The following is a 144,179-nucleotide window of genomic DNA, read 5'->3' as shown; positions in this document are numbered from 1 at the left end:
CTAGGGTCGATATCAAAAGGTTTTAACTATTGAAAATATTTCTGTGTAACTATGTTTTACTAGCCGTTTGTTTTCAAATCTATCTTACCCAAAAGAAAGGCTTGGCCGTCCCGGTTTCTGAATAAAGACTCCCAGCTCTTGGTTTGGCGCCTGCATTTACAACACTTGAGGGCAGCGGGGGCAGCATGTTCAAGAGCCTCGATGGGCTGCAGCGTCGGAGAGCAAGACTTGTTTCCAGGGAGCTTGATTCTTTGTGAAAGTTGCCTTCGGTTTTTCCCTCCCCACACATGAGTGTGATGCCTCGAACAAGTGTGTGTGTAGAGATGTGGACGTAAACAATCTCCTCACATTTTATAAGCGTAACAGTTACATTGTTTACGCTTCACTTCAGAGGTCAGACTAAGCGGCAGTCGAGATGGCGCATCTTTTTTCAGATGAGAGAACCAGCCTGAAGCAACATGCGCAGTGTCAGCGAGGCCCCAGGACTGGCACTCCGTGTGCCACGGTGGCACGTGTGTCTTTAACTCCAAGAGTGGTGAGAAGAACAGCATCTTCTATGGAAGAACAGCCCTTTTGCACAGATGCGGGCGTGGGCTCATTAAGCTTGTTTATTTACAGAGGTGCTGGAGGTCGAACCCAGGATTGCTCTGTAGTAACAGGAAACCTCAAGATGGCCAAAACAACATGAGTCCTTTTTCTGCTCAGGCAACAGGTTCGGCTTGGGTTTTCCAGGGCCTCTGCATCATTCTTAGTCCAGCCTAAGAAGCAGCCACAACATGGGATTTTGTTGGCCCTCTTGGCAGAGTAAAGGTGATCTGTTGGACAGTCTTGTTCCTGCCATTAGATGTTCCAGCTCAGAGGTGACATGTCACTTCTGCTCATGGCTCACTGGCTAGAATGAGTCACACTGCGCAGGGGCTCGAGAGGCACGCTACTGCCGTTGACTTGGAAAGCACTGAGTTGGAAATAGGTGGGAGGCAGCACTGGTTTTGCGCAGGCTGGCTTCAGTGGGTAGTAGCTGTTGAGGGAAAGAAGGCCTTGTTTGTAGATTCTTGTTCCAGTTGGCCAGTAATTTAAATGCTAAACAGGTACCAAGTTGCCCATCATCTTCACTCACAAATCACTTTTCTGTCCTAAGAAATCTATTTCTTTTAAATGATAAGTGTGATAACCTCAACTCGTGTGCCTTGAAATATCCTTCACAAAACGTAGGTGTGAGAGGAAGGTTTGAGTCCGAGTCCTCCCTTGCCTCTGCATTTTCCTTCTTCCAGAGTGCTGCGGGTGGTCTCAAAGTGGTCCTGGGGTAAGTGGTCCTCGGGTCCTGTTCCTTCCTTGGCCCCGCAGCCCTGTGTTCCCTTTGCCCCTCGTAGCCCTGCTCACACTGTCTCCAGCCGGTCTTCCTGGCTTTGTCCTCCTTTCTGTGCAGACCCTGTGCTGCCCTGAGTTGCTCTCCTTCCCTTTTCCTTACAGCCTCGTTCCCAGCTCCCTTCAGTCTGGTCCCTGCCACTTCCCCTCATCCCTGTGCTCTGTGTGTTGGCGTCCTGCCAGACTCAGGCACCCGCTAGTTTTACCTCCAAAGCTTTTCCTGGCCACTTCACCTGTAATGTTGTCACCTTCCACCGAATCCTTGTGACCTGCATTTTATATGTGTGTGAGTACAGCACAGTGGGGTATGTTGGGAGAGCCACATTCAGATAACTTTGATTACAGTATATGGTGACTGTTGTTCTATTTTATTATTAGTTATTGTTGTTAATCTCCTTCTGTGCCTAATTTATAATTAAACCTTGTCGTAAGTATGTATGTGTAGGGAGAACAGACTGTGGACCTGTGGTTTCGGGCGCCCCCTGGGTCTTTGGACGTGTCTCCTGTGGAGGGGGGCTGCTGCAGTGGAGTAACTGTCCACAGGGCCCTTCGTGTTGTGACTGTCTTTGGCTGTTGGTCATACTGCCTTGGCTTTTGTTATATCCTGACTGGCAAGGTGACACTATTGGAACTTAAAGGGCCCTCTCAGCCATTTGAAAAGCTGTCACCTGTGTGGAACACCCCCTATCCATTCACTTCTTTGTGAGGGGCAAAGGTGACCTCATTGCTAGGTTGTTAGATATTTTTTCCCTAAAATGAACTTGTTTCTAAATTGCAGAAGGAGTATAGAAGTCATAAAGTGAACAGTTCTCAGTCATCTTTCTGGGTAATTTGGTGATTCTACTTGCAAACTTACACATTTATATTTAGAAGGGATCACACTGTACCCACTCCTGTAGCCTGCTTGTTAAAGGTTCTCTCTGCACGCTGGACACCTTTCCTCATTCGTGCATCCTGCTGCTCACGACCCCTGTGTGGCACTGCTTGCCCTGTAGTTCAGCTGTGCTCTAAATGAACGTTTTGGTTACTTTCAGCTTTTCTCTTTAACAGAATTATTTAATGTTAGTCTTTGTCTGCTTATCATTTTCTGAGGATTTAGTGGTTATGAATACTTAAGGTGTGGTGTTCCTGACTGTACGGCCTCCAGGAAGGCTGTGCAGTTGACATTTGTAGGCTGAGAATTCTCTTTATATATATATATAATAGCTGCCGATTGTCAGTTTTCGTAGTGGCTGCCAGTTTAACTAGTGGGGAACATTTAAATGGTGCCTCATTATTTAACATTTCCATTTCTTTGATAAACATATTAAACTTCTTAAAAAAGGATAATCCATTTATTTTTCTCTTGTGAATTGGCTTTTGTTCTCTAAAGCCCAGGTGAGGGTTTTTTTTTTTTTAATATATAGCAAGAATGTTTTTAATGTAGTGATAATTTTTGCATAGCAGGAATGTCGACCCTTTTTCATGTTGCAAGTGATCCTGGCTTGTTCCACGTGGCTTGGTGTGGTTGATGCTGTGTTTTTGTTTAGAGAAACTCCTCTGTAGTCACCTCTGTCAACTTGTTCTGGTTTCTGGGTTTCGTATTGTGCTCAGGCCTTCCCCATCCCTAGGACAGTAAAAACAATGTTTTCCCCTAGTACTTAGCACGTTTGGAATGCTTCTGTAGTACGTGGTATCAGAATCTTTCTCCAACTGCATCATTGCCCCAGTACTTCATTGTATTGTCATCCCTTCCTCACTGACTTTTATCGCACACAGTGATTTCCCACCTCTGTGTGTTTGTCTTAAACTCCCTGCTCCACTTTTTGTCACTGGGACAGAGCTGCTGTCTCACTTGCTTCTCTCCTTCAAATACATTCTGATGAGCTGGATGGCTTTCCATCTTTCATAGAACCCTGTTGAAGTTACGCTCAAAGACATGTTTGCTTCTGATTACATTTGTGCTCCTCCCTCTTGTCCTGTTTTGTTTTTTTTTTTTTTTTTTTTGATTGGTTTGTTCAGCAGATTCATTTATCAAGAAATGTAGAGGAAGCCTTTTCCTAAGATGCCCTGGCAGAGTGAAGGGCTACAGCCCGCCTCGGCCCTCGAGTGTCTGGGGCGGGTACCACACACTTGCTCACTCAGCCAGTAGGTTTAATTGAGCACCTGCCATGCCCCCAGCCTCCCACACATGCAGTCCTGCCCCTGAGGAGCCGTGAGTGTGGCAGGGCAGTGGTAGCTTTTAATCCTTGTATCTCTATTGTCTTATGTAATGGGTTGGAAAAAACTTCAGAAAGCAAGTATTAGGTTTTAAGTTATGTTCATGAAGTATTAAGCATTTCCTGTCTTTTGGTCTTTTCCTGCAGGGTTTAAACAGGCACAGTCCTAGATGGATTCCTCATGTTAAGTGTTCCTGTCTAATTATGGTAAGTGTTCCTTGTCCTCTTGACAAATGAGATTTCTCTGTCATTCCTAGTGGAGACTTGTTCATAGCAGGTTCCGTAGGAATCAGCCAGGCTTGGCAGGTGTTAAAAAAATGTTTCTTTTCTTTTTATTAATTAATTGTGACAGATAATTGGAGGTTAATTAATTTTTACAGATAAAGAGTAGACCATTGGGCCAGTCTTATTTTCAGGGCTTTTGAAGAAATATTAGCAAGCTGAACTGGGTAAAACAATTGCCTTCTAGACAGAAAAAAGTATCCTGGGTCAACCAGGTCCTTGATTTTTTTCTCTTGCTTGTTATCTTCTATGGGTGTAGCTGGGCATTTCTACGCGTTGTTACATGAAGTCCTGTCCATGTGCTACTGCTCAGTGGCCCCTGCCAAGTGGTGGCCCTCCGTGTTCTGAGGCCCAGGCTGCATCTGTGGAGGGTGGCCCGCAGGGCCAGGCCCCCCAGTAGCCCAGTGGAGCACAAGACAGAGTTAGAAAGATTCCTCTCAGGCAGGGAGGGGGGCCCAGGGCCGGGGCAGGAGGAGCTGGTGTGGGACCCTCGCTGGGCAGGTGGTGCACACAGTTAACTTCCCTGTAGCTGTTCCCAGGCCAGAAGCAAACCATGCATGGCGGGATTTGAGGTTTGAGTTGGTGGTTTTGCCCCCCGCCCCTGTGGTAGAGAACATGCTGCTGCTCCCGGTGATGCCGGGATGGGGAGGTGCCGTCGGCCAGGCCTACGCTCACGGAGTCTGCCTTGTGCTGGGTGCTGTGTGAGGGAAGTGCCCGGGTAGTGTAGTGGTGCCTGTCCAGGAGGGGTTTTCCTTCTGGCTGTGTGATACGGAGCAGCTGGCTACAGAAGGGGATGATGTCACATGAAAGAAGACTTCATGGTAGGCCTCTGGACGGGTGTTCATCTTTTTATGAGCAGGTAACAAAATACTTGAGTAATCCAAAAGGAAACCTTGAGAACGAGTCTGTGTGCCCCTCAGGCCCTCCTGCCTGGTGAGTGGTGAACCCTCTGATTGCTGGGTTTTGACCTACAAAAACGATGTTTTATAGGTTTCAACCTAATAAACAATGGGAGCATAATTTGTTCTGCGCTCTTCTTTAAAAAAATCTAACTACATTTTATAATGTTCACTAGTAATATGTGTAAGTCTGCTGGTGTGCGTTTATGTGTTTTGAACATGTATTTGAATGTGTATTTTAAAGTAGGGGCAGAGTTTTTTCCCTACTTGGATTTTTTTTTTTTTTTTTTTTTTTGGCTGAAAGAGATGCCTCAAGGAGGGGACAGAAGTGGACCTGGCCTTCCAAGTGCATCAGTATGCCAGAACCTGGAAGCAGGCATCTGCATTCTTGGCATGATTGGTTTGAGATGGTTGTAGGCCTTGGAAATAGGGAGGAAGAACTGGGACCGAGCCCAGCGAGAGCAGGCGTGGTGTGCGGTATGGCCGTCGTGGCTTCAGGTGCGGTGGGCTTTGCGTCTTTCGGGTGTGCTGTTACTCGAGAGCCCAGGTAGGAAGGATTGTGATGGGGCTAGAGGCCATTTGTGGTACTCTCATTTTCACATTAACCACATTTTGTCATGACATCTATCCGTATTTGCAGATTTAAAAGGAAATGACAAGCAAATTACAAGGTTGAAAGGATTTGCAGCTGAAATAGCACAGGTGTGATGTGATGTGTCCAAGCCTGGGGGGGTTGATGGCTGGGGGGCTCTGCGTAGATGGGCAGCGGGAGGGGCGAGCCCAGCAGAGCTGGTGAAAGAGGAAGCAGGGTGAGCTGCTCCCCAGGGAGAGAGGAACCGAAGATACCTGGGCCATGCTGCTGGTGTGGTTCCCTGATTTGTATCAGCTTCTGGTAACACAGAGACATCCCCAACAGGGGACCCTGTGGCTGTCCTCAGTGATGACATCACATTTGTGGTGGCCCCTGACTGGTCAGTGTTGGTATGATTGATGGCAGTGTTGATGGCTGTTAATTGGAGGAAGAACGTGTTTGCTGGGAATTGCTGACTGTTAGAGCATCCATTTTTCAAATTGTAACACCTGGCTTACCCGACTGATAAAAATGAAATGCCTAAAAAAGGCATATTTTAGAGACAGGAGGTTTGTGGAGTGAGAGCTAAGGACTCCCCTGCACAGAGCATGTTTTCGTATTTTCAGTACATATGCTTCCAGAAAGACGCCTCTGTTAAGACAAAGGGAGCTAAACACTGAGGTGGGTGTTGAGGTTCCTGAGGTGTGCTGGCCCCGGGTCAGAAGTGTTAACTCAGCTGCAGCCTTGGAGCGCTGGGAGGTGGTCCCGGAATAGAGGAAGTGGATGCGGCCGTGCTCCCTGTCAGGCACCTCCTCCCCCCCCCAGTATCTGGACAGTGCTTAGCCCGGAGCTGCTAGTGTGGGTCTCTGCTGGTAGATGAGGTCGTCTTTGCCGTCCGCCACATACCGAAGCCTCTTCTGTGTCTTCCGTGCTCACAAGAGGTTTAGAGAAGGAGTTACACTTTAGGAAGACTGACTCCCTGGATCCTTTACCAAAAGATGTGTGTCCCTGGCATTTTCTGTGCAGAGAATTAGCAGTGATTCAAGGGCTTGGAGTTTGGTCAAGGTCTAAAAATTGGACTGGGTCACAGATGCTTAAATTAAAAGACTGCAGACCACAGTGATGTTGAGCAAAGTGATGGAGGTGGAAGTCAGCCACTGAGCTGGGAAGAGTGGTTGGAATCAACTGATGCAGAACTCCAGAACCTGCTCAGATGAAGTGCTTCATGGAGAGGCTGCTGGTCTCTCACAAGCGAGTGGTGTGCGCACAAGCAGGCCGTTAGCTGTCAGCAGGCAGCAGCCCATGGGGGAGGGAGTCCGGTCTCCAGATACCACGTGGTAACGCTCAGGATGTCCATTAACAACAACAACAACAAGAATTACAGAGCATACAAAGAAATGGGGATGTGTGGCCCATTCACTGGGGAAAAAAAAAGATTTGACAGAACCCGCCCAGAGAAGCACAGATGTTGGAGATGCTAGTCAGAGACATTAAATCAGCCGTCTAAAAAATGCTCAAGGAACCAAAGGAAACCGTGGGCAAAGAAGTAAAGGAAATTGGGAGCACAGTGTCTGGACAGAACAAGGGTATCAAGAGAGAGTCATTATAAAAGGAACTAGACACATCCTGGAGCAGAAAAGCATAGTAACAGAAATGAAGAACTTAGTAGAAGGGTTCAGCTGCAGGTGCGAACAGGTGGAAGAGCGAACCAGCTGGAGGTTAAGACATGAAATTACTCAGCGTGAGGAACAGAAAGAGAAAAGGAGGAGGAAGAACAAACGCAGCCTGAGTGTAAATGGGTTGAACTCTCCTATTACAGCTCGGACTGATGAGGGAAGTGGGCAGCAGCCGGGGCCCAGCCAGCAGGCCTGGGCCTCACGGAGAAGGAGGTGCCGCCTCGTGAGTGAGCACAGGTTCTGGCATCGGGGGTGACTGTCTCCCAGGCTCCGAGCTGGGGGTGTTCAGGTTTGTAGAGGCAGACAAAATGCAGCATTGCTGGTGGTTCTGAAAGCAAGGGGGGTCAGTCCAACCCCCGCTCCCCAGCCTTGCTACCCATTTCTGTCCCGTGTGTGCCTGACACTCCAGCTTCCTTCTCCCCAGAGGCCTCTTCTGCACATCCTGGGGTCAAACCCAGGCACCCGGGCCCGCCAGACACCGCCTCCCTCAAGAGGCTGCCCTGCAGGTGAGCGTGCACAGTGCTGTGAGCGTCCTCCTCTGTCCCTGTGAACAGGTGTCTGTGCTGTAGTTGGGTCTCTGTCTCGCCTTCCCAGCTGGACTGTGAGCTCTTCAGGTGGGATTTAGGTCTGATTCATCTCGGGGAGCCCAGCAGTGCTGGACCGAGTGCCTGGCACACGGGCTCCCCAGGAAGGAAGCCACACGTGCAGAAGTATCTGTGGGAAACTGCAGGTTCACTGAGAGTAAAGTGCAAGGTGACAGGTCTGCAGGGGGACATCGTGGAGGATCCCCAAATCCCACTGAGGAGCTGAGACTCACCCTGGAGAGGATGAGAGCTGTGGACGCATTTCCAGGAGAGCAACACTTGGCTGAGCACACATGGGGCTGCTTAGCATAAAGAAAACCAGACTAGGAGATAACGGGGTGCAACTTGACCCCCACCAGGTCCAGCCCTCTTCCTGCTCCCCTGGCCCTGCTCTCGGCACGGAGAGGCGTCCCCTCTGACTGGTCAGAAGCAGGCTTGCCGGCAGGTGGCTGCGGGATGAAAGACTGAGCAGCGTGGCCAGGCCTCTTGAAGCAGCCACAGGCCTCCTGGACATCCAGCACTTCCCAGGCACCCACAAGGAACTCTTGGACGGATGTCTGAAACACAAATTCAGCACCTAGAAAGGGAAATGCTGGGTTCCTGGGAATCTGGAACTTGCTTTTTCAAAAACCCCCTTCCTCAGCCCCCTCCATCCCTCAGAGCTGCTGTCTGTTATCATGACTCCTCCTTCTGCACGCCGGGGTGTCTGGCTCACTGTGGAGCTCCCGTAAAATCGCAGGCTGCCAAACAGCCCATGCCTGGGTCAGGCCTCAGGAGAGACGGCTTCGTGCCACTGTTATAAAAAGAAGTCACAGTGGGAAGGCATGACAGTCAGGGAGCTCAGCTACATGGGAACGTGGCCCCAAGCTGCTCTGGGGGACCACACCCCCACCACTTCCCTGACTCCCTACAAGGGCTGGTTCATGGGTCTTGGTCCTCATTATCACAGGCCACAGGACAGAAGTTCCTTTCTGTCCTGAAAACGGTCTGCAATTTTAGTACAAGAAGGCAACACAGTTTCTGCATTTCTGCCCTGTGGTGCAGCCCCTGCCCTTTCCCTTCAGAACCACAGCTGTCACTGTTGTGAGTCACCTAGTGACCGTGGTCGTTCTTTTAGTTCCTGCCTCCATTTAGTTGTTCTGATTAACTTCAGGAATTACATCACTACCTGCTTCTCAACTGGACCACATGCGGCCCCTGTTCTGTGCACAGAGGATGCAGACAGCACATCTGTGACGCAGCTTTCTGGAGCATTGAGTCCATTGCAAGAGCTGGAAGAACCAAGGACTTGACAAGAACCCCCTCCCGCAGCAACATGGAAGAAAAGACAAGAGCTGGGGAGGGGAGATGTGCCCCCGGAAAGACAGCCCAGTCTCACGAGTTTCACCCAGGTAGGGGAAGGGGCAGGCCTGCAGCCAGGATGGCCTCTCCTCTTGTCCCCAGGTGGCTCTGGGCCATGGAGGTGCTGGATACCTCCTGACTGAATCCCCTGCAGAGAACACCGCTTGTCTGCTGGACCAGGTCCTCTCGCCCAGGCGTCCACGTGTGCACAGCCGGTACTTCTGGCCCCACCCTGACCTGCAGCCATGTGCACCCAGCCCTGGCCCATCTGCTGCATGGTCTCCAGGCTCCTGGGGCTCAGCATCCTCTTACTCTCCATTCAATGCAGGGAGCATGGCTTGACTGTCCTTGGCCGTCCAGAGGGGGTCCTTGGGCTCACTGTGCTGTGAAGCTTCCTGAAACACATGCTTTCGGATCCAGTTCAGGACTCTCCCAGCCACCCTGCAGGTTCTGGCTGCCAGAGGGCAAGGCTGGTATCACACTCAGGCTGCCCAGGGCCCCATCCTGGGGCAGGTGGTTTCCCTGAGTGTTGCTGCTGGTGCCATTGGTGGAGGGGGGCCCCAGGTTGGGTAGGGGACTGGCAGGCTCTCTGGCTTTCTGCCCTGACTCCTGGTCCTCCTCAGGCCACTGACGTTCTCCCTGGCGGAGCCGGTGGGGATGAGAGGCTTTGCTGATGATCTCACTGCCGAGTCCAAAGTCTGCAGTTCTCACGTGCACCTCATCCTCAGAAGTAGGTGCTCTGGCCCCAGATCCCTGCTGCAGGGCAGAGACCAGCTGTCATGTGCCCGGGTCAACTGTCCTGCAGTAGTGGTCCTATAAAGGATTGACCCAACCGTGTCTCCTCCAGTCAGTCACCATGAATAACTGTGATGTTGGGTGATTTAAACCTTCATGCTGTGGGCTTCATGGAAAAGTGTCTGGAGGCCAGAGGAGCTCTGCTAGTTTTTCTTAATGACTTTGAGGGCCAGAATGTCCCAGGCCAACATCACCAGTGGTCTTGGGGAGCTTGTGACAATCAATAAAAGCCTCCTTGTCAGCAGGGGTGGCCTCAGTGTGACCCCGCACATTGGCGACCTGCTGACTGTGCTGACTAGTTATGGTGACTTGTGATCAGTGATCTTTGTTACTGTTACAAAAAGATTAGACTCATTGAAGGCTCAGATGATGATTAGTATTTTTAGTAATAAGTGTTTCAAAATTAAACCATGTACATTTTCTTAGACTTAATGCTATTGCACACATAATAGACTGCAGTATAGTGTAAACATAACTTTTATGTGCACAAAAAAGTCTGTGTGACTCGGAAAAAAAAAAGTTAATTTAACGTGTTCCGTGTCCAAGAGCAAAGAAGAATCAGAGCTGAGGTTGGCCAGATAGCCTACAATAGCATAAGAGCCTGGAGAGCTGCTGTTATTATGTCATATAATATAAGGGTGGTAAAAATATCTCAAGAAATAAGGTAATCTTATATACCTTGCAGTTGTGCCCTGGTAAACCCCTGCCATCTCAGAAAAACAAACAAACAAACAAACAACACTCTATCAAAAATGTCCAGTGTTAACAATAATCATTATCTTGTTTCTCTAATAAGTACCTGTCAGGGGTCAGGCGCTCACCAGCACTAGGCGTGGTCTTGCCCGGCCCTGTTCAGCAGACTGCTTGCCCCCACCACGTAGAAAGTTTGCAAAGAAAAGAGATCTAGCTCACTGACCCCTGTCCTCATCTTGACTTTTCCTTTATTCCCCTGAGTCTCCTTCTCTGCTTCCATGTCCTCTTCACAACCCACATACCCTGACTGTAGTGATTCAGGTAGATTCATGGTCCAGTATGTCTGGGCTCTTGGACTCAACTGTGCTGTTGGTGCCTCTTTCCACCCACCCCATCTTGGCTTGGTGCCTTTTTATAACTCTTAGCTAAACTGGCTCTAGAAACTCCCTTTCTTCCTGCTTGTTTATATTAGTCAACTCCCAAAGCTGTGGGAGTTGCTAAGATGAAACGCTGATGTGCCTCAACGATCTTGCAGTGCAATGGGGACATAAGCTGTATGGCTGTCTGTTACTGCAACATCAGGGTGTTCTGTATCACAGGAGAGGCTAAGGGCCGTGGGAACACAAAGCCAGCCCACAGTAATTCTCCACAAGAACAAATCTGGCTATGAACAAATGAAATGATGAGTTGTTTTTCTATAACACAGAAAAGCATGTGTGTGAAACTATGTCAATTATATTACATCACTTCTGCTCTTGTCAGGAGAGAAGACTGAAGCAGAAAAAGTATGGCAGAGAAATGGAAAGGGCGATCATGATTAACAGAGTCTAGTTTTTGCTTCAGCCAGTTATTAAGCCTGCACTTGACTGTAACTTCTGCACTTGAGATTGGTATGATATCCTAGTATGTAAAATAATTTTTTACGTTATTTTACACTCGACCAAATAATCAGTATTTAAGAGAGGCAGGACCTCAGATATGTAAACCCACGGAGCACTTGTCATGACCGTAGATTCCAAGGGAAAGCCCAGCACGAGAGGCTCCCCCTGACCGAGCAGAGCGAGCTGTAAGGCTCCTGTCTCTGCTCTGCCTTAAGTCCTGCTTGAAAAGCCGGCTGAACATCTTCCTTGGCCCCTCTCCATTAAACCCGCCCTAGAGCTTGTCCCATGTGTCCCAGAGCTCTGTGGCAATGAGCTGGTCTCCTGTAAGCCCACAGAACTGCCCTGAGCTGTGCACTAAATTCTGTCCCTCACTGGTCCGTCTCATAACCTAGCGAAGATTTTTAGATGAAGGTGCTCTCCTCAGCGTATGTTCGCCCCAGCTTTCACCAAAGATCAGGGAAAACACAAGATTGACAAGAGAAGCATCCAAATGAGGGCGGTCACACCCAAGACAGGCTTTTGCTGGTCTGGCTTTGCTTGCTAGAATGTCAACACTAGTGTTTCTTATTTTGATTGCCGGCAAAGCTGGTCTTCCCTGAGGGTAGAGTGAAGCAGGGGGAGCTTTAAACATCCCTCGTGGGTTAGACTGTGCCACTGCCTTCCGCCTACCCTGGAGAGTCTAGGAATTCTATATAAGAAGATATATAGTGGCTCGTTCAATGAGAATCTCTCCACTTTACTTACACAGAACTTTCAATAGAAAGTCATGCAACCCTTACCTCACCAGACCCTTTTCCTTCAAAGTGTCTTCTACAGCTTGATGCCCATGTTAGAGTCAGCCCCAGAGTCCCTGACCTGAGTGTTAGGGGACCTGGAGCATGAGGGGACTGCAAGAAAAGGAGTCCAGGGTGCTGGGTCCTGGTAGGGGCACAGAGAGACATTGTCAAGGAGCGCTCACTCCCAGGAAGAACAGGCTCGCCCTGCGTGGGGAGCGGCGAGGAGGAGCCTCACATTTGGTGGGTCAGAGCACTGGCTCTGGGAAAGTAAACATTCAGGGGCTTAGGAAGGGCCAGGGCCAGCGCCGGTGGGGGGAGTAGGGAGCCCACTGAAGAGAGGAGGTGATCTCTGGGGCTTGTGGTGAAAGCAAGAGAGCTGCTGATAAGGTCATAGAGCTCAAAATGGTAACAAGGAACCAAAAGACAAACCAGAAAGAAAAAGTGTCCTGTGGCCTAAGGAACTCCGCTTCATTATGGCCGCAGCAAAGGTGTTCTCTAGGTAAGAATCCAAGGCCCCACCCAAACGCCTCTGCACCGCATCCTCAGTAACAAGGCCAGCAGGCATGAGGGTGGTTGAGGCTGTAATTAAAGTCTAGGTAGACGGCCAACATGTCAGGCATTCAAGGAGCTAGTATATGATCTTGAAAGAGCCAAAAACACTCTACGGTCTTTTTTTGAATCTATTGATAAACAATGATATTTCTGGGTAGCGTTGACCTTGGGTTTATCTCTCACATATCCAGTCACCCCTTTATAAACTGCAGTGCACAATATCTCTTAGGCCACCGGAGGTACTTAAAATGTAAGCCACTCACAAAGTCCTCAGAGAATTATGGAGTTGAAATAAGAAGTCACACGTGGCCGTTCACTCTCATTATTCCATCCCTGCACTTCCCACTGCCATGGCGCATCGCACGTGACTGGTCATCTGCCTTTCGCAGCCCCTGTGCCAAGGAGGGCACTTCCAGCACATGTAAACTAGGTATTTATTGGTAATTATAATTGGTATTCTGAATTTTATCACAACTATTGGCCTAACTGGAATATTTTTATTTCAGAGATAAAAGTACATCTGGTTCCAAGAGGTGCCCATCCTTCTTACGTTAATTTTCTTTCATTCTGTAAAACCTTCGACCAAGAATGAAGCCTACATAAAAAGTTAAGATAAGGTCCAGTAGAATGGGGTGATGCCAAAAGATAACTTGTCCTTCCCAGTGTCGTGGGATTTAGGTATCCGCCATTCGGCTAGTTTTGCCACTGTCCTCTCTCACCCAAAAAACGGGTGCTGGGGGCTCTGCATTCAATAATCTGCAGCCTCTTCTGAGGGCCAAGGTCCCCGCCCACTCTTTGTAGGGATGTCATGGGTGTTCACCATTTTGAAGCAGGGAATATCCACATAAGACAATCCTCAAGGGGCTCAGTACAATCTCAAGCAGAAACCTGGATCCCCATATGCCACTTATATCTGGGGCACCCTGTAGGGCCTTCAACATAGACTCCTTGGTTTAGTATTTAAGAGAGAAAATTAAGCTAATTATGTCCTCCATTGAATACATTTGAGCACTCACCCAAAATACATTCTGTCATTTAGATGAGCCTCTCCATCTTCTAAAAAAGGTAGGAAATATAACCATTTTGTTCATTCCACCCTGCCCATCTCCAGGTTTCCTATTTTCCCATAAGGGTGTGCTTCCTCCCAGTGCAAATCCTGCTGACTCATCTCCATAAGAGAGCTCAAGTCCCAATCATAAGTTCATGTAGAATTCCCCTCCGACACAAACACCTCAGATGATCTTGTATACCCAGGAGATGAGCAGCTGCCACTAACGCAGTGAGAAACCTGTGGGCTACCTCCTCAGCTACACCTTCTGCCCAGGCTTCCTCCCCTCAGGTCATTATCTTGAATAATGGTGTCTGTACACATCAGCTGACTTGAAAGGAAAATGAGTTCCCAGAGGACCAGCACAACCCCTTCTGTCCTCCAGAAGTTCTCATTTGGGCTCTGGCTTCTCATTGCTGGCCAGGAGTTCTTTCCAGCCATCCTATGACTTCCCTCATAGTAGTTCTAGAAAATTCCCCAATCTCCATAGGCCTCATTGCCACTGCTATACTTCCCTTCTGATAATAAATTCAATTCTTTCAAAAAGATTGATTCCAACAACAAAAAAATTTAAGTGACATTTTATTCCTCTTTATTTTTATACTTTTTCTGACTATCTTGTATCTGACTCTGTCTGCACTTGGAATACTCACAGAACTCCAGGTCACTGAAAAGGAGGACTTTCCAGTTATTGTTCAAAGAGTTTCAGGGAACAAATGGGCATCACTTCTGCTGTATGGTCCATGGAGATATGAGGGCAGCAATTAACTAAGACCACCAGAAAACACCAAGAGCAGAAAAGCCAAAGTACCCCTGGAGCAGCTCACTTGGTGTCTGCAGGACCTGGCTGGGTTTCCCAGTTCCCCACACTGCTGGTGGGGGAGGCTGTCTTTTCGTGATGATCATGATTCCCCATCAAGGAACCCATACCTGGTCTCTTCATTCCTGAACACAGAGACCCCCAAGTTCAGCCCCCAGTCCACCCACTTCTCCTCTCAGGCAGAATGAGTCTTGACTACATGGCAGTGCTGCCAGGCCACTGCTCATCACTGTGGTGTTAAGGCCATGACTGGCCACATAACTCACTGCCCCTGGGGTTCTCAGTGTCAGGAAGAAGTTATCTACTTCTTGATTTTAGGATGAGGAGCAGGAGTGTTGATGACATGTAAGATGTCCCAGTGAGGCAAGGGAATAGGCAGAATCAAGGCTGAAATGACAGGAGGTTGCCTGTGAGGAGAAGATGACCAGGGCAGCATGACCAGCCCCTCTGTCCAAGAACAAGCTGACATTCTTGTTGACTGAAGCCAAGGCAAATCAACCAGGGCCCCAGGGTTCTGACCCAAAGCAGATAATGCCATCAGGTCTTCAGTTCTCTGCAGCAGGTAGGCACCTGTGAACCTGGGACAGCCAAAGGAAGACAAGGAAAGAGAAGCCAGACAAGACATCAGCTCACTGAACCTGCAGACATTGGCACCCACTGGGCAGAACTCAGACAGACATAAGGGCTGATCAGTCACCAACTCTCACTAAGGGGAGACGGCAAGACACAGTTGTCTGATCTCATTTCTGAGACCCTCCTACATGGTTAAAGGCAGAACTGACCATTGTTAGATTTTTTAAGGGGAGCCCTGGGTTCCTGCTGCACCTGGTTCCTAATGGGCCAAGGTGAAGACGGAATAAAATATTACAATCACTTATTCTTACATTCATTTGCAAATTCTTTCAATATTTTGGGGGCAATGACCATTTTTATCACTAGGGATACATAAATGAATAGGGAAAAAAATCTCTCCTTGAGAAATTATAAAACAGAAAGTAAAAACCGTCACAGTGCAGTGGAATGTCCACTTCCTCTGCCTAGGAGTTAGGGAACCCTGGCAACTTCACAGGTGAGGGGATTCTCAAGTTGCTTCCTTCAACATGAGGCATTTTTCAAGCCTGAATTGGGACTAATCTGGAGGTGAAGAAGGCTTGTGAAAATAAACCAGAATCCAGGTTCCCCTCTTCTCTGGGGTTCTCAGACCACATTCACACCCTGTGCCATTTTTTGAAATCTCCAAGCACCCTCTGTCACAGAGCATCTCCCTTTCTCTGTGATTCCTCCAGCAATACAGAGCTCATACCCTCACTGCTTTGAAGGCCTCTACATAAATGGCCCTCCTTGGAGAGAGCGTCCACACCACCTGATGGAAAGTGTCAGATCCCACCTCTTTGTCCACTTGTCTTCTATTTTTTGTGCCTCTAACAGCATTCAGAGATGGAGTATGAAGCCCAAGTGAGGACTTTGACTAAAAGGATATGTGAGGATGGGATGGTGTAACACCTACTCCCCACAGAGACAGAGAAACAGAAACTTCTTTTCTTCAGAGAAAAGGCTTAAATATAAACTCCATGTAAATTGAAGGTTAACTTGAAGGTTAAATGTGAAAGGCAGAAAACACGAAGCCTTTAGAAGCATACATAAGATAATGCCATTGATGTTTGGGGAAGGAAGACCTTCTTTAGAAAGTTAAACCAACTGGTAATCATAAAGAAAAAGACTGATATGTATGACCATATTACAAATAAGAACTACCGTTCATCAAAAGACATCCTAAGTAGGAGGAAAATATGAACCAAGAAGTGGGAAGTGAAATGTGCTATGAGGTGTAGAGATCTTTCACCAATAAATATTTTTAAAAAATAGAAGATGTCAAAAGTACATAAGCAGGCATTTCATGTAAGATAAAATATGGATGTCCAATGAACATTTAAAATTTGGTCAGTGCCATTTGTGATAAATTAAATGTTAATTAAAACACCAACTCACACTTCACAGTTGGGCAAACATTTATGATTGCAATGAAATGTTTGGCTGAGATGTGGAATAAAAGAAATGATCATTCCATGTGAATGGGAATGTCAACTGCCATTGCCTTGTGCAGCTGCACAAGAGCATACCCTAGGTTTCATTCATTCTTATCCAACACATAAAGTAGATACATGTGAACAATTTCCACAGGAGCAAAGAGCTGCAAACAATTTCAATCACCATTACAGCAGAATGGGTGGATCTGGGTACACAAAGTATGGACTACTGAACAGCAGTAAAAGTAATTCAGTTGCATACGTCAGAATGGATGAATCTTAGAAACCAATATTGAAAACAAAATAAAAATTACATTGCAAAAGGATAATCACTATGTTTCTACTTATGTAAAGGACCGAATGAGAAAAGCCAATGTATTGCTTGAGAATTCATATGCATGTGGAAATCCCTAATAAAAGACAGGGAATGTCATATGGTTGAGATGCACAGAGAAATTAGAATGTTCTGTTTGTGAAGGCGAGTGGTCATCCATGGGAATTCATTTTACTATTATTCTGTAGTTAACTATGCATTTATATTACCTATGTACTTTGTATATTTTCAGTAAAAGTTTTGCCACACATCAAAATAAATTCCATGTGGCTTTTAAATATAAAATTTGATACCATAAACCTTAAAAATAAAATATAAACATTTATGTGATCCTGAGATGGGGATGGTGTTTATAAACTATTATGGGCTGGATTGTGTCCCTCCATAGAGATGTGTTGAAGCCCTAACCTGCAGTCACTCAGAATGTGACTGTATTTGCACATTTGTGGAGTAAAGATGTAAATAAATTGAAATGAGGCCTTTAAGTTGTTCCCAAACCCAAGATAACTGATGTCCCTGTAAGAAGAGAACAATTGGACGCAAAAAGAAACAGCAGGGATGGGTGCACACAGAGGAAAGGCCAAGTGAGAAGGTGGCCATCTACAAGTCAAGGAGCAAGGCCTCAGGAGAAGCAACCCAGACAATGCTGTGGTCCTGGACTTCCAGCCTCTGGATTTAGAATGAGAAAGTACATTTCTGTTGTTGGAGCTCCCAGTATAAGCTATTTTGTTATGACAGCCCCAGCAAATACCTAAGCATCATTCTGAATACCAAACTGCATAGAAAAACCTTAATGGATTTTATGACATAAAATTGTTAAACACTTACATGTCAAAAAATAAAGGGAAACTACAGCCCCAGAAAGCTATTTATAATATATTTGACAAAAATCTGATATTACCAGTAAATAGTTCCTACAAATGCACAATAAAGTAATCCTGCAGAAATTTTGGCGAGATCTATAAGCTGGAATGTTCATATAAAAAACACAAATGCCTGCTAGAAAATAGGGGAAAAAATAACTTCCTGGAACAAATTAAGATTAAAATAATACTATTTTATCTTCTATTAAGAGACAAGAACCTCTTAAAATAATATCACACACAGTTAACAAAGATTGTACTTTTCATCCACTGCAGTCCTATGGATTCTACATTCACTCCTGCTTGGCTCTTTGGCAATACATTCAGTTCAAAAACTGTAAAAAATGGCTCTACACTGGAATTTGACACAACATTGTAAAATAATTATAAATCAATAAAAAATGTTTAAAAAAAACCATAAAAATTATTTCTGTTTGGCATGGAAATTTCAGTTTTCACATCTGGGAATTTATACCAAATAATTAGGTATAATATTTTAACTACAAGAATATTTACAAATGAGAAATAATCTTTAGGACCAAAAATAAGGATTTGGTTAAACAATATAGCACCTTTTTATAATGGAAATATTTTTTCCTTTTTTTTATTGGGATACAGACAGCTTACAATGTTGTGTCAATTTCTGGTGTATAGCACAATTTTTGAGTCATACATGAATATGCATATATTCATTTTCATATTACTTTTCATCATGAGCTACTACAAGATATTGAATAGATTTCCCTGTGCTCTGCAGTACAAACTTGTTTACATATTTTATATATACTAGTCAGTATCTACAAATTTTCAAATTTCCAGTTTATCCCTTCCCACCCCCCTACCCCTGGCAACCACAAGTCTGCATTCTATGTCTGTGAGTCTGTTTCTTTTATATATAAGTTCATTAGTCTTTCTTTTTTAGATTCCACATATGAGTGATACCATATGGTATTTTTCTTTCTCTTTCTGGCTTACTTCACTTAGAATGACATTCTCCAGGGACATCCATGTTGCTGCTAATGGCATTATTTTATCATTTTTAATGGATGGGTAGTATTCCAGTGTATAAATATACCATAAATTCTTTATCCAGTCATCTGTCAGTGGGCATTTAGGTTGTTTCTGTGTATTGGCTATTGTAAATAGTGCTGCTATTAACATTGGGGTGCAAGTGTCTTTTTGAAGTAGGGTTCCCTCTGGATATAGGCTCAGGAGTGGGATTGCTGGGTTATATGGTAAGTCAATTTTTAGTTTTTTGAGGAATCTCCATTCTGTTTTCCACAATGTCTGCACCAAACTCATTCCCACCAGCAGTGTAGGAGGGTTCCCCTTTCTCCACAGCCTCTCCAGTATTTGTCATTTGTGGACTTTTGAATGATGGCCATTTTGACTGGTGTGAGGTGATACCTCATTATAGTTTTGATTTGCATTTCTCTAATAATTAGTGACATTGAGCATTTTTTCATGTGCCTATTGGTCATTCATATGTCTTCATTGGAGAATTGCTTGTTTAGGTCTTCTGCTCATTTTTGGATTGGGTTTTTTTTTTTTTTTCTTATTAAGTCATATGAGCTGTTTATATATTTTGGAGATCAAGCCCTTGTCATTTTCATCTTTTGCAAAAAATTCTTGCTTTTATTTCTATTGCTTGGGTAGACTGCCCTAGGAGAACATTTTTTGAGATGTATGTCAGATATTGTTTTGCCTATATTTTCTTCTAGGAGGTTTATTGTATCTTGTCTTATGTTTAAGTCTTTGATCCATTTTGAGTTGATTTTTGTTTATGGTGTAAGGGAGTGTTCTACCTTCATTGATTTACATGCTGCTGTCCAGTTTTCCCAACACCATTTGCTGAAGACACTGTCTTTATTCCATTGTATATTCTTGCCTCCTTTGTCGAAGATTAGTTGACCAAAATTTTGTGGATTCATTTCTGGGGTCTCTATTCTGTTCCATTGGTCCATATGTCTGTTTTTGTATCAATACCATGCTGTCTTGATGACTGTAGCTCTATAGTATTGTCTGAAGTCTGGGATAGTTATTCCTCCAGCCTCTTTCTTTCTCTTCAGTAATGCTTTGGCGATTCTAGGTCTTTTGTGGTTCCATATAAATTTGATTATGATTTCTTCAAGTTCTATGAAATATATCCTGGGTAATTTGATAGGGATTGCATTAAATCTGTAGATTGCTTTGGGCAGTGTGACCATTTTAACAATATCGATTCTTCCAATCCAAGAGCATGGGATATCTTTCCATTTTTGAAATTCTTCTTTAATTTCCTTCATCAATGCTTTATAATTTTCTGTCTATTATTCCCAAGCAATAGAAATAAAAGCAAGAATAAACAAATTGGACCCAGTTAAACTTACAAGCTTCTTCACAGCAAAGGAAACCATAAGTAAAACAAAAAGACAACCTACGGAATGGGACAAAATTTTTGCAAATGAAACCGACAAAGACTTTATCTCCAGAATATGTAAGCAGCTTACATGACTTAATAAGAAACAAACAAACAACCCAATCCAAAAATGGGCAGAAGACCTAAACAAGCAATTTTCCAAGGAAAACATAAAAATGATCAATAGGCACATGAAAAAAATGCTTAATATCACTAATTATCAGAGAAATGCAAATCAAAGCTACAATGAGGTATTGCCTCACACCAGTCAGAATGGCCATCATTCAAAAGTCCACAAGTGACAAATACTGGAGAGGCTGTGGAGAAAAGGGAACCCTCCTACACTGCTGGTGGGAATGCAGTTTGGTGCAGCCACTGTGGAAAACAGTATGGAGATTCCTCAAAACTCTAGGAATAGACTTACCATACAACCCAGGAATCCTGCTCCTGGGCTTATATCCAGAAGGAATCCTACTTCAAAATGACACCTACACCCCAATGTTCATAGCAGCAGTATTTACAAAAGCCAAGACATGGAAACAGCCTAAATGTCCATCAGCAGAAGACTGGAACAAGAAGTGGTATATTTATACAATGGAATACTATTCAGCCATAAAAGATGACAACATAATGCCCTTTGCAGCAACATGGATGCTCCTGGAGAATGTCATTCTAAGTGAAGTGAGCCAGAAAGAGAAAGAAAAATACCATATGAGATTGCTCATATGTGGAATCTAAAAACAAACAAACAAACAAAACATAAATACAAAACAGAAACAGACTCATGGACATAGAATACAAACTTGTGGTTGCCAAGGGGGCAGGGGTTGGGAAGGGACAGACTGGGGTTTCAAATGTAGAATAGATTATACTGTATAGCACAGGGAAATATATACAAGATCTTATGGTCGCACACAGAGAAAAAAATGGGACAATGAATATATGTATGTTCATGTATAACTGAAAAATTGTGCTCTACACTGGAATTTGACACAACATTGTAAAATGATTATAAATCAATAAAAAATGTTTTTAAAAAAGAACTTATAAATTAACCTTATTTCACACATATATTTAAAATAAAGTTATTTCTATTAGTATAATTTTGTTTCTAAATAATAGAAAAATCAATGGAAATTGTTTTGAGATTTAAGGATACTTATTGATTGGCTAACATAACAGCAGACTTCAAAATTATGGAAAGCTTCAGAGTTGGTTGATGACAAAAAGTATCAGATGACTAAAGCTTACTGAGCACATACTTTATGCTAAACATCTAGGAGAATATTCTAAGCTTTCGGGGTAGAGTCTCCCAGGTGGCACCATATCTCAGCCTTCAGTAATCCATGCCAATGTTCCATTCAGTTAATGCTTCCAGGTGATGGGTAATATGGTCATAGCAGTGACTTCTATGTTAGTGAGTGATTTGTTTTACTTTATTTAGTATAAAATGTATGTCCTAGTTATAGATGATAATCAGTGGCATACCAGGGCAATGAATCACAGATTCTGCTCCACGACTAATAAAGCAAGCTGAAGTACTAGAGATAGAAGGGATATGTATATATGTATATGCATTTCCAGAATATATGATGACAAGAATGTGTCTTCCAGGTTGAAGAGTTTTAATGGAGTAAACTGCCACAAGTTTTGGGCTGATTTCCCTAGAGTATTTTGCCCTATGAGGGACTCAGTGATGGAATTTATTCAAGGAATTTTGGACCTTCAGCAGTGATAGTAGCCAGATCATGACTGGTGACAGGTAGATCCTGTTGCCCACTGAGCCTGTGTAGATCATTCATCTCTGTTACAGTGACCACCAAAGTGGCTGAAGAGGCTGACTGATAACACAAGACAGAGCATCTTGTCAACCAGATTTCTGAGATTCTCTCTGGTAGAAACTTTTTTCATGATGAACAGACCTTTTGCATTTGGCCAGTTCTTAGTGATCCATCCACATATCACCTCTACATATTCCTTTGGTATCCACTCTTCCTGTTAAAATTTTTACATCATTCTACGTATAGACCAGATCATCTCTGAAGTGAGATAACATTACTTAATTTATTTTTACTGTCTGTAACAGTGGTAGCCATTTCCTGTCCTTTGAATCTCAGCTAAAACATCACCTTTCAGGAAAGGACTTCTGTGATTACATTGTCCATAGTAGAATTTCCCCCCTACTTTATTAAATTGCCTCTTTCCTTACTGTCTGACTATTATAAGAATATAAGATCCATGAGGGAAGAAATATTTATATGACTTTTTCTATTTCATTTATTGTTGTGTCCTCACTCATGGCACAGTTTTTGTATTGACATAGGTACCCTAAATGTAAAAAAATTACAATTAATAATTGGATAAATAACTAGTTATTATATTTGAATTGGCGGTATTTTTTATGTTTGATCAAATGTCAAGGCAGAATAAATTGAGTACTAAATAAAAAGAAAGAAAAGCTTGCTGTGGCAAGTGGGAACATACATAATAAATTAATATTCCACTGAAGCAAAATGATTGGAGTGATATTTGTTCTTGTCTAGCAATAGTCGGAAAATGATCATAAAGCTGTTTTTCTTCTCCAGGTTACATCTTTTTTAACCTAATTCTGTGATGTGATTTAGTAGGATCTTTATATACAGATGTAATTTTGAAGTTTAGTAGAAAGTCCCAGTGAATTTAATTAAGCAAGAATCAATCTTGGACACATTCCAATCTAAGACTTAATGATGGATGTGACTAGAAGGGATAAAATGTCCAGTGTTCTTTGCCTCTGTTAGGAAGGTACATGATATCCTTTTAAGAACTGATATAAAATTTTCAGGAGGTTCTTTGTTAGGCTTAAAGCAATGCATTAAAAGGCAACAACAACACAAGAATGTCTCTCAAAATCTCCAGTCAAGTTGTCTGGCTGTACCAACATGAGAGAGTGAGAAGGGCTAAATAATTGAGTGGCATTTTTCTATCTTGGAGTTAATAGGAAAAGAGGTAACTGGAGACAGCTTTCCCTGGAAAATGGCACTTGCTGTCTTCATATGTAAACATAGGATTTGTTTGTGTATCTGATAAATTATTCTAACATGGTGAACTTTTGTTTTTGTGTGCACTGTGGAATTTTTTTAAAACAATCTATAGTGCAAATAAAAACATTCTTATGAATAACCAGAAGAATCCATGAACAGGAGGAAATGAACAAACAGCTGGATGAAATCAAACATATCCTCAAGTAATAGTGCAGCCTTTCAGCCCACCTTTGTCATATCAGATGAAAGAAGAATTCCAGGATATATGAGTGATTTACAAAGTATTCCTTCAGATTATAAGCAAGCTTCCACAAGGTAAGGCTAACAATAAACAGTGGGAACCAGGATTCACAATTGTGTGATTTTCTTTATTATGGAAGACATAAATCATTTTGCAATAAGTCAAATGTAGGTACCAATACTAGTTTTATCACTTAAGAATGTGCGCCCTTGGAAAAATTAATCTGACCCTCATTATATCAGCCTTAAAATGGTGATTACAGTACTTGTTCCTATAAATGCTAGTTGTGATGCATTAAATTGCTAGAGCATGATTGGAATTCACTTTAAGAGTTTTGAGCAGTTGATTGATATAATCAGAACAAGATTTAAAGAGTATAATTTGAGCTGATTGAAGAGAACACATTGTTGGAAGACAGAATAAAATTGGATAGATATGGCAGGAAGATACTGAAGTGAAACAAGAAGGAAACTGAGGATAGAAAATGATCAAATGTGTGATATATTTTGAAAGCAGCAGCCATATGATTTTATGAAGTTACCAATAAATAATATAAGAGCAAAAAGACAGCGTCTGTGCAAATACATTGAAGGTGGTGCCATTTAATGAGATGTATAACACCTTTTTATTGTGAAAAATAAAAAATTTTGTGTTATATTTACTAAATTGATATCCAACTGCAAATCTCAAAAAAATAGAGGTATTTCTCATAGAGATGTTAAAATTAGGGTAGAGATAAGGGCTGGAGACACAAAGGTGTACTGCTTCAGTATATATTGGTCAGGGAAAAAAGCACCATCCAACTATCGACCCTAAGAAAGAAGTCTCAGTGAGTTCTGAGACATTCCAAGGCAATGACCTTCCTATTTGATAGTCTGATCTACTCACACTAAATATGTAATTTAGTTTAAGTGGATCTCAAGTATTACACCTTTGTGACTTTATAAATTGTGTACCTTTTCATGGAATTACTTTCCCAAGTTTTCTTGTCCTTTTATTTTTCCTTTAAAACTGAGCTAAAACATTGCTTCCACTGGCGAGCCTTCTTTGTTTCCAGTTTGATTGATATATTCCTATACTGTGACCCTTAGCTGCGTTTGAATATCCTTATAATGCCACTGATTACATGGGTCTGGAGTTTTCTGATCTCTCATTATTTGTCCTACCACTGAGTGTAGGGAACTACTACTTACTCAACTTGGCAATCATGATGTCTATGACCCATTGGGCACAAACACATCCTCTATATGCATTATTTAATTGAATGGGTAAATAAAAGACAAAACTTACATTGCATTTTAAAATTTTCCCCCTTGTTTTGTAGGTAAGCTGTTCTAATATGTGAACTTACCTCCTGTACAGACTGGATGGAACCAAGGAACAATGTAACTTATTTCATCCTCCTGGGCCTCACACAGAATCCAAAGGAGCAGAAAGTCCTTTTTGTTATGTTCTTGCTCTTCTACATTTTGACCTTGTTGGGCAACCTGCTCATTGTTGTGACAATAACTGTCAGTAAGACCCTGAACTCACCAATGTACTTTTTTCTCGCTAGCTTATCAATTATGGACATGGCTTATTCCTCTTCTATTACCCCCAGATTGATTTCAAGCTTGTTCTTTGGGGAAAATGCTATATCCTTTGAATCTTGCATGGCTTATCTGTTTATAGATCACATTTTTGGTGGATCAGAGGTCTTCCTTCTGTTGGTGATGGCCTATGACCGCTATGTGGCCATCTGTAAGCCCTTGCACTATTTGATTGTCATGAGGCAAAGGGTGTGTGTTGTGCTGCTGCTGGTGTCCTGGGCTGGAGGCTTTCTGCATTCAGTAATTCAGCTTAGCACTATTTATGGGCTCCCATTCTGTGGCCCCAACATCACTGATCACTTTACATGTGACATGTACCCCTTATTGAACCTAGTGTGCATCGACACCTATGTCATTGGCATCTTAGTGGTGGCCAATGGAGGACTGATCTGCACTATTGTGTTTCTGCTCTTACTCACCTCTTATGGAGTCATTTTGCACTCTCTAAAGAACTTGAGTCAGGAAGGGAGGCGGAAAGCCCTCCAGACCTGTGGTTCCCACATCACTGTGGTTGTTTGTTTCTTTATTCCCTGTATTTTTATATATGCAAGACCTGCTAAGACCTTCCCAATTGACAAATCATTAAGTGTGTTTTATACAGTCATCACCCCTATGCTGAACCCATTAATCTACAGTCTAAGAAATTCTGAGATGACTAATGCTATGAAGAAATTCTGGAGGCAAAAGGGGAGATCAAATATGAAAGAAATTCATTATGAATCATGAGAAAACTCATTAACATTAGGGCCAACCTCCCAGAATGTAAAAGTCTTCATAAATCTGATGCAAGTTTTCCTTTTCTGTAAAGAAATTACAATATTTATATTAAAAAATGAACTCTATGTTCATGCTATCAATGACGATTTCTCTGCTAGAATATAAACTTATAATGCCTGCTATATTACTGCAGCTAGAAAGGTGGGATGCATTTACAGTAGGGAATCAATAAATAATATGTAATTAAGTAATTAATGGATTTTTAATAGAATTAAACTGATTTAAATTAATTCCTACTTTTACATACAAACTTTTTCAGTTTTAGTTTTACTTTATGTCAGAGTGCCTTTCATCTTTATTTTTTATTGTACTAGTAAAAATATTTAATGCTATATAGACTATCATCTTTGATCAATTTTATTTGCCTTACATATGAATTTTTCAGTATAATACATTCATTTTTAAAGTAAAACTTGAAAGTATAATTTGCAATGATAAATACTAAAAGTAGAATCCATGCAAAATGAAATACTGTAGAACAGAACTCCTATCCATCCCATAGCATTGTCTCCCAGTTCTCTCAGTTGCAGTCACTACTCTGTTCCTGAGATAATTCAAGTAGTAATCTTTGCAAATACAAGCATATTTTCATATATAAATGTGTTTATGTCTTTGTGTATAAATTTTGTATTTTACTACTGAGGCTCCTGAAGATTGTTATGTACCAGTCTATATAGATCTAACTCATTCTAGTTTCCACATACTATATAACTTCCTTATACAGATACACTCAAATTTAGGTCTTCAGTCCTCTTCAGGTTTTTCCCATCTTTTTCTAAGGTAAATAATTCTGCAATGCAGCGTTTTTGAAATTTTATGAGTCCTAGAGGTGAAATTTTTGAGTCAACTGGTTTATCTATTTATAATGTTGAGCCACAGTTATTGTCAAAATGCATACCATGAGCTTGTAATAAACTCACTTTTCCCCTCATTCTGGAAAATACATGTTTGACCACATTCTCAACAACCAACACTTGATAAACATTTGTGGTATTTAACAATCTTATTAACAAAACTGTGTTTCACTTGTATACTTTAATTATAAATATATAAATATAATTGAATTTGGACATCTACTGATGTGTTTAAAGTGATATGTATTTCTTTTTCATGAACTGCTTATTAATGAATTTGATGTGTTTTATTTGATTGCTGATATTTTCTGTACTGATTTCATGATTTAATTATACACTAAGGAATTTATCCCACTTACCATATATGTGGAGTTATTATTTTTCCAGCTTGTGATTTGTTTTTGATATATTTATACTGTGCAGAATGTTTTTGACCATGTAGAAATATTTTTGCATTTGCAGAATTAAATTTTCAATATTTTCTTTGGATTTTGTCTTGCTCAGAAAGAATTTTCCTATTTCAGTACCTATACTATTTTCCATAGAGCTTGCATCAATTTATATTCCAGACAAAAGTGTACAAGTGTTCCAAAGATTCTACATCTTTGCCAGCATTGCTTTTTTATAAGGATATGACTTTCATTCACTAGGGCTCTGCTCTCATTATCTGATCACTTCCCAAAGGGTCCATTTCAAAATATTACCACTAACATACTTCAGCGGTCAAGGATTTTTAATGTGTATTTATACCTACTAGGGATAGACACCCCTAATTACCCACCTTCTTCAGAAGGTTCTTGCCATTCCTAAATATTTGCATTTTATGATAAACTTTAGGGTTATTTTTTCAAAGTTTGAAAACTTCCTATAAAATATATTTACAGTGTCATTAGTCTACATATTTGTTTTGAGGAAAATGACATGTTATAATATCTTGTCTTCCCATTCTGAATTAAGACATATATTGTGAAGAATTGATTGATGTCTCAAAAATCTGTAATCATTTCCATAGATAGATTTGTAAAATTTGCCTTTTGGTTTTCTTACTTAAACAGAGGACTCTCTGATGTACATTTGATTAACATTTTCAGTGAGTTGGTCTGAAAAAGTTTAGTGTCTTTTGCTGGCATGAATTATAGCATAGTCCCCAGTCATGGATATATGTCTTTATTCAAACATTCATAGAAATTGACACACTGTAACTGATGGTACTTCAATTAAAAATAAAATAAAAAAGAAGAAATAGATAATCTGAACAGACCAATCACTAGAAGTGAAACAGAATTAACAACAAAAAAACTTCTCTGTAAACAAAAGTCCAGGACCAGATGGCTTTACTGCTGCAATCTACCAAGCAAAGGAAGAAGAACTTATACTGAACCTTCTCAAACTCTTCCAAAAGATTGAAAAGGAGGGAACACTCCCAAAGTCAATCTATGAAGCCATCATCACCCTGATATCAAAGCCAGACAAAGACACAACCAAAAAAAGAAAATTACAGGCTACTATTTTTGATAAATATAGATGCAAAAATCCCCACCAAAATATCTGCAAACAGAATCCAACAATGTATAAAGAAGATTGTACACTATGATCAAGTTACATTCATCCAGGAATGTACATTCATCCTGGATGTTACATTCATCCAGGAACACAAAGATGGCTCAAATACACAAATTAATCAGTGTGGTACACCACATCAACAAATGAATGGACAAAAATTACATAATTTCTCAATAGATGCAGAAAAATGCATTTGATAAATTTAATACCCATTTATGATTGAAAAAAACTCTTATTAAATTGGTATCCGAGGAACATGTCTCAACATAATAAAAAGCATTTATGACAAACCCAGAGCCAGCATAATACTCAATGGTGAAAAGCTGAACACCCTCCCACTAAAAGCTGGGACAAGACAGGGAGCTTGCCCTCACCACTTCTATTCAGCATAGTGTGAGATGACCTAGCTATAGCAACCAGATAAGAAAAAAACACTGAATTTTAGGATGGATTTTTCTTTTTCTGCAAAGAAAGCTTCGGGGATTTTGATAACGGTTGCACTGAATCTGTAAATCAGTTTAGGTAGTGTTGACAACATAAAAATCTAGCTCATAAACGTCTTTCCGTTTACGTGTGTCTTCTCTAATATCTTTCAGCAACATTTTGCAGTTTCAGTGTACAAGACTTTCACCTCCTTGCTTACATTTACTCAAGTATTTTATTCTTATTGATCCTGTTGTAGATGGAATTGTTTTCTTAATTTCCTCTTTGTGTTGTTCCTTGGTAGTATAAAAATTCAATGTCCTTTCATGATAAAAAGCCTCATTAAATCGGGTACAGAAGGAAAGCACCTCAACATAATTAGGGTCGTACATGACAGAATCACACCACACATCATACTCAACATTAGAGTTTGAAAGCTTTTACATTAAAATCAGGAGCAAGACATGAGTGCACAGTCTCATCACTCCTTTGCAACATATTACTGGAATAAAAATTCCTAGTAAATTTTTAGTGTTTCTACATTTAGATCTAGTCATCTCTGAAATGAGACAATTTTACTTAATTTTTATTTAATATTACTGTCTGTAACAGTACTTCCACTAGTAGTCACTTCCTGTCCTTTTGATCTCAGCTTAAACATCACTTTTTTAGAAAGGCCTTTTCTGATTACACTTTCCACAGTCTTCCTCTTCTTTCTATAACAGTACTTTATTTGCTGTTTATAAGACCTGCATCATACTGCAAGTATTTTATTAAATTTTCTATTTCTTTATTGTCTGACTGCTTTATAAGAATATAAGACCTGTGTGGATAGGAAATTTTATATGAGTCTATTTCCCCATGTTATTAATTGCTGTGTTCTTACCCATTGTACAATTTGTGTATTAAAATAAGTGCCCTAAAATTTTTATTAAAAGAAATTAATAATTGTATAAATAATTAGTAATTATATCTGATTTGGTGATAAGAACTTCCTGATTGACAAATAATTGTGTTTTATATAGTCATCACCCCTATCCTGAAACCATTAATCTATAGTCTAAAAAATTCTAAGATGATTAATGCTATTAAGAAGCTCTGTAGAAAAAAGGCAGGTAGATAAAGTATTAAACAAGTGCAGTACCCATCATGAAGTTGGTAATTTAGCATTAGGTTCAGTCTCTTTGGAATGTAAAAATCTTTGTAAATCTGATGGAAACTTTTTGTTTCTTCAAATGATTTATGATAATTATACTTGAAGAATAAACTATATGTTCATGCTATTAATACCAATTCCTAACTAGAATGTACTGTATAATGTTTTATCACTGCACCTAGAAAAGTAGGATGTACTTATGGTAAGGTGTCAATAAATAATATGTAATGAATGAATGAAGTTTTTATGGAGTTACACTGATTGTTAATTAATTTCTGTATTTACTCTTACTACTTTCTCATTATTCATTTTACTTTTAGTCAAATTCTTGTTTTTATAAACTTCATTCTATATATTATGTTAGTTAAATATTTAATACTGTGTAAAATATCCTTATTCCATTTTATTTGCCTTCTCTATGAAGTTTTTATGTAATATTTTAATTTTTTAAATAAAAATTGTAAGTATGATGGAGAATAATATATTTTAAGAATATAAATTATGCAAAATGGAATAGTGTTGAATAAACCTCCAATCTATCCCAAACCAGATTCTTCCAGTCCTTTCAGATGCAGTCACTATATGCTGTTTCCACAATTCTCCAAGAAATAATCTTTGCAATTTTATATGTGTCTCTGTTTATGTTTCAGTATATAAATTTTGTATTTTATCACTCAGCCCCCTATAGATCTTTATATACATCTAACTCATTCTAATTTTGTCATACTGATTAAATTCTTCATAAAGCAACACTGAAATTGATGTATCTGGTCCTCTTCATATTTTTCCCAGTCTTTTTTGATGTTAAATATTTCTGCAAAAAGTCTTTCTGAAATTTTTTAATATGAATTTCTAGAAGTGAAGTTAAGTCAATTGCTATATGATTTAAAATATTGATGTGCTTAGTTATTGCCAAAATGCCATCTATTTGGGGATCTATTTACATGTTTAAAATGATTTTATTCTTTTTCTATGAATTGCTTACTAATCAATTTTACATGTTCTATTTGATTTGGTGTGGTGGTGATCTTTTCTGTACTGATTTGGATGGTGTGGGTGTATTTGTAATATTTATTCTTCCAAATCATGAATATGGGTTATCTTTCCATTTAGTTGTGTCTTTAATTTTTTTCATCAATGTCATATACTTTTCAGTGTATAAATTTTTACCTCCTTGGTTAAATTTTTCCTAAATATTTTATTCTTTTTGGTGCTTCTGTAATGGGATTAGTTTCTTAATTTCTTTTTTGGATAGTTTGATGTTAGTATATGTAAATGCAGCTAATTTTTGTATGTTGATATTGTATCCTGCAAAGTTGAATTTTTCTATTAGTTATAAGGGTTTTGTTGCAATTTTTTGCATTTTCTATATGTAAGATCATGTCTACTATATAGTCTTTGAAATAAGACTTTTTGCTCTTTGTATCATGCATTTGAGATTTATGCATATCAATGTGTTTATATATAATCCATTCATTTATTGCTGAGTAGTTTTCCATTTTATGAATGTATCACTGTTCATTTACCTTTTTCTCAAATAAGAGATATTTTAGTTGTTTCCAGCTATTTGAAATTATGAATAAAACTGCTATGAATATTCACATATAGTTTCTGACAGAACAAGCAAACCAAAGAAAATATGAAATAATGTTTTTCAGGACACTAGACATCAGAAACTATTGACAGTGTTCACCAGAAGGTGGGAAACAAGATGAGCTTTAAGATTTTTCCACTTTATTAAACTGGGGAAACATTTGCTCAGGTAGGTTACAGAGAAGGGTGCTTGGTCCTCACATTGGGCCAGGAATATTGCCGATTCTCATCCATTGAAAAACCTCATGGTTCAAAAAGGCCAGGGCACTGAGTTGAATACTTAGGAAGACTTTGCATCAGTAGTGGGTCATAATTAGGCCTAGACTGAGTACTTCTCAAGACCTGCCTCAAAAACCATAATAGCAAGAAAAAAAATCCAAAAGAAAACATCCAAAAGAATCAAACTAAATACTGAATACTATGTTCAGAATTTTGAAACCACAGAGATTAAACATGCTATTAAAAAACCAATGGGTCAATGATGGAATCAAAGTTGAAATAAAAAAAAACTTGAGATAAATGAAAATGAAAACACAACTACACAAAATTTATGGAATGCAGCAAAGTCAGTGCTAAGAGGGAAGTTTATAGTGATACAGGCCTTCCTCAAAGAAAAACAATCTCAGATAAACAATCTAACCCACCAGCTAAAAGAAATAGAAAAGGAAGAGCAAAAAACCCCAAAAGTCAGCAGGAGGAAGGAAATAACAAAGATCAGGGAGGAAATAAATATAATAGAGATTTTTAAAAATAGAAAAAATCAATCAAATCAAAAGCTGGCTTTTTGAAAAAGTAAATAAAATCAACAAACCTCTGGCCAAACTCACAAAGAAGAAAAAGGAGAGAGCACAAATAAGCAAAATAAGAAAGGAAAATGAGATGACTGGATAAAGAAGATGTGGTATATTTATACAATGGAATACTATTCAGCCATAAAAAATGACAACATAATGCCATTTGCAGCAACATGGATTTTCCTGGAGAATGTCATTCTAAGTGAAGTAATCCAGAAAGAGAAAGAAAAATACCATATGAGATCACTCATATGTGGAATCTACAAAACAAAACAAAACAAAACATAAATACAAAACAGAAACAGACTCATAGACATAGAATACAAACTTGTGGTTGCCAAGGGGGAGAGGGGTTGGTAGAGATAGACTGGGAGTTCAAAATGTAGAATAGATAAACAAGATTATACTGTATAGCACAGGGAAATATATACAAGATCTTGTGGTAGCTCACAGTGAAAAAAATGTGACAATGAATATATGTATGTTCATGTATAACTGAAAAATTGTGCTCTACACTGGAATTTGACACAACATTGTAAAATGACTATAACTCAATAAAAAAAGTAAAAAAAAAACTCTTTAAAAGAAAGGAAAATGGAGAAATTACAACAAATAATATAGAAATACAGAGTATCATGTGAGAATATTATGAAAAACTATATGGAAGCAAACTGGATAACTTAGAGGATATGGACAAGTTTCTGGAAACATACAGTCCATCAAGACTGAATCAAGAAGAAACTGACCACTTGAACAAACCAATCACTAGAAATGAAATCAAATTAGCAATAATAAACCTCCCTACAAATAAAAGTCCAGCACTGGACGACTTCACTGGGGAATTCTACCAAACATACAAAGAAGAACTCAAACCAGTCCTTCTCGAACTCTTCCATAAGACTGAAAAGGAGGGAATACTCCCAAACTCATTCTATGAAGCCACCATCACCTTAATGCCAAAACCAGGCAAAGACACCACCAAAAAAGAGAATTACAGACCAATATCACTGATGAACATAGATGCCAAAATCCTCACCAAAATATTATCAAATAGACTTCAACAGCACATAAAAAGATTATACATCATGACCAAGTGGGGTTCATCCCAGGGACACAAGGGTGGTTCAACATACTCAAATCAATCAATGCAATACATCACATCAAGAAGAGAAACAACAAAAACCACATGATGATCTCAACAGATGCAGAAGAAGCATTTGATAAAATTCAACACCCATTTATGATAAAAACTCTCACCAAAGTGGGTATAGAGGGAACATACTTCAACATACTAAAAGCTATGTATGACAAACTACAGCCAGCATAGTACTCAATGGTGAAAAACTCTGTGTCTTTGTTAATGTGAGATGTTAATCTAATTATTTTCTTTATGATACCCTAACCCTTGTTTCATTTTGGTAAAAGGATTACGTGAGTGCATAAAATGCATTAGGAGTTATGTTAATTCCTCCCCTCTGTGGAAGTGTTTATGTAAGATTACTACTATTTCTTGATTAGTTGGACATAGAATTCAATGATTCAAGCTATGTGCGACTGAAATTTTGTTTTGGAAATGGTGAGATTCTAAAGAGTCATTTTATTTATGTGTTAATTATTTCAGCTTTTAATTATTTTTTTCTGTGTGTTTAGAAAGTTGTGGGTTTTTTTTTTTATAGCAGTGGTCCACTTTGTTTCAGTTGGCAAGTATACTGTCATAAATTCCTTTATCATATTTTGTTATCTTTTTAATATCTATAGAATCTGCAGGGTTGACCCTCTCTTTAAAGTGGATTCTGACAATTTGTTCTTTCTCTCATTTTTTCTTAATCCATTTTGCTAGGTTCTTATCAGGTTTATTAAACTTTCAAAGAACCAGTTCCTGGTCTTAAATAGTTTCTCTATTTTCATTAACTTCTATTTCAATGGCTTCAGTTTCTACAGAGTTCTCTGGGTTTATTTTAATTTTCCTTTTCTAGTTTCTTGAGACAAAAGCTTAGTTCATTCCTTACAATATTTCTTGTTTTCTTATACTTGCATTTAAGCTATAAATTTCTCTCTAAGCACTACTTTAACTGCATCCAGTTGATTTATATATAATAAAATGTATTATATTACATATAGATTTTTATGCATATATATTTCATATTATACCTTTCACATATATTTCTATCACTACTTTTGTCTTGAAAATGTACCTTTCAAAATGTTCATGATTAATTTAGGCATACGTTGCTTAATTTGTAATTAATTAGAAACATATTTTTGTTATCAATTTCTAGTTGAATTACATAATTGTAAAATATATATGTAACAAATATATGTATATATAGCTATAAATATTTTTGCTTTATTAAGTCCTTTGAAATGTATTGCAATTATGTCATGGCTTAGTGTATTGTCTACTTTGGTGATTGCCTCATGAGGTATTTGAGATGAATGGAATAGTTCCACAAATGTTTTCTTTCCCCATTTCCACACTAACACGGATTCTACCAACTTGCCTGTCTGAAAATATATGACAAAGTATGTGACAAACTTTATCTGCATGTGAAACAAACTTCAAATGACTTATTCAGAAATTAGCATTCATAATGTTTTGATATCATCTTCAAACAAAGCTTAAATTTGAACAGATTTGTCTACGTTGAAGGTCATATTTTAAACAAGAGTCTCTATATTTTTTTCTTGCCAATTCTGGACTTTTCCCTTTGGGCAACATGACCTCATTTTTTTATACTTTCCCCCGGGGGACATGACTCTATATAAGTCCTGTTCTACATGGTAATTATCCTATTGGCATCTCTGGAGATAAAGAGTCACCATAAAAATTATAATTAATGTCCCATTGAATTTAATTAGACAAGTATCACCCTTTGAGATACACCAACTAAAAGACTCTGTAACATGTACAGTAGTTCAAATGTAGGTAAAGTGTTTACAAATCTTTGCCCTTACCTCACAGGACACTCTTTCATGAACTGAAATGATGGACTCAAAATATAATAAAGTATGTATATGAAACTGTTCTCCATCCTTCAGGAAACTCAAAGCTCAACAGTGCTGTATGAAGCCAAGAGAGTATACTGATTGAGAATCAAAATATTGGAAAGATTATTTCACTATTTCACTTTCATTGGTATAAAAGACAAAAAGAAAAATTTGTATGTAAATAATTCATACACAATTTACAGTTTTCTCTCCAATCAAAATGTTGAATTGTATTTGTTAGTGATATGAACAAATCCTGAACAACAATGAATCTTTCAATTCTCTGTTCACAATCAAGATTCGGAGTTCTTTAGTAATGCACCATTGATATTCACTTTGAAAATCCCAACTTTTTGAAATGGAATGTTTTTCCAAATGATTGAGATGAAATAGATTTCCTGCAAACATGGAAAAAGCTAGTCACATGGAAACAGTTCAACATGCTGCATGAATCTTGCTCTCTGTGTCCTCAGAGATGGCATCAGTGGGAGAAGACCAAGGGAGAAGACAGAAGAGCCCAGAACGTGGGTTGAATGTCTGTCTGCTTATGCAGGTAACCCAGGAAGGGTATTTATACACAAGATTCTGAGCCAGGCTTTACACTTTGCAAGAGTACATTGGTGGTGTGAGAATCCACTCTTTCAGAAGTCCTCTTTTGTTAGGAATCCTTTGTGATTACTAAGATATGTGGAAATTCATTCTATCCTCTAGTATTCTTTTTAGATGTTTTTGCATTACAATGATCTGGAATAAATTGACCTTCTCTAAGATAAACTAGTCTTAGAAACTAATTTCAAGTGTAATTAACTGGGGATGTGTTCATGGGCAGATAATTGTAAATCTGATGATAGTCTCAATTAATATGTTCTCTACATATTGCTTATTAATCTGATAAAAATTAAAAGATGATGTAGCATCTATAGACCTTGATTGAATGGGTTTCAAGAACCCAAGGTAATGCTGCAGTAAGCAAACTGTTACTTCAGTTTCCACTTTTCTGTTCCCAGCTGAGCTTCAGTGTACTATTATATGTTTGTTGGCCATTGAGATGTATTCTTCCCTTAATTTTTAAATTATATTTTAAATTTCTTTTATATTTAATTTATATTTTTATTACATAAGTGCTTAGAGATCTTTGTCTATTTTAGATAGACAGATCTGTGTAAATCCTCTACAATGTAAATCTCCAAACTACTTTTGTCTATTGACATTGTATCTTTTACTAAATCCTTAATAATTCTTTTTTTGAAATTGTTAAATATATCTCTTAGGAATTGCAATGATCTGTTAAGAAGATTTTTCCACTCATAGAGATGAAAAAATTATCTCCTTAATTGGTAAAAAGTAAAATAAACCTAGCTTTGGCATTTTTCATTAAAACTTTAATTCATTTTTATTTTTGTATCAGGTATTAGCTATATGTACAATTTTATTACCTTACAGATGGAAAGTGATATATGGCTACTTGGTTATTAATAATGTGTGCCTTTCCCATGTATGTCTCTTAATTACTTGCCTCTCCATTACTCTGAAAAAATTTGTGAGGGTAGTGGTAAGGTTTTAATCAACATTGTATGATAATATCTGAAAGTACTGGAACATAAACCATATTGATATTTGCTGAAAGAATAAACAAATTATCTTAAGATTTCAGAAGCTTACTGGTAATAATATTTACAGGTAACTTTGTCCTGATCTCTGCAATAAAACATACAGAAGATTCTATGGAACAAAGGAGGAATGTGACTGAGTTTGTCCTCTTGGGGCTCACTCAGAGCCCCCAGGGTCAGAAAATATTATTTCTTGTGTTCTTGCTCATCTACATGGTGACAATGGTGGGCAACCTCCTCATTGTCGTGACTGTGGTGGTCAGCCCAACCCTGGATTCCCCTATGTACTTCTTTCTTGGCTATTTATCATTTATGGATGCTGTTTATTCTACTACATTCACCCCAAATATGATTATAGACTTATTAAGTGAGAAGAAAACCATTTCATTCCAAGCTTGCATGACCCAGCTTTTTATAGGGCATTTATTGGGTGGTGCTGAGGTTTTACTCTTGGTGGTCATGTCTTATGACCGCTATGTGGCCATCTGTAAACCTTTGCATTATTTGACAATCATGAATCAGCGAGTGTGTGTACTGCTGCTGCTGTTGGCCTGGGTCGGTGGGTTTTTACATGCTTTAGCTCATCCTCTCTTTGTTTATAACCTTCCCTCCTGTGGCCCCAATGTCATTGACCACTTCATCTGTGACATGTACCCTTTGTTAAAACTTGCCTGCTCTGACACCTACACTATTGGCCTCACTGTGGTTGCCAATGATGGGGCAATCTGTGTGGTCATCTTTATGCTCTTACTCATCTCCTATGGTGTCATTCTGCACTCCCTGAAGAATCTTAGTCAGGAAGGGAGGCACAAAGCCTTATCCACCTGTGGCTCCCACATTACTGTGGTTGTCTTCTACTTTGTGCCCTGCATTTTTATGTATGTGAGACCTCCTTCTACCTTACCCATTGATAAATCCTTGACAGTGTTTTATACCATTATCACCCCTATGTTGAACCCTCTAATCTATAGTCTGAGAAATGGAGAGATGAAAAATGCCATGAAAAGGCTCTGGGCAAGTGTAAGAAATTGAGGTGTCAGGGATAGATATAGATAAAGATAGTGTATATCACCTATTTTCAATGAAGAATGTGTTCATTCCAGTAGAAGTCATGTGTGATTATTTAACTGTGGTAAATTTCTCCTCAGGTTTTATAACTTGGGCATGATGAAAAATATTTATTATGTGAGTATTTCAAATGATCATAATAAACTTTTAATACTTTCATAATTTCCTATATATATCTATATATCTATATATATAGATATAGATATGTATTTCCTAGATAGATAGATGATAGATAGATAGTTTGAAATATATTTTTTAAGATTTTTACAATTTCCCAGGACAATATTTATAGTTTGGGGTATATAATGTCTCTTTTGAGAATATAGATTTATGTTCTACATGATGAGTTAAGCAAGAGTTAATATTGTAGATTTATTTTAGTTAGTGGAAGATTTTCTCTTTTTACTCTCTTAAATTATGTAAACTTTCTCATGATTATTAGGACTCATTGTTAGTTTTCAGATAACAATAGAGGTATGACATAAAAAGTTTATTCACTCCATTCCACACAAAGACAGCCCATATTAACCTTGAGGGATATATCTTTTTTGTGTCTGTAAGGTACTTTGCATATTTTATTTTTTTATATTGCTTAGCATGCTAACATTGAAGAATAGTGATGTTTCAATTGAGATACTAGTCATAAAGTGGTTAACTTTATAAAAATCAGCTGAATGAACAAGGTGTATATAGAGAGGAATAACCAAATCTCATTTATTTTCCCAGTTGGGTAATCATATTTTCTCCTCAAGTGGAGCAGCTTTGTTTGGATTTATATTTTCATACAGATGATCGATTCGTCTTCCCAGTGGTTTAGAATATCTGGTAATACATCTGCTCCTTTCCATATCCCTGGCTCCTTTTTTTTTTTTTTTTAACTTACTGTGTTTCATAGCCTTCTATAGAGACACAAGCTCTGCCTCTCATCTGTAAACTTATCATAAACCATAATCCACAAACTTCAGCAGGAACTACAGAACTTGATACCAGGTATTTTGAGTGGTATTACTGTTAAAATAAATGCTGACTATATATGCAATTCTTGTCTCTCTTATTAATGAGATACAGATTGCTAGGTAATCAAGAGATCACTATACACTGTTTTATGTGACATATCAATCATAAAATAGTCTCTCTCTCTGAATCAAGGTTGAAATAAAATATTATCTGCCTCTAAATGGTCAGAAGCATGTGGCCAAAGAAATTTACTATTCTGCCTCCATTAGTTCATCTTGATTTATGAGGGGCAAAGTCTTAGGATCAGTGGGTAATTTTCACTAGTAAATCACACTGTATGAGAAACCTCATACCCTGACTTTTATCCCTGTTAAATGGAGATTTCTTATATTACCTCAAAGTCTTCTCAAATACAATGCTATTCACTAAAAATACCAAGCATTGGCGTTTATCAGATTTTAAGTAGTTTTTTCCTCCACTTTTCAATGTTGCTCAAGACCGAGAGTTGTGTCCCTCTTCAAAATCAGAAGTTAAATCTTTTATAATATGGTGGTATTTGGAGGTGGGCCCTTTAGGAAATGATTAGATCATGAAGGTGGAGTCCTCATGACTGGGATTAATGCCCTTTTAAAGAGACCCTAGGACCCACGACTCTTCTGCCATGTGAGGACACAGCAAGATGGACTGTCTATTAACAGGAAGGGACCTTACCAGCTAGCACCTTAATCTTGGACTTATTATCCTCCGAAACTGTGAAAAATAAATGTTTATTATTTACACCACTCAGTCTCTTGTATTTTTTATTTAGTTATTTCTTCAGCTGATGAGATAAATGTCATTATTGTGTCTGTTCATTGGTCTATAATCTCCCTGAAGTCAGGGAAATTTTCTTAATTGTTTTAGTGTTCTCTGTTTCTTGAACAATATAGAATCCACTCTATAGACTTTGTCAATTACTTGAATTCTTGGCCTATTGAAGTGAGTATTTTTTCCTGATAAATTTTGATTAACACATTCTACATTAAAGATATATAATATTGCTACAAATATTTACTCTTTGATGTTTACTATAAATATCTTAAAATTTTATGCCTTTTATGTTATAATTATGAGTGTTTTTATATAAAGATGTTATTTTAATATTCTTCTACTTTTTGATATTTTATATCACACCACTCTTGGAAAATTTCATAACCTTCCAATGATTTTATCAATTTTAACATTTTTTCAAAACAAAACTTTTCAAAACATTTTATTTTTTAACCCATCTATCATTTTTTTTATGACAAGGAAATAGCTAAGCCCAAACAGTAAAAAAAAAATAATTATTAATTTCTGAAACAATCTGAAAAATTTCTATTTAGTACCTCAAGCTTTACACCATCAAGAGGGTTCCATTTGGGGAAATTTTCCTCATCCTCCCCATCTCTTCCAAAATTTTATGATCATTTTGCAAAGTTTGAAATCTTCCCTTAAAGTATGTTTAGAATGTCATGACACTACATGTTTATTTTGAGGAAAAACTACAAATTTTAATATCTTGTGTTCCCATTCAGGGAAAAAAAAAACATATTGTGAATGATTGATGCCTCAGTAAAAATTTGCAATCACTTTCATAGAGTATACATAAATCTTCCCTTGTGGTTTTCTTATTTAAAAAGAGGACCCTCTTATTTACATTTGACTCACATTTTCAAAAATCAAGTCAGAAAAGGTTTACTGTCTTTTCCCAGTGTGAATTACAGAACAATGCTCAAAGTCTTAGACATATATCTATTTCCAAACAATCATAGGGTTTTATCGAAAAATATATAATATGTATCCCATCATAGCTCAGATCTGTATCCAACCTCATGAGAATCTCTATGACCACTTGTACATATACTTTTAATGATATGTAGTTCTGTATCTAATTGCACCATGTGTCTATACATAAACACACGTAGGAGCGTATATGATGACACATGGATCAGTAACTGCCTGTCTGAAAGTATTTGCATATGTACATGTTTATGTATTTGATATGGTCACACACAAGTCTGTGTCTATCCATACACAGCTATTTTGCCATTCACTAGTCTGTATCTGACAACATATAAATTTAGGCAGAACTTGACTAAACAATTCTTCTCTTCCATGTGGCATAGATTGAGGTCACTCTCTGGTATTCAGCTGATTGCTGGACTTTTAAGGAGGATCCAAGATGAACTGACTTATATGAATGGTTCCTTGCATGGATGGCTATAAGACTGGGCTCTTCTGGTTCTCATTCCTTCTCCATGTAGATAAAAGGCAATGCAGACAATATCTGCCTAATGAGGCTGTCAGACTGGTAAAATGGCAGCACAGGGCCCCCAGGAGGAGGCAAAAGCTATCAGGCCAGTTAGTTCTCATCCTATGATGACATCAGCTTGAGGTCCAGAATCTCAAGCTCTAAATTCACACTGCTCCTTCACACTGAATGAAACAATCAACAAAATAAAAAGTAACCTATGGAATGGGAGAAAATATTTGCAAACCATATATCTCATAATGAATTAATATCTAAAATATATAAAGAACTTCTATAACTAAATAACAATGAGACTAACCCAATTTAAAAATGGGCAAAAATCTAAATAGACATTTTTCAAGCAAGTAGATATTTTTCATACAAATGGCCAATATGCACATTGGAAGTTGCTCAACATCACTAATCAACAGAAATGCGTATCAAAACTAAAATGAGATATCACCTTACACCTGTTAGATGGCTATGAGACTTATAGAAGACAAAACCTTTTGGTGAGGATATAGTGAAAAGGGAACTCTACTATAGTTTAGTGTGGATATAAGTTTGTTCAGCCACTATGGAGAACATTTTGGAATTTTCTCAAAATATTTAAAAAAAAAAAACTACCATATGATTCAGCCGTCTCACATCTTTGTATAAATCCAAGAATATAAAAGCAGGAATCTGCAGAGATATCTATGTTCATTGCAGCATTATTCACAATAGCTAAGACATGGAAAGAACCAAAATGCCCATTGATGGATGAATGGTTTAAGAAAACATATGTATATTCATTTTTGTCAAAAATGCTACTTTAATTCAAAAACTGTTTCTTTTTTCTAGATGGAAAAAATGATGGGTTAATCTAATATGGCTATATAGATTAATTTATGGAAGTTTTATAGAAAGGGATCCCTGAAAAAATAACTTTGTCCATGATCAGCCTGAGATTAGATTAAATTTGATTAGGTAAATGGATATTGTTACTAAAAGTAGGCTGGTGCAGTACCAGATTTAGTTTTTTTGCTAAGAGATTAAGTTGACTTAAATGTTGCTTTTGGATAACAGATTTTGGGAACTTCCTTGCCTTTAAGTGATTTGTATTTGCTCTGGAAAACTTTCGTCGCTTTGGTTTAGCAAATACATATTCACAGTGACCGATGATCCTATTTGACCAAGTGTTTTGAAACTTTTGGATGTTGTTGACAGACTTTCTATCACATTCTAGTTAAATCTTCCAGCAGACCTTGGGATGATTCAGAGGGCTCCTGAGGCATCTCAGAGAGAAATATTACTCTAACTAGGATTGTTTGGTATGCTAAATTACACGGGAAGCATTGTCAAATGAATGATAAGCCACCTTAGATTTTATGGTATGGATAAATGTAATTAATAGACATTCTAGAAATTATATATGTTTTCTTAAATTTAGATATGTTCTGGTATAATGTTTTCCATCATAATCTAGTGTTATCTTAAAATATTTTATGTCACGGAACCTTGATTAAGCTTCTTTGTCAAAAACATTGTAAAGAGATAGTCAATATTGTCTTCTTTAGTCTTTCATCATTCATAGAAGTAAAGTTCATGCTTTGTAAAATTACTTCATTTTCAAGAATATTCATAGAATGAACTTTTTGACAAGTACAGGTTTCTGATAACATTTAAATCATACTGATGAACTGGGTAAGATTTTTTTTAAATCTAATGAAATCAGTTTCATAAAATTGTTATCAAAAATGATTAATTACTTAGGATGGGATAAACTGATGAATATGGTTATAATTTTTTTTAATTTTGTCTGAAATATTACTGACTTTCAATCTATGATTTCCAAATGCAGGCAGATCTTTCCTCTTAAGCTAATTATGATTTGTAGCTACTTTATTATACATTTGTAAGTAAAATTGAAATATTTATCCTCTCTCTCTTCCCAATTTCTCCAAAATTTGGAAACTTTAAGGTTCCTAGCAGGTTTATCATGTAAATAAGGAAAGCCACCTCATGACTGGTGATATTTTGGGGGACTCAAAAGGGGAGGAATTCACCTAAGTCCGTAAGGCAAAATCTTTGACAAGCCCTTTGCATGGCTTTCCTAGTCCTGAAAGGCCTTTTAAAAGTTAAGGTTGATCCATTTTGAGTTCATTTTTGTGTATGTATAAGGGACTGTTCTAGCTTCATTGATTTACATGCTGATGTCCAGTTTTTCCAACACCATTTGCTGAAGAGACTGTCTTTATTCCATTGTACATTCTTGCCTCCTTTGTCAAAGATTAGTTGACCAAAAATTTGTGGGTTCATTCATTTCTGGGCTCTCTATTCTGTTCCATTGGTCTATATATCTGTTTTTGTACCAATACCATGCTGTCGTGATGACTGTAGCTCTATAGTATTGTCTGAAGTCTGGGAGAGTTATTCCTCCACCCTCTTTCTTTCTCTTCAGTAATGCTTTGGCAATTCTAGGTCTTTGATGGTTCCATATAAATTTTATTTTGATTTGTTCTAGTTCTGTGAAATATGTCCTGGATAATTTGATAGGGATTGCATTAAATCTGTAGATTGCCTTGGGGAGCATGACCATTTTAATAATATTGATTCTTCCAATCCAGGAGCATGAGATATCTTTCTATTTTTTAAAGTCTTCTTTAATTTCCTTAATCAATGTTTTATAGTTTTCTGTGTATAATTCTTTCACCTCCTTGGTTAGATTTATTTCTAGGTATTTTATTACTTTGGGTGCTATTTTAAAATGGATTGTTCCTTTCCTTTCCTTTCCTGTTAATTCATCATTAGTGTAAAGAAATGCAACTGACTTTTGTACATTAATCTTGTAACCTGCAACATTGCTGAATTCTTTGATTAGTTCTAGTAGTTTTTGTGTGGATCTTTTAGGGTTTCCTATATATAGTATAATGCCACCTGCATATAATGACACTTTTATCTCTTCTTTTCCAATTTGGATCCCTTTTATTTCTCTCTCTTGCCTTATTTCTGTAGTTAGGACTTCCAAGACTATGTTGAATACAAGTGGTGATAGTGGGTAGCCTTGGCTTGTGCCAGATTTTAGTGGGAAGCTTTTGAGTTTTTCACCGTTGAGTACTATGCTGGCTGTAGGTTTGTCATATATAGCTTTTATTATGTTGAGATATGTTCCCTCTATACCTACTTTGGTGAGAGTTTTTATCATAAATGGATGTTGAATTTTATCAAAATGGACCAAAGACTTAACCATAAGACAAGTTACAATAAACCTCCTAGTAGAAAATATAGGCAAAACATTATCTCACATACATCTCAAAAATGTTCTAAGGCAGTCTACCCAAGCAATAGAAATAAAAGCAGAAATAAACAAATGGGACCTAATTAAACTTATAAGCTTCTGCACAGCAAAGGAAACCATAAGCAAAACCAAATGACAACCTACAGAATGGGAGAAAATTTTTGCTAAAGATGAAACTGACAAAGGCTTGATCTCCAGAATATATAAGCAACTCATATGACTTAATAAGAAAAAAACAAACAACCCAGTCCAAAAGTGGGCAGAAGACCTAAACAAGCAATTTTCCAAGGAAAACATACAAATGATCAAGAGGCACATGAAAAAATGCTCAATATCACTAATTATCAGAGAAATGCAAGTCAAAACTATGATGAGGTATCACCTCACACCAGTCAGAATGGCCATCATTCAAAAGTCCACAAATGACAAATGCTGGAGAGAGTGTGGAGAAAAGGGAACCCTCCTACACTGCTGGTGGGAATGCAGTTTGGTGCAGCCATTGTGGAAAACAGGATAGAGATTCCTCGAAAGACTAGGAATAGACTTACCATAGGACCCAGTAATCCAGCTCCTGGGCATATATCCAGAAGGAACCCTACTTCAAAGAGACACCTGCACCCCAATGTTCATAGCAGTACTGTTTACAATAGCCAAGACATGGAAACAGCCTAAATGTCTATCAACAGATGCCTGGATAAAGAAAAAATGATATATTTATACAATGGAATACTATTCAGCCATAAAAGATGACAACATAATGCCATTTGCAGCAACATCGTTGTCCCTGGAGAATGTCACTCTAAGTGAAGTAAGCCAGAAAGAGAAAGAAAAATACCATATGAGATTGCTCATATGTGAAATTTAAAAAAAAAAAAAGAACATAAATACAAAACAGAAACAGACTCATAGACATAGAATACAAATTTGTGGTTGCCAAGGGGGTGGGAGGTGGGAAGGGACAGACTGGGAGTTCAAAATTTGTAGATACTGACAGGCATATGTAGAATAGAGAAATAAGATTATACTGTGTAGCACAGGGAAATATATACAAGATCTTGTGGTAGCTCACAGCGAAAAAGAATATGACAATGAATATATGTGTGCTCATGTATAGCTGAAAAATTGTGCTCTACATTGTTAATTGACACAACATTGTAAAGTGACTATAACTCAATAAAAAAAATCTTTTTTAAAAAAAGTTAAGGCTGAGACTACTTATGAAAAGTTCTAGCATAGTCAATTCAAAAGTACCTTTGTGATCAATTCACTTATGTAAGTAATCAGTCCAAAACTCATTAACATCAGACTTCCAAACACATTAATTTGCAAACAAATTAATTTTAATTGGCTAGTTTGTAAAAATGAGGGAAAATTTAGACAGCAAATATGTTTTAGTGGATGTTGACTTCTGATGCTGTTACTTGTGGTCTGCATTTACTTTCTAAGCCTTGTCTCTCAGAACATTCCTTGTTCTCATGCTACATAGTTGTAAAATTTTTTTTGAATTATTAAGAATGGCATTCTAGGTCATTTCTGAGGCTTACTTCAACAACCTATCTTTGAATGAGCACCAGCTGTCCCACGACCTGCAATCAAGGGTTTATGTAAGCTGGAAAAGGCACATTTTAAAGGACCGTTTCCAACCTAGATAAAAGGATCCTTATAGGTCAATTAACTAGCTCATGTGCAATGAACCTGAATGAAATTGACTCTTGGATTCATACTTCCCATTTGACAAGGACCTCTGCATTGGATTGGCCTGTAGAAGGGCCTGCTGACCCCAAAAGACATCCACACCATACTAAGAGTAAGAATACAACAGTGGTGGTCAGGTGACCGAGGATTCTGGACCAGGCCTATAAGACCTATCATTCTAATCTAATTGAACTCATTACTAAATATTTGTCTCACTAACAACTTGAAAATATATGGTTCTACTTCTATTCATACTGTTGCCCCCAATGTTTAGGATAGAAAAAAAATTTTAATGGAGCTGTCACAGAGTATAACTGCAGAGTATGTCTCAATGCTTGCTTTAAGTTTGTTTCTAAAAGTACATGTACAATACTTAAGTGACAATTGGGTATAATTGATAAAATGTATACCTTATATAAAATGTTTCCTTGTCAACATACCTCTGTTATTGTTTGTTATGTCTAATTAGTTTTCCCCAAAGTGAATAACTAGGCAAATGTGTGTGTGTGTGTGTGTGTGTGTGTGTGTGTGTGTGTATTAACTATGTCTAGAACCAAGGGACATGATTGAATAGGGGGCAGGAGTAAACACAATGGCTTTGAGAGACATTTGTTTTAATCATCAATACATTCTATTGTAAGATTTACAATCAAAAGCATAAATGATTTTTAAAATTGCACATATTAATGTATGGAGAAGTCATCTTGGCTTATACATGGTTTAACTTTAATTTTACTGACCAGAGGGGCTTGTTTTGTGGCCTTTAGGATATGCATTTTGTATCTGCTTAGGCCATTGAGGAGGGAATGCATTTGAAATTCAAAATGGAGTAGCTGTAGTTCAGACATCCACGGTAAAACTAGGTGGCCATTGTGGATGAGATTTCAGACACTTTCTGTATTATTGAGAACTTGAAGTTTATGAGCAGTGTCAAACTCAAGATGCCACTCATCATTCTCAAAGCAATGTCTGCTGGGAAATGACAGCTGCAATTTTCCAAGATCTCCTTTTGTAACCATTAAGTTTTTAGACAATGAGATTGCTTTAGATCATATGTTAGCAGAAACAAGGAGACTTGTGTAATGACCAATAGCTCCTGTCTTGTATAGGACAATACCATATCAGAAGTTAAAACCTACTTAAATAAAGTAGACAACTGGCTACCTGGCTATAAGTTTCTGCCAAATTTCTAGGTCCAGACTGCTTTTCAAGCTTATTTTCCTGTGTTTCTCAGGGAATGAGATCTATTTTGTCTATTAAAGTTTCAAATATCACTCCTCAAACAGCTTCTAATTGGATCTGTTGATAACAAATTGATGGACTGAGGGACTGAGGTCTTAATCATACTGGACTTGGATGCAAGTCTTGGAACTCAAGAATATTTTCAACGCAATGTGCATTCTCCAAATTGAGGCAGGACTACGTTCCATTTTAGCAGGAAGTGGCCAGAGTGGTCATCGATGCATTCCCAGAAAGATTTGGAAAAGTAAAATAGGATTGGGTATTGAAACCCAGTCCCTGTAAGTCTGAGTTCCTCTGCTGAATTTATGTTTAACCTCTATCAAACTGTTATCCACTTTCATGTCCAACACCTGTTCTCCTCAGGATTGAGGAGTATCAACAAAAGGGGAATATGTTACTGAGTGGGACCCTATGGGGCCTCCTGGGACCCTATGGGGCCTCCTGGGACAAATCCTCCCCCCACATCCTCTGAAGAGGTGCATTAACATCTCTCTGAAGGACCTAGATAACAGTATTGATACTCTTTTCCCGAGATGTTTTACAGATGCTAAAATCACCATGATCTACTTGGTGATGATTTGCACATAACCCTCAGGACTACTGCAGCCTAAGGATTTACAGTGTTAACCCCTGTGGCACTGTCCTGTTAGCTCACCATCAACTGATCATGACTTGTGCACCAGGTGATAACATTCTTTGCAACAACCTCACCATAACCTGGACTTTAAAATTGCTTTCCTGAAACCCATCAGGGAAGCTCAGGTGTTTTGAGCACTCACTTCCTGGAAATCTTGCTTGGCACCCTGCAATAAATGCTGTACTTTCCTTCATCGCAGCCTGGTGTCATTAGGTTGGCTTTACTCCTGTGGGCAAGCAGACCCAGGTTGGCTCCTTAGCACTCCCACCTCACATTTGTTTTGTTCTTTGTGCCCTGTAGTTTTATGTGTCTGTGACCAGCAGCTATTTTTCCCATGGATAAACCCATAGCAGAATTCTATGTATTCCCATGTTAAAATCCTATTACCTACACAATAAGAAATTCAGAGGTTAAAAATGCCATAAGAATGTTATTAAACAGGAATGTAATTTCAGATAATGAATGACCCAATATGAAGATTTTATTTCTATCATGATCTTTACATTTTCATATTTTATTACTTCAAAGCCTTCCCACACCTCTCACCTGACACTGACAGCACCTCTGCAAGGTAGATATAGTTAGGATTTCTCCTATTTTACAGATGAAGAAAATTGAACTTCAGAAAAGTTAAACTGTCTGAGACACCGCTAGTCTTCAGGTCTGTATTTTTCTAAATTCAGATTAATGCTCTTTCAAGCACTTCAAATGATATCAGGAAAAACACAGCATTTCATCAGACCCTCTCTGGTTTTGTAGTGACTGAAATTTTCCCCTTCCTAATTGCAGAATTTTATACGTCTGTGTGTATAAGCGGTTGGAATTCAGAAAGCTGTATGGCTTATTGGTATCTAGGATGGAGTGGAATATATTATAGAAAAGAAGATGCCCGTATCCTCTTGGCACACACCTGACATACCTAATATTTAAAATTATGCTGGATTTCTTGTTCTGTTGGGTAAATATTGTCAGTGATTTAAAAAATTGATCACACTGACTTTAAGCAGATATGAAAATATTAAAGTGTTCTCAAGTTACCACATCATAAAATTAAAATTCAGTGTTCCTATTTTACAGAAAAAAATGGAGGATCAGAAAGGTTAAATAACTAGACCACAGAAAATGTAAGTTAGATTTGAGCCCAAATATACTTCCCCACATTGTGTGAACTTTTTGTGTACAGAATTCCTTGGAACTGGTATTTGATTATGGTTTAGTATATAAAATATTTTTTATTATATGCCATTAGATGTGACACTTTATTAGATTAACAAATATTAGTAGCAATTAAATGCAGATGCTTTTCAAAACCAAACAATAAAATATATTCCTAAAACGATTTCACTATTAGGAAGATGACTTTACCCTTAGTCCCTTGAATATGGAATCCCCTTTGACAATTGTTTCAGGAGATTATTTATAAGGGATATAACCCCCCCCCAATAAAACAAAAGCAGGTATTATTAGTCCACAGTTGTCAAAGAAAAAAATTCTCAGCTAAACAACTTATCTAACTTATCAGACTTTGTTGTGAATTAATTTTGACTCTTTCCAAAAATGAAGTCTATTAGCAAAATGCAAATGTATGTAAGTCATAGATATGTTTATAGTTTCCTCTTTTGACAAAAAGGCCCAGCCTCCCACTTTATGGATACCACATATTTTATTGAAGAAATAATGGGCTCAGTGATGTAACAATATTTATCAAGCATATTACGGTTATGAAAATGTGATGGAGAGTAAGAACACTAGCTTCAGGATCAGGAGACATGAGCTTTACTTCACACTATGCCATCATCTTATTCCATAACCTTAAACAGCTTCTCTTATTTCCACAAGTAGTTTACTTAGGTAAATTTGAAGATGTTTCCAAATTCTATAATTCTGCCCAAGCCAAAATGTTTATTGTCATCAGTACTGTTAGATTGTTCCTACGTCAATTAGAACTAAAATTAAAAGATTTATGAGAGCACAGCTCTCACTTCCTAAAACTTTTCTATTTCTGGCAAACAGGAGATGTCCCTTTGTGATAAAAGTGCCTTTAGATTGGACTAGACAATATAAGCTCTGCTTTTGAGTGCTTAGTTATTTTGAGGACATGATTCTCTGCCTAATGAGATGCATGAAGCTGCCATGAGAACACTTTGGCAGGTACCCAGCTTTTGTGAAATTAGTCCCTGAACCTATAAAACAAGAAATCATACCTCAGCTGGTTTCTGATCAACTGTGATAAGATTCACATATAATTTGTCCTGCTCTCTCATGCTTGAGAACCTCTTTTGCTGTTATCTCCAGGGTTTTAAACCACTCTGTCTTTGGATTTGTATTCTGGAAACAGACTTGCCTGGTGTGGCTCCAGAGACTCCTCTTTTGAAAAATTGTTTCATGGACAATATTCACTGATTTAGACCTAACTCTTATCTCTTTGCATTTCATGGGCAACTCTAGGACTTGGGGAGCTAGACTAGACAGGTGTAAGTGTTCTAAAGCCATCTCTCTCTCCATCACTGTATTTATTTAAGTAGAGGCTGAGACGACCACTTTATGGGCCATTGTGAATGGATCTTAATTTTTTATGATGTTGAGAATGATGACTTTACACATACTAATTGTCTTATCTGAGTCTTTCATTCCGCAGTTGAAGACAAGTTCAAGACATTTTCATGATGACATGTCAGGAAATCTCATATTCCTTATTGTTCTTTAGACAGTTTCAAGTCCTCATTTAGACTGTTTTTGGCACTTGCTATCACAGATATTACTATGGCACTTTATTCTAAAGAGTGTAGTCAGACCAGGTTTGACACATGCTGCTCACAGTGATCCCATTCTCTGGAGGAATCCAGAAAATAAATTGTTAATGTGAAACTTATTTTTCTTGTTATTAATGCAAGCATATTTGAACATGGTCAGTGAGTTTGTGCTATTTGGGAATATTTACAAATTGAACTGGATTAAATTAATTTGAAAATAATTTCAAATGTCAATATTTATTTATTTTAGTAGATAATTATAATAGGCTTCACAGTTGGTGGCAAAGTAAACTTGCCATGACAATAATTAAAGGTTGTAAAACAATAATTTAAAGGTAAGTATCCTGGCCCAGTATTTAGTGACCTGGCTACTTATTTTGCCTTAGCAAACGGCATTCTGATTCCTTGTCTTCTATTTACTTGTTATAAATTGTGGATATAAAATTTATTCTTTTGCATTCCACAGGATATTATGAAATTAAATTTAAATGACTGCAAAAAGTGCATTCTACCATCTCTGAATATAACTGAAGACTAGAATTATTTACATGATCATGTTAATCTAATTCCAGAATTGGTACAAGATACAACCAATTTGAAAGAGTTCTGTAAATTTTACCTTCTGTGAAATGCCAATATTACAATAGGGCTTGTAATTTTCACTTAATGTGCATCTGAAAATAAGTATTTAAACACTATAATTTGTATAAATTATAGACTGATTAAAAACAAAATATTATAATAAACATTTTTCAGAGAGTTACCTACATAAATCATTAATTTACAGAATATTATGCAGACTTAATATTAAGCTCATTTGGTATCCAATATCTAAATCCATAAATGGTCAACTCTTTTTTAATATTTAAATAAACTTATTTATTTATTTATTTATTTATTCTTGATTTAACATCCAACATTTTTAAAAAAAATTTTATTAACATTTTTATTGATTTATAATAATTTTACAATGTTGGGGCAAATTCCAGTGTAGAGCACAATTTTTCAATTATTCATGAACATATATATATTCATTGTCACATTTTTTTCCTCTGTGAGCTACCATAAGAACTTGTATATATTTCCCTGTGCTATACAGTATAATCTTGTTTATTTATTCTACATTTTGAAATCCCAGTCTATCCCTTCCCACCCCCTGCCCCCTTGGCAACCACAAGTTTGTATTTTATGCCTTTAGTCTATTTCTATTTTGTATTTATACTTTGTTTGCTTTGTTTTGTTTTGTTAGATTCCACATATAAGCGATCTCATATGGTATTTTTTTTTCTCTTTCTGGCTTACTTCACTTAGAATGACATTCTCCGGGAGCATCCATGTTGCTGCAAATGGTGTTATGTTGTCAGTTTTTATGGCTGAATAGTGTTCCATAGTATAAATATACCACATCTTCTTTATCCAGTCATCTGTTGATGGACATTTAGACTGTTTCCATGTCTAGGCTATTGTAAATAGTGCTGCTATGAACAATGGTCAACTCATTCTGTTTTTCTGTTGTCATAATGTTTTGTCTTCATGTAGACATAATGAGGAGTTCACAATTAAAGAGGAATGCTGTAAGAATTCTCCTCTGAACTTCAGTTAAGTTATGTGAAATAATTGAGTTGTTGGCAAGATCTGCTAATGATGGTGAAATACCCGAGGCCCAATTAGCCACAGCTAACAAACTTCAGATAATTGGCCTAAAAACAGGAAATGTGGTAGCACTTTTAAGGTTCAAGAGAAAGGCCTTATCCAATGGTACTACTTAGGAATCAGCAAACCAGATTTGTAGCTGGCTAGTTGCTATTTTTCATCTTATAACTTTCTTTCTTTCTTGGTGAACTATCAACTTCCTGGGGCCTGAGCCATGGAGCTATGACAGACAAGTTCACAGGTAAGATTATTTTTCCCCAAGAAATCATATAATTACAGATGCTCAGGTTTAAATGGATTTACAAATTATATAATCACTGCTCATCCTCATCAATCTGAGTTTTCAATGAAAATTCAGCCTGAAAAACATTAAGAAAGATAGACTCAACTACAATACTACCAATTCAGAAGTAAAAATTATTTGGGGTCTTTTTTTCTTATTGATATGTGTTTAAATTAGTTAGAAGAATAATACAGTTAGTTAGAATTAAATTAGAATAACTATATAATTCAAATTTGTATCCAAAATTTTCCCAACTCATAGTACATCAGAATTTTCTTATGATACTGCACAATTTTTTAAAAGACCTCTGTTAAAAACACGAGTCAAGGAGATGCACTATATTTTAATTATCCATTTGTCCAATGTTGAGTATTCCATTTAATGTCTACATTTTCCACAGCTCTTAACACATTTAGTTAAACATATTTGTAAATAATGGTTTTCCTCTTTTGAAAAGACTTTCCTTTAGAATTTAATCCTAGAAAGAGTATTGTGGAGCCAAAGGAAAAAGAAAGAGTAATGTTTACTTCTTCATAAAGCTCTTTTATCCACTTATCTTTGAAAGGAAAAGACATATTTTTACTAGAATACATTTTATTATGTTTTCCCTTCTCTTTGGGAAATTTATGTCCCCAAAGTTCCTCATTCTATTAGTAATGCAGTATCTTGTAACCAGGAATGACAGATGATGGATGCTTTGAGAAAATGGGAGAAGGAGGCATGAGAATGCCTGTAGCAGAAACAAAGGAGTGGGAAGCTCATTCACATCATGGAGGGATGAGTTACTGAGTTTTGTTAATGAAATTTCAGGGAAGGGATTACTAAAGACACTTCACATGGACAATTTTTATAACTTTATGTTTACACACATATTAATATATTAGTATACACAGTCAGTATCCAATAAATATGTGTTGAATGAATGAACTTTTAATAGGTACTTATAGTAATAGATTTTACATGTGTTTGTGCTATGTGTATATGTATTCATGTGTGTAATACACTACATATCGCTCTGTCTTATCTGGAAATTGATTTCTTTTTGTTCTCATAATAAATTTTTGCTTTTAGAACTTTGAAAATAAAGATTTCCTTACTTGACAGATCCTCCATGTACTGAACACTTACACGATAGTTTCTTTAATCCAAGTCTACTGTTCTGTAAACTTATTGAATATGTCTCTGTCATTGAATATGGAACAGAATTTTGAAGAATAAAAAAAAATACCAATTAGCAAACACTACAGTTATCTTGATAATAAAGTGACCCAATAACATACTCATTCCTAGTGGCAATTAATATTTTCATATTACCTGATAAAGTGTGCCAGAAAGTATTAACCTGGAAGGCAGCTTTCTTTCAAATGTTTATTTGTGTTTCTCATAAAGTAGAGAGTAATGATAAACAGAGCAGGAGGATGAGAACACCTGAATTCCTGGTAGATTTATGGCCTGAAGTAGAAGGTGTATTCTCACCCATGGAGAATGGCAATTCACCAAGCACTTACTCATCACCTAACAGGTTTCAGGCAGCGCAGACATGCCAGGCAGTATGGTAGGTGCAGTGAGGAAACACACCTGAAATAGCTTATGTGTTCTGGTAGGTACCAGGGAGAGCCTGTTGCCCACTACTTATATACATTTCCCTAAACTGCCTGCTTATGGGAGATACATATTCATGGTGTCTTTCTTTCCACACTTAGAGCTGAGGGTTCAGATGTGAATACTCGTGGAAGAGGAACTATCTCTTGCCTGTGTGCAACACCTCTTAGCTTACAAGATACAACTGACAATAACAGTGTGAAGCCTCACAGACACAGAGGAGGGATCAAAATCATAGGACACAGAACTGATGTACCAGAGACACATGGAGTTGGAACCAGAAAGGGAATCCAGATCTCACATAGACAGCCCAGGGTTTTCTCAATAAATTACCCATCAAATGTTGCCCTATGTATGTTTTACAGGTGACAGGTACTAGGTGTCTGAAGAGATGGAAACATCATGGAGGAAGTAAGAGAGAACTGAAACAAGCACTGAGGCAGGAGTGTCAAGGACGTGCTCCGCAGGAACAGTGACTGCTCTAGTTTTGTATCAAGATACTCAGACCACAATCCTTTTATGATTAATGAGTATCATTCCTTATTCTTGTAGATAATTCAGGCCCCAGGAAGGTGTAACTTGCTGAATGGACCTCCTCACCCCTCCCAACAATGTAACTGAATTTCTTCTCTTGGGACTCACACAGAATCCACACTTGCAAAAAATACTTTTCATTGTCTTTTTGCTCATTTTCCTATTCACCCTGCTGGCCAGTCTGCTCGTGGGCATCACCGTCTCCCTCAGCCCCACACTTTCAGCTCCCGTGTACTTCTTCCTCACTTACTTGTCCTTAATCGACACCATATATACATCTGCCACCACCCCAAAAGTGATCATTGACCTGCTTTACCAGAGGAAAACCATCTCCTGGGGTGGCTGCATGACTCAGCTCTTTGTGGTACACTTCCTGGGAGGATCAGAGATCATCATCCTGGTTGTCATGGCCTATGACCGCTACGTGGCCATCTGCAAGCCTCTGCACTACACAACCATCATGCGCCTTTGGCTCTGCCAGCTCCTGGTGGTGGTGGCCTGGACTGGAGGGATCCTACATGCCACTGTGCAGGTTCTTCTCACTGTTGACTTGCCCTTCTGTGGTCCCAATGTCATTGACCACTTCATGTGTGACTTTTTCTCACTGTTAAAACTGGCCTGCAGTGACACTTACAAGCTTGGCATTGTGGTGGCTGCTAACAGTGGGGGCATGTGCTTACTGATTTTTTTCATGCTACTCATCTCCTACATAGTCATCCTGAGCTCCCTGAAATCCCGTGGCGCTGAAGGATGGCGTAAAGCTCTGTCTACATGTGGCTCTCACTTCACAGTAGTGATGCTCTATTTTGTCCCTTGTATACTCACCTACACATGTCCTGTGGAGACTTACCCTGTGGACCTGTTGATGAGTGTGTTCTTTATAATCCTCACTCCCATGTTAAATCCTATCATTTACACAGTGAGAAACACAGAGGTGAAAAATGCCATGAGGAGTTTGTTGAAGAGGAGAGTAACTTAGGTTGTTCGTGATGCCAAGAATGTGATGATTTATATACATAGGAAGAATTATAACATTGTAAATTTTGCAGATCATTGGCAGAAGAAAAAGACTCATAAACCAGCATTTGTTGATAATTTAATATTGGTTAGGCATTTATTAGGCATTATGGTTACTTAGACTTTACCAAGTCTTCGATGTTCGTGATCATAACTTTAGAATAGGTAATGGAGAGAACAACTATAGACCCTTAGTTGGTGATTGTAGAGTATATTTTTCTTCAGATTCTTACTGCTACTTTACTAAATACTTCATATATGTTACTTGGATAAAATTGGTTTTTCCATAGGACCTTGATATCAGAACTTCTATGTTTGCTTAACCTATTGCAAAGCAAATAAGGCATAAAAATTCTTAGATAGAAAATGGACAGATGTATGATGGAATCATGGCTGATTTTTTTCCCTGCACTATTAATTTACCAAAAGCAAAAAGAAAGATGCCACAACAGGAGGAAATATAATTCACAAACTACTTCTAATTCTTTTATTGGCAGAAAAACAAGCCAGAAATTTTGAAATTACTCTTAATTTGGACTTAATTTCTTAATATCCTTGTGGCTCACAGTTTTTCTTTAATATAAAGGACATGCTTTATTTTTACATACCAAGAATTGAGTAGCCATTTGAAACATGAGTAAACATTATTTTATCAAATTTCAACAAAGAAATCTATGGTTAGATTCCAAAGCTAGTGAACTATGCAATGATACACATTAGTTGGTTGTTTCCAACTCTAAGACATTATGAATAAAACTGCTAAAAATATCTTTGTATGGTTATTGATAAAAGAAGTAAAGAAAGCAGAAATATATGAAATGATTATTTTCAAGACACAAGATGTCAGAAAAATTGACATTGATCACCAAGAGATGGGAAACAAGTTGGGCTCTAGGATTTTCCAGTTTATTACCTTTAAGTTTTCTTGCTGTGGTACAGAGAAGGGTACCTCAGAAGGTCCTGGTATATTGCTTCAGTTGAGGAGATGAAGTTGAGTTTCTGTGGAGACGAAGCATCTGAAATTGTGAAAATGGAATATCACAGAGCATAGACCTATAGACCTGCATCAATGGTGGGAAAGAGAGACAGGCAGATAGACAGAGAGACAGACAGACAAACACTGAGAGAGGGAATGCTGGAGAACTAGAGAGAATCCCTCTCAGCTATTCATAAAAGTACTGATCAGTGCATGCATTTGAGAAAGCTACCTGAGGCCGGGGAATGATCTGCCCAGGTAGATTAGAGAGAAGGGTGCTGGTTCCTCGCACTGAATCAGGGATAGTGCCTATTCTTACCAGCTGGGAAACCTTATAGTTCATGAGGGTGAATGCTTAGGAAGATTTTGCATAAGTAAAGGGATAATAATTAGCCCTAGGCAGAGCACTTCTCAAGACCTGCCTCAAAAACAAATTAGCAAGAATAAAAAAATCCAAAAAGAAAACATCCAAAAGAATCAAATTAAATATTATGTTCAGAATTTTATGTCTTTGTAAATATAAGATATTAATCTGATTATTTTCTTTGTGATAACCTTTTTTTCATTCTAGTATAAGGGTTATGATAGGTTCATGAAATGTGTTAGGAAGTATATTAATTCCTCCCGGCAGTAAAAGTATTTATGTAAGATTGGTACTGTTTGTCAATTAGTTGTTTATATAGTATTCACTGATTAAAGCTATATGGGAATGAAAATTTTTTTTTGGAATGGTAGGATTCCAAAGAATTAACTTATTTAGGTCTTAAATTATTCCAACTTAGTTATTTTTCCTAGTGCATTTACAAAGTTGTATTTTTCATAGCAGTGGTCCATTTTCTTTAATTGGCAAGTATACAGTCCTAAGTCATTTATCATATCATTTTATTATCTTTTAAAAATATGTAGAACCTGTAGTGATGACCCTGTCTTCATTGTTTATCCTAATAATTTGGTTTTTTGTCTTCTTTTTTTCTTAACCAGTTTTGCTAGAATCTTATCAAACTCTCAAAGAACTCATTCCTGGCTTTAGATACTTTCTCTATTTTGAATTCATTTCTATTTCAATGACTTGTCTTCTATTTGCTATTTCCTTTCTACAGTGTTCTCTGCATTTATTTTTTTCTAGCTTCTTAAAACAGAAGCTTAGTTCATTTCCTTTAATTTCTTAGTTCATTTCTTTTCTGTCTTCTAATACTTGCATTTAAGCTATAAATTTCTCTCTAAGCATTCCTTTAACTGCATCCAGTTGATTTATATATAAAAATATGTACTATATTACATATAGTTTCTATATATATGTATATTTCATAGATACCTTTCATATATCTTTTACATTCATTTGTGTCATTAACTTTGTGTTGAAAATATACCTTTTAAAATGTTCACAGTTAATTTAGGTTTATGTTGCTTAATTTGTAATCAATTGGAAATTTTATATTTTGTTGTCAATTTCTAGTTGAATTATATTATTGTAAAATATATACATAACATATGTTTATATACCTATACACATTTGTGCTCTATAATTTATGTCCTTTGAAATGTATTGCAATTATGTCATGACATAGTGTATTGTCTACTGTGGAGAATGCTCCATGAGGTATTTGAGATGAATTGAATAGGCCCACAAATGTTTTCTTTTTCTATTTCCACAGTAACACAGATTCTATCAACTTACCTGTCTGAAAATATGTGACAAATTACGTGACAAACTTTATCTGCATTTGAAACAGACTTCAAATATCTTATTCTGAAATTAGCATTCATAACGTTTTGGAAATTAGTTCAGATATCATCTTCAAAGGCAAAGCTTAAATTTAAACAGACTCACCTACTTTGAAAGCCATGGTTTAAACAAGAAAGTTTTTACATATTTCATTTCTGCCCACACTGGAATTTTCCCTTTGGTGACATGACCTCAAGCTGTTTGCTGTAATTTTCCCCAAGAGGACATGGTTCTATAAGTCCTGTTCTACACAGTGATTATCCTATTGACATATTTGGAAGCAGTCTACCATAAAAATTATAATTAATATCCCATTGAATTTAATTAGACAAGAATCACACTTGGAGATGCACTAACTGAAAGGCTCTATAACATGTACAGTAGTTCAAATGCAGATAAAGTGTTTACAGATCTTTACCCTTACCTCACAGGACAAATGTTCATGAACTGAAATGATAGACTCAGAATATAATAAAGTATGTATATGAAATTATTCTCTATCTTTCAGGAAACTCAAAGCTCAACAAAGCAGGAGATTATAACTGATTGAGAATCAAAATATTGGAGACTATTTAACTACTTCACTTTCATTGGTATAAAAGACAAAGAGCAAAATCTGTATGCAAACAATTCATTCACAGTTTTGTGTTTTCTCTATAATCAAAAGGTTGAATTAATATTTGTTCATTATACAAACAAATCCTGCAAAAATGAATATTTTGGTTCTCTATTCACAACCAAGATTCAGAGTTCTTTAGTAACAGGCCACTCATATGCACTTTGAAAATTCCAACTTTTTGAAAAGGAATATTTTTCTGAATGACTGAAATGAAATAGATTTCCTGCAAACATGGTAAGAGTTGGTCACATGGGAATAGTTCAAGATCCAATGATGCTGCATGTACCTTGTCCTCTGTGTTCTCAGAGATGACATCAGTGTGTTAAGAGCAAAGGAGAAGACAGAAGAGATCAGAACATGGATTAAGTGGTTGTCTTCTTATGCAGGTAAACCAGGAAGGGTACTTATACACAAGATTCTGAACTAAGTTTTACATTTTGCAAGAGTACATTGGTAGTGTGAGAATTCAGTCTTGTAGAAGTTCTCTTTTGTTAGGAATCCTTTGTGATTACTAAAATATGGGAAGATTGATTTTATTCTGTCGTGATCTTTTTGGATATTATTATATTACAATGATCTGAATGATCTTTATCTAACATAAAGAATTCTTAGAAACTAATTCCAAATGTAAATAATTGGGGATATTTTCATGGGTAGATATTTATAAATCTGATGATAGTCTCAATTAATATGTTCTGTAAATATTGTTAGTTTGTTAAAAATTAAAAGATGATGTAGCTACCTGTAGACATTGATTGAGTGGTTTTCACGAACCTAAGGTAATACTGTAGAAAGCAAGCTGATACTTCAATTCTCACTTTTCTGTTCTCAGATAAGCTTCAGTGTACATGTTTCAAGGCCATAGAAATGTATTTTTTCCTTAATTTTAATCATATTTTAAATTTCTTTTATTTTTATTTATATATTTTTATTTTTTATTTCAAATGTCGTTTATATTTTTATTTGTTAATTGGTTACAGATCTTCATCTATTTTGATGTTAACTCTTGTGTAAATCCTCTACAATGTAAATCTTTCTCCAAACTACTTTTGTCTATTGACATTGTGGTATCTTTCCCTAAATACTTTAAATTTTTTGAACTTGTTAAATACATCTATTTTAAATTTCAATTATTATTTAAGAAGACTTTTCCCACCCCTAGAATAAAGAAAGTTACGTTCTTAATAAATTTGAAGTAGAATAAAGGAAATCTTGCTTTGCTATTTTATTAGAACATTAATCCATTTTTATTTTTGTGTAAGGTATTAGATATATGTACAGTTTTATTACTTTCCATATGGAAAACTAGTTATGGCAACTAATTTATTGAATAATGTGCTATTTCCCCACATATGTCTCTTAATTACTTGCATCTCCATTACTCTGAAAGATTTTTGAGGGTAGGTGTGAGGATTTAATCAGCCTTGTATGATGATATCTGAGAATACTGGAACATAAACCATATTGCTTATTTGCTGAAAGAATAAACAAATTATCTTAAGATTTCAGAAAGTCACTAGTATTAATTACATTTACAGATATTTTTGTCCTGTACTCTAAAATAAAGCATCCAGAAAACTCTATGGAACAAAGGAGGAATGTGACTGGGTTTGTCCTCCTGGGGCTCACTCAGAGCCCCCAAGTTCAGAAAATATTATTTCTTGTGTTCTTGCTCATCTACATGGTGACAATGGTGGGCAACCTCCTCATTGTCATGTGTGGTGGTAGTCAGCTCAACCCTGGATTCCCCTATGTACTTCTTTCTTGGCTGCTTATCATTTATGGATGCTGTTTATTCTACTACAGTCACCCCAAACATGATTGTAGATTTACTCTGTGAGAACAAAACCATTTCCTTCCAAGCTTGCATGACCCAGCTTTTTCTAGGGCACTTTTTGGGTGGTGCTGAAATTTGTCTTCTGGTGGTCATGGCTTATGACCATTATGTGGCCATCTGCAAACCTTTGAATTATTCAGTGATCATGAATCAGCGAATGTGTGTACTGCTGCTGCTGTTGGCCTGGGTTGGTGGGTTTTTACATGCTGTAGCTCATCCTCTTTTTGTTTACAACCTTCCCTTCTGTGGCCCCAAGGTCATTAACCACTTCGTCTGTGACATGTACCCCTTGTTAAAACTTTCCTGCTCTGACACCTACACCACTGGCTGCACTGTGTGTGCCAATGATGGGGCAATCTGTGTGGTCATCTTTACGCTCTTACTCATCTCCTATGGGGTCATTCTGCACTCCCTGAAGAATCTTAGTCAGGAAGGGAGGCACAAAGCCTTATCCACCTGTGGCTCCCACATTACTGTGGTTGTCTTCTACTTTGTGCCCTGCATTTTTATGTATGTGAGACCTCCTTCTACCTTACCCATTGATAAATCCTTGACAGTGTTTTATACCATTATCACCCCTATGTTGAACCCTCTAATCTATAGTCTGAGAAATGGAGAGATGAAAAATGCCATGAAAAGTCTCTAGACCGGAAAAAGAAATTGAGGCTGAAGGGATATATATATCCCCTATTTTCAATGAAGAATTGTTATTTCCAGTAAAAGTCATGTGTGATTATTTAACTGTAGTAAATTTCTCCTCAGGTTTTATAATTTGGGCATGAGGAAAAGTATTTATTATGTGAATACTTCCAATGCAAAATATATTTCTAAGATTTTCATAATTTACTAGTTTGAAATGTGTTTTTAAGATTTTCACAATTTCCCGAGGCAAAACGTATGGTTTTGAGGTGTAAAATATCTCCATTAAGAATATAGATTTTTGTTCCATATGATGATTTAAGCTATAGTTAATACTGCAGATTTATTTTAGTTAGTGGAAGGTTTTCTCTTGTTACTCTCAATTAATGTAGACTTTCTCATAATTAATAAAACTCATTACAGGTTTCAGAAAATAATAGAGACATGAAATAAACAGTTTATTCACTCCATTCCACACAAAGGTAGCCCATATTGATATTGAAGTTGGTATCTTATTTTTGTATCTGTAAGACACTTTGCATATATTATTTTGTGTATATTGCTTAACATGTTCACATTAAAGAAGAGCAATGTTTCAGTTGCAATACTGATCATAAGGTGGCTAAGTTTATGAAAAACATCTAAATGGAGAAGGAGTTTATGTAGAAAAATAGCCAAATCTTACTTCTTTTCCCAGTTGGGTAATCATATTATCTCCTCAAGTGGACCAGCATTGTTTGGAAGTATATTTTCATAAAGATCAATCATTAATCTTCCCAGATACTTTAAAATATTTGGTAATACCTCTCTGCTCTTTTGCAATATCCCTGACTCCTTTTTTGCTTTTAATATTTCATAGTCTTCTATAGAAAAACAGGCTCTGTCTTTCATCTGCAAATATTGCATAAACTATAATCTACCAGCTTCAAATATGAACTACAGAACTTGACACTAGATATTCTGGGTAAGATTGTTAAGGAAGATGATGACTATATATGCCATCTTATCTCTATTTTTAATGAAATACTGATTATAGGTAATAAAGAGACCAGAATATATTGTTTTATTTGACAGGCATTTATTCACAAAATAATTTCTATCTCTGAATCAGTGTTAAAATAAAATATTATCTACCTCTAAATGGCAGAAGCATGTGGTCAAAAAAATTTACTGCTCTGCCTCCATTATTTGGTCTGTATTCTTGCGGGTTAAAATCTTTGGAGCAATGGGTGCTTTTCACTAGTAAAATACAATGTATGAGAAACCTCATGTCCTGACTTTTATTCCTGTTAAGTGGAAAACTCTTATATGATCTCACAGTCTTCTCAACTACATTATTATTCACCAAAAATACTAAGTATTTGAGTTTATCAGATTTTATGTAGTTTATTCCTCCACTTTTCATTGTTGCTATAGAGTGAGAGTTGTGTCCTTCTTCAAAATCGAAGTTAAATCCTTTATAATATGGTGGCATTTGAAGGTGGGCCATTTGGAAGATGATTAGGTCATGAAGGTGTAGTCCTCATGATTGGGATTCATTTTCTTTTGAAGAGACCCCACGAGTGCACTTGACCCTCTGCCATAAGAAGACACAGCAAAGCGGTGGCTCTCTATCAACCGGGAGGGGACTGTGCCAGACATGCCACCTGCTCGCTCCTTAATCTTGGACTTCTGAGCCTCTGAACCTGTGAAAAATAAATGTTTATTGCTTAAACCACCTGGTCTAGAGTATTCTTTATGTGCCCAAATGGCCCAAGTCAGATATTAGTTAATTTTCAAATTTGTGTAGTTATTTCACTTGATGAGATAAAAATCTTTGTTAATTAGTCTGTGTTCATTGGTCTATAATTTCCCTGAAGTCAGGCAAATTTTCTCTTTTTTTTAAACTATTTTTTAACATTTTTTATTGATTTATAATCATTTTACAATGTTGTGTCAAATTCCAGTGTAGAGCACAAGTTTTCAGTTATACATGAACATATATATATATTCATTGTCACATTTTTTTCTCTGTGAGCCACCATAAGATCTTGTGTATATTTCCCTGTGCTATACAGTATAATCTTGTTTATCTATTCTACAGTTTTGAAATCCCATCTATCCCTTCCCACCCCCTGCCCCCTTGGCAACCACAAGTTTATATTCTATGTCTGTGAGTCTATTTTTGTTTTGTATTTATGCTTTTTGGTTTTTTTTTTTTTTTTTTTAGATTCCACATATGAGCAATCTCATATGGTATTTTTCTTTCTCTTTCTGGCTTACTTCACTTACAATGACATTCTCCAGGACCACACTTGTTGCTGCAAATGGCATTATGTTGTCAGTTTTTATGGCTGAGTAGTATTCCATTGTATAAATATACCACTTCTTCTTTATCCAGTCTCTGTTGATGGACATTTAGGATCTTTCCATGTCTTTGCTATTGTATATTTTTGGATACAACCTTATGATTGTTTGGTAATAGTTACATGCCCAAGACTTTAGGATTGTGCTGTAATTCACATACGGAAAAGACACTAAGTCCTTTCTGACTTCATCCTTGAAAATGTGAATCAAATGTAAATAAGAGGATCCTCTTTTTAAATAAGAAAATGACAAGGCAAGATTTATGTATACTCTACGGAGATGATTACAAATGTTTACTGAGACATCAATCAATTATTCACAATATATGTATTTTTCTGGGTGAGAACACAAGATATTGAAAACATAATTTTCTTCAAAATAAACATGTAGTGTTGTGATATCCTAAACATATTTTATGGGAAGTTTTCAAACTTTGCACAATGACCCTAAAATTTTGAGGGAGAAAGGAAGAAGGATGGGAAATGCCCCCAAATTAAACCCTCTCAACAGTGTAAAATTTGATGTCTAAATAGAAAATTTTCAAATTGTTAAAGAAATTATTAATTATGTTGGCAGATTATTTTACCTTTTGGAATTAGATATTTCCTCATCATAAACAAACAATAAATTATAGATGGGTTAAAAATTTGTTTGAAAATTAGTTTTTCTAAAAAGGTTAAAATTTACAAAATCTTTACGAGGATATAGAATTTTTCAACAGTGATATGATAGAACTAATAAAAAAGTAAAAGAATGTTAAAATAATATGTTCATATGAAAACATTCAGAATTATAAATGACATAATAAATATTTGTAGTATAAAACAAAGAAAAATAAGTATTTGTAACAATTTTATGCATATATATATAGAATGTAGAAAGTGTTAATCAAAATTTATCAGAAAAAAATACTCACTCCAAAAGATCAAGAATTCAACTAATTGACAAAGTCTATAATCTGAATTTTGGGTCCCTTCTATTGTGCAAGCAACAAAGAACACAATGGCAATAAAGAAAATTTGTCTGTCCCTTACACCACACACAAAAATAAACTCAAAATGGATCAAAGACTTAAACATAAGACAAGATACAATAAACCTCCTAGAAGAAAACATAGGCAAAACATTATCTCACATACATCTCAAAAATGTTCTCCTAGAACAGTCTACGTGAGCAATAGAAATAAAAGCAAGAATAAACAAATGGGACCTAAGTAAACTTACAAGCTTCTGCACAGCAAAGGAAACCATAACTAAAACAAAAAGACAACCTATGGAATGGGAAAAATTTTTGCAAATGAAACTGACAAATGCTTCATCTCCAGAATATATAAGCAGCTCACGTGACTTAATAAGAAAAAAACAAGCAACCCAATCCAAAAATGGGCAGAAGACCTAAACAAGCAATTCTCCAAGGAAGACATACAAATGACAATAGGCACATGAAAAAATGCTCAATATCACTAATTATCAGATAAATGCAATTCAAAACTACAATGAGATATCACCTCACACCAGTCAGAATGGCCATCATTCAAAAATCCACAAATGACAAATGCTGGAGAGGCTGTGGAGAAAAGGGAACCCTCCCACACTGCTGGTGGGAATGCAGTTTGGTGCTGCCACTGTGGAAAACAGTATGGAGATTCCTCAGAAGACTAGGCATAGACTTACCATAAGACCCAGGAATCCCGCTCCTGGGCATATATTCAAAAGGAACCCTACTTCAGGATGACACCTGCACCCCAATGTTCATAGAAGCACTATTTACAATAGCCTAAATATGTATCAACAGAGACTGGATAAAGAAGATGTGGTATATTTATACAACGGAATACTACTCAGCCATAAAAACTGACAACATAACGCCGTTTGCAGCAACAAGTGTGGTCCTGGAGAATGTCATTGTAAGTGAAGTAAGCCAGAAAGAGAAAGAAAAATACCATATGAGATTGCTCATATGTGGAATCTAAAACAAACAAACAAACAAAAAGCATACATACAAAACAGAAATAGACTCACAGACATAGAATATAAACTTGTGGTTGCCAAGGGGGTGGGAAGAGATAGACTGGGATTTCAAAATTGTACAGTAGATAAACAAGATTATACTGTATAGCACAGGGAAATATACACAAGATCTTATGGTAGCTCACAGAGAAAAGAATGTGACAATAAATATATACATGTTCATGCATAACTGAAAAATTGTGCTCTACACTGATATTTGACACAACATTGTAAAATGAATATAAATCAAAAAAAAATTTCAAAAAACTAAAATGAGGAATCACTTTACACTTGGTAGATGGCTATGACATCTATAGCAGACAACACATTTTGGTGAGGATGTAGTGAAAATGGACCTCTACTATATCTTGGTGTGAATATTATGAAGGTTTCTAAAACTATTAAAAATAAAACTCCCATATCATTCAACCATCTCACATTTGTGTATACATCCAAGAATATGAAAGCAGGAATCTGCAGAGATACCTGTACTCTCATGTTTATTGCAACATTATTTACAGTAACTAAGACATGGAAAGAACCAAACTGTCCATTGATAGATGAATGGGTAATGATAACATCATTTATATATATATATATATATTCATTTTTGTCATAAAAAGTTACTCTAATAGAAAAACTTTTTTTTTTCTGGATAGAAAAAATGGGACAGACTAATATGTCTATAGAAATTTATGGAAGGCTTGTAAAACAGGAGCCCTGTAAAAGAAATTTTGTGTATGGTCATTCTGAGATCAGATTGAATTTAATTGGGAAGATGGATTTTGTTATTAAAAGTGGGCTGGTGCAGTACTAGGTTTGGTTCCTCTCTGCTAACAGATTAAGATGCTTAGAATGTTACTTATGGATAACAGACCATGTGAACTTCCTTGCTATTAAGTGATCTATATTTGCCTTTGAAATCTTTTGTCACTTTGGTTAAAGAAATACATATTCACAGTGACCGATGATCCTATTAGACCAAGTGTTTTGAAACTTTTGGATGTTGTTGACAGACTTTCTATCACATTCTAATTAAAATTCCTAGCTGACTTTGGGATGCTTCAGAGGGCCCCTGAGGCATCTCAGAGGGGAATATTACTCTAACTAGAGTTGTTTGGTATGCTAAATTACATGGGAAGGATTTTCAATGAATAATAAACCTTCATAGATTATACTGTATGGATTATATAATTATGTAAAATTTCTAGAAATTATGTAAAGTTTCTGAACTTAAATATGTCCTGGTGTAGTATTATTGGTCATAATCCAGTTGTTATCTTAAAATGTTGTGTCATAGCACCTTGATTATTTCTTTGTCAAAAACAATGTAATCAGATCATTAACCTTGACTTTTTATGTCTTTTGTCATTCATGAAAGAGGAGCTGATGCTTTAAAGAATTGCTTCAACTTCAGGAAGATTCATAGAAAGGGCTTTTTTGAGAAATACAGGTTTCTGATAACCTTTTTTATTGTAATTATTACTTTTATTGAGTTATTGTCGATTTACAATGTTGTGTCAGTTTCCAGTGTAGAACACAATTTTTCAGTCATACATGAACATATATATATTCATTGTTGCATATTTTGTCACCGTGAGCTACCACGAGATCTTGTATACATTTCCCTGTATATACAGTACAATCTTGTTTATCTATTCAATATATAGCTGTCAGTATCTTCAAATTTCAAACTCCCAGTCTGTCCCTTACAACCCCCTTCTCCCTGGCAACCACAAGTTTGTATTCTATGTCTATGAGTCTGCTTCTGTTTTGTATTTATGTTCCTTTTTTCTTTGGATTCCACATATGAGAGATCTCATATGGTATTTTTCTTTCTCCTTCTGGCTTAATTCACTTAGGATGACATTCTCCAGGAACATCCATATTGCTGCAAATGGAATTATGTTGTAATTTTTATGGCTGAATAGTATTCCATTGTATAAATGTACCACTTCTTCTTTATACAGTCATCTGTTGATGGACGTTTAGGCTCTTTCCATGTCTTGGCTATTGTAAATAGTGCTGCTGTGAACATTGGGGTGCAGGTGTCATTTTGAAGTAAGGGTCCTTACAGATATATGCTCAGGAGTGGGATTCCTGGGTCATATGGTAAGTCTATTCCTAGTCTCTTGAGGAATCTCCATACTGTTTTCCACAGTGGCTGCACCAAACTGCATTCCCACCAGCAGTGTGGGAGGGTTTCCTTTTCTCCACAGCCTCTCCAGCATTTGTCACTTGTGGACTTCTATATGATGGCCATTATGGCTGATGTGAGGTGATATCTCATTGTAGTTTTGAATTGCATTTATCTGATAATTAGTGATATTGAGCATTTTTTCATGTGTCTATCGATCATTTGTATGTCTTCCTTGGAGAATTGCTTGTTTAGGTCTTTTGCCCATTTTTGGATTGGGTCATTTGTTTGTTTCTTATTAAGTTGTATGAGCTGCTTATATATTCTGGAGATCAAGCCTTTGTCAGTTCCATTTGCAAAAATTTTCTCCCATTCCATATGTTGTCTTTTTGTTTTAGTTATGGTTTCCTTTACTGTGCAGAAGCTTGTAAGTTTAATTTGGTCCCATTTGTTTATTCTTGCTTATAGAGCTAAATGACTTATTCAGTAAAATCCTGGATAGCAGGAAGGTGAGAGCAATGTATTTAGGAAGTGGCCCTGGGTTGTCATTTTTAAGATGCAGTAGTGCCCTGTGCTCCTCAGAAGCCCTGTGCCCTGAGCATGTGCATCATCAAGACTGTCTCTAGTGCAGGGCTTTACAAGACTTATTCCTGTCAGGAAGTATTTCTAACTCACTGTGCTTTTCTTGAAATATAAGTGGACATGGAATTATCTGCAGTAGAAATTTCCATGGACAAAAAATTAATATACTTTGATAGATAGAAAATTTAATTCTGTCTTAGAATGCTTCCAAAAGGAAGAAGCTTAATTCCTGAACAACCTAAGACATCACCCATAGCACTAACATACATGTATATACATATATACATGCATATATAAGTGTATATATACATACATCTAATTCAATGTATCAGTTTCATTAAACAATTATAATAAATATAAACTGACCAAAACAGAAAGAAAAATACCACATAAAGTCTTTCCAAAACTGATTAGTAGAAGAATAAAGTTAAAGGAAGTTGGTACCAAAGAAACACATAAATATATATATATACATATATAACATATTATATACATATGTATAACTTATATAGTACATACACACACAGAGAAAATTGCTTTAAAGATGGAAACATAAAATCTGTCTTAAAGTATACTATACTTTCCAGCAACTCCTGTTCTTCCTTTTCCTAAGACACCATGTACGAAACAAACACTTTTATTTACTGATCTCATAATCTGGAAAGAGTCCGAACGATGGACCCTTAAGTTTCCATAATGCCAAATAAGATGAAAGTAAATTAAGCTAAAGATTGTTGATAGCTCAAAGCTCTCCATTCTGAGGCAAAATTTGTTTATATAGACAAAGCAGGTGAACTGACTCATTTTAAATATAATTGTACATGCATATAAGTGATTCAATTATTTCAAAATATTTTAAAATTAATAATATCATGTTTAATACTCAAAAAGTTTTTAAAATCACCTCCACAACTCAGTCTAAAATCAGCTGCCTGATGGTCCCCATAAATATGAGGCAGAGATTGTACCAATGAACTTTCTAGGATCAAGTCAGGGTAACCAAGGGCCTCAACTCATTGAGGATGTACTCACACAAACTTTTATGTATAAAAAAGCTGAGACTTATGACACATTAGAGTTTCAACTTAGCAAATCCAAGCATGGAGGTGAGTAAATCAGGACATACCCTGGGAACAAATCACCCAAATATTTAATGGGAAGTCATTTTGACAGAACCAGGATTCCTAATGTTTTTGAAGAATTTTCAAATGACACAAGATTTCAACATGTGCAGAGTTGCATCATTTCAACTGCATCCCTTTGAAGCTGGGTCTCTCCTGACTGAGGCACTAATCAGCTTACAAGTGAATTTCCATCCATCCCTGCAATGATCCAATTCTCTCAGGGGCAGAGCTTCACTGGAGCCATGCCAAGCTGATGCTTCACCAGCACAAAGCCAGATCATGGTATTAACAGTTCGCTTATTTTTTCCACAACTAAACTCTCTTTTTCAATAGAAGAATGGCCACACAATGATCCATCTCCCTCTATTAACAAATGAAAAACTGTCAGTAGGACTTCTTTTGGCCACCTCGCTGCTACCAGAACTGAATTTTTCTGTTACCCAATCTGGCTCTCTGCATCTTTCAAGACTATTTTTAAAATTGTGACACATCTAACTGCAGGATAGTTGCCGTGATAAAGGATTTTAAAATGTTTCTTAGCCAGAAAAAATAAGAATTAATTTTTTTTCTCACTGCACAAGAATTAGTATTCTTAAGGGATTTGTTTTTGATTTAGAAATATTTAGGGTTATAGCCTTCATTCTATTTCTACCTTTAAAAGTAAAAATTACTAATACCCTACATTTATAGCACACTTCATAGATTACAACTGGGTCATTACTCTGAGAAGTCTCTTGAGAAAGAAGACTCTTCCAGTTGCACTAAATATGATCCTCACAGATGACTGGCCAACCTCTGTGTTTAGAGTACCCTTACTAACACCCTAAAGTTACCCCATATGCTGACTTAATTATTTAGACATGGTTCAGGGCAGAATTCCTCAATCAGTTTTTCACTATTGCCCCACTAAGGTGCTTTTTTAGACATTTAGACCCTTAGACACTTCACCCTCTAAAATAGTAATGTTACAAAAGTACTATTTATGTCTGTGATTTATTTGTGTCTGTGCCTTGTATATAAGTATATCTACAATAAAAGATGTTCATCCTTCCAAAACCATTTTTACCTACTTGGGAGAGATAGTGCTCCCATCAAATGCATGTTTTTAATAACAAACTTATTTTAAAAAATAGAAGGGGCTTAATGTGCTTATTTAAATTTTGACCAAACTGAAATTCTTGCTGTGCTTCAACTGCACAAATCTATACCCAAAACTTGATGAATTGTTTTTCATCAAACCCACTGAACAGTATTTTTTGGTTAAATAAGTCAAAATTTCCTAAACTGAATTGACCATGGAGCCATTTTCCCCGTAATAACTGTTAACAGAATGGGACAACAAGGGGAAAAGCCCAATGGAAGGAGCACCTGTTTAGCTCTTGAAGGTGCTGCCCCCAATCCTCAATGATTGAGTGGCTCACCTTTCCTCCAAATATCTCTTTCACACAAGGGTCACTTCCTTTGAAATTCAATCATTTGAATTTCATTTCTTGAGCCTGTTACATCCCACTTTCCATGATGCCCACGAAGGGTAGTATATCTGCACAAATGAGATCATTACATGGCTTTTCCCTGACATGAGAGAAATCAAAAGAGTATAAGCAGCCTGTTAAATGGAAGTCACACACAGCCAAAGAGAAGAAACGCCCCTCACCCAAACCCTACAAAAATAAATAAATAACTATAGGAAGAACACGATGACAATCTCCACAACATAGCCAACGATCAGATCAATGTTTTGGTATTTTTTATATCATGATATTGTTATGGGAGTATAGGTTCTTGCCTCACATGGGAAAGAATTCAAGATCAAGGCATGGTAAAGCAAAGCAAGTTTATTTAGAGAAATACGTCCTCAGCAGAGAGTGGGGTCCATTCCACTCAGAAGGGAAAATGGCTTAGGAGATGCACACTCCCTAGGGAGAACGTGGGCCATCTCAGAAAGGTGAGAGGGAGAGAAGATGAGGGATGGGGGGTGTTTAGTTTAAAGCAAAAGTAGATACACACTCCATAGACAGAGTGCAGGCCAACTCAGAAGGCGAGCGGGACAGCAACCACAAGGTGCAGATTTGTTAGGTTTCATAAGCTTGGTAATTTCATATGCTAATGAGTAGGAGGATTATTCCAACTACTTTGGGGAAGGGGCAAGGATGTCCAGAAAATGCCCCCCACCCACTTTTTGGACTTTCATGGTCAGCCTAGGAATTGTCGTGGCACCTGTGGTTGTGCCATGAGGCTCAAGGTCTGCTGGAAGTTGAATTTTCCACCATCTTTGTTCCAACCAGTTTGTCCTGTCCTCAATTGCTGTGTCATTCCTCCAGTGGCTGTGCTCTGCAGCCTTTCCTCCCACTTCAGTATCAAGGAATAGTGTGAAGCAGGAAGACTAGAGGAAACAGTCTGAAAGACTTGGTATTGTTGCTTAACTTCATTGAGTCTTATTTTCCTCTTGTATGAAGTGGAGTAAAAACCTCACTAATGATACCTTTGCTATATTAAGAAAATGAAAGTATTAAAGAACCTATCAAAATGTGTGCCTCATGGTTGGAATTCAACAATAATTAGCTCATTCCCCTCAACTAATGCCTAATATTTTCACTAAATTAAATTCCAGATTAAACAGAAATCAGAAGGGGATGTTTGCTTTAAAAATTTTTTGTTACCATATTAATGTTGGTCTTTTGTAAAAGTGAAGTGATGTAACTCAAAATTTCAAAAAAAGGAAAAACTTGTAGTGCTGAAAAGCATAACTACAGGTGAGACAGGGCTACAACAAATTAGACGACATCTTCTTGGAGGTCAAAGTGAATCGTTAAGTTTGCATATAATTTTTCTTATCTATAAACAGAAACATACCAGAGACAACTGTGATTCATTGAAAGTAAGACTGAGTTTTAAAGACCTGGATTGGAAGTTTGTGGCTGAAACATTTGAAAGGAAGGTGCATGACAGTGTAATAGTTCCTGACACACTTTATGGGATAAGTGAGTGTGATGTGAGGCAAGTAATTAATAAATTTCTCTTGGCTTCAATTTGCTTCTCTGTAAAATGGGGACACTAACAATGGAATTACCAGTTTAGTATATGGATGAATAAACTGAAGTGACTTTGCCTGGTAAGGTGTTCATTTAATGTAAAAATAAGTATCAGACCTATAAAGTAATAGTTTTAGAACTTAAATATATACTTTTTGTTTAAATGTGTAAGTTTACACTTTTTGTTACAAGTGGCTCCTTAAGTCTTGGTATAAACATTTTTTTATATTAAAAAAAATATATATATATATATAAAACCCATAAGGATGCTTAAGAATTTAAGACCAAATTAATAATAAATTTCTAATTTCTCATTTATTTGTTGTGCCATGAAAAGGTAGAAAGGAGAGATAGATTTTGAATTATTCTTTCCTCCCTTTGTGGAGTCTCTCTTTTTGCTTTTGGTAAACGCAGAGTGCAGGGTAAAAACAATCAGCTGTGATTTCTTCAAACAACTGTCCCTTCCACATGTACCCATCTAAGAATTTCTATCCCTTATTGGCTTTGCCAAGACTAAGCAAAAACAAGAGTTCTGAGATGAAGGTCCGATAGAAAAACTAATTTCATCCAAGTAACATGTATGAAAAATGTGGTGAAGCAGCAGGAAGACTCTGGAGAAAAACATACTCTACAATCATCAAACCAGGGGTTTCTAGTTGTTCTCTCCATTGGCTATTCTGAAGATATGACCATGAACATTCATTAAAGCTTTGGTACAGTACATTACAAGTCATAGAAAAATGCCTAATAAATGCTTAGCCAATAATAAATACCCAACAAATGTTAGCTTCTAGGCCCTGTTTTCCTGTCAGTGATCCACAAAACTTCTGAATTATTTTTTTCACAATTTACAACAGGTATAAACTTCCCTATGTATATAAATCATCACATTCTTGGCATCATGAACAACCTAAGTTACTCTCCTCTTCAACAGACTCCTCATGGCATTTTTCACCTCTGTGTTTCTCACTGTGTAAATGATAGGATTAAACATGGGAGTGAGGATTGCAAAAAACAGAGTCACCAACTTGTCCATGGGTAGGTGGTCACAGGACATGTGTAGATGAATATACATGAGACAAAAGAGTGCACTGCTGCTGTAAAGAGGGAGCCACATGTAGACAGAGCTTTGCATCATCCTTCAGTGCCATGGGATTTCAGGGAGCTCAGGATGACTACACAGGAGATGAGTAGCATGAAAAAAATCAGTAAGCACATGCCACCATGTTAGCAGCCACCACAGTCCTAAACCTGTAAACGTCACTACAGAACAGTTTTAAAAGTGAGAAGAAATCACACTGAAGTGGTCAATGACATTAGGACCACAGAAGCACAAGTTGATGAAAAGAATCTGCAGAGTGGCATGTAGGATCCCACTAGTCCAGGCCACCACCACCAGGAGCTGGCAGAGCCCCTGTTGCATGATGGTCGTGTAGTGCAGAGGCTTGCAGATGGCCACATAGTGGTCACAGGCCATGACAATGAGGATGATGATCTCTGATGCTCCCAGGAATTGTTCCAAAAAGAGCTGAGTCAGGCAGCCACCCCAGGAGATGGTTTTCCTCTGGTGAAAGGATTTTCCTTATGTACATCTATTTCCTCTAGGGGTGGGGACAAAGGTGAAAGAGACATCTAAGAAGGACAAGCAAGTGAGGAAGAAGTACACGGGAGCTGAAAGTGTGGGGCTGAGGGAGATGGTGATGACCACGAGCAGACTGGCCAGCAGGGTGAATAGGAAAATGAGCAAAAAGACAATGAAAAGTATTTTCTGCAGGTGTGGATTCTGTGTGAGTCCCAAGAGAACAAACTCAGTCACATTGTTGGGAGGCATGAGGAGGTCCATTCAGGAAGTAATACCTTCCTGGGGCCTGAATTACCTACAAGAATAAGGAATGTCACTCATTAATCATAAAAGGATTGGGGTCTGAATATCTTGGTGCAAAAACAGAGCAGTCAGTGTACCTGCGGAGCACGTCCTTGACACTCCTGCTCAGTGCTTATTTCAATTCTCTCTTACTTCCTTCATGATGTTTCCTTTTGTTCAGACACCTAGTACTTGTCACCTGTAAAACATCTATAGGACAACATCAGAAGGGTAATTTACTGAGAAAACCCTGGGCTGTCTACATGAGATCTTGATTATTTTTCTGGTTAAAACTCCATATGACTCTGCTGAATCTTCTCTGTGTCCCATGATTTTGATCCCTCCTCTGTGTCTGTGGGCTTACAAATTGTAATTCTCAGATGTATATTGTAAGCTGAGAGCTGCTGCACACAGGTAAGAGGTATTTCCTCTTCCTTGAGAATTTATATTTGAAGCCTCACTCTAACTGTGGAAAGAAAGACATCATCAATAAATATCTCCCATAAGCAGGCACCTTAGGCAAATGTATATAAATATTGGCAAATCAGTCTCCTTGGTACCTAACGGAACACATAAGCTACTCAGATGTGTTTCTTCACTGCACCTATCATAGTGCCTGGCATAATGTCTGCAGTGCCTGAAACCCACTGGATAATGAGTGAATGCTTGTTGAATTTCCATTCTCCGTGGATAAGAATACACTTGCTTCCCCAGACCATGAACATAAGGAATTCAAATGTGCTTATCCTCCTACTCTGTTTATCACTGCTCTGCACTTTATGAGAAACACAAATATTTGAAAGTAAGCTGCATTCCAGCGTAATATTTTCAAATACACTTATAGGGTAAATATGAAATATTAATACCCTCTAAAAAAGAATATATTGGTGGGTCATTTTACTGTCAAGATAATTATAGTGTTTCCTAAACAATAGTTTTTTTCTTCAAAATCTGTTCCACATATAATTTAACATAGTCATATGCAGTAAATTTACAGATTTCATAGACTTGAATAAAAATAGTCTTTCATGGGTGTTCAATATGCAAGGATCTATCAAGAAAAAAATCCTTTTCCAATGTTCTAAAAATAAAAATATAATGTGGAGAACAAAAAAAAAGTCTTCTAGATAAGACAGAGAAGGAGATAATGTACTATATATCTACACATATACACACATAACCCAGACACATGTAAAATCTATTAACACCTACCTCAAGTTCACTCATTCAACAAATATTTACTGGAGACTTACTATGTATATTAATGTATGTTTGTTTACACAATCATGAAATGTGTCCTTGTTAAATGTCCTTAATGACTGAAATTTTGTTACCAAACAGCAGCAACCCATCCCTCCATGATGTGAATGACCTGCCCATCCCTTTATGCTTCTGCTACAGGCATTCTCATGTCTCCTTCTCCCATCTTCCCACAGCATCCATCATCCATCATTCCCAGTTACTGAATACTGCATTACTAATAAATGAGGAAATTTGGGGACATAAATTTCCCAAAGAAAAGAGAAAACATAAGCACAATAAGGTGTATTTTGCCAAAATTATGTCTTTTCATTTCAAAGATAAATGGATAAAGATTTTATCTTTTGATTTCCCAAGATGAAAAAAGTATCCATATGTGAAAACAAAGGGCAGTGGCTTCACTGCATTCCCTTAATCTCAGGTTGACTTACCCAACAGGTCAGAAAAGCGTATACTATACATATAGTAAGAATTAGACATAATTAATAAAAGTGGTTTAGAAATAACTAAAGAAATAAAAATTGCTTTTTTCTTTTACCTTTGGGTCCACAATACTCTTTGTAGAAATAAACCCTAAAGAAAAATATTTTTAAAACAAAAAAATAATTATTTACAAATGTATTCAACACAATTTTTAAGAGTCATGGAAAATTTGGAAACTATGTGGACTGTTCAACATTGGAGAAATGAATAATTAAAATATAGTGCATCTCTTTGATTCATCTGTAGTTTGTAACAGAAGTGTTTTTAAAAATTGTGCAATATCATAGGAAAATTCTTACATTGAATTATTAAGTAAGAAAAATGTTTAATGTAAATTTGCATTATATAACTGTTATAACTAATTTAATTCTAACTATATTATTTCTATAACTAATTTAAATATATAACACTGAGGAAGGAAACCCAAATATTTTTACTTCTAAGTTGGTGGTATTATAGTTGAGTTGAGTTGATCTTTCTTGACATTTTGCATGTTGGAGGATTGAAATCTCAGATTGGTGAGGATGACAGGTGATTATATAATTTGTAAGATTCATTTAAATGAGAATCTATGATTATATGAATTCCTGGGGAAAGAGAAATCTTACCTATGAACTTGTCTGACATAGTCTTATGGCCAAGGCCTCAGGCAGCTTTTAGTTCACCAAGAAAGAATAAAATGGTAAAATGAAAAATGCCAACTAGCTCAGCTACAATCAGTGTCCTTGCTGATTTACCTTTGGATAAAGTCTTTCTCTTGTGCCTTAAGAGTGCTACCACATTTCCTGTGTGTAGGCCAATTTGGTGGAGTTTCTTAGCTGAGGATGGTGGACCTCAGGAGTATTTCACCATCATTAGGAGATCTTGCTGGCAACACAAGAACTTCAGAATAGAATTCTTATAGCATGCATCTTTAATTTTCAACTTCTCATTAGCTCCACGTGAAGACAAAACACTATGATAAAAGAAAAAAAAAATAACTTTGCCACTTCTGAGTTTAAGTATTTGATAACAAATGTGTATAATATGGAGTTTGAATATTGACTATTGTATGAATTAATAATTTGGGTGGATAACTATCTGATTTAAAATTTCATGAATGTATTCTGTACATTAATTGCTCTACCATTAATGCTAATCATAACCTTAGGTATTGTTTTCAGATGTACATTAAGTGATAATTATGAATCTTATTATATTGGCACTTTACAGCTTGTAAAATTCACAGCAATTTTCAAAGTAGTTGGATCTTGTCTCATTCTGGAACTGAGATGCCATGATAATGATAATGATGAAAATAATTTCATTCTTCAATTGCATTCGGAGATGATAGAATGCATTTATTTGAACTATTTAAATGTAATCTCATAATATTCCTATGGAATAGGAAAAAAAAGCATCAATATGCACAATTTTCAACAAGTTTATATTACAACAGGAAAATGCAAACACCATTTGCCATGGGGAAATAAGAAGCTAGGGCACTAAATTCTGGGACAGGATTCTTATGTTGCATTTACAGTTTTATGACTAAAGTGTCATGATACTCTTATACTGCCACCAATTGTAAGGCCTATTGCAATTATCTACTAAAATAAACAGAATTAAAATTTGAAATTATTCTTAAAATTAATTCAGTGCAATTCAACTCATGAACATTCCTATATAGAACCACACTAAATCATCACATTCAAATATGCTTGCATTAAAAATAAGAAAAAAAATGTACATTACTCTGTATCAGCTGCAAAGAATGTGGTCACTGTGAGCAGCATGTGTCATGAAGGGAAAGAGTTTGAGAAAACTGAAACCACATAAGTAAACCTGATTTGACTAGACACTTTAATATTATACTGTCAAAATAGTATTTGTGAAGCTAGGTGCCAAAGATTGTATGAATGAGGACTTGAAACTATCTAAGCAACTATGGGGAATATGGATTTTCCTGAAGTGTCATCATGAAAATGTCTTTCAACTTGAATTTGTCTTTCAACTTTGGAATGAAAATCAGAGTCAGGTCAGAGAATTAGCATGTACAGAAAAAGCCATCATTCCAACCTCACAAAAGCTTGGCATCCATTCACAATGGCCCATTAAGTAGCCATCCAGACTCTACTTAAATAGCTACAGTATTGGGCAGAGAGATTGCTTTAAAACCCCAACCCCTGCCTAGTCTAGCTCCCCAAGCCATAGAGAAGCATGACATAGAAAGAGAGCAGAGTTAGGTGTGAATCAGGGAAGATTGTCCACAAAAACAACTTTTCAAAAAAGGAGTTCCGGGAGCTCTACCAGGAAAGTTGTACCCAGAATACAAATCCAAGGTCAGAGTGTTGTAAACCCTGAAGAAACAGCAAAACATATTCTCAAACTTAAAGAGTAAATCAGAAAGAAAGCAGAGGAAATTTTGTATGGATCTTATCACAGTTGATCAGAAATTAGATGAGAAATGGTTTAATCTTGAGGGGTTCAGGGACTAATTTCACAAAATCAAGGTACCTGCCAAAATGTTCTGATGGCAGTGCCATGCATTTCAGTAAGTAGAGGAACATGTTCTCAAAGTAACAAAGCACTCAAGAGCAGAGACCATGTTGTCTTAGTCCAATCCACAGGCAATTTTACTGAAGAAGAGAATCTCAGAAGTTGTTTACCAAAAATAGAAAAGTTTTAGGAGGTGGACTGTGGTCTCATAGCTCTTCTAATTTTAACTCCAATTGAAGTAGAAGCAAATATGACAATGTTTATGGCAATAAACTTACTGACTCGGGCAAATCACAGAACTTGGAAACATCTTCCAACTTACCTAACTAAACTACTTACAGAAATAGGGGAAGCTGTTTAAGGTTATGGGAAAAAAATGATGGCATAATGTGACATAAAACTCATATCTCCTGATTCTGAAGCTAGTGTTCTTACTCTCCATCATGAAAATAACCTTAATATGCTTGCTAAATATTGTTACATCATAGAGTCCATTGATTTCTTCAATAAAACGTATGGTATCTATGAAATAGAAGGCTGAATCTTCCTATCAAAAGAGGAAACTAAATACTATTACAACATATGCACACATATGTATTTTGGTAGTGGACTTCATTTTTGAAAAGAGCCAAAATTAGTTCACAACAGAGTCTAATAACTTAGGTAAGTTGCTAAACTGAGAAATAGTTTCTTCTGTCAACTAAGGATTAATTATTCTTGGGGCTTTTTTTTTTTCATGCCCATCATAAATATTCTCCTAAAGCAGTTTTCAAAGACAATTCCAGATTCAAGGAACTAAATGTAAGGCCAACATTTTAATAGTGAAATTGTGTTACGAATATATTTTTCTGTGTTTTACAATAAAATTTATATATTTACAAATATATTTTACTTTGAAAAACACCTGCATTTAATCACTACTAATAATTTCTAATAAAATATATGGTCACTTCCTATGGCATATAATAAGAAAAAAAAATTATATACCTAACCATAGTCAAATACCAGCCCCAGGGAATTCTGTGTAATGAAAAGATCACAGGATGTGGGTAAGATTATTTGGGCTCAGAGCTGACTTTCATGTTGTATGATCTAGTTATTTAACCTTTCTTATCCTCCTTTTTTTCTGTAACATAATAACATTAAATTTTAATTTCAGAAAGCTGTTATGACCTTTTGAGAGCACTTTACAATTTTCACATCAGTTTTAATACTGTGCAATGTATTTCTATGATAACTGAAAACTTTTACTCAACAGAACAGGAAATCCAATACAATTTTAAATATTAGGTATGTCAAGTGTGTGCCAATAAAGTACTGGCAAGTATCTTCTTTCTATAATATATTTCATGTTATCCTAGACACCAACGGGCCATATAGCTTTCTGAATACCAACTGCTTACATACAAAAGTACATTACACAACTCTCTAATTTGAAAGGAATAATTTTCAATCACTACAATGCAAGATAGGTTCTGATGAAATTTTTTTTCTAATATCTTTTGAAATGATTGAAGAGTATCAGATTTGGATTTAGATAAAAGAAGATCTGAATGCTAGCTCTGTCTCTGATACTGGACAGATTATTTAACATTTTTGAACTTCATTTTTCTTCATGTGTAAAATAGGAATAATCCTGATAATATCTACCTTTCAGAGATGCTGTCAGCATCAGGTAAGAGGTATGGAAAAGGTTTTATAATAAAAAAAATATGAAAAGTAAAGATCATCTTGGAAGTAAAATCTTAATATTGGATCATTCATTATCTAAAATACATTCCTGTTTAATAACATTCTAACGGCATTTTTTACCCCTGAATTCCTTACTGTGTAGATGACAGGGTTTAACATGGGAGTAACAAGAGTATAGAACACTGCTATGGATTTATCCATGGGAAAAGTAGCTACTGGTCACATACATAAAAATACAAGATGCAAAGAACAAGATGACAACTGTGAGGTGGGAGCTGCAGGTAGACAGGGCTTTGTTTCCTCCCAGCAGAGATGTGAGTCCTCAAGGAGCACAGGATGACCACATGCCATTCCAATAACATTACAAAATTGAGCACAGGGATTACCCCACCACTGACACCAACCAAGAGACCAACAAGGAAAGTGTCAGTGCAGGCAAGTTGTATTGGGGGAAAATGTCACACATGAAGTGATCCATGGTGTTGGGGCCAAAGAATGGGAGCCAGAAAGTGACTAGGATCTGTCCAATAGAGTGGAGAAAACCCACTGCCCAACACACTCCCACCAGGAGGCAGCATGTTTGGTGATTCATGATGGTCACATGATGCAGAGGTCTACAGATGGCCATGTAGTGGTCATAGGCCATGACCACAAGGAGGACAATCTCTGAAGCTCCCAATAAATGTTCAGTACAGAGCTGTGTCATGCAGCCACTGAAGGATACCATTTTGAATTGGAGAGCAAGTCAGCTAACATTTTAGGGATTATGGAAGAGGAGTAGCATGCAGCTATCAAAGACAAGACGGTCAGGAAGAAATACATGGGGGAGTTCAAAGTTTGGCTGCAGATAATAGTAACCACAATAAGCAGGTTGCCCATGACAGTGACAATGTAGGTGATAAGTAACACCAAAAAAACAACAACAACAAAAAAAGAATTCTCTGCATCTGAGGATTCTGTGTAAGCCCCATTAGAATGAATTAAGTCACATTCATTCCGTCTTTAATTTCAATTCTGATGATGAATTTAGGATTGGGGCATTAACCTATAAAGAAAATATTTTCAGTAGCAAAGTAATGAGAAATTAAAGTTTTGGGTTTTCAGATAATCCAAAGCTTTTTGATAATATAAAGTATTTTTTTCCATAGTGTGCATGAGAAGAAACATGATAAAATTGAGTGAAATTTTGAGGCTGTTTAATTTAGCCTTTTACAAGGATGCCCAAATCCTTCAATGCCATCTGACAGTTGGCCCTTAGGCTTTTGCTGAAGGATGTCTAGTCACAGGAGCTCACAATATAATAAACCTGATTGCTTTTCAGCCACTGAAAATGGCTGAAACCTCATTCTTAATTATTAAAAAAAAAAAGTTGTACAACTATTGGTTCTGGTTCTGCACACTGTTGATATACAGATTAAGTCTAAATCACCCCATTTCATTTAAAAGCCACTTAAGTAAATCTAAGATATACAGGTCTGTATCTGTCTTCACCAGCACTTGGTTCAGTGTCTGACTCACATTGCCATTCAATAAAACTAAGTGAATAAATAAACTGGCAAACTCATTTCCCCCATGCTTTCTTTTTTCAAGATAACTCCCAAAATAACATTTACTCCCTTACTTCAAAAAACAAAAACTGAACAAACCATTGGAAGTTTAAAAATTATACTTCTGTCATCCATTGAGATCTCTCACTCTCTCTGCCTTGAGCATCTATCTTTCCTGGTCAGCTTTAACCAGCTCCCTTGTCTTCTGGCCAAGAGGTAGCAACAGCTGAATATTCCTGGGCAGATGGGAAGAAAAGAAGGAATGTCCTGGTGCATATTGTCGGTTCCCTACTGTAGTCTGTCAATGGCTGAGTGCCTTTCACTGAGGCTTCTCTCCTTGGATGGACCTTTTGGGTTCCTGTTATCTCTCTCCCTGCTCTGTGAGGCTCTATTGTGGTAACAGCTTCCTACTGTTACTAACCCTGGGATGAGTTAGTTTCCCTCAACTCTACCCACCTTGACAAGTAAACATATTAAAGTCTTTTTAATTTCCCATATTAAGTGTGCTGTTGCTTGTTCAAACTCCAATGGATTCAGAATTTTTTTCCTTTGTAAAAATGTAAATGTGAAAGCATTTTCTTTATGCACATTTATTTCATTCATGAGGCTTCTGTACTTCTTTTGACATATTGCTGCTAAATAAATGTAACTTGTGTCTGGAGAAAATATTGTGAAAGACAGAAATATAACATTAAAAATATGTGTGTTATCTATATCATTCCTTTGGGGTCATAATTCTATGGGATTTATGCCTTTTATTGACTTTAAGCTGTTTTACAACTCTTGAAGTTATAGAAAACTGACAATAATGCAAATAATTCTTGCCCATAGAAATGAAGAAATGACATGTTGTCTGGTGGAAGTATGACTGATTTCCCTGACCATTACACATAAAGCCAACTTTGCATTTATTTGTAAATTCATTACACATCCCTGAGTGAGTGATGTTAAGAGTGATACACTGGATTTTCCTTTCTACTGATTAAACTATCTTAATAATTCCTTCATTAATCAATGAGATTAAAAACACTTTGTCATATATTCATCTTATGAGAGTCATGATTTTACTTGTTTAAAAAGTGTTTTTCCTCTGGATATTGGAATAACGACCATTTTAGAGAGATAAGCTAAAACACTCATAAAAATTTAGCTATTCTTGCCTGTGTCTTAGTTCATCATGGGTTTGCTGTTTTATTTTGTTTGGGATTTATTTCAAGTTCATTGATTTATAAAAATCTCCTTTAAAACTTGCTTTGAAATAAAATGTACCAGTAGCTCCTCTCAGTTTCCATTTTGGTGGTGTCTGAAACGTTAAAAGTCTGTGATAACTAAGGACTAAAGAGCCTGCTTTCATCTTGAGGGATGTTGTTATTTGATAAATTATAAAGTTGTATGAAGGTTAGCAATTATTATTATAATGATCAAAACGTAATATAGACTGCCTCATATATGCTAGTCATTCTGCAAAGAAATTTATATAACTTATCTAATTTGATTTTTTTTTAAAGAGTTCTATGCGATTGGAAGATAGGAAACTTGGGACAAGGAGAAGCCTTGTACTCCAGGACAATGAGGAGCAGACCCGAAGATATAATTCAAGACTGACCTCAAGTCTTGATCTTGATCTTGGCTGCACATTACCTCTCATGTAAAAACTTACCAGATAGCAGGATCCTTCTTTAACGTTCATCTTTCAGCAAAGGTTTTCAGAAGACTATTTCTCATCCTGATTTGTGCAAACATTAAAAATAGATTCAAGAAGCACTCGGGGATTTGAAAGATGCCACCTTCTTCCTCTGAGAATTTCCTATCTCCTCTCTCAGAATTTATAATTGTAAAGATATTTTACTTAGTTTGTTAATTCAGTTAATAACACATAACCCTGTCCATTTCTAACCTACAATAAATTTGCTATTTAAAAATGTCCACACGCTGGGGACTTATTATTTGCAATCCTCTTTCACATTTAATCTCAAAATAACCCCATGAGATGAATACATTATTCTCAATTCATAGATGTAACAGCTGAGGCTTTGAAAAGTTTATTTCATTTGTCTAGGCTGGGGTAACCAGCATGTAGTAGAAATAAAAGCCTGTTGATTCCATTTCTGTTCCAAGTTGTTAGCTGCTTAATTTAAGAGCTCACCAAAATGAGAAATCTCTGGAAAGTGTTGGATATGTTTCACCATAAACAAAATAATTATCCTGGATTTCATATTATAGTATAAATGAGCCAGTAATTAAAGTGCATGGAAACTAGAATTTGATCTGAAAATAAATGAACAAATAACAAAGTCTGTTGATTTGTTGATTGGATGGGTTATTAGAGTGTATTCAATTCATTATTTTTATTTTGCATACAAAGAATGTGAGACCCAGGGGAGGAAAGAAACATTTCTAAAATTGCACATTCTGATGCTGGCAGATTAAAATAAGAATTCAAGTTTCCTAAATTCCAACCTGTTTTATCTTTTCCCTACGTGGAATAGCTGATATTCTCACTTGCTACAGAGTAATTTAAACAAAAGATATTGTTTCCTTTGCCCAGCTGATCTATGTAATTTATGTAATTACATCAATGAGCTTCATTGTTTTCCTAGTGAGATCCACCTAGGGAAATGAAGATGTTGAGAGATAATAACCAAATGCCTCCTTTGACTCTACCCTATAGGATTTTCTCTTGTAAAGGAAACACACAAAGAAAAGATTAATGAAACAGGATTTTTTTAAGCTTTCATTTTCCCACACCAATTTAGCCTGTCTTTACACTTTAAACCAAACAAGTAAATTACATGGGAACATGATAAGACTTATTTTCTGCATCTGTCAAATTTCTCTAATGGCACAAGAATATGGTGCTGCCTTTTGCATACTATTTTAGAAAGGGAGGTTAGTTCAAATACATCTACCCAGTCCTTTACACTGAAAGAAATTTACTCAAGCATCAGGGACCTGATATGGAAATTTAAGCCTTCTGTAGAATACACATAGTCTACTAGACTATGTGCAGAACTCACCCTTTGGGAGAGATTTGGGCCAATACTCTCTCACCTTGTTAAACAGTTAATAAACAGAAATTCAATCAAATAGAGTTGGGGGACAATAAGGGGGAAATCTGTCCTGCAACATAGCAGAGACCTACAGGAAGAAAAAAGGCTCCTCTTCTTTCCTGGCATGAGTTCAGCCAATGAAAAGCCATGGGTCCTTTATTTACTATAGCTCTCTCAAATCCCTTTAAACCTCTGTAAAAGAATTCTTCTTTCTTTGCCATGAAGAGAAAATTTCACATGGTTCACTATGGTTGCATGCCCCCTATTGCAATTCTTGCTAATCCCAAATAAGCCCATTTTTATGAAGAAATATCTAGCAATCTGTTTGTTTCAGGTCAACAAACATCAGTTGGCTTTCTGACCATTGGAGCACAATGGCATACTGCCACCCAGGAGTGAGTGTTAGCTTAGAACCTACTTCAAGTAATCTCCAGAAAGATTTTAGTATATCTGTTTGCCCAGAGCACAGTTACCCTGGTAAATGGTCTCAGAGAAGGATTAGGTTGGAGATCTGTACCACCTATCTGTGGTGATATCACAGAGCTCTCATTCAAAAATACCCAAGATATCTTTTATTGAAAAATCTCTGATTTGGAAATTATCCACATCTGGTGATTGACTGAGGAGCCATGATTTTTCTGAAATGAATCCTGGTGACTCAATTCAGACCTCTGTTCACCAAAAATAGATTACATTTCATCATCATCATCATCATCATCATCATCATCATCATCATCATCATCATCATCATCATCATCATCATATTCATCATATTCATTGGTTTGGGTTTTCATACCAAAACACTACAGATTTGGTAGCTTAAACAACAGACATTTATTTTCTCACAGTTGTAGAAGCTGGACATCCAAGATCCAGGTGCCTGCAGGGTTGGTTTCTGGTGAGAACTCTCTTCCCAGCTTGCAGATGGCCACCTTCTCTGTCCTCTGTCCTCACATGGCCTTTCCTCTAAGAAAACATCAGAGAGCAAGCTCTGGTGTACTTCCTTTTTCTTATTAGGACACCAGCTCTATTGGGTCAGAGCCTCACTCTTATGATTTCAAGCAGTACCAGCTAGTCCAATCCCCACTGCTCATGGCTTTCCAGCCTGTATGACTGGTATATGAGCAAAGAAACTTTTTAGATGACTTCCACCTCAGCCAGTGTCTAATCACAACCTCAGCAGTGATGCTGAGCCTGAAGTTGCAACTGAACTGATCAAATTCCTGACCCACTGAAACCATGTGAAATAAAGTGAATATTAGTGTCTTAAATCACTAGATTTTTGAGAGATTTTTTAATACAACAATGGTATCTGAAACACTGCCATAATTTAGACATGATAGTACTGCCTCGTGGGTAGATATATTTTAACAAACTGGAAAGCTAAGAAATAGAATATTAGCTGTATAGATTTTTATATATGAAAGTTATAATATTGTAGACTATTTGGAAACAGAATTGTTATTCAATAAATGTACTGGGAAAATATTATGTATCCTCTGATCAGAGAGGATAGTATATATCCATTCCACACAATACATAAAACTGTGTATCCTATGTGTTTGGAAAATGTAAATAAGAAAAAAAAAACTTTAAAATGTTTGAAGAAAATTATCTTTATACTCAGAGAAGGCAAGGAATTTTGGAAGTACATGCAGAGATGTTTTATCCTGATTCCAGCATCCTCATCCCTACGTACAGCACAGGTGGTGAGTGCTTGATCCCAGTCATGCTCCCTTTAATGAGCATCTTCAAATCCAGCTGTCAGCTCCTTCAAATCTGATAATTATTGAAGTTTTGAATTCACTGTATTAGATTATTTTCTAATTAAAAGTTCTAGAGTGCTTTTTATTTAGTTCACTAAAGAATAAATGAAACTTTATTGCTTGCATTAATTCAGTAAGTCTCAAATATTTGGAGCCATTAGTATTGCTTGGTACACTAAATGTATCCAATAATAAATTGAGAAAACCCCTTCACTTGCTATACTGGATATTTGTTACATACACCTGTATAGTTTGAATATCAGCAATAATTCTATTAACTCCAAAGCTAATTTTGAAAAAAAAATTATGTTGGTGCTGATTTCATATGTGGATTCTTAGGGATAGATAATTTATTCTTTTTCTGCAAAATCCTAATGTTGTGGTGTGTATGCCATAGTCATTTAGGTAAACTTAATTAAATTCATAAAATTGAGTTCATCCAAAGAAAACTTCATAGAACCATGGGGCCCAGGCAAACCAGTGTCAGCCTTTGTCTTTAGAATTGAGAGAATGCTGTTCTCAGAGCCTGGCTGCTCTTCCTCTGACAGTCAGGCTCAAGAATCTCATTTCCCATCTTGATCTTTACCATTTTTATTCCTAGATGTGCTTTAGCCAAAACCAAGAGCTGAATGGTATCTTGAATCCCAGTTCAGTGTTGAATCACTGCCTTCAGATCCTCTTTGTAATGTTGTCTATTTCTTTCCAGTGTTCCTCTGAGATGTCATTACTCAAAAGACTGTTCATATAATAAAGTCGGGTATTACATTTCAGTGACTATCTAATTATTACCTAGGTTGTACAAATTTCTCATTTAATAGCATGTCTCTTAGTACAAGATGTTCAAGGCAGTGCCCTCTCCATAACGAGGGAGACAGATTAGCACTCTTGAAACAATGCATGTGCAAAGTAATTTCCAGAAGGGGAAATATCAGTATGTTTTATAGACTTCAAAAAAGATGAAATGAGCTAGTCCTTGACACAGGAATACAAATAATTCTAAACTTATACAAATGTATAATTTACAAACTGAAAAATAAGGATGACAGAATTAACACGTCACAAATTAAAAATGGGAAAACATGGTGTACATTGTCAAAATTTAGGGACTTTGACATCAGAAAACCTGGGTTTCATTATGGACCTTCCAGGGGTGTAATTAACTAGAAGTTATTTATTCCTCTAAATCTCAGTTTCTTTTCCACAGTTGTTGTGTTGAACATATTAAGTTCCTACACTTATACTTTAAATTTTAATATTCAACCTTATAAATATTAAAATGTGATTAAATATGATATTAAATTATAGTTTAGATGTTTGTTAAATGGTATAATTTTCTGGCACATTTTGTGTGTCTCATTAAACTTAGTTACATTCCCCCCATGAATCCCAGACGTGAAGTGTCTTGAGGAGATGCACCTTGCCAGGCTGGAGTTTGGTTGGGAATAAGTAGTAAGAGCTATAATCTTAAAGAAACCTAAGCAAATTCTGGATTTTCACATTAAAGTTAGTTTTTTGTTCTGAGTACCTATAATATGTCAGACAATCTTTCTATGCCTCAGTTTCATTCTCTGTAAAATGAGAAAGTAATGTCACCTATCCCACAGGGTTGTTGTAAAGATGAAAAGATTTTATAAATATAAAAGGTTTTTTTTTTCCCAACATGGGGAGAAAGCTGCTGACCATAAACTACTTTAAAACAGGTCTCCTGCCTTTGGAGCATGTGTTTTTATATGCATCAATCGGATGCTCTGTTGGCTATCAGGACATCAGCTTAATGACTGACTTTTCAACACTTGGCAGGATGTATGTTTTTGAATTAACTTTAAACGAAATTTTCCAAACCCATTTTCTAAAACACATTTCTAACCAAAAGTAGAATAGTTCAAATAAAATGATTTATTTTTATAAATTGTTAAAGTAAAACATGGCCCATGGAAAATAGTTCATATAAATAGATTGGTAGAAAATTTAAAATCAAAGGACCTCTCCCAACCATAAGCCATCATTCAGCCTTCTATTAATAGTTTAGGGCATGCTCTTCAGAGCACAGATTTATGTATAGTCATTAGGTACTCTATATAAAAGTACATAAATGAAATATTAAATTTGAAATTCTAGTTGCAATCTGTATGGGCACCATTTGTCATTATTTATGAATATTACTTTATTTTAATTGAACATACTCTTTCATTTTGTGTTTACAACCTAATTCCCTTAATGAGTCCACTTTTACTTGGAATCTATTTTATTTCTAATTCACTGCCTTACACACATGGCCACATGAACATCACTTATAGACATCTTCAATTATTTCTGTTGAATAAATCCATGTCATCAACAAGACAAAAACTATGCATATCTTTAAATTTGACAGATTTTATCACATTGTTCTCAAAATCTTGAAGCATATTTTATTCTCATAAATTGTGTATTAAAGAGTAATTTTCTCCACAACCTTAATAATACTAAATATTGTCATTATTGAATATATTACCCAAACAATAAGTTGAAAATTATTTTAATTTGCATTGATTCATAGAATTTTATTGCTGACATAAATGATAAAAGTATTACAGGGTTCAGATACAGTTAAATGCAATGTAATATCTATATACAGATATATAACATATAAACATATCCAAATCAAAATAATAATAATTAATAATAATAATTCAGTACATGCTATGTACCAGACATTTTGCTAGTACTTTGCACACGCTTTCTCATTCAGTCCTCACAATTAGCTATGATGACACACATTTCATGGCTGAGATAAAGCAAAATAATTAATTCATTTCTCACTATACAGTTAGTACTTGATAAACCTGGATTTGAATTCAAGAAGCCAATATTAAAGCTATGTGTTTCTTGTATTTGAAATTCTTACAGAGCTAAATGACTTATTCAAGAAAAGCCTGGATAAGGTGAGAGCAATGTATTTAGAGAATGTCTCCAGGTCATCATATTTAAACAGCAATAGTGCCCTGTGTTCTTCAGAGGACTTGTGTCTGGAGCACATGCGTCATCAGTAGACTATGTCTCTAGTGAAGGGTTTTGAAAGGATTATTTCTGTTGATAAGTGTTCCTGAATTGCTTTGCTTTCTTAGAAAGACGAATGGAAGTGGAATTACTGACAGTAGCACAGTTTTAGTATGGAAGTAACTACACCATTGTAGAAACAATGCTTGTTTTAAATGATTCCAGAGGGAGAGGGCTTAATCCCTGAACAACTTTTCTTGATTTCACCACCCCAGCCCTGAACAAGTCATCAGCATCTCCCTGAGCACCAGCACCAACACCAACCCTCTGGGCAGAGTTGTTCACAAATAGATATGGTTTTTACATATGTGTTTGTGTGTGTATGTGTGTGTTTGTGTGTGTAATCCAATGTATTGATTTCATTACATAATTAGAATCATTAACTGATCAAAACAGAAAGAAAAATATCACATAAAGTCCTTCTTAAAGGTTATTAGTGGAAAAATTAAGTTAAAGGAAATTGGTACCGAAAGAAAAAATATATATATATACACATATACATACACATATGTATATATATACATACATATGTGTGTGTGTGTGTGTGTGTGTGTGTGTGTGTATAGAATATACACACAAACAGAAAATTGCATGAAACAAGGGAAACAAAAATAAAATCTAACACTATTCTATCCATTAGTTCCTCTTGTTCTGAATTTTAAGACATGTCTCTGAAAGATAAATACACACTTTTATTTGCTAATCTTGTGATCTGGATAGAGCCCAAAAGGCAGACACATAAGTCTGAAAATTTGCTAAAAAAGATTATAGTAAATCAAGCTAAAAATTGTTGATAGCTCAAAGTCATTCATCTTGAGGCTACAATTAGTTTATACAAACAAAGCAGGTGAACTACTGGCACGTTTTAAATATAATATAATTGTCCCTGATTATAACTGATTTAATTATTCAATAATTTTATAATGGTAGTTCAAATTAATAAGAACATGCTTAATATTTGGATAAGTTGTTAAAATCACCTCCAAAACTCATCTTATGTCACCTATGTGACATCTAAAAGCCAAGTACTTGGTAGGCCCCATCAGTAGGACACAGAGATTGTGCAAGTAAATATTCTAAAACCATGTCAGTGTAACCTAAAACCTTGCCCATCAAGGATGTACTCACACAAACTTTTCTCTAAAAAGAGCTAGGAATCATGACATATTCTGGGAAGATTCCTGAGAAGGAAGGCCTCTCAATTTTACTAAATATGATCCTCACAAGTGATAGGTCAACCTTTGTGCTTGGAATACCCTTACTAACATTTTAAAGTTACTTCATGCTTGTACCTAAAAGTTTAGACATGCTTTGGGACAGCATTGCTTAAACATTTTTGTTCTACTATTGTCCCCTAAAGGTGCTTTGTTAGGCATTATGTTCCCTTAATCACCTCTCCCTCTAAAATAGTAATGCCACAAATATGCTATTTATGTGCTTTATGTTTATCTGTGCATCACATATAAAAACAGTAAGAAATATTCAGCCTCAAAGAAATTATATTTACCTTATTGGGAGAGACATTACCCCCATTTCAAGTGCATACTTTTAAATAACCTAGTATTTTAGAAAAGAAAGAGTTTAATGTGGTTATTTAAATTCAGAGTAAACTGAAATTCTAACCGTGCTTCAAACAACTGCAAATCTATACCCAATTCTCTCTTGCATCTCTCTTGTAAAATATTTTTACCTTACTCATTAATAACAAAATCTTGTTTATTTATTTACTTGCTTATTACCCATCTATTTCCCACTGAAATTTAAGTTTCACACAAAGACAGTTTTGGACTTTATTGTTCAAAGTTGTATATCCAGTTCTCATCACTGTCTGGCCCATTTTAGGCCCTGAACAGTATTTTTTTAAGAAGTTAAGTCAAAATTCCCTAAACTGAATTGACCAAGAAGCCCTTTTTCCAGTAATAAGTGTTAACACTATGGGATGACAACGGGAAAAGCCCTTTGGAATTAGCCCCTATCTCCAGGCCCACACAGAGGATCAGTCTCCTAAATGACTGAGTTGCTTATTTTTCCTTCAAATATCTCTTCCACCCAAGTGTCTCATCCACTGAAGTTCAACTCTTTGAATTTTGTTTCTCGAGCCTGTTACATCCCACTTTTCCTGAAGCCCATGAAAGATAATATATCTGCAGAAAAGAGATCATTAAATGATTTTCCCTTGACCCTAGAGGAATCAAGAAAATGCAAGTAACTTAGGAAGTGGTGGCCAAAAGAGAGCCAAAGGGATGAAAGTCCTTCACCCACCCAAAATAAGAATCTCTCAATGGCAGTTTCCACAGCGTGGACAGTGGTCAGATCTGTGTTTTGGCATTTACACACCATGATAACAAAGAGTGTTGTGAAGTGGGAAGAGGAGAGGAAGCAGATTTTAAAAGACTCTAAATTATTGTTTAACTTCAGTGAGTCTCATTTTCTTCTTGTATGAAATGGAGTAAAAGCCTCTCTAATAATACTTGTTGCTACATGAATAGAATTAAAGTATGTAAAGAAACTATCAAAATGTATGCTTCATAGTTGGCCTTCAACGATAGTCCACTCATCCCCCTCACCTAATGCATAACAGTTTTACTGAAGTGATGTCCAGGTTAAACCAAAGCATCCTTACACAGCAGGTCCAAGCATTATTTATCTCATTAATTTTAGGATAAATGTATTTATTATTTTATATGACTTTTTAGTACCAGAAATAACCAGGTTGCGGTCAGTCCTCAGGAAAGAGTCTTGATGATCAGTGCAAAGGAACATCTTAACAAGCTTTAACCTTACTCACTAACCAGCAGGACTCTGTTCACTGAGAACAACAGGCTGCCTTACACCTTCCAAGTTCACTGCTGACTATTTGTAACTTGTGCCTCACTAATCTTCTCACCCCTGCACTGAGCCCTTGGTGTATCCCCTAAGACACAGTCACTGGCTTAGTTTCCCCCTTCAAATCCTCCATCTGTTCCTAGAATAGAAACAACATTTAATCAACACTTTTTCTATCTTTACCCCTGGATTACTCTCATCTTCTGTGTAACACTAATAAGACAAAATGAACCTATACCATTTAATCTAGATTCTGTTGAAATGTTTAGTTCTCAGCAGCAATTGTAAACATGACCATTTTAATAGGTGCTTTCAGGCCTAGACTTTGTGGGAAAATGTTCTGTTTCCTATGAATTTGAGAAAGCCATGCACACCTTAGTAAGTGCAGCCACCACAGGACAATTCTCTTACATTACTGTGTGGTCAAATTGTGGAAGAAGTATCTCCATTTGATGACTGAGTTTGAGAAAGGGATGTTTGTGAGAAGCACATGTGCAGGAGTGTTGCAGTCAGAGACGCTCTGCTTTACAGAGTTAGGTAACAATGTGGAATTGCCAGTGTTCTCCACATACACAGAGGGGCATTGCAGGGAACCCCACTTTCCAGAAGTTCACTTTAGCCACTTAGCTTTTCTGAAGACCAACATTAGTACTTGTTTTCTCTAACAGGAAGAAATTGGAAGGGGATTTTTTTCTTTTACTTAAAAATATTTATTACCAGACTAATGTTGGTCTGTTTTAAAAGTGAAGTGGCATAACGAGCCTTTCAAACAAAGGGAAAAATGTGCAGGCTGAACTGCACGGCTACATGTGAGACAAGGCTACACCTTCTTGAAGGATACATGAATCATCAAGACTGCAGATGGTATTTTTTTCTCTATAGACGTAAACACATCAACATACAACCGACATGTGTCATTTCAAAGAAAGTAAGACTGAGTTTGTAAGATCTGGACTGGGAGTTTGTAGCTGAAACTGTTGAGAGGCAGCAGCATGCCGGTGCTCCTGAAGCACTTTCAGGGTAAGCTTGTGAGGTGTGGGGCAAGCAAGCTGGTAACCCTCTCTTGGCTTTGATTTGCTGCTCTGTAAACTGGGGACGTTAATAATGGAACTACTAGCTTAGCACATGAGTGAATCAACTAAAGCGAATATGCCTAATAGATAACAAGTTGTTTATTTAATGCAAAAATATGTGCCAGACCTATTACTGAGTCCAAACTCCTTCTGCTCTCCACATGACAGGCCAATAAATTGGGAGACAGGGTGTTGGGCAGTGAATAGCAACTTTGTTAAGAAAGCCAGCTGACTGAGAGGATGGCAGCCTAATGTCTTAGAGGACCATCCTCCTCCAGTCAGAATACAGGCTTCTTTTATACAAAAAAAAAAAGAAAGAAAGAAAGAAAGAAACAAAACAAAACAAAACAAAAACAGGTGAGGGGCTGTGGTTGGTTATTGCATGCTTCTTGCTGCAGGAATTCATTCTTGCAGCCATCCATGTGCGTCAGGCCATGGTATCCCTATAAACCTCCAAAAAACAAAAGTTATTCTCCATTTTGCAACTTGCCATCTCTACATAAGGGAAGAAGAGCTAACATCCTGACAGGCCAGAGCCCAGAGAATAGGCTCTCCTGTCTATTTCAGGCTAAAGGCAACATTGTTTCCCAAAAGGTGCAGAGCTGGCAGGGCTAAGCCTAGAAAACAGGAACAGATCCAATTTGGAGGCAGATGTGTTTTCCTCTAACCTTGGGCTTTTTTGTTGAGATTGGATACACAAATATTTACTTTGGTTTCAAATGCCTCCCCAAGTCTTGGTATGCAGAAAGAAAATATTTCTCTTATATTCAAGAAAAACTATCAGCCATTAAGGGTACTGAAGAGGAATTAAGACTAATTTCAGAATTTCTGGTTTATTTTTGTGCATCAGGAAAATAAAAAGAGATAGAATTTGAATTATTCATTCTCCTTTCGTGGGTGTCTATCTCTTTGCTTTTGGTCAATTCATAGTGCAGAAAAAATTTCTGAGCAGTGAGTACTTCACACAACTGTTGCTCCCCCATGTATCTAAAAGTTTCTATCCGTTATTTGCTCTACCACAGGCTAAGCAAACATAGAAGAAATTCTGAGATCAAGGCCCTATGGAAAAACTTATTTCACCCAAGTAACATATATAAAGAATTTTGTAAAGTAGCAATAAGACTCTGGAGAAAAATATACTTTACAATCATCAAACTAGGGATTTATAGTTGTTCTCTCCGTTGGCTATTCTGCAGCTATGATCATAAACATTGAAGCCTTGTAAAGTACATCACAATTTATCAAAATGTATAATAAATGCCTAGCAAATATTAAATGATCAATGGATGCTAGTTTGTGGGCCCCTGTTTTTTTCTGTCAATGATCTGCAAAATTTCTTAGTTTTTCTGTACAATTTACAATAGGTATAATCCTCCCTATGTATATAAATCATCAGTTTCTTGTTATCATGAACAGCCTAAGTTACTCTCCTCTTTATCAAACTCCTCATGGCATTTTTCACCTCTGTGTTTCTCACTGTGTAAATGATAGGATTCAACATGGGAGTGAAGACTGAGTAGAACACACTCACCAACTTGTCCACAGGGTAGGCGGCCACGGGACGTATGTAGGTGAATACACAAGGGAAAAAAGAGAGCACCACTACTGTAAGGTGGGAGCCACATGTAGAGAGGGCTTTGCGCCGTCCTTCAGAGCCACAGGATTTCAGGGAGCACAGGATGACTATGTAGGAGATGAGTAGCATGAAAAAATGAGTAAGCACATGCCCCCACTGTTAGCTGCCACCACCACTCCAAGCCTGTACGTGTCCCTGCAGGCAAGTTTTAACAGTGGAAAGAGATCACACATGAAGTGGTCAATCACATTGGGACCACACAAGGGCAAGTTGACCATGAAAAGAACCTGTACAATGGCATGCAGTATCCCCCCAATCCAGGCCACCACCACCAGGAGCTGGCAGAGATGCTGTCTCATGATGGCCGTGTAGTGCAGGGGCTTGCAGATGGCCACGTAGTGGTCATAGGCCATGACAGTGAGGATGATGCCCTCTGACCCTCCCAGGAAGTGTTCCAAAGCCAGCTGGGTCAGGCAGCCACCCCAGGAGATAGTTCTCCTCTGGTACAGCAGGTCAATGAGCATTTTAGGAGTTGTGACAGAGGTGAAGGAGGCATCTATGAAGGACAAGTAAGTGAGGAAGAAGTACTTGGGGGCTGAAAGTGTGGGGCTGAGGGAGATGGTGATGACCATGAGCAGATTGGCCAGCAGGGTAAATAGGAAAATGAGCAAAAAGACAATGAAGAGTACTTTCTGCAGGTGTGGATTCTGCGTGAGTCCCAAGAGAACAAACTCAGTCACATTGTTGGGAGGGGTGAGGAGATCCATTCAGCCAGTAACACCTTCCTGGGGCCTGAATTACCCACAAAGGATAAAGAAGAATACCCATTAATCATGAAAGGATTGTGGTCTGAATTTCTTGGTACAAAAACAGAGCAGTCACTGTACCTGCGGAGCACGTCCTTGACACTCCTCCCTCAGTCCTTGTTTCAGTTCTCTCTTACTTCCTTCATGATGTTTCCATTTCTTCAGACACCTAATACCTGTCACCTGTAAAACATCTTAAGGCAACATTTGATGGCAAATTTACTGAGAAAACCCTGGGCTGTCTACATGAGATCTGGATTCTCCATCTGGCTCCAGCTCCATGTGACTCTTCTGAGTCCTCTCTGTGTCCCATGGTTCTGAGCCCTCCTCTGTGTCTGTGAGGTTACAAACTATAATTCACAGATGGATCTTTTAAGCTAAGAGGTGCTGCACACAGGTAAGAGGTATTTCCTCTTCAATGAAAATTCACATTTGAACCCTCAGCTCTAACTGTGGAAAGACACCATGAATACATATTTCCCATAAGCAGGCCATTTAGAGAAATGTATGTAAGTCATTGGCAACACACTCTCCCTGGTACCTGCCAGAACATGTAAGCTATTCAGGTGTGTTTCCTCACCACACCTACCATAGTGCCTGGCATAATGTCTGCACTGCCTGAAACCTGTTAGGTGATGAGTAAATACTTGGTGAATTGTCATTCTCCATGGGTAAGAATATATCTGCTTCCCCAGACCTTAGACCTACCAAGAATCCAAGTGTTCTTATCCTTCTGCTCTGTTTATCATTACTCTCTACTTTATAAAAATCATAAGCAAATGTTTGAAAAGAAGCTGCATACCACATTAATATTTTATGGCATACTCTATGGGACAATATGAAAGTATTAATTGCCTCTAAGAATGAGTATGTTTTTAGGTAATTTTATTTTCAAGATATTCATAAGGTTTGTTAATCCATGTTTTTTTATTTTTCAAATTATGTTCCACATATATTTTGACAGTCATATTCAATAAACTTATAGCTTCAGAAGACTTGGATAAAAAACTATTGCATAAAAGTTCAGTATGTGAGTATCTGTCAAGCAAAGAAATCCTTATTTTCATTCTAAAAGTAAAAATTTAACATAGGCAACAAAAAGTAATAGTTTGCTAGATAAGATAGATATGTATGGACTATACACATAAACATATATACATACACAATACAAACACACATAAAATCTATTACTGTAAGTACCTATTACAAGTTCACTCATTCAACAAACATTTACTAGACATTGTGTATGTTAGTGTATGTTAATGTATGTGTGTTTACATAAAATTATAGAAAGTTCCCTAGTGAAACAACTTTAGTAATCCCTTCCCTGAAATTTTATTACCAAACAGCAGCAACTCATCCCTCCATGATGTATGACCTGCCCATCCCTTTATGCTTCTGCTACAGGCATCCTCATGTCTCCTTCTCCCATCTTCCCACAGCATCCATCATCCACCATTCCTGGTTACAGAATACTGCAATAGTAATGGAATGAGGAAATTTGCAACCATAAATTTCCCAAATAAAAATCATAAATATAATACAATGTATTCTGCAGAAAATGTCTTTTCCTTTCAAAGATAAATAAATAAAGACCTTTATTTTTTAATTAAACAATATGAAAATTTTTATACATATGTGGAAACAAAGAACAGCAGCTTCATTGCATTCTTTTATTCTGTGGCTGACTCCCCAGCAGATCAGAAAAGAGATGATTTTATATAAAGTAAGAATTATACATAACTAATAAATGTGATTTAGAAATGACTATGAAGAAATAAGTATTATTTTTCTTTTCTCTTTGGCACTGCAGTATTCTTTATAGGGTTAAATTCTAAATGAAAATATTTTAAAGGCTAAAACCTTTTATTTACAAATATGTTCAACAAAATTATTAAGAGGTATGGAAAACTTAGAAATTACATGAAATGTTCAACATTGGAGAAATGGTTATTAAAATACAGTACATCCCTTTGACTTGTGCAGTTTTTAAAAGACGTATTTTTGAAAATGGTACAATATCATAGGAAAATTCTGATGTTGTATTTTATAAAGTGGGAAAATTGTGAATGGAAATTTGAGTTATATAGCTATTCTATTTTAATTCTAACTAATTGTGCTATTCTTCTAATTTAAATATATCTCAATAGGAAAAAATACCCCAAGTATTTTTACTTCTAAATCAGTAGTATTGTAGTTGAGTTGATCTTTCTTAATATTTTGCATGCCGAAGAGGGACTGAAATCTCAGATTGGTGAGGAAGAGGGGTGATTGCATAATTTGAAAGAGCCATTTAATCCTGAGCGTCTATTAAAATATGATTTCCTGGAGAGAAAAAAATCTTACCTGCAAACTTGTCAGACTTAACTCCCTGGTGAGAGCCCAAGGCAGATGTTAGCTCGCCAAGAAAGCAGTGAAGTTGTAAGATTAAAAATGCCAAACAGCTCAGCTATAGTAAGTGCCTTTTCTCATTTATAACTAGTTCCTCTGGATAAGGCCTTTCTCTTGGAGCTTAAAAGTGCTGCTACATTTCCTATTTGTAGGCCAGTTAGGTGAAGTTTCTCAGCTGTAGATGATTGGACCTCAGGGGTATTTCACCACCATTAGATTTTGCCAACAACCCAATTATTTCTCATAACTTAACTGAACTTCAGAGGAGAACTCTTAGAGCATTCATTTTTCATTTTGAACTCTCCCTTAAGTCTACATGAAGAAAAAATACTATGACAAGAGAAAAAAAATAAGTTGGCCATTTATGAAGTTAGGCATTTGAAACAAATGAGCTTTATATTGTCTGAATATTTGTTATTGCATGAATTAATCATTTTAGTAACTATCTGCGTTAAATGTTTTAGTATAATATTTTGTTTTTAAACCAATCTACTATTCATGCAAATCATAATTTTAAATATTATTTTCAAATGTACAATTAAATGATCATTTTGAACCCTATTATAATATTGGCACTTCACATTGCGTAAAGTTTACAGTGCTCATTCAAAGTGGCTGTATCTTGTGTCAGTTTTTGAATTAGGTTAGCATAATATTGATGAAAATAATTAAATAATTCCATTCTGCAATTATATCCAGGGATGGTAGACTGCATTTATTTCTGCAATGGTTTCATTTTGTAATTAATGTTGCAAGGAAAATGAGCGTACAGGTATCTCTTCAGATTCTTGGTTTCATATTTTGGATATATATGCACACACATAGTATTGGTGAATCATACAGTAGTTTTATTTCTAATATCTTGCAAAATCTCCATAATGTTCTCCATAGTGGCAGAAAAAACGTATATTCCCACCAAAGTGCAGTAGGGTTCTATTCTCTCTACATCTTCACCAAAATATGTTGTCTGCTATATATTTCACATAGCCATCCTAATGAGTGTAAGATAACATGTCATTGTGGTTTTGACTTGCATTTCCCTGTTGATTAGCGATGTTGTTCAATTTCCCATGTTCCTATTGGACATTTGTATGTCTTCTTTGGAAAAAATGTCCATTCACGTGCTTTGCTCAATTTTAAATCAAGTGTTCTTTTTAATTTAGTTGTAAACGTTCTTTATATATTTTATATATTAATGCATTATGAGATATATAATTTGCAAATATTTTCTCCCAATCCATAAGTTACCTTTTCATTCTTTGATTGTATAATTAGCTATAAAGTTTAGTCTGAATTTTAAACTTGATATCCTGGACTTGAATCTTGTGTCGTGATGGGATGAGAATTAATGATCTGATAGCTTTTGCCTCCTCTCTCTGGGAGCCCTGAGCTGCCATTTTATAAGTCTGACAACCTCACTGGACAAACATTGTCTACATTACCCTACATCTACATGGAGAAGAAAGAGACCCAGAAGAACCTTATAGTTATCCCTGCCACGGCACTATTCATATAAGTCAAATCATCTTGGACCCTCCTTAAAGCACAGCAATCAGAAGAATGCCAGAATGTGACTTCAGTGCATGTCACACACACACACACACAAAAACCAGAATTGTTCAGTCAAGTCCTGACTAAATTCATGTATAATCAGATACAGACAAGCAAATGGCAAGATACCCTGTGTGTAGACAGATACAAGCCTGTGGGAGATCACATCAAATACATATGCATATACATATACAAATGCATTCATGTTGCCAATCAAATATTGATCCATGTGTTGTCATATATCAACTCAGAGTGTTCACATATACACACATAAGTGTAGTTGGATGTAGACCTACATTTCATTGAATGTGCACATACATGTGGTCATAGAGATTCACATGAAGTTGGATCCAGATCTGAGTATGTGGTGGGATATATACTTGTGTATTTTGGATACAGGCATATTAATGTTTGGATACTGACATATTCAGAGAGGTAATCAGACAGCTTACTGAGTCTAGCTGATTATCAACAAGGGGAAGAAATGCCAGGCTGTTGAAAAATAGGACTTTTTCTCTTATCCCACAGCTGGCTCCTAGGTCGCAAGAACATAGCCATGCAACAAGACGTTTATGTTCCACAACTGCTGCATTCATCCCAAGGACACACTCCAGTATCTCTTTCTTTCTTCTTTTTCCACTGAAGTTTCTGTTTTAGGGCTGACTTCCATGGGAGGAAAGAGCCTATAATAGAAAGTGATTGGTACTTCCAAAATAAAGATAACGATGACAGAGCCTTTAAATAAAAGACCCTGTGACCCATTCAGGGGCTAGAGCTTTCTTAACAGGCTACTTGGCTGACAGCTCCCCACGTGATTTTTTTTTTTTTGACCCTTCTCTTTCCTAGAAATAAAGCAACTTTTCACTTTGTCCCTCTGTCTCTACTGAGAATTCTTTCTCAATTAGCAGGCAATGATTCACACATTTGGTGAGTTTTTCAATTTGGAGGTCTTTCTACCCACTAACTATATTTCCTTGACTTTGAGGATTGTGCCATAGTTCATGCCAGGAAAAAATATTAAGCCCTTCCTGACCAGCTCATTGAAAATGTGAATCAAATGTAAATAAGAGAGTCCTGTTTTTAAATAAGAAATCACAAGGTAAGATTTATTTACACTCTATAGAGATGGTTATAAATTTGTATTAAGACATTAACAAATCTTTCACAATATATCTTATTCAGAATGGGAAATAAGATATTAACACATGTAATTTTCCTTAAAACAAATGTACACTCTTAACATTCTACATATATTTTAATGAGAAGTTTTCAAACTTTGTAAAATGACACTAAAGTTTAGGGGAGGAGGGGAAAAAGGGAGAAAAAGGAGAAAGTACCCCAAATTTAAATCTTCTTATTGGTGTAAATCCCAACCTACTAAGTAGAAAATTTTCAAATGATTACCAAAATTAATAATTATGTTGGCAGATTATTTTCCTGTTTGGGCTTAGATGTTTCCCCATCATAAACAAAAAAAATTTAAGTGGGTAAAAAAAATGTTTGAAAAGTTAATATTTAAGTAAAGATTAAAATTTATAGAATAATTGGAAGAATATGGATTTTCCAAGTATAGAACATAGCAAAAAGTAAAAGAATATTAAAATAACATATTTATATAGTAACACGCATAATTATAACACAAAAGTAAAAGTTTTTAGCAAATTTCAAAGAATAAGTATTCATAGTAAATTATATACACATACATCTATAATTTAACCTAGAAAGTGTTCATCAAAATTTATCAGAAAAAATTCACTCTCCAATAGATCAAGAATTAAAGCGATGGATAGTGTCTATATAGTGGATTCTATGTCCCATATATTGTGCAAGAAACAGAACAGAAAGACAAATAACTTCCCCTGACTTCAGATAGATTACAGCCCAATAAAAAGAGATAATTTGTAAAGGCTTTTATCACATAACTTGAAATGACTACACAGATTTGAAAGTTCACTAAATTTCTGTCTTAGTCCACTTGGGCTACTAATACAGAATACCTAACACTTAAACAATAAACATTTATTTTTCACAGGTTTGGAGGCTCAGAATTTCAAGATTAATGTGCCAGCGGATTCTGTATCTGGCTGAGTCCTCACATGGCAGAAGGGTCAAGTGAGCTGATGGGGTCTCTTTATAAAGGCATTTATCTCATTCATGAGAACCTGACCTTCATGATCTAATCATTTCTCACAGGGCCCTCCTCCAAATATGACCACATCATAAAGAATTTAACTTATGATTTTGAAGAGGGACACAAATCCTCAGTCTACTGCAGCATCCAAAAGTGGAGGAATAAATTACATAAGTGCTCATAAACTAAAATGCTTCATATTATCTGGTGAATAGTGTTGTATTTGTGAAGACTAAGATAACATAAGAATTTTTTCTGTAATAGGGATAGAAATCACAATACACTGTTTTTCATACACTGTGATTTACTAGTGAAAATCATGCATTGCCCCAAAGAATGAGCTCCTCATGGATCCAGACTAAATAATGGAGGCAGAATAACAGACTTCTTTTGTAATAGGGAAGAACAGATAGATGACTCTAGGTTAGATCTGCTCCTTTAGTGCTAACCCTGTGCTCTGTGTCCTGTGCTTAGTCTTGTTGGTCTGCATGTCGATAAATGAATGTTGCCTACAGCCTGAAATATACAAGATGGCCCATAAGGGTATAACACTTTTCCATTCATATAGAGATAAATAGTTGCAGAATAGAGAATAGAATTTGTCTTGTTGGAGGTCCACACCCTATTCCCTTCTTAGTATAAAAGGAGCCTGAATTGTGACTTGGGTATGATGATTCTCTAAGACTTTAGTCTTCATCTTCTTGGCCTGCTGGCTTTCCAAAGACAGTCATTATCCTAGACCCAACACCAGGCCTCCCAATGTACTGGCCTATTGTGTGGTGAGCAGAACGTGTTACACTTTGAGCACATACTTCTGACCATTTAGAGGCAGATAATATTATGTTTCTAGCCTCATTCACAGATAGAGAGGATTTTATGAATGATGTCTATCAAACAAAACAATATATTCTGGCTCCTGTATTACCTAGAAAACTGTATTTCATTAACAACAGAGATAAGAAGAGCATATATTGTCAGCATCTTTCTTAACAATGATATCACCCAAAACATCTGGGGCAAAGTTCTAAAATGCATGTTTTTATCTCATGGATTATCATTAATGCTAAATTTGCACAAGAAGGAAGAGACTGGGTCTCTATAGGGTTTATGAAACATAAGCAAAAAAGGATATGGAGATATTAAAAAATAGCAGAGGTATGATCAAGTATTTTAAACTATTTGGGAAGATTAATGGGTCATCTCTATGAAAATATAACTCCAAACAAATCTGCTTCATATGAGAAGATAATATGATTACTCAACTGGGAAAATAAGTAAGGATTGGTTCTTTTCTGCATATATACCTTGTTCATTCACATTTTTATAAACTTAGCCTCCTTATGACTACTATTACAACACTGAAACTTCATTTTTTGATGTTAATATGGTAAGCAATACAAGCAAATTAATATATGTAATGTACTTGTAGATACAAAGGGAAGATACATGCTTTAAATACTAATATGGGCTGTCTTTGTGTGGGGAGGAGTGAATGAAATGTTTGTGTCATATCTCTTCTACTATTTTTTGAGTACTGTAATGAGTTATTAATTCTGAGAAAGAGTACATCATTTAAGAGAGAAACAAAAGAAAATCCTTCACTAACTGAAATAAATTTGCTATATAAGCTGTAGGTTAACTCATCATATAGAATATAAATCTATATTCATGAGTGAGACACTTTACATCCAAAAGTTGTATGTTTCACTAAGAAATGGTGAAAATCTTAAAAATGTATTTCAAATTTTATATATATTTAATATATATATACACACACATTTGAACTAGGAAATTATGAAAATCTTAAAAGTATATTTAGGTCATTGGAAGTATTCATAAAATAACGTTTTTCATCATGCCCAAGTTATTAAACCTGAAGAGACATTTACTACAGGTAAATAGCCATACATGGCTTTCCTGAAATAGCAATTTGTCATTGAAAATAAGTGATAATATTTTCTCATAAAATAAGAAAATAAGTGTCTCATTTTCTTACTCTTGTCCAGAGCTTTTTCATGGCATTTTTCATCTCTCCATTTCTCACACTGTAGATTAGAGGATTCAACATAAGGGTGATAATGGTATAAAACATGGCCAAGGATTTATCAATGGGTAAGGTAGAAGGAGGTCTCACATACATAAAGGTACAGGAGACAAAGAAGAGGGCCACCACAGTAATGTGGGAGCCACAGGTGGATAAGGCTTTGTGCCTCCCTTCCCGACTAAGATTCTTCAGGAAGTGCAGGATGATCCCATAGATGATGAGTAAGGGCATAAAGATGACCACACAGATCTTCCCATCATTGGCAACCACAGTGCGGCCAATGGTGTAGGTGTCAGAGCAGGAAAGTTTTAACAAGGGGTACGTGTCACAGACGAAGTGGTCAATGATATTGGGGCCACAGGAGGGAAGGTTATAAACAAAGAGAGGATGAGCTAAAGCATGTAAAAACCCACCGACCCAGGCCAACAGCAGCAGCAGAACACACACTTGCTTATTCATGATCATTGAATAATGCAGGTGTTTACAGATGGCCATGTAATGGTCATAAGCCATGACCACCAGAAGACAAATTTCAGCACCACCCAAAAAGTGCCCTAGAAAAAGCTGGGTCATGCAAGCTTGGAAGGAAATGGTTTTGTTCCTACAGAGTAAATCTAGAATCATATTTGGGGTGACTGTAGTAGAATAAGCAGCATCCATAAATAATAAGTAGCCAAGAAAGAAGTACATAGGGGAATCCAGGGTCAGGCTCACCACTAAAGGCACAACAATGAAGAGGTCACCCCCATTGTCACCATGTAGATGAGCAAGAACACAACAAATAATATTTTCTGACCTTGGGGGCTCTGAGTGAGCCCCAAGAGGACAAATTCAGTCACATTCCTCCTTTGTTCCATAGAATCTTCTGTATGTTTTATTTCAGTGTTCAGGGAAAAATTTTCTGGTAATATAATTGTTCCTAGGGATTTTCTGAAGTCTTAGATAATGTGTTTATTCAATCAAGAAATAGGCAGTATGTTTTATTATGTTCCAGTACTTTCAGTGATTGTAGTACAAGGCTGATTAAAATATCCTCCCTAATCTCAAAAAACTTTCAGTCTAATGAAGTGGCAAGTAATTTAGAGACATATGGGGGGCAAGAACACATTATTAAGTAAATGAGTTGCCACAATTAGCTTTCCATCTGGAAGCTAATTAAATTGTATATATAGCTAATACCTTATACAAAAATGTAAATTGGTTGAAGTTCTAATAAAAAAGGAAAGAAAAATTTACTTCATTTTAATTTCCAGTCATTAAGGAAATGATCTCCAATCTAGGGTTGGAAGAAACTTCTTAACCAATCATTTAAATCCCAAAGAGATATATTTAACAATTTCAAAAATGTTTTTAAGGTTTTAGGAAAAGATACCAAAATGTAAATAGACAAAGGCAGTTTAGTGAAAGATTTACATTTTACAGGTTCTACACAGAGTTAATGTCTAAAATAGACAAAAATCTCAAAACAATTTATGCACAAAATAAAAATAAAATATAAAATAAATTAAAAAATACAAACAATTAAAGGAAAAAGACATCTAAATGTCCAACAAGCGTATGTCAGTACACTGAGGCTGGGAACAGAAAAGTGGGAATTGAAGTAATGGCTTGCTTACTACAGTATTATTTTGGATTCTTGAAAGCCACTCAATCAAGGTCTTCAGAGGCTATATCATCTTTTAATTTTTTACAGATTAATAAACAATGTTTAGAAAACATATTGATTGAGACTATCATCAGATTTGCAAATATCTCCCCATAAAAATATCCCAAATTAGTTACACTTGAAATTAGTTTCTAAGACTACTTTATGTTAAAGAACGTCTCTTTATGTTAGAGAGTGTAATACAAAACTATTTAGGAAGAGTATTATAGAATAGACTCAATCTCCATATACTTTAGTGATCATAAAGGATTGCTAACATGGTTGATTTTGAAAATCACAAAGGAGAACCTTTAAAAGATTGAACTCTCATGCCACCATTGTACTCTGGCAAATGTAAAGCTTAGTGCAGAATCTTGCATACAAATACCCTTCCTGGGTTACCTGCACAAGGAGAAAGCCACTCAATCCATATTCTGGATTCTCTGCCTTCTCCTTTGTCCTTTACCCACTGATGCCATCATGGAGAGCAAGATACATGTACCGTCACTGGACCTGGAACTGTTTCCATGTGACCAACTCATTCCATGCAGGCAGAAATCTAACTTATCTCAGTCATTCAGAAAAATATTCATTTTCAGAAAATTTGGGTTTTCAAAATGAGTATCAATGGCCTATTACTAAAGATCTCTGAATCTTGATTCTAAACAGAGAAGTAAAATAATAATTGTTGGCAGGATTTGTCTGAATCACCAACTAATGTTAATTCAACATTTTGGTTGGAGAGAAAACAAATTATGTATGAATTGTTTACATAAGAATGTTTCTGTTTGTGACTTATACCAATAAAAGTGAAATACAGAAATAGCTTTTGCAATCTTTTGATTCTCAATCAGTTATACTGCCCTGCCTTGATACAGCATTGTTGAATTTTGGGTTTCCTGAAAAATGGAGAATGATTACATATACATACTTTATTATGTTCAGAGTCCAGCATTTCAGTTCGTGAATGTCTGTCATGTAAGGAAAGAGCAAAGATCTGTAAACCCTTCATCTACATTTGAACTACTGGACATGTTATGGAGTCATTCCAAGGGTGATTCTTATCTAATTAAATTCAATGGGACCTTAATCATAATTTTGATGTTAGACTCTATCTCCAGAGATGCCACCAGGATAATCACGATGTATAACAAGACTTACAGGACTATGTTCCCCAAGGAGAGGCATTAAAAAAAAAAACTTAAAAACTTGAGGTCAGATCACCAAAAGGGAAAAGTCCAGTCTAGGCAGAAATAAAATACATAAAAATTTGTTTAAATCATGAACTTCAACATAAGACAAGATACAGTAAACCTCCTAGAAGAAAACATAGGCAAAACATTATCTCACATACATCTCAAAAATGTTCTCCTCGGGCAGTCTACCCAAGCAATAGACATAAAAGCAAAAATAAACAAATGGGACCTAATGAAACTTACAAGCTTCTGCACAGCAAAGGAAACCATAAATAAAACAAAACAAAACAAAACAAAACAAAACAACAACCTACGAAATGGGAGAAAATTTTTGCAAAAGATGAAACTGACAAAAGCTCAATCTCCAGAATATATAAGCAGCGAATATGATTCAATAAGAAAAAAACTAACAACCCAATCCAAAAATGGGCAGAAGACCTAAACAAGCAATTCTCCAAGGAAGACATACAAATGATCAATAGGCACATGAAAAAATGCTCAGTATCACTAATTATCAGAGAAATGCAAATCAAAACTACAATGAGGTATCACCTCACACCAGTCAGAATGGCCATATTCAAATGTCCACAAATGACAAATGCTGGAGAGGCTCTGGAGAAAAGGGAATCCTCCTACACTGCTGGTGGAATGCAGTTTGGTGCAGCCACTGTGGAAAACAGTATGGAGATTCCTCAAAAGACTAGGAATAGAATTACCATATGACCCAGGAATCCCACTCCTGGGCATATATCTAGAAGGAACCCTACTTCAGGATGACACCTGCACCCCAATGTTCATAGCAGCACTATTTATAGTAGCCAAGGCATGGAAAGAGCCTAAATGTCCATCAACAGAGACTGGAACAAGAAGAAGTGGTATATTTATAAAATGGAATACTACTCAGCCATAAAAATGGCAACATAACACCAATTGCAGCAACATGGATGCTCCTGGAGAATGTCATTGTAAGTGAAGTAAGCCAGAAAGAGAAAGAAAAATACCATATGAGATCACTTAAATGTGGAATCTAAAATAAAGAAGAAAAGAACATTAATACAAAACAGAAATAGACTCATAGACATAGAATACAAACTTGTGGTTGCCAGGGGGGAGGGGGGTGGGAAGGGACAAACTGGGAGTATGAAATTTGTAGATACTGACAGGCATATGTAGAATAGATAAACAAGATTATACTGTATAGCACAGGGAAATATATACAAGGTCAATGGTAGCTCACAGAGAAAAAGAATGCAATAATGAATATATGTATGTTCATGTATACCTGAAAAATTGTGCTCTACACTGGAAGTTGACACAACATTGTAAACTGACTGTAACTCAATGAAAACAATGTTTTAAAAAATCATGACCTTCAAAATAGGAAAATATGTTTAAGCTTTGTCTTTGAAGATGATATCTGAACAGATTTCCAAAATATTATGAATGCTAATTTCAGAACAAGTTGTTTAAAACTTGTTTCAAATGCAGAACAATTTTATCACATACTTGGTCATATATTTTCAGAGAAGCAAGTTGATAGAATCTGTGTTAGTGTAGAAGTAGGGAAAGAAAATATTTGTGGGCCTATTCTATTAATCTCCACGTGCTCATGGGGCATTTACCAAAGCAGACTGTTCACTAGGCCATGACACAATTGCAATACATTTCAAAGGACTTAAATCATAGAGTACATATTTATGTATATGTATATGTATATGTATTTTTTACATATGTATTTTGTAACAATGTAATTCAACTAGAAACTGATAACTAAAATATATCATCTTCCAATTATGAATTTAGCAATATAAATCTAAAGTAACTGAACATTTTGAAAGGTACATTTTCAACACAGGGATAATAATGCAAATGTCTATAAAAGATATATGAAATGTATTTATGAAGTGTATGTATACATATAAAAGGTTATATTTAATATATATTATTATATATAAATCAACTGGATGCAGCTAAAGGAGTGCTTAGAGAGAAATTTATACCTTAAATGCAGTATTGGCAATCAAGAAATGTTACAAGGAATGAACTGAGCTTCTGTCCCAAGAAGCTAGAAAAAGATAATAAATATAAACACAAAGAACACTGTAGAAAGGAAATATCAAATAGAAGACAGAAATCATAATAGAAATTAATTGAAAATAGAGAAAATATTTAAAACCAAACTTGGTTCTTTGAAAGTTTAATATAATTGATAAGATCCTAGAAAACAGATTAAGAAAAAATAAGAAAAAAGAACCAATTATCAGAATCAGCAATGAAGAGTGGTTCATCACTGCAGACATGGCAGAGCTTAAAAAGACAATAAAATGATATGATGAGCAAATTTATGACAGTGTCCTCACCAGCTAAGAGAAAATGGACCACTGCTATAAAAACGCAAGTTTCTAAACACACAAGGAAAAATAATTAAAAGCTGGAATAGCTTAATACCTAAATCCCACCATTCCCAAACAAAGCTTCATGCCCACATACTTTGAGAATCAATGAATTCTATAGACCAAGTTATAAATAGTACAAACCTACATAAATGGTTTCACAGTAGGGAGAAATTAAGACAATTTCTAATGCATTTTATGCATCCAGCAAAACCCTTATACTAGAACGAAACAAAGTATGGCAAAGAAAATAATTAGATTAATGCTTCCCATTAACAAAGTCACAAAATTCTGAACACAGTATTTAGTACTTAATTTGATTCTATTGAATTTTTTTTTTATTCTTGTTGATGTGATTTTTGAGGAGGTCTTGAGAAGTGCTCAGTCTTGGGACATTATGTGCCACTACTGATGCTAAATCTTCATAAGTATTCAACTCAGTGCCCTGGCTTTGTGAACCAGGAGCTTTTCCAGCTGGTGAGAATATGCATTATTTTAGGTCCAGTGTGGGGACCAAACATTCTTCTCAGTAGTCCATCTGGTTAAATCTTTCCCCAGCCTCAGGCAGTTTCCTGAAATTCATGCACTAATCAGTACTCTGAAGAATAGCTGAAAGGAATCCAGAATTCTCTCTGCAGGGTCTGTCTGTCTCTCTTTCTCACTCTATTTCTATGGACAAGAATTACTTGCATTATTTTCAGTTTTCTACAATTTGAAGAGTTGTAAAGCAGCTTAAGGTTAGTAAAATGTATAAATCCCATAGAATCATGACTCCAAAGGAATGTTATAGATAACACACAGATTTTTCTGTGATTGTGTTGCATTTCTGCCTTTAACAATATTTTCTCCAAGCAAAATTTCATTTATTTAGCAGCTATACTTCAAAAGAAGTACACATGCCTCATGAACACAGTAAACGTACATAAAGAGAAAACTATATTCACATTTACAGTTTTACAAAGGAAAAACCACAAAATTTCTACATTCATTGGAGTTTTAACAAGAAACAGCATACTCAAAATGGGAGCTTAAAATGAGTTGAATATGTTTAGTTGTCAAGGTATGGATTGAGTTGAGGGAAACTAAGAGGGGATGATAAAGACCACAGGGTTAATAACAGTAGGAAGACATGAATGTAATAGGGCCTCAGAGAAAGATCACAGGAACCCAGAAGGTCCATCCAAAGGAGACCATCATCAGTGAAATATACCCAGCCACTGACAAACTACTACAGGAGACCAGGACAATAAACACTATGATATTTCTCTTTTCTTCTCACCTGCCCTGGAATGTTCAGCTCATACTACTCCTTGGCCAGAGGGAAGGGGGACTGGTTAAAGGAGATCAGGAAAGAGAGCTGCTCATGCCAGAGAGAGTGAGAGATCTCAGTGGGTGAAATAAAAATAATTTTTAACATTCCAACTGTTTATTCAGTTTTTGGGGGTTTTTGTTGTTGTTGTTGTTGTTGGAAGTAAGAGAGTAAATGCTATGTTTTGGAGTTAGCTTGAAAAATAGAAAACACAGAGGGAATTGAAAGTCTTCCAATGGGTTTATTCACTTAATTTTATTGAACAGGAATGTGAGTCAGACCTACGCTGGGGGATACAGGCCTATACCTCTTAGACTTATTTAAGTGGCTTTTAAATGGGGTGAATTAGACTCACTCTGTATATCAACAGTGTGCAGAACCAGAATCAACAGTTGTACAAGTATTTTAATAGTTAAGGAAGAGATTTTAGCATCTCTTATTGGCTGAGAAGTAGTAAGATTTACTGTATTGTGAGCTCCCTGTGCCCAGATGTCCTCCAATAAAGGCCCAGGGACAAGCTGCTGAAGGACTTGAGCATCTTTATAAGAAGCTGAACTAAACAGCATCAGTTGTTCACTCTTTTTTATCATGTTGCTTATCCACTTATACACTACAGGAAAAAAACATATTATCAAAATGTCTTGGATTATCTGAAAACCCAATATATTAAGTCACCTTGCTACTGAAAATGTTGTCTTTACAGGTTAATGCCCCAATTGTGAATTCAACTCAGCACTGATGTAAAAGTAGGCAGGATGAATATGACCGAATTCATTCTAATAGGATTTAAGCAGAATCATCAGATGCAGAAAATCCTTTTTTTCATGTTACTTATCTCCTACATTGTCACTGTCATGGGCAACCTGCTCATTGTGGTTACTACCATCTACACCCAACTTTGGACTATCCCATGTATTTCTCCCTAAGCTGACATGTCTTTGGTAGATGCATGCTATTCATCTTCCATAATCCCTAAAATGTTAGCTAATTTGCTCTCTGATTCAAAAACTCTCTCGTTCTCAGTGGCTGTATGACACAGCCCTTTACTCAACTTTTGTTGGGAGCTTCAGGGATTGCCCTCCTTGTCGTCATCACCTATGACCCTACGTGGTTATCTGTAGACCTCTGCACTATAATACACTGGGCACAAATAGATACATCACACACATTGTTTTAATTGAATGGATAAATAAAAGATGAAACTTATAAAGCATTTAAAAGTTTTCTGCCTGTTTTATAGGTAAAATGCTTTTAATATGTGAAGCCAGCTCCTGTACAGACTAGATGGAACCAAGGAACAATATAACTTACTTTGTCCTCTTGGGCCTCATACAGATTCCAAAGGAGCAGAAAGTCATTTCTGTCATGTTCTTGTTCTTCTATATTTTGACCATGGTGGGCAATCTGCTTGTTCTGATGACAATTACTGTCAGTAAGACCCTCAGTTCACCGATGTACTTTTTTCTTGTTAGCTTCTTTTATGGATGTAAATTATTCCTCTTCTATTTCCCCCAGATTGATTTCAGACTTATTTTGGGGGGAAACCCAATACCCCTTGAATCTTGCATGACTCAGCTGTTTACAGAGCATATTTTTGGAGGATCAGAGGTCTTCCTTTTGCTGGTGATGGCCTATGACCACTATGTGGCCATCTGTAAGCCCTTGCATTATTTAGTTATCATGAGAAAAAGGGTGTGCTTTGTGCTGCTGGTGGTGTCCTGGGTTGGAGGTTTTCTGCACTCAGTCATTCAACTTGGTACTATTTATTAGCTCCCATTCTGTGGCCCCAATGCCATTGACTACTTTATCTGTGATGTATACTCATCTGTACTGACAACTATGTCATTGGCCTCATAGTAGTGGCCAGTGGAGGACTGATGTGTACTATTGTGTTTCTGTTCTTACTCATCTCATATGGAGTCATCTTGCATTCTCTAAAGAAAGTTAGTCAGGAAGGGAGGCAGAAAGCCCTCCAGACTTGTCATTCCCACATCACTGTGGTTTTCTGCTTTTTCGTTCCCTGTATTTTCATATATGTGAGACCTGCTAAGACTTTCCCCATTGATAAATCATTAAGCATGTTTTTTACAGTCATCACCCCTATGCTGAACCCTTTAATCTATTGTCTATGAAATTCTGAGATGACTAATGCTATGAAGAAGCTCTGGGGAAAAAAAGGCAGATCAAGTATTGAATGAGGGTATTATCCATCACAAAGAAATGAATTTAGCATTAGGGTCAATCTCTTTGGAATGTAAAAGTCTTCATAAATCTAATGCAAATGTTCTTTTTCTATCAAGGATTTATAATAATTAAATTAGACGTTGAATTATATGTTCAGAAACAATGACAGTTTCTGTGTTTGAATATACATCCTGTAATATCTGGTTGATTACTGCACTTGGTGAGGTGGAAAGGGGTGGAAAGCTTTAAGCAGCGAGTCAATAAATAATATGTAATGAATTAATCAATGAAATTTTTATAGTTACACTAGTTTTAGTGAATTTCTGCATTTACTTTTATTGCTTTCTCATTCTTAGTTTTATTTTTGTCAGATTCTTGTGTTTAATCATCATTCTGTGTATTGTATTGGTTAAAAGATTTAATGCTATATTGACTATTGTCTTTACTTCATTTGCCTTACTTGTGAAATTTTAATGTAATATTTTAATTTTAAAATAAAATTTGTATGATAGATAATAATTATTAAAAATAGACTCTATAGAAAATGAAAGAGTGTAGAATAAAACCTCCCCCATATCCCAAACCATTGTCTCTTACTCTTCCAGATACAATCACTCTGTTCCTAACATTCAACTCTTAACTTTTGCACAAGCATATTTTCATACATCCATGTGCTTATGGCTCTGTTTAAATTTTGCATTGCACAGCTTAGCCTTCTGAAGATATTTACAGACCAGTCTATACTGAAGTAATTAATTCTCAATTTCCTCATACTTTCACTTTGTTATACAGATGCACTAAACTGAAAGGACCCGTGATAGGGAAGAACAACTGGCTTCATAGTGGGTCTGCTTCTTTTACTTTGACCTTTGTGTTCTATTGCTTTTGCTACAAGTTAATCACTAAAGGGGGGTTGCCTATAGCTTAAAGTATACAAAAAGAACGGCCCATCTCTGAAAGCCCTGCCTCCAGTGCCTGAGCATTAACTTAAAATATCTTTGGCTCAAGGAAACATCCTGACCAGGCCCACTTGTGAATGACTGCAGGAAATAAGAAATTAACACATGCCCTCTGGAGTCTGGCCAGAACCAGGAAATATTTGCAACACCGTATCACCTTTTAAACTTTACTGCCTCACTTCCCCCTTTCTGTTCTATAAAGAAACTAGCACCCAAGTCCAGGCAAGATGGTTCTTTGGGACACTAGTCTACCTTATCTTTGGTCTGCTGGCTCCCCAAATAAAGTCACTATTCCTTGCCCTAAAAACTTGCATCTCAATTTATTGGCTTGTGTGGTAAGAAGTACAAACTTGGATTTGGTAGTAAAAACTCATTTTTATTATAATATTTACTAGTCATTCACTTTGAGTTTTGCTTTATTGGTGTGGATTTTCCATTATTACAAATTTCATATACATTTCTGAGGATTGGTGACCAGTTTAAGTATGATATAATGCTAAAGATCATAGTCTTTTTGAAGAAGATTCTTCTGAGTCAAAATTAGCTTTGCCACTCATTATGTAAACTTTGGCAAAATACAACTTCCTCAAGTTTTGTTAAATGTGGAATAGTGGAGATAGTCTCAAGATCAAATGAAACAATCTTTATAAGCTCTTAGACAATTATATGCTCATAAATGTTAGTTATTGTGAGCATTTTATTATTAGAGTCTTAAATTGTAATAGAACTACTTACTTGGCACAAAGTGTTAAGCTTATATATATATGTTAGTTTTATAAACATATATATAAATAAATATATTAAGTAATAATTTCTAGCTTTAGGAAGGATTATGTATAATTTCTCAGTGCCTGCGGAAAGGACCATGATGGAAGCTGGCTGATCTTGTAAGCATTTGTGATGGTGGAATGGTCCTCTCTCCTCCTGGCCATATTTGAATCTCTTTTTCTTGTTCCCTACTCTACGTTGGTCCTGTACATCCATAAACTTGAGGGGATACAGCTGTCAGTGTGAGTTTCCTGACAACACCTGTCTGAGGGGTCAGAAACAGTATTTTGCTATGAACATGAGTACAATATAGCATGCAAGCAGTAAGTGTATAGGAATACAGGAACTCAAAATATAAGAAGTCATTTGTTCACAACTGGTATAAAGTGTGTGTTTTGTTCAGTATCATGTATCCCAAAAATGGAAGAAAGCTTGGCCCAGAATAAATGCTTAATAAATATTTACTAACTGAATGACTATTATCTCTATTCTACCTCCTTAGGAGTAATTGCTTTTGAAAAAAAAAAAGGGGGGGACACTTATTAACTGGAATACTTCTGAAATTGAAGCTATTCCATTAAAGGTGATAAATAGAAATGGAGAATTTGAGGTCCATTTGGTATATGTGGAGGTTCTCATCTGAAGACACTGAATCATGTTTATCTAGTTTAAGAAGAAAATATTTATTATATGCAATTAAAAAGCTTAAAGAATTGTTGAATGATTTGGGCTGCAGATTCTAAGCTGAGATACAATTAACAATTTGCAGAATCACACCCACACAGGACAGGGTTGCTCAAAGAGATGTGGTCCTCCTGATGCCAATCTTATTGTCATTGGCTAAACTTCAAAGGCACTTCACTTTCTTGACCTCAGAACCAATCTGAGTCTCAGAACTACTTAGCCTCCTATAACTAATATCCACTCAAAGACCTGCACAAATGCAACTGGTTGTCAGAACCCAAATCACATGTTTTCATCCAATTTTCAGGGAGTTAGGAAAATATAAGTCTTTAGATTTTAAATATGGAAAATAGATTCATACTTTGGAAACTAACAGCTTATGCAGGTTGCATTTAAGAGATGTTTGAGCAATCATACACTGCTGATGTTTACTACAGATGGGATTAGTCTCCTAAAATTTATCTCACAGTTCTGCATTCCTAGAAAAGTTCAGAATATCCATGTCTCTATCTTACATGCAGGAAGAAAAGCAGAAATATCAGACCACAAGGAATCTGGAGAGAGGAAATTAATGGATACTACAGGCAGTTACTCACATATTTTTGTTTTGTTTTGTTTTGTTTAGGAATATTTGCTGGGTAGTAACTGTGGTTAGTGCTGACACAGGAAAACAAATGGATACAAGGGTCCTTCACCTTCTGGCACTAGCATGGTGTAGTATATGACTTGGTATCCCATCTCAAGGAGCTCTTGTACCTTAATTTTGAGATATTTATGAGATGGATGTTTTCCTTCGTTTAAAAATTTGCTTGTCTTACTTTACTTTCTCTAATTTTAAGGGAATATTAAGTGAAATCCAAATTCCTTAACCAAGATCTGTACTGCTCTACAGGGTTCATGTCTTGCCCAACTCTTTGCTTTCAGTTTGTCCTATCCTCTCCCTTTCCTATTTCCCTTCAGGTGAAATCACATTTCACTGTCTTAAACTCTCCAAGCTCTTTTCAGCATTGTGGCTTAACACGTGGAATGGTACTTCACATGGTAGCTGCATTTCTCTTTTGGAACTCAGCTAAAATACTACCTTTCATAAAGAACTTTTCTGACCACCTTATTCACAGTAGACTCTCCCCCCTTATTTTCTGTCACAGTACCTTGTGTTTTGTTTTATTAGCATGGGTCACAAATCATTAATAACTTACTAAGTTGTTCCTTGTTATACTGGATGACTGTATTATCAGGTCAATGCAGGCAGTACTTTTATCTTGATTTTTTTTTTTTTTTTTTTTTACTAATCACTGTTTTCTCCAGCTCACAACATGGGGCCCAACACAAAGTAGGTGGTCAATAATTTTTGAAATAACAAGTTGAGCAAATAATTAGTTTTTGCATTAAATTTGAGATAACATTTTGACACACATAACCCCACACTTAGAAGCTCTTTAAGCTTTTCCTTTTCTGTAAACATTTAATCTCTCCTTCAAATATGAATGAAAGGCTTGTCAGGTAGTGTATTCTGGATTGCAAGGTTTCTCTTTCATCATTTTAAATATATCATGGCACTCCCTTCTGGCCTGAAGAGTTTCTCCTGAAAAGTCAGCTGATAGCCTTATGGGAGTTCCCTTGTAAGTAACTTGTTGATTTACCTTTGCTGCCTTTAATAGTCTCTCATCTTTGGATTTGTGTGTGTGTGTGTGTGTGACATTTAAATTACAGTATCTCTTGGTGTTCTCTTTGGGTTGATCCTGTTTGGGATTCTCTGTGCTTCCTGGACCTGGATGTCTGTTTTCTTTCCCAGGTGAGGGAAGTTTTCAACTATCATGTCTTCAAATATGTTTTCTGCATCTTCCTCTCTCTCTTGTCTTCTAGGAACCTTATACTATGAATGTTAGTGTGCTTGATGTCACATTAGAGGTCTCTTAAATTGGCCTCATTTCTTTTTATTCTCTTATTTTTGTTGTTGTTCAGTTTCAGTGATTTCCATGACTCTGTCTTCCAGCTCACTGATCACTTCCTCTGTATCATATGAACTTCTGTTGATTTCCTATGGTTTTTTTTTCAATCATTGAATTCTTTATTTCTGCTTGTTCCTATCATCTAACTGAAAAAAATTTCTAATTTCTTTTTCTGTTCAACAAGTCTTCTCCTGAGTTCTTTGAGCATCTTTATGATCATTACAATGAATCCTTTATTGGGTAGATTTCTTATCGCCACTTCATTTAGTTCTTCTTCTGGGCTTTTTATTGTGTCCTTTCATTTGGAACATATTCCTCTGTTGCCTCATTTTGCCTAATTTTCTGTGCTTTATTTCTACGTACTTGGTGGCTTGGTTATGTTTCCTAATCTTGAAGGAGCGGTTTTATGAAGGAAATGTCCTATCAGCACACTTGCTTCTGGTCACCAGAGCTATATGCTCTAGTGATTCCCATTATGTGGGCTGCATGGATCCTCTTTTGTTGTGTGCTGACTACTGTGCACATGCTGGTAGATGTGGATGGCCCCTGGTTCCATTGGTTGACAGGCATTGCATTGTGCAGTGACTGTTGGCTACTGGTGGGTGGGGCCAGGTCCTAGCATGGCTGGTTGTAAGAGTGCGCACTCTCACCACATCTTTGCAATGTAGTACTGCAGTAAATTTCATATTAAATTCTTAGAATTGTTTTCTAGGTATAGATTATGTCATCTCTGAGGCAAGATAATTTAACTTAATTAAATTTTACTGTCTGTAACACTGCTGTCAATGGTAATCATTCCTGTTCTTTGGATTGCAGCTTAAATATCACCTTTTAAAAAATGTCTTCTCTGATTTCTTATTTCTGTCACAGTATTCTATCTGTTATCATAAAAGCACTGCAGAGAACTACAATTATATTATTAAATTGTCTCCTTTTTATTGTCTTTATTGTAAGACTATAAGATCCATGTGGGAAGAAACTTTCATGTGTTTTTTTCCTTCTTTTATTGATTACTGTCTCCTCAATTATGACACAGTTGCTGGTAGAAAATAGGTGCCTTAAATTATAAAATAAATAATAATTGGATACAACATTAGATATTATATCTGAAATGGTGATAACATTTCTATAAATTTAATAAAAGTCATGACAGGAAAAGTGGAATATTAAATAAAAAGAAAGATAAGCTTGTTATGGCAAGTGGGAAAATACTTGAGGAATTAATTTTCACTGAAACAAAATGGTTTGGCTGCTATTTTATTCTTGGTTTGCAATATTTTGAAAGCAGTTATAAAGTTGTGGGTTTTTTGTTTTTTTTTTCATGTTCCATCTTTTTTACCCTAATTCTGTGATGAGGTTTAGTAGCCTCTTTACATACTGATGTACTTTTAAAATGTAGTGGAAAATCCCAGTGAATTTAATTAAGTGAGAATCAGTTTTGGATACTTTCCAGTTCTAAGACTTAATGACAAATGAGGTTAGAAGGGATAAAAAGATCCAGTGATCTTGCCCCTAGTGGGAACACGGCTACTATCCTTTAAAAACTGATACAGTTTTTTCAGGAGATCCTTTGCTAGGCTTCAAGCAATGCATAACAAAGAGAAAGAAACAGAATGTGTCTCAAACTCTCAAATCAACTAGTCTGGCCACATCAACAGGATGGATGAGAAAGATTAAACAATTAAATATTTTTCTATTTTGAAGCTTAGGAAATCAAGTTGCTTGAGATATATTTCCCTCAGAAAATGGTGCGTTACAATCTTGTGTAAATATAGGATTTGCTGATATTTTTGATAAATTATTCAAACATGATATACTTTTGTTTTTTGTAGTCACCAAGGTATTTCTTTTAAATAATCTACAGTGCAAATAAAATGTCTTCTATATATTTAGAAGGCTCCATAGAAAAAATAAACACAGTAGAATGAAATAGAATATATCCTCAAGTAATAATGCAGGCTTTTGCCCTCTGTTGTCAAACAGAATGAAAAGAGGATTCCAGGTTATGAGTAATTTAAAAACTCATCCTTCAGATTATGGAACAAGCTTCCACAAGGTGAGAATAACAGTACATTTTGGGAACCAGGATTCACAACTGTGTGACTTTCTTTCTCATGTAAGAAATAAATCATTTTGAAATAAATTGAACTTAGGTTCCAATTCTAGTGTTATCATGTAAAAATGTGTGACCATGGGGAAATGAATGAGATGGTCTAAGCCTCATTTTTTTCAGCTATAAAAAGGTGAATACAGTTCCTATGACTGTAAATGTTAAATATGACACATTAAATTCTGAGTACATGACTGGAGTTCACCATAAGTGCTTAGAGAAGTTGGGTGATGTAATCAAAACAAAATGTAAGAAGCAAAATTTGGACTACCTAAAGAGAACGAATAGATGGAGGCCAGAATAAAAGTGGAGAGACTTGGCAGGAGGTGATTGTAGTGGGCAAAAAAAGAAGTAGAGGGGTAAGAAATGACCAAATTTGTGATATATTTTGAAAGTAGAGACAGCAGGATGTGTTCAAGGTATTTATTTATTATTTATTTATTTATTATTTTATATTATTTATTTATTTTATTATATTAATATATATTATGTATTATATACTATATATTAAATATATTACTATATTATTTATTTATTATTTTATTTATTATTTATTTATATACACATTTATTATTGTGGACATTTTAAATCATGTTTTATAAATATTAAATTGAAATATAATCAGAAATGTCCAAAACTGTACATGCCGCTTATACATGTGGAGACAGAGGCTGAAGGTACAAAATTGGACTACTTCAGCAATTAATGGTCAGGGAAAGGAGGAATATCCACCTAAGACAGTAAGAAAGAAGCTTCAGGAGTTCTGAGACAATTAAGGCCACTGACCATCTATTTATATTTTGACCTACTCACACTGGGATGTGTAAAGTAGCTTATGTGGGTGTCAAGTATTACATTTTTGGTAATTATAAATGGTGCACCTTCATGGAATTTCCTTCCCATCTTTTCTTGTTCTTTCACTTTCCCTTAGAAACTCAGCTAAGGCATTACGTTCCTAGAGAAGCCTTCTCTGTCTTTAGTTTGACAGATATATTCCTACTTTCTGACTCTTAGCTTTCTGTAAGTGCCCTTATAATGCTATTCATTATGTGGATCTGAAATTGTTTTATTCCTTATAATATATCCTATCACAGAGAGGGAACTATGCCTTATCCAACTGGGTAGTCACAATGTCTGCCACACACTGGGCACAAATAGATGCTTCATGCACATTGTGTTAATTAAATGGATAAATAAAAGAGAAAACTTATAATGAATGTATTTAAAAGTTTTCTGCCTTGTTTTGTAGGTAAAATGCTTCTAATATGTGAAGTCACCTTCTGTACAGACTAGATGGAACCAAGGAACAATGTAACTTATTTCATCCTCCTGGGCCTCACACAGAATCCAAAGGAGCAGAAAGTCCTTTTTGTTATGTTCTTGCTCTTCTACATTTTGACCTTGTTGGGCAACCTGCTCATTATTGTGACTATAACTTTCAGTAAGACCCTGAACTCGCCAATGTACTTTTTTCTTGCTAGCTTATCATTTATGGATGCCACTTATTCCTCTTCTTTCACCCCCAGATTAATTTCAGACTTGTTCTCTGGAGAAAACACAGTATCTTTTGAATCTTGCATGACTCAGCTGTTTACAGAGCATATTTTTGGTGGATCAGAGGTCTTCCTTCTACTGGTAATGGCCTATGACCGCTATGTGGCCATCTGTAAGCCCTTGCATTATTTAGTTATCATGAGGCACAGGGTATGTGTTATGCTGCTGGTGGTGTCCTGTGTTGGAGGTTTCCTGCACTCACTTATTCAATTCAGCACTATGTATGGGCTCCCATTTTGTGGCCCCAATGTCATTGATCATTTTATGTGTGACATGTACCCCTTATTGAAACTCATCTGCAGTGATACGTATGTCATTGGCCTCATAGTAGTGGCCAATGGAGGACTGATGTGCACTATTGTGTTTCTGCTCTTACTCATCTCATACGGAGTCATCTTGCACTCTCTAAGGAACCTGAGTCAGGAAGGGAGGCGGAAAGCCCTCCAGACCTGTGGTTCCCACATCACTGTGGTTGTCTGCTTTTTTGTTCCCTGTATTTTCATATATGTGAGACCTGCTAAGACTTTCCCCATTGATAAATCATTAAGTGTGTTTTTTACAGTCATCACCCCTATGCTGAACCCTTTAATCTACAGTCTAAGAAATTCTGAGATGACTAATGCTATGAAGGAGCTCTGGAGAAAAAAAAGCAGAGCAAGTATTGAACCAGTGCATTACCCATCACAAATAAATTAATTTAACATTAGGGTCAATCTCTTTGGAATGTAAAAGTCTTCATAAATCTGATGCAAACTTTCCTTTTCTCTAAAGGATTTCTGATAATTGAAGTAAAAGTTGAACTGTTTGTTCATAAACAATGACAGTTTCCCTGTTAGAATGTTCATTCCATAATGTCGGATTGATTAGAGTACCTAACAGGGTGGAAAGGGGTGGAATGCATTAACTAGTGAGTCAATAAATAATATGTAATGAGTTAATCAATGAAATTTTTATAGAATTACACTAATTTTAATAAATTTCTGCATTTACTTTTATTACATTCTTAGTTTTATTTTTGTCAGATTCTTATCTTTTATCATAATTCACTTATTATATTAGTTGCAATATTTAATGTGGATACACTATCCTCTTTATTCTACTTCATTTGCTTTACCTATGAAATTTTTAGTTTAATATTCTAATTTTTAAATAAAAGATGTAAGTATGATGGATATAAAATGTTAAAAATAGAATCTAGGCATAATGAAAGATTGTTGAATAAACCTCTTCAACATCCCAAACTATTGTCTCTCATTCTTCCAGATGTAGTCACTCTGTTCTGAGATTCAACTCATAACCTTTGCAAATACAAGCATATATTCATATATGTATGTGTTTATGGCTGTGTTTAAATTTTGCATTGCACAGCTTAGCCTTCTGAAGATCTTTACAGACCAGTCTATACTGAAGTAATTAATTCTCAGTTTCCTCATACTTTCACTTTGTTATACAGATGCACTAAACTGAAAGGACCCGTGATAGGGAAGAACAACTGGCTTCATAGTGGGTCTGCTTCTTTTACTTTGACCTTTGTGTTCTATTGCTTTTGCTACAAGTTAATCACTAAAGGGGGGTTACCTATAACTTGAAGTATACATAATGAATGGCCCATCCCTGGGATCCCTGCCTCCCATGCTTGAGCATTAACCTAATATATCTTTGTTTAGCTCAGGGAAACATCCTGACCAGGCCCACTAGTGAATGAGTGCAGGAAACAAGAAATTAACACATGCCCTCTGGAGTCTGGCCAGATCCAGGAAATATTTGCAACATCGTATCATCTTTTATACTTTACTGCCTCACTTCCCCTTTCTGTTCTGTATAGAAACTAGCACCCAAGCACAGGCAAGATAGTTCTTTGGGACACTAGTCTACCTTATCTTTGGTCTGCTGGCTCCCCAAGTAAAGTCACTATTCGTTGCCCTAACAACTTGTGTGTCAGTTTATTGGCCAGTTGTGGAGCGAGCAGTACAAATTTAGACTCAATAATAAAAACTCATTTTTTTTCATAATCTTAACTAATCATTCACTTTGAGGAACTCATTTTTACAGTTTTGCTTTATTGGTGTGGATTTTCCATTATTACAAATTTCACATACATTTTTGAGGATTCAGAAACCAGTTTCTGGTATAATGGTAAACAGCATAGTCTTTTTGAGGAAGATTCTTCTGAGATCAAAACTTAGCTTTGCCACTTATTATGTAAACTTTGGCAAAATACAACTTCCTCAAGTTTTGTTAAATGTGGAATGGTGGAGATATTCTCAAGATCAAATGAAACATCTGTATAAGCTTTTAGGCAACTAAATGCTCATAAATGTTAGTTATTGTGAACACTTTATTATTAGATTCTTAAACTATAATAGAACTACTTATTTGCATAGAGTCTTAAGCTAATATATATATATATACATGTTAGTTTTATAAGTATAAGTAAATATAAATTAATATGTTAATTAGCTTTAGGATGCATAATTTCTCTGTACCTGCCTATAAGAACACTCTGAAAGCTGACTGGCCTTGCAAGCATTTCTTGTGCTGGAATGACCCTCTATTTCCTTGGCCATATTTGAATCTCTTTTTCTTGTTCCCTTAAGGGGATACAGCTGTGGGTCTGAGTTTCCTGACAACACCTGTCTGAGGGATCAAAAAACATTATTTTGCTGTGAACATGAGTACAATATAGCGTGCAAGCAGTACATGTATAGAACTATAGGAACTCAAAATATAGAAAGCTATTTGCTCAGAAGTGGTATAGGGTATGTGTTTTGTTCAGTATCTCATATCACAAAACTGGAAGAAAATTTGGCAAAGAATAAATGCTTAATAAATATTTACTGAATGAACTACCATCATCTCTACTTTATCCCCTTAGGAGTAATTGCTTTTGAAAAACAGGGGCACTGGTTAACTGGAATGCTTCTGAAACTGATGTCATCCCATTGAAGATAATATATTGAAATGGAGAATTTGAAGTCCATTTGGTATATGTGAAGGTTCTCATCTGAAGACACTGAATCATGTCGACTGAAATAAATGCACAACCTAAAAGTTGAGTTTTGCTTTATTCAGTGGACATTTTTGAGGATTTGAATACCTCCAAGCCTGGGATGATAGTCTCTCAGATTGCTCTGAGGGACTACTGGGAAGAGGTAAGGAGGAACCCAGATATATAGGAGTTTTTACAACAAACATCAGGTAGTTGGAACAATGTTCTCCTGAGTTCTTTGAGCATCTATATAATCATTACACTGAATCCTTTGTTAAGTAGATTTCTTATCTCCACTTCATTTAGTTCTTCTTCTGGGGTTTTTATTGTGTTCCTTCATTTGGAACACATTCCTCTATTACCTCATTTTGCCTAATTTTCTGTATTTTATTTCTATGTATTTGGTGGTTTGGTTAAGTTTCCTAATCTTGAAGAAGCAGTTTTATGTAGAAAATGTCCCATCAGCCATTGAACACTCTCACCGTGTCTTCGCAACATGTGTCCTGCTGTTAAAGTTTCTGTTAAATTTTTAGTTTTTTTCCTCAATATAATGTCATCTCTGTAGTGAGATAATTTAACTTAACTAAATTTTACTTAATTTTCCTGTCTGTAACACTGCTTCCAATGGTAGTCATTCCTATTCTTTGGATGTCAGCTTAAATTTCACCTTTTAAGAAACCACTTCCCTGATTATATTTTCCACGGTAGAATTTTCTATCTTATTTCTGTCACAGTATTCTATGTGTTGTCATATAAACACTGCATAAGATTACAACTACTTTATTAAAGTGCCTCCTTCTTTATTGTCTGACTCTATTATAAGAATATAAAATTCATGTGGGAAAGAAATTTAATGTTATTTATTCTTTGGGTTTGTTTTTTTACTTTTTTTATTGCATTATAGTCATTTTACAATGTTGTGTCAAATTATAGTGTAGAGCACAATTTTTCAGTTATACATGAACATGCATATATTCATTTCACTTTTTTTTCACTGTGAGCTACCGTAAGATTTTGTATGCATTTCCCTGTGCTACACAGTATAATCTTGTTTATCTATTCTACATTTTGAAATCCCAGTCTGTCCATTCCCACCCCCCTGTATTTATTCTTTGTTTTATTAATTGCTGTGTGTCATTTTTTCTTTGTTTTATTACTTACTGTGTCCTCAATGATAGCACAGTTCCTGGTATAAAATAGGTAACTTAAATTATAAATACATAATTATTATATATAAAATTAGATATTAAATCTTAAATGGTGATACTATTTTTATATATTTAATAAATGTCAATACTGAACAATTTGAATATTAAATTAAAAGAAAGATAAGCTTGCTATAACAAGTGGGGAAATACTTGAGGAATTAATTTTCACTGGAACTAAATGATTTGGCTGATACTTTCTTCTTGGTTCACAATAGTCTGAAAGCAGTTATAAAGCTGTTTTTCCCCCTTTTACATCTTTTGGACCTTAATACTGTGATGAGGATTAGTAGTCTCTTTATATACTGATGTACATTTTAAATGTAGTGGAAAACCCCAGTGAATTTAATTAAGCAAGAATCAGTCTTGGATACTTTCCAATTCTAAGACTTAATGATAAATGAGGTTAGAAGCAATAAAATGTCCAGTGACCTTTGCCCCTAGTGGGACAAATAATGACATAATTTTAAGTACTGATAGGACATTTTCAGGTTTGATGTTAAATTTAAAGCAATGCATTTAAAAGAAGAAAGAAAAACAGTGCAAGAATGAATCACAGAATCACAAATCAACTAGTCTGGTCACATAAACATGAGAGAATAAAAAGCACTAAACAAGTGAGTGGTATTTTTCTATTTTAAAGCTAGTAGGAAAAGAAGTTACTTGAGATACATTTCCCTGGGAAATGGCTAGTTAAAATTTTCTAATGTAAACATAGGATTTGCAGATTTTTTGTATAAATTCTCTTAACATAGTAAACTTTTTTTTGGTCGGTACCATGGAATTACTTTAAATAATCAACAGAGAAATGAAAACTTTCTTCTGAATAATCAGGAGTCCATGGAAGAAATGAACATACACTCAAATGAAGTAAAATTCATCCTCAAGTAATAATGCAGCCTATTGCCCTTGGTTTTCATATTGGATGAAAGAGAAATTCCAAGTCTTTATGAATAACTTGGAAAGCCATCCTTCAGATTGTGAACAAGCCTCCACAAGGTGAGAATAACAGTAAATAGTGAAAACCAGGCTACAGAATGTTGTGACTTTATTATGTAATGAATTTAATCATTTTGGAAAAATTCAAACTTAGATGCCAAGTCTAGTTTTCTCACTTAAATATGTGTGACCTTGGGAAAATTAATGAGATGATCTGAGTCTCAGTTATTTCAAATAAAAATGGAGATTACAATTCTTGCTACTGTACATATTAAATACGATACATAAATTATTATTCCTTGATTAGAGCTCACCACGGATTGTTCAACGTTTGAGTGATATGATCAGAGCAAGATTTAAAGAGATTCACTCAGGCTGCTTCAGGAGAACAAATTGTTGGAGGCCAGAATAAAAGTGGAGAGACTTGGCGGTAGGCTACTGCAGTGAATCAGGAAGGAAGCCTGGGAAAGGGAATGATGAGGTGTGTGATATGCACAGTAGAGACAACAAGACTTGTTAAAGGTATGAATAAATAATACAGCATCAATAAGGGAGTGAAACACATGGTAAGGTTTTTTATCTGAGCAATTACATTGAAAGTGATAGCCTTTAATAAGATAGGAAACACTTTTTTTTAACTGAGAAATCTTTTAAATTTTGTTTTATATATGCTAAATTGATATCCAACTGAGAAATCCAAAATAGGAGACATAGCATACACACTTTGGAAAATAAAGGTAGAGATAGGATTCAGAGACATGAAGTTTGACTACTTGATTATTTATTGGTCTTGAAATGGAGGAATATCTAACTAAAGCCCCTAAGAACAAAGTCTCAGTGAGTTCTGAGACAATCCAGGGCAGTTAACTTCTATTCATAGCTTGATCTACTCACACTGAATATGCAAATTAGTTGATGTGGGGCTCAAGTACTATAGCTTTGTGAATTTATAAATCATATACTTTTTCTTAGAATTCCTCTTCCATTTTTCTTGTTCTTTTATTTTTCCTTTAAAGCTCAGCTAAAATGTTGCTTCTTACAGAATGCCTTCTCTTATTCTAGTCTAATTGATATATTCCTATAGTGTGACTCTAAGCTTTGTCTGAATTTCTTGTAATGACACTTATTATGAGTCTGGAATTGTTTGATCCCTCATTGCTTGTCATATCACTGAGGATAGGGAACTATGCCTTATCAAACTTGGTACTAGTACTCGCAATGTCTCTGACATGTTAGACACAAATAGATACTTCATACACATTGTTTTAATTGAATAGCTAAATAAAAAGATTACTTTATAATGCATTTAAACATTTTCCCCTTGTTTTGTAGATAAAAATGCTTCTAATATGTGAAGTCAGCTCCTGTACAGACTAGATGGAACCAAGGAACAATATAACTTATTTCATCCTCCTGGGCCTCACACAGAATCCAAAGGAGCAGAAAGTCCTTTTTGTTATGTTCTTGCTCTTCTACATTTTGACATTTGTGGGCAACCTGCTCATTATTGTGACTATAACTTTCAGTAAGACCCTGAACTCGCCAATGTACTTTTTTCTTGCTAGCTTATCATTTATGGATGCCACTTATTCCTCTTCTTTCACCCCCAGATTAATTTCAGACTTGTTCTCTGGAGAAAACACAGTATCTTTTGAATCTTGCATGACTCAGCTGTTTACAGAGCATATTTTTGGTGGATCAGAGGTCTTCCTTCTACTGGTAATGGCCTATGACCGCTATGTGGCCATCTGTAAGCCCTTGCATTATTTAGTTATCATGAGGCACAGGGTATGTGTTATGCTGCTGGTGGTGTCCTGTGTTGGAGGTTTCCTGCACTCACTTATTCAATTCAGCACTATGTATGGGCTCCCATTTTGTGGCCCCAATGTCATTGATCATTTTATGTGTGACATGTACCCCTTATTGAAACTCATCTGCAGTGATACGTATGTCATTGGCCTCATAGTAGTGGCCAATGGAGGACTGATGTGCACTATTGTGTTTCTGCTCTTACTCATCTCATACGGAGTCATCTTGCACTCTCTAAGGAACCTGAGTCAGGAAGGGAGGCGGAAAGCCCTCCAGACCTGTGGTTCCCACATCACTGTGGTTGTCTGCTTTTTTGTTCCCTGTATTTTCATATATGTGAGACCTGCTAAGACTTTCCCCATTGATAAATCATTAAGTGTGTTTTTTACAGTCATCACCCCTATGCTGAACCCTTTAATCTACAGTCTAAGAAATTCTGAGATGACTAATGCTATGAAGGAGCTCTGGAGAAAAAAAAGCAGAGCAAGTATTGAACCAGTGCATTACCCATCACAAATAAATTAATTTAACATTAGGGTCAATCTCTTTGGAATGTAAAAGTCTTCATAAATCTGATGCAAACTTTCCTTTTCTCTAAAGGATTTCTGATAATTGAAGTAAAAGTTGAACTGTTTGTTCATAAACAATGACAGTTTCCCTGTTAGAATGTTCATTCCATAATGTCGGATTGATTAGAGTACCTAACAGGGTGGAAAGGGGTGGAATGCATTAACTAGTGAGTCAATAAATAATATGTAATGAGTTAATCAATGAAATTTTTATAGAATTACACTAATTTTAATAAATTTCTGCATTTACTTTTATTACATTCTTAGTTTTATTTTTGTCAGATTCTTATCTTTTATCATAATTCACTTATTATATTAGTTGCAATATTTAATGTGGATACACTATCCTCTTTATTCTACTTCATTTGCTTTACCTATGAAATTTTTAGTTTAATATTCTAATTTTTAAATAAAAGATGTAAGTATGATGGATATAAAATGTTAAAAATAGAATCTAGGCATAATGAAAGATTGTTGAATAAACCTCTTCAACATCCCAAACTATTGTCTCTCATTCTTCCAGATGTAGTCACTCTGTTCTGAGATTCAACTCATAACCTTTGCAAATACAAGCATATATTCATATATGTATGTGTTTATGGCTGTGTTTAAATTTTGCATTGCACAGCTTAGCCTTCTGAAGATCTTTACAGACCAGTCTATACTGAAGTAATTAATTCTCAGTTTCCTCATACTTTCACTTTGTTATACAGATGCACTAAACTGAAAGGACCCGTGATAGGGAAGAACAACTGGCTTCATAGTGGGTCTGCTTCTTTTACTTTGACCTTTGTGTTCTATTGCTTTTGCTACAAGTTAATCACTAAAGGGGGGTTACCTATAACTTGAAGTATACATAATGAATGGCCCATCCCTGGGATCCCTGCCTCCCATGCTTGAGCATTAACCTAATATATCTTTGTTTAGCTCAGGGAAACATCCTGACCAGGCCCACTAGTGAATGAGTGCAGGAAACAAGAAATTAACACATGCCCTCTGGAGTCTGGCCAGATCCAGGAAATATTTGCAACATCGTATCATCTTTTATACTTTACTGCCTCACTTCCCCTTTCTGTTCTGTATAGAAACTAGCACCCAAGCACAGGCAAGATAGTTCTTTGGGACACTAGTCTACCTTATCTTTGGTCTGCTGGCTCCCCAAGTAAAGTCACTATTCGTTGCCCTAACAACTTGTGTGTCAGTTTATTGGCCAGTTGTGGAGCGAGCAGTACAAATTTAGACTCAATAATAAAAACTCATTTTTTTTCATAATCTTAACTAATCATTCACTTTGAGGAACTCATTTTTACAGTTTTGCTTTATTGGTGTGGATTTTCCATTATTACAAATTTCACATACATTTTTGAGGATTCAGAAACCAGTTTCTGGTATAATGGTAAACAGCATAGTCTTTTTGAGGAAGATTCTTCTGAGATCAAAACTTAGCTTTGCCACTTATTATGTAAACTTTGGCAAAATACAACTTCCTCAAGTTTTGTTAAATGTGGAATGGTGGAGATATTCTCAAGATCAAATGAAACATCTGTATAAGCTTTTAGGCAACTAAATGCTCATAAATGTTAGTTATTGTGAACACTTTATTATTAGATTCTTAAACTATAATAGAACTACTTATTTGCATAGAGTCTTAAGCTAATATATATATATATACATGTTAGTTTTATAAGTATAAGTAAATATAAATTAATATGTTAATTAGCTTTAGGATGCATAATTTCTCTGTACCTGCCTATAAGAACACTCTGAAAGCTGACTGGCCTTGCAAGCATTTCTTGTGCTGGAATGACCCTCTATTTCCTTGGCCATATTTGAATCTCTTTTTCTTGTTCCCTTAAGGGGATACAGCTGTGGGTCTGAGTTTCCTGACAACACCTGTCTGAGGGATCAAAAAACATTATTTTGCTGTGAACATGAGTACAATATAGCGTGCAAGCAGTACATGTATAGAACTATAGGAACTCAAAATATAGAAAGCTATTTGCTCAGAAGTGGTATAGGGTATGTGTTTTGTTCAGTATCTCATATCACAAAACTGGAAGAAAATTTGGCAAAGAATAAATGCTTAATAAATATTTACTGAATGAACTACCATCATCTCTACTTTATCCCCTTAGGAGTAATTGCTTTTGAAAAACAGGGGCACTGGTTAACTGGAATGCTTCTGAAACTGATGTCATCCCATTGAAGATAATATATTGAAATGGAGAATTTGAAGTCCATTTGGTATATGTGAAGGTTCTCATCTGAAGACACTGAATCATGTCGACTGAAATAAATGCACAACCTAAAAGTTGAGTTTTGCTTTATTCAGTGGACATTTTTGAGGATTTGAATACCTCCAAGCCTGGGATGATAGTCTCTCAGATTGCTCTGAGGGACTACTGGGAAGAGGTAAGGAGGAACCCAGATATATAGGAGTTTTTACAACAAACATCAGGTAGTTGGAACAATGTTCTCCTGAGTTCTTTGAGCATCTATATAATCATTACACTGAATCCTTTGTTAAGTAGATTTCTTATCTCCACTTCATTTAGTTCTTCTTCTGGGGTTTTTATTGTGTTCCTTCATTTGGAACACATTCCTCTATTACCTCATTTTGCCTAATTTTCTGTATTTTATTTCTATGTATTTGGTGGTTTGGTTAAGTTTCCTAATCTTGAAGAAGCAGTTTTATGTAGAAAATGTCCCATCAGCCATTGAACACTCTCACCGTGTCTTCGCAACATGTGTCCTGCTGTTAAAGTTTCTGTTAAATTTTTAGTTTTTTTCCTCAATATAATGTCATCTCTGTAGTGAGATAATTTAACTTAACTAAATTTTACTTAATTTTCCTGTCTGTAACACTGCTTCCAATGGTAGTCATTCCTATTCTTTGGATGTCAGCTTAAATTTCACCTTTTAAGAAACCACTTCCCTGATTATATTTTCCACGGTAGAATTTTCTATCTTATTTCTGTCACAGTATTCTATGTGTTGTCATATAAACACTGCATAAGATTACAACTACTTTATTAAAGTGCCTCCTTCTTTATTGTCTGACTCTATTATAAGAATATAAAATTCATGTGGGAAAGAAATTTAATGTTATTTATTCTTTGGGTTTGTTTTTTTACTTTTTTTATTGCATTATAGTCATTTTACAATGTTGTGTCAAATTATAGTGTAGAGCACAATTTTTCAGTTATACATGAACATGCATATATTCATTTCACTTTTTTTTCACTGTGAGCTACCGTAAGATTTTGTATGCATTTCCCTGTGCTACACAGTATAATCTTGTTTATCTATTCTACATTTTGAAATCCCAGTCTGTCCATTCCCACCCCCCTGTATTTATTCTTTGTTTTATTAATTGCTGTGTGTCATTTTTTCTTTGTTTTATTACTTACTGTGTCCTCAATGATAGCACAGTTCCTGGTATAAAATAGGTAACTTAAATTATAAATACATAATTATTATATATAAAATTAGATATTAAATCTTAAATGGTGATACTATTTTTATATATTTAATAAATGTCAATACTGAACAATTTGAATATTAAATTAAAAGAAAGATAAGCTTGCTATAACAAGTGGGGAAATACTTGAGGAATTAATTTTCACTGGAACTAAATGATTTGGCTGATACTTTCTTCTTGGTTCACAATAGTCTGAAAGCAGTTATAAAGCTGTTTTTCCCCCTTTTACATCTTTTGGACCTTAATACTGTGATGAGGATTAGTAGTCTCTTTATATACTGATGTACATTTTAAATGTAGTGGAAAACCCCAGTGAATTTAATTAAGCAAGAATCAGTCTTGGATACTTTCCAATTCTAAGACTTAATGATAAATGAGGTTAGAAGCAATAAAATGTCCAGTGACCTTTGCCCCTAGTGGGACAAATAATGACATAATTTTAAGTACTGATAGAACATTTTCAGGTTTGATGTTAAATTTAAAGCAATGCATTTAAAAGAAGAAAGAAAAACAGTGCAAGAATGAATCACAGAATCACAAATCAACTAGTCTGGTCACATAAACATGAGAGAATAAAAAGCACTAAACAAGTGAGTGGTATTTTTCTATTTTAAAGCTAGTAGGAAAAGAAGTTACTTGAGATACATTTCCCTGGGAAATGGCTAGTTAAAATTTTCTAATGTAAACATAGGATTTGCAGATTTTTTGTATAAATTCTCTTAACATAGTAAACTTTTTTTTGGTCGGTACCATGGAATTACTTTAAATAATCAACAGAGAAATGAAAACTTTCTTCTGAATAATCAGGAGTCCATGGAAGAAATGAACATACACTCAAATGAAGTAAAATTCATCCTCAAGTAATAATGCAGCCTATTGCCCTTGGTTTTCATATTGGATGAAAGAGAAATTCCAAGTCTTTATGAATAACTTGGAAAGCCATCCTTCAGATTGTGAACAAGCCTCCACAAGGTGAGAATAACAGTAAATAGTGAAAACCAGGCTACAGAATGTTGTGACTTTATTATGTAATGAATTTAATCATTTTGGAAAAATTCAAACTTAGATGCCAAGTCTAGTTTTCTCACTTAAATATGTGTGACCTTGGGAAAATTAATGAGATGATCTGAGTCTCAGTTATTTCAAATAAAAATGGAGATTACAATTCTTGCTACTGTACATATTAAATACGATACATAAATTATTATTCCTTGATTAGAGCTCACCACGGATTGTTCAACGTTTGAGTGATATGATCAGAGCAAGATTTAAAGAGATTCACTCAGGCTGCTTCAGGAGAACAAATTGTTGGAGGCCAGAATAAAAGTGGAGAGACTTGGCGGTAGGCTACTGCAGTGAATCAGGAAGGAAGCCTGGGAAAGGGAATGATGAGGTGTGTGATATGCACAGTAGAGACAACAAGACTTGTTAAAGGTATGAATAAATAATACAGCATCAATAAGGGAGTGAAACACATGGTAAGGTTTTTTATCTGAGCAATTACATTGAAAGTGATAGCCTTTAATAAGATAGGAAACACTTTTTTTTAACTGAGAAATCTTTTAAATTTTGTTTTATATATGCTAAATTGATATCCAACTGAGAAATCCAAAATAGGAGACATAGCATACACACTTTGGAAAATAAAGGTAGAGATAGGATTCAGAGACATGAAGTTTGACTACTTGATTATTTATTGGTCTTGAAATGGAGGAATATCTAACTAAAGCCCCTAAGAACAAAGTCTCAGTGAGTTCTGAGACAATCCAGGGCAGTTAACTTCTATTCATAGCTTGATCTACTCACACTGAATATGCAAATTAGTTGATGTGGGGCTCAAGTACTATAGCTTTGTGAATTTATAAATCATATACTTTTTCTTAGAATTCCTCTTCCATTTTTCTTGTTCTTTTATTTTTCCTTTAAAGCTCAGCTAAAATGTTGCTTCTTACAGAATGCCTTCTCTTATTCTAGTCTAATTGATATATTCCTATAGTGTGACTCTAAGCTTTGTCTGAATTTCTTGTAATGACACTTATTATGAGTCTGGAATTGTTTGATCCCTCATTGCTTGTCATATCACTGAGGATAGGGAACTATGCCTTATCAAACTTGGTACTAGTACTCGCAATGTCTCTGACATGTTAGACACAAATAGATACTTCATACACATTGTTTTAATTGAATAGCTAAATAAAAAGATTACTTTATAATGCATTTAAACATTTTCCCCTTGTTTTGTAGATAAAAATGCTTCTAATATGTGAAGTCAGCTCCTGTACAGACTAGATGGAACCAAGGAACAATATAACTTATTTCATCCTCCTGGGCCTCACACAGAATCCAAAGGAGCAGAAAGTCCTTTTTGTTATGTTCTTGCTCTTCTACATTTTGACATTTGTGGGCAACCTGCTCATTATTGTGACTATAACTGTTAGTAAGACTCTGAACTCACCAATGTACTTTTTTCTTGCTAGCTTATCATTTATGGATCTAATTTATTCCTCTTCTATTTCCCCCAGATTAATTTCAGACTTGTTCTTTGGGGAAAACACCATATCTTTTGAATCTTGCATGGCTCAGCTGTTCACAGAGCACTTTTTTGGTGGATCAGAGATTGTTATTTTGTTGGTGATGGCCTATGACCGCTATGTGGCCATCTGTAAGCCCTTGTACTATTTGATTGTCATGAGGCAGAGGGTGTGTGTTGTGCTGCTGGTGGTGTCCTGGGTTGGAGGTTTTCTGCACTCAGTCATTCAACTTGGCACTATTTATGGGCTCCCGTTTTGTGGTCCCAATGTCATTGATCACTTTATGTGTGACATGTACCCCTTATTGAAACTCATCTGTACTGACACCTATGTCATTGGCATCTTACTGGTGGTCAACGGAGGACTGAGCTCTGCTACTGTTTTTCTACTCTTACTCATCTCTTATGGAGTTGTCTTGCACTCTGTAAAGAATGTTAGTCAGGAAGGGAGGCGGAAAGCCCTCCAGACCTGTGGCTCCCACATCACTGTGGTTTTCTGCTTTTTCGTTCCCTGTATTTTCATGTATGCAAGACCTGCTAAGACCTTCCCCTTTGACAAATCACTGAGTGTATTTTATACAGTCATCACCCCTATGCTGAACCCATTAATCTACAGTCTAAGGAATTCTGAGATGACTAATGCTATGAAGAAGCTCTGGAGAAAAAAAGGCAGATAAAGTATTAAACAGGTGCTTTATCCATCATAAAGAAAGTAATTTAGCATCAAGGCCAATCTCCCAGAATGTAAAAGTCTTCATAAGTCTGCATCAAACTTTCTTTTTCTCTAAAGGATTAATGGTAATTATAATTAAAAATGAACTGTGTGTTTGTGCTATTAATAAAAATTCCTTGCTAGAATATAAACTATATGATGTCTGGTTTTTCACTTCCCCTAAAAAGTTGGAATTGGAATGCATTTCTAGTAAGGAGGCAATAAGTAGTTCATAATTTATTAGTCAATAAAATTTTATAGAATTGCCTTAATTTTTACTTAATTTCTGCATTTTTATTACTTTTTCATTCTTAATTTTATTTTCTGTCTAGTTCTGTTTTCTATTATTATTCTTTTTATTGTACCAGTTAAAATATTTAATGTTGGATAGACTATCCTACTTATTCATTTTCATTCTCCTTACATATGAAAATTTTAGCATAATATTTTAATTTTTTAAATAAATTTGTAAGTATGATGCAGAATAATAAGTATCAGAAATAGAATTAATGCAAAATTAAATATTGTAGAATAAACATCCTACCCATCCCATACCAGTGCCTCCCAGTCTTTTCAGACATAGTCACTGTGCTGTGCTTGTAAGGTTCTTGAAGAAATTATCCTCGCAAATTTTCATATATGTGTGTGTTTATGTTTCAAGTGTATAAATTTTGCATCTTACTACTCTGCCTTCTGAAAATCTTTACATATCAGTTTATACAAACCTAAAACATTCTCTGTTTCCTCAAAATTCTGTACTGTATAAAAGATACACAAAAGTTGATATATCTGTTCTCCATGTATTTTTCTGTCTTTTTTATGTTAAATAGTTCTGTAATGAAATATTTTTAAAATTTTGTAAGTATGAGCTCGAGAGATGAAATTGTTGAGTCAATTGGTACGTGTATTTATAATGTTGATGTAGAGGTAAAAGTGTTGAGTCAATTGTTATATGATTTACAGTGTTGATGGCCAAAATGCCATCCATAAGCTTGTACCAAACTCACTACTCCCTTATTTATGGAAAATATCTGTCTTGTGACATTATCAGACAACCAGTTCTTGATAAACATGTGTGGTATTTGAATAATCTAAATGAAGAAATATTGTTTCATTTACATACTTTAATTATAAATAAATATAATTGAACTTGGGCATCTATTCACATGTTTAAAGTGATTTGCATTACTTTCTCGTGAATTGCTTATTAATTAATATTACATTTTATTTGATTGCTGATATTTTTATACTGATTTTTATGATTTAATCATATGCTGAGGAACCTATCCCATTTCCCATGTATATGAAGTAATTACTCATCCAATTTGTGATTTGCCTCAGAGGTTTTTGTACTGTGCAGAATATTTTTGTCCATATAGAAATATTTTTACTTTTAAGTAATGAAATCTATCAATATTTCCTTTGCATATTATATCTTACTTAGAATTTTCTTATTTCAATGCTATCTAATTATTTTTCCCCATTTTCCAACATTTAATTTTGTAAGTCTTTTTGTTGTATTATGCTTTATGTTTATATTCTTATATCATCTACACATTATTTTGATGTAAGAAGTTCATTAGCTATCACATTTCAATTACTTTTTAACATGGCCATTTTTGTAGAAGCATAATAATTTTCCCCACAGTTTTGATAATCCAACTATTAATTCTAAAATATTCCATGTGATTGGATCCAATTCAGACCTCTATTATCTTCCATTAATCTCTGTATTAATGTGTCATTCAACACAGGATGTAATTGTATTTATTTAAAATACACTTTGATATCTCATAAGCCAAGGACTCCTTTATTACAATTACTTATTAGAACTATGTCTATTATTGCATAATTAAATTTGAAAGTAAATTAGTAAAAATTAAGTTTAGTCAGTATTTGCAATAAGTTTTGATTTTGAAAGAGTTTATATCTTTAGAGAATTGAGAATTTTTACCCACAAACTGGGTGGGTCTTTCCACTTAACAAGTCTTCACTTATGTTCATATACATCTAGTATGTTTCTTTGTAACAAGTCATTTTGATTTTTTTTTTTTTGCTGCTATTATGAATAGAATCTTGTCTTATATTTTCCAAATGTCTGTTTCAATGTTGGAAGTATTTTTGTTTTTCATTGTTACATAATATTTAATATTTATAGTACATCCTTCATCCTTTTTAGTCTGTTTTATATGTTTTGACAAAATGCATATAACTGTGTAACCACTATCACAATCAATATACAGAATATTTCATCACCAATAATATCTCCTCATGTCCTTTTGTAATCACCTCCTCCCTTCACCTCCAGGTCCTTGCAAACACTGATCCATTTATATTCCTATAGCTTTGTCTTTTCCAGATAGCCATATAAATTATATCATATAGTATGTATTCTTTCTTTCTCCCAGCTTTATTGATGCACAGGTGACAAATTAAAATTATATATATTTAAGATGTACAATGTGATGATTTGATATACAAATAGATCAAGAAATGATAACCACAATCAACCTAAATAACACACCCATCACCTCACATAATTATCATTTTGATATTTTGGGTTGGTTTTTCTTTTGGTAAGACTCCCTTGAAATCTACTGTCTTAGCAGAATCCAAGTATGCAGTATTCAAGTATACTTCATTATCAACTGTAGCCACCTTGCTGTATATTAGGTGCCTCAGAACTTATTCATCCTGTAACTGGAAGATTGTACCGTTTAAGCAACATCTCCCCGTTTATCCCACCCTCCAGCCCCTGGCAATCCACATTCTACTATCTGTTTCCATCAGTATGACTATTTTAGATTGCACATGTAAATGAAATAATAGAATATTTGTCTTTCTGTATCTGATTTATTTCACTTGTGTCCTCAATGTTCTTCCATATTTCCCAAGGTAGGATTTCTTTCTTTTTGTGACTGAATAGTGTTCCATTTTTAATATATTCCATTTCTTTGCCCATTGATTTGTTGAAAGACACTTAAGTTGTTTTCATATCTTGGATATTGTGAAAATTCTTCAACTTTCTTGGGGGTGTAGGTATTTCTTTGAGATATTCATATCATTTCCTTTGCACATATAACCAGAAGAGGGATTGCTGGATCATATGGCAGTTCTCTTTTTAATTATCTTAGGGATGTCTGTATTCTTTTCCATAGTAGTAGCATCAGGTTATAGTCCCATTAACAATTAGTACAGGCATTCTTAATTTTGTACATCTTCATCAACATTCCCTTTTTATGAGGACCACATGGCATGAAATTGGAAAGCAACCACATAAAGAAAAATAAGAAAAAGATGACTGCATGGACACTAAACAACATGCTACTAAAAAACCAATGGGGTCAATGATGAAATCAAAGAATAAATTAAAAAATACCTTAGGACACTTTAATTAGGTCCCATTTGTTTATTCTTGCTTTTATTTCTATTGCTTGGGTAGACTTCCCTAGGAGAACATTTTTGAGATGTATGTCAGATAATATTTTGCCTATGTTTTCTTCTAGGAGGTTTATTGTATCTTGTCTTATGTTTAAGTCTTTGATCCATTTTGAGTTGATTTTTGTGTATGGTGTACGGGAGTGTTCTAGCTTCATTGATTTTCATGCTGCTGTTCAGTTTTCCCAAAACAATTTGCTGAAGAGACTGTCTTTATTGCGTTGCATATTCTTGCCTCCTTTGCTTAAGATTAGTTGACCAAAAGTTTGTGGGTTCATTTCTGGGCTCTCTATTCTTTTCCTTTGGTCCATATGTCTGTTCTTGTACCAATATCATGCTGTCTTGATGACTGTAGCTCTATAGTATTGTCTGAAGTCTGGGAGAGTTATTCCTCCAGCCTTTCTTTTTCTTCAGTAATTCTTTGGCAATTCTAGGTCTTTGTTGTTCCATACAAATTTTATTATGATTTGTTCTAGTTCTGTGAAATATGTCCTGGTAATTTGACAGGGATTGCATTAAATCTGTAGATTGCCTTGGGCAGTGTCTTCATTTTAACAATATAGATTCTTCCAATCCAGGAGCATGGGATATCTTTCCATTTTTTAAAGTGTTCTTTAATTTGCTTCATCAATGGTTTGTAGTTCTCTATGTATAAGTCTTTCACCTCCTTGGTTAGATTTATTCCTAGGTATTTTATTACTTTGGGTGCTATTTTAAAATGGATTGTTTCTTTACTTTCTTTTTCTGTTGATTCATCATTAGTGTAAAGAAATGCAACTGATTTTTGAACATTAATCTTGTAACCTGCTACTTTGCTGAATTCATTGGTTAGTTCTAGTAGTTTTTCTGTGGACCTTTTAGGGTTTTCTATATATAGTATCTTGTCATCAGCATATAGTGATACTTTTACCTCTTCTTTTCCAATATGGATCCCTTTTATTTCTCTCTCTTGCCTCATGCTGTGTCTAGGACTTCCAAGACTATGTTGAATAGGAGTGGTGATAGTGGGCAGCCTTGTCTTGTCCCAGATTTTAGTGGGAAGCTTTTGAGGTTTTCACCATTGAGTACTATGTTGGCTGTAGGCTTGTCATATGTAGCTTTTATTATGTTGAGATATGTTCCCCCTATACCCACTTTGGTGAGAGTTGTTGAATTTTATCACAGGTTTCTGCACAGCAAAGGAAACCATAAGTAAAACAAAACAACAATGTACAGAATGGGAGAAAATTTTTGCAAATGATGAAACTGACAAAGGCTTGATCTCCAGAATGTATAAGCAGCTCATACAACATAATAAGAAGAAAACAAACAACCCAATCCAATAATGGGCAGAAGACCTAAACAAGCAATTCTCCAAGGAAGACATACAAATGATCAATAGGCACATGAAAAAATGCTCAGTATCACTCATTATCAGAGAAATGCAAGTCAAAACTATGATGAGGTATCACCTCACACCAGCCATAATGGCTATCATATAGAAGTCCACAAATGACAAATGCTGGAGAGGCTGTGGAGAAAAGGGAACCCTCCTACAATGCTGGTGGGCATGCAGTTTGGTGTAGCCACTGTGGAAAACAGTATGGAGATTCTTTAAAAGACTAGGAATAGTCTTACCATACGACCCAGTAATCACACTCCTGGGCATATATCCAGAAGGAACCTTACTTCAAAAAGACACCTGCACCCCAATGTTCATAGCAGCACTATTTACAATAGGCAAGACATGGAAATGGCCCTAATATCCATCAACAGATGACTGTATAAAGAAGATGTGGTATATTTATACAATGGAATACTATTCAGCTGTAAACACCAACAACATAACGCCATTTGCAGCAACATAGATGTCCTTGGAGAATGTCATTCTAAGTGAAGTAAGCCAGAAAGGGAAAGAAAAACACCATTTGAGATCACTCATATGTGGAATCTAAAAAAATTAAAAAGAACACAAATACAAAACAGAAACAGACTCATAGACATAGAACACAAACTTGTGGTTGCCAAGGGGTTGGGGGGTGGGAAGGGACAGATGGGGATTTGAAAATTTATAGATACTGACAGGCATATGTAGAATAGATAAACAAGATTATACTGTATAACACGGTGAAATATATACAAGATCTTGTGGTAGCTCACAGCAAAAAAAAAATGTGGCAATGAATATATGTATGTTCATGTATAATTGAAAAATTGTGCTCTACACTGGAATTTGACACAACATTGTAAAATGAGTATAACTCAATAAAAAATGTAAAATAAATAAATAAATAAATAAATATTTTAAAAAGAAGAAGAAGAAATAGATCATTTGAAAAGACAAATCACTAGAAGTGAAATACAATCAGCAATAAAAAAAACTCCCTGCAAGTAAAAGTCCAGGACCAGATGGCTGCACTGGGAAGTTCTACCAAACATACAAAGAAAAGCTCATATCAATCCTTCTGATACTCTTCCAAAGATTGAAGAGGAGGGAACACTCCCAAAATCATTCTATGAAGCCACCATCACCCTGATACAAAGCCAGATAAAGATGGTACCAAAAAAGAAAATTATAGACCAATATCATAGATGATCATAAATGCAAAAATCCTCAAAAGAAATATTAGCAAACAGACTCCAACAACATATGAAAAAGATTATACACTATGATCAATTTCAGTTCATCCCAGAGACCCAAGGATTCAATATATGCAGATCAATCTGTGTGACACACCACATCAACAAAAGAAAGGACAAAAATCACGTGATCATCTCAATAGATGCTGAAAAAGTATTTGATAAAATTCAACACCTATTTATGATAAAAACTCTTACAAAAGTGGATATAGAGGGAACATATCTAAATATAATAAATGCTATATATGACAACCTTACAGCCAATGTAATACTCAGCAGTCAGATGCTGAAAGCCTTCCTGCCAAAATCTGAAACAGGAAAAGAATGCCCACTGTCACCTCTTCTATTCAACCTAGTTATTGTGAGTCCTAGCCATGGTGATCAGGCAAGAAAAAGAAGTAAAATGGATCCAAATTGGAAGAGAAGAGGTTAAACTGTCACTATATGTGAATGACAGGATGCTATATACAGAAAACCCTAAAATCTCCACACAAAAACTAGATCTGATAAGAGAATTCAGCGAGGTAACAGGATATAAGATTAACATACAGAAATCAGTTGCATTTCTTTACACTAACAATGAAGTAAATAAAAAGAAAGTAAATAAACAATTTCTTTTAAAACCTCATCCAAAAAATTATAAAATACTTAGGAATAAATCAAGGAGGTGAAAGAATTGTACATGTAGAAGTTCAAAACATTGATTAAGGAAATTAAAGATAACTTAAGCAATGGAAAGATATCCCATGCTCTTGCACTGGAAGAATTAATAATGTTCAAATGGTCATACTGCCCAAAGCAATCTACAGGTTTAATGAGACCCCTATAAAATCACCTAGAGGTTTTTCATGGAACAAGAGCAAATAACCCAAACTTTATATGGAATCACAAAAGACCCAGAATTGCCAAACCAATACTGAAGAAAAGGAATGAATCTCGATGAATAACCCTCCCAGACATTAAACAATACTACAGAGCTACTGTAATTCAAATGGTATAGTATTAGCACAAAAACAGATACATGGATCAATGGAACAGAATAGAGAGCCCAGAAATAAACCCACAGACTTATGGTCATTTAATCTTTGGAAAAGGAGGCAAAAATATACAATAGAGTAATGGCAGTCTCTTCAGCAAGTGGTTTTGGGAAAAACTAGACAGCCACATGTAAATCAATAAATTAGGACTGTCCCTCACACTATACTCAAAAATAAACTCAAAATGGCTTAAAGACTTAATCATAAGACAAGACATTATAAAAGTCTTAGAAGAAAACATAGACAAAACATTTTCTGACATAAATCTTAGCAATGTTCTCCTAGGGCAATCTACCCAGTCAACAGAAATAAAAGCAAAAATAAACAAATGAGATCTAATTAATTAAACATATAAGCTTTGCACAGCAAAGGAAACCATAAGCAAAACAAAATAACAGCCTATGAAATGAGAGAAAATATTTGCAATGATGCAACTGAAAAAGATTTAATTTCCAGAAGATGCAAACAGCTCACACAACTTAATAACAAAACAAACAAACAAACACACAACCCAATCCTACAATGGGCAGAAGACCTAAACAAGCAATTTGCCAATGAAGATGTACAAAGGGCAAATAGGCACTTGAAAAAATACTCAGTATCACTAATTATCAGAGAAATGCAATTCAAAACAATGAGCTATCAACTCACATCAGTCAGAATGGCCATCATTCAAAAATCCACAAAGAATAAATGCTGGAGAGGGTGTAGAGGAAAAGGAACCCTCCTACACTCTTGTTAGGAATGTAGTTTAGTGCAACCATTATGGAAAAAAGTATGGAGATTGCTCATAATAAAGAAAATTGACTTAGCGTATGATCTATCAATTCCACTCCTGAGCATACATCCAGAGGCAACTGTAATTGAAAAAGATACATGCATACCAATATTCATAGCAGTGGTATTTACAATAGCCAAGAATGGAAACAATCTAGATGTCCATCGACAGAAAACTGGATGAAGAAGTTGTGGTGTATTTGTACAATGGGATAGTACTCAGTGATAAAAAATGATTAAAATAATGCCATTTGCAGCAACATAGATGGACCTGGTGGTTATCATTCTAAGTGAAGTAAGCCTGAAAGAGAAAGAAAAATACCATATGTTATCACTCATATGTGTAATCTAAGAAAAAAAGAAAAGAAAAGACAAATGAACTTATTTACAAAAGAGATGCAGAATCTCAGACATAGAGAACAAATTTATGGTTACTAGGGGAAAATGGGGGTGGGAAGGGATAAACTGAGGGTTTGAAATTTGCAAATACTAACTACTGTATATAAAATAGATAAACAACAGGTTTCTTCTGTATAGCACAGAGAACTATACTTAATATTTTGTAGTAAACTATAATGAGAAAGAATGTGAAAACAACTATGTGTATGTATATGTATGACTGAAAAATTATGCTGCACACCAGAAATTTACATAATTTTGGAAACTGACTATACTACAATAAAAACAAAACAAAATAAAATAAAATTAGTGTCATTTACTCTTTTCACGTGATTATGGCTGTGCTCTATCTCCCTTGGGATTGTTACTTCCCTCTTCTCTATTCTGTTTTTTCAGTTTCCTTCACTCTCCTCTCAGGCTTGGATCATAAGCTGCAGAGACCTCTCTGCTGGAATTTAATATTTATTCCTTTAGGGTTATTTGAAATTTGTGTATTCTCAGCATCTCTGTTATGCTGCATGTGTGAGTTATGTGTGATCTCATGTGCCTATTCTATTGCATTGTATGTTGTATTAGATCATGTGTACAGAGATTCAGATTTAAGGACCTG

At 35.9% G+C, this 144,179-nt stretch overlaps 7 protein-coding genes and 3 pseudogenes across 7 annotated transcripts; 7 read left to right on the top strand and 3 right to left on the bottom strand.

Annotated features, from left to right (window-relative positions):
- The first annotated feature begins 24,734 nt into the window (after positions 1–24,734).
- Positions 24,735–25,682, top strand: LOC105081083 (olfactory receptor 4A47-like). The gene has a single exon (XM_010970195.2). It carries the CDS (start codon positions 24,735–24,737, stop codon positions 25,680–25,682), a length of 948 nt encoding a protein of 315 aa, XP_010968497.2.
- An 11,140-nt stretch (positions 25,683–36,822) lies between these two features.
- Positions 36,823–38,936, top strand: LOC141575528 (olfactory receptor 4A15-like). Its single transcript, XM_074354908.1, has 2 exons — positions 36,823–37,732; positions 38,932–38,936. The coding sequence occupies exons 1-2, from the start codon at positions 36,829–36,831 to the stop codon at positions 38,934–38,936; spliced, it is 909 nt and encodes a 302-aa protein (XP_074211009.1). The 5' UTR covers positions 36,823–36,828.
- A 15,806-nt stretch (positions 38,937–54,742) lies between these two features.
- Positions 54,743–55,669, top strand: LOC105081071 (olfactory receptor 4C3D-like). The gene has a single exon (XM_010970189.1). It carries the CDS (start codon positions 54,743–54,745, stop codon positions 55,667–55,669), a length of 927 nt encoding a protein of 308 aa, XP_010968491.1.
- A 4,941-nt stretch (positions 55,670–60,610) lies between these two features.
- Positions 60,611–61,511, top strand: LOC141575553 (olfactory receptor 4A47-like; annotated as a pseudogene).
- A 12,133-nt stretch (positions 61,512–73,644) lies between these two features.
- LOC105081070 (olfactory receptor 4C3D-like) lies at positions 73,645–74,577 on the bottom strand (annotated as a pseudogene).
- Positions 74,578–95,229: 20,652 nt separating this feature from the next.
- Positions 95,230–96,155, bottom strand: LOC105081068 (olfactory receptor 4C13-like). The gene is given in 2 exon segments (XM_010970188.3): positions 95,230–95,525; positions 95,528–96,155. Coding segments are annotated over 2 exon segments (924 nt in total).
- Positions 96,156–104,251: 8,096 nt separating this feature from the next.
- On the bottom strand, positions 104,252–105,168 carry LOC105081079 (olfactory receptor 4A15-like; annotated as a pseudogene).
- A 15,633-nt stretch (positions 105,169–120,801) lies between these two features.
- Positions 120,802–121,761, top strand: LOC105081077 (olfactory receptor 4A47-like). The gene has a single exon (XM_010970193.2). It carries the CDS (start codon positions 120,805–120,807, stop codon positions 121,759–121,761), a length of 957 nt encoding a protein of 318 aa, XP_010968495.2. The 5' UTR covers positions 120,802–120,804.
- Positions 121,762–127,575: 5,814 nt separating this feature from the next.
- On the top strand, positions 127,576–128,532 carry LOC141575552 (olfactory receptor 4A47-like). Its single transcript, XM_074354989.1, has one exon. The coding sequence runs from the start codon at positions 127,576–127,578 to the stop codon at positions 128,530–128,532; it is 957 nt and encodes a 318-aa protein (XP_074211090.1).
- Positions 128,533–134,346: 5,814 nt separating this feature from the next.
- LOC141575551 (olfactory receptor 4A47-like) lies at positions 134,347–140,900 on the top strand. The gene is made up of 2 exons (XM_074354988.1): positions 134,347–135,254; positions 140,864–140,900. Exons 1-2 carry the CDS (start codon positions 134,347–134,349, stop codon positions 140,898–140,900), a joined length of 945 nt encoding a protein of 314 aa, XP_074211089.1.
- Positions 140,901–144,179: the final 3,279 nt, after the last annotated feature.

Source organism: Camelus bactrianus, chromosome 29 (genome assembly GCF_048773025.1).
Source record: "Camelus bactrianus isolate YW-2024 breed Bactrian camel chromosome 29, ASM4877302v1, whole genome shotgun sequence".
In the NCBI taxonomy this organism is placed as follows: Eukaryota; Metazoa; Chordata; class Mammalia; order Artiodactyla; family Camelidae; genus Camelus; species Camelus bactrianus.
This window is presented reverse-complemented; position numbering and strand designations above follow the sequence as displayed.

Coding starts and splice junctions, on each gene's coding strand:
- LOC105081083 (XM_010970195.2), top strand. CDS start 24,735: ATGGAACCAAGGAACAATGTAACTTATTTCATCCTCCTGGGCCTCACA.
- LOC141575528 (XM_074354908.1), top strand. CDS start 36,829: ATGGAACAAAGGAGGAATGTGACTGAGTTTGTCCTCTTGGGGCTCACT.
- LOC105081071 (XM_010970189.1), top strand. CDS start 54,743: ATGGACCTCCTCACCCCTCCCAACAATGTAACTGAATTTCTTCTCTTG.
- LOC105081077 (XM_010970193.2), top strand. CDS start 120,805: ATGGAACCAAGGAACAATGTAACTTATTTCATCCTCCTGGGCCTCACA.
- LOC141575552 (XM_074354989.1), top strand. CDS start 127,576: ATGGAACCAAGGAACAATATAACTTATTTCATCCTCCTGGGCCTCACA.
- LOC141575551 (XM_074354988.1), top strand. CDS start 134,347: ATGGAACCAAGGAACAATATAACTTATTTCATCCTCCTGGGCCTCACA. Junction 135,255..140,863: donor AAGAAGCTCTGGAGAAAAAA/AGGCAGATAAAG, acceptor TATACAAGATCT/TGTGGTAGCTCACAGCAAAA.